Raw genomic sequence first — 138,564 nt, 5'->3', positions numbered from 1 at the left:
AGAGAGTGTGAGGATGTGCGAGAGAGTGTGAGGATGTGCAAGAGAGTGTGAGGATGTGCAAGAGAGTGTGAGGATGTGAGAGAAAGTGAGGGAGAGAGACACAGTGTGAGAGAGAGTGTGAGAGAGAATGTGTGAGAGTGTGAGGATGTGAGAGAGTGAGTGTGTGTGAGAGTCAGAGTGAGTGTGTGTGTGTGAGTGTGTGAGAGTGAGTGAGTGAGTGAGTGTGTGAGTGTGAGTGAGAGTGTGAGGCTGTGAGAGTGTGAGGCTGTGAGAGAGAGAGTGTGAGAGAGAGAGTGTGAGTGAGTGAGTGAGTGAGTGTGTGTGTGAGAGAGAGTGTGAGGATGTGAGAAAGTGTGAGGGAGTGAGAGTCAGTGTGAGTGTGTGAGAGAGTATGTAAGAGTGTGTGTGAGGGAGTGAGAGAGAGAGTGTGAGGGAGAGAGTCAGAGTGTGAGAGTGTGTGTGTGTGTGTGAGTGAGAGCGAGAATGTGAGAGAGGATGTGAGAGAGAGTGAAGGAGTGAGAGTCAGTGTGAGTGAGTGTGTGTGTGTGTGAGAGATTGAGTGAGTGAGAATGTGGGAGTGTGAGGGAGTGAGAGTTAGTGTGAGAGTGTGTGTAAGAGTGTGAGTGAGAATGTGAGAGAGTGTGAGGATGTGAGAGAGTGTGAGGATGTGAGAGAGTGAGGATGTGAGAGAGTGAGGATGTGAGAGTCAGTGTGAAAGTGAGTGTGTGAGAGTGAGTGAGAGTGAGAATGTGAGGATGTGAGAGTGTGAGTGTGTGAGAGTGAGTGAGAGCGAGAATGTGAGAGAGAGAGGATGTGAGAAAGAGTGAGGGAGTGAGAGTCAGTGTGAGTGAGTGTGTGTGTGAGTGAGAGAGAATGTGAGAGTGAGAGAGAATGTGAGGGAGTGAGAGTCAGTGTGAGTGAGTGTGTGTGTGAGAATGTGAGGATGTGAGAGAGAGAGAGAATGTGAGAGAGTGTGAGGATGTGAGGGAGTGAGAGTCAGTGTGTATGTGAGAGAGTGAGAGAGAATGTGAGGATGTGAGAGAGAGTGTGAGGGAGAGAGTGTGAGGGAGTGAGAGTCAGAGTGAGTGTGTGTGAGAGAGAATGTGAGAGTGTCAGAGAGAATGTGAGAGAGTGAGTGTGTGAGAGAGAATGTGAGAGTGTGAGGATGTGAGAGTGTGTGAGAGTGTGTGTGAAAGAGTGAGAGAGTGAGTGAGAGTGAATGTGTGAGAGAGTGTGAGGGTGTGAGAAAGTGAGAGAGAATGTGAGGATGTGAGAGAGAGTGTGGGGAGTGAGAGTCAGAGTGTGAAAGAGGCGTCCAAGGAATCCTCCCCCTCCAAGGCTCCACTTCTCCCGGGGGCTGCACAGGCTCCCATCCGGGCAGCAGTTATACAGACTCCTCTGCCTGCAGGCAGCAGGTACGTGTCCTGTCCTCTTCCTCCAGCAGCGATGGGGCTCCACTTCTCCCCTGGTGGCTGCACAGGCTCTGGGCAGCGGCGGCGATGTGGGCTCCGGGCAGTGGCAGGCTTTCTCCAGTGATGAAAGCTCCTCTTCCCATGGTGGCTATGACTGACACCTGTGGTGTCTAGTATAGACGTCACATGCGGTGACAGCCAACCGGGGAAGAGGAGATATGTGGGTGGGGAAGCAGCGGAGGGGTGGATGGGTTAGAAGCAGGGCTGTGGAGTCGGAGTTGGAGAGTCGGGGCAATTTTGGGCACCAGGAGTCGGAGTTGGAATCGGAGTCGTTGATTTCATAAACTGAGGAGTCGGGGTCAGGAGTCGGATGATTTTTGTACAAAATGCACAGCCCTGTTAAGTATTAGGCTAAGGAGTCGGAGCCGTGGTTTCATAAACTGAGGAGTCGGAAGATTTTTGTCCCGACTCCACAGCCCTGGTTAGAAGGAGGGGAAATGAGTGAATATATTATAGATAGGAGAGCCCCCGGCATGCACCACCTCGGCGCCGGCAAAATAAAGGTCCAGTGCAGCATTATGCTGCAATATCCCAAACCATAACTGCAGACATTTTTTAAAAATCTTGAATACAGGATAAGGATCTTTATTACACAAAAGACTCAGACCAGTTGCTGTTGAAATTTGATTTTTATGGTGACAATACCGCTTTAAGTCTGAGGGGAAATATAGAAGCAAAAAAGGATAACTCAGCATGCAACTTCCTTTTTGTGTACCAAATTTTGTGTGTACCAAAAAAAAAAAAAAGTCAGGTAAACTGGAGAATGATCATCTAACAAGAAAAGTAATAGAGATTTTAACTTTTGGATGGCCTAGTAAGCACCCTTACTAGTTTATCAGATAAAATAAAGAATTGATTTTTGATTTTATGGACGACAGTTACACTTTAAGCAGCTAAATGAAAATTTACATAATGCAGATCTCATTTATATGGGATACTTTTTCTATATTTAAATATAAAACATTTTGCAGCAACTCACACCTTATTATATGAGGTTGTTTCAGCAAGTTAATGAATCACAGGCATGTGCACAGGCTGCCCTGAAAGTTAGCCTGTGAAAAAGAACATGACACTCCGTATGTGGTGGAAGGGTCAGGGACATTTAGCAGGCCAATTGAATTGCTAACAGGCCACACTACATCAGTCCCTGATTGAAAAATAGTGGCAGTCAAATGAACAGTAAATCAGTCATCCAGCCTTTACTTCTACTAATTGCATCATGGAGTTACTGCTTAACTGGGACACAGGAGAACTCTGCAGGCCAGTGTGGCTGGAGCACCGCGGGGCCTCTCCTAATTGCACAATGTTCCATCACCAAAACTGCAATGGGTATGCAATAAAACCGATCTCAGAATGGATTTGTAAATCATTTATTATGCTAATGTGTGACATTAAAATATATTAGAGGAAAAAGAGGAAGCTGGAGATAGAGATCTGTGTCACATTAAACTTTATGAGCCAATGCACTGAAAATGCACCGTACAGTTCTGAAGGATTGCAGAAGATCGAAGTCCAGTGAAGATGGAAGGATTTGTGGCATGCCATTTAGTGATATTTTGTTCTGGCATTGTCAAATGCACAAAGCATGCAAGGTCTTGCATGTGGTGTCTCCCTGACCACTCCCCAAAATCCAGGACCCTGCTTGCGGAAAGCTTTTGAGGGCTGAAGTACAAACTCAATTCTTGATATTAGTAAAAAATAAATAAATAAAAATAAAAAATCATCCTTAGGCCCCACTAACAGGTCTACCCAAGTTACAGTTGGGAGTGTCTTTAACCATTTCAGCCCACAGGGATTTTTCACCTTATGCATCCGAGCAATTTTAACCTCCCATTCATTTGCCAATAACTTTATTACTAATTATCACAATGAATTGATCTATGTCTTGTTTTTTCCGCCACCAATTAGGCTTTCTTTGGGTGGTACATTTTTCTAAGAATAATTTTTTTTCTCCATTCTGCATAAAATCTGTGTGTAGTGGAAACAGGCCCTAACACATAATGAAACCTTTCCCTCCTTTGCAGGATGTGCAATGCAACACCCCAGAAAAGTTACAAATCTACATTCTTATGTTGGGCATACATGGGTCGACCCGGCGGATCGACTCCCGCCGCGTCCCCGCGGGCGGCCGGATCGATTCCCGCTCCTCATCTTCCGCTCGATTCTCCGCTTCTGTCCGCCAGCGGAGATAGAACGGGGAATCTATCCGGCGGGTCATTGGACCTGTCGGATATCAATCGAGCCATCAGCAGCTCGATTGATAAGGGAAAAATGACCTGTCTATGCCCAGCATTAGACTGAACTCATTGCCATCAGCTGCTGCTCTGGCTACTCCACTTCCGTACACATTAATGATGACCTATTAAAAACTTTTTCCCCTCTCTGAAATCAGTATTGGTGGTCTCAGCCATACACAAATTTTATGACCTCTAACTAGTTATTAAAAAAAAAAAAGTAAGCAGGTACATTGTTACAGTTCAAAAATGTATTCATCTCATGCTAGATTTCCCTTCAGGGACACTTTAAACATGCAAACAGCTGTGTCAAATGTAAAAATGACTGTATAAAATAACCTCTAACCTTTGCAAAGAACTAAGAGACTCCCCAAACCATGATATAGTACGGAAAGAAGAAAACCCACAGCGAATCTAAGCTTCTTGTTGGTCATGCATGCAATCTGCTTGTCAGGCCTCAACAAAGAAGGTTCTGTTCAGAAGTCACAAGACAGACCTCAGCAGTAATTACTCCAAACATATCTTCGCAACATGTAGGAAGTCCAAAGTATAACCTGCGCATGGACAGCACCTATGAAACAAGCCGCGCATTGTGCAGGTACTGAGAGCATATTTTGTGTTGCACAGCATTTCACAAGCTACATGCAGAGGGTGCCATTTATCACAAGCATCCTGGCATTACGGACACAAAGGAAGAGAGTTTTCCATGGGCGGATGCTAAAGGATACTATATGGTCTCTGGCAGCACCATCTCTATTTTCTACAGGAGTCAAAAGGCAATCACCAGTGACTTTCCCCCCACATACAATACAACATTCATCAGTGTGTACTGTTTGAAGTGACCACTGCAGGAACTCATTATGGTTCAGCTTTTTCCAAGGCGCCCATTACAAATGGTCAGTGACGTGTATTTTCAGGAAGTTTCAGTAAAATTTGGCTTTTTCTTCAGAATCTGGGAACTCCCCCAGCCACTGTTTCTCAAACGGAGCTAGAAAATAGTTTTGTTTGTTTTTTTAAAGACTATCGAGGAAAAGTAGTGATGCAAGTCAATCGAGATAAAATAGTGATCTAAAAGAGAAACATTGGCAGCTAGATTCGTGCTTGGTTCTCACATAAAAGGGTGTCCAGTCCTGTCAGTTTTTGACAGTTGGCAACAGTTTTTTATGTGTTTCTTTCTATGACTGTGTTCACACGTAAAAGGTGTACATTTCCAGTCCAGTTCTGTATGTTTCTATTGGTGTGTTCACACATAAAACGAGTACATTTCCAATCCAGTCAGGTAAAACTGATTAAAAAAAAAACTGATGCAAAACTGACAGGACTGGACTGGAAATGTACAGATTTATATGTGAGCCAGGCCTAATACACAGTTTCAATACACAACTCTATTGGACATTTCAAAACCTGAAAAAGAAAGAATTCCAGAAATATTGTAGTTACATAGTTGTATTAACAGCCCTCATATATTCCCTAGCTAATAGAATAAAAATAGAATGTCTGTAAACAGCTCAACTCCTCACTTTTCACTTGGTAGCCCTAACTCCTAGTCAGACACTTCCTTTTGTGTGTCCTCATACCTGGAGACTGAGCTCTGCACCCCACCAAAAATGACAGCACTTTGCTTAGGATTATGAAAGCAGCAATGGCCTCATCTGCCAATGCATAGAGCACTGTGGGAGAAAGCATGGCCTAAAAACTTTCCCCTAGAACTCAGATGGAGCTTGGTGGACTGCCTTGTAAAATACAGCAATCACATAACCACCAGTTGGAAAGAGAAATTTGTAAATTCTGGAAATAAGGAATTTGATAGGTGTTGTGAAGGAGGAGTGAATGGGTTACTTATAAATCCTAGATAGGAGAAATACGCTCCACTGGAAGACGATAAAATTCCAATATTTGAAAATAGTACTGGACAGATATCAGCTCACGTGTATCAGAGCTGCACACGCTCCTTAGTCATGGCTAAAGATGCTCTTGCAGGAGCCACAATTTATACATACATAGTAGCAAGGTGGATCAATAGATATACAGTTTCCTGATGTCTAGAGGCCCCCTCCCTCCCCTTTAGACCCAGTTTACACTTATTCAGTTGCTCTCAGTTATAACTGAAAGGACAACTGATTTTCAAAGTAATGCCCATGTTTTACTATGGCACCTTTCACACTTAACGTGTTTTAACTGAAATCTTTTTCACAATGCACTGATATGGATAAGAAAAAAACGCGTACCAACCGATTAAGTGTAAACGGGGCCTTACAGTTCCCTGTTGTCTAGTGCACAAAAAAAAAAAAAAAAAACACGCTCCATAATAGCTTCCCTGATGGTCTAAAGTGGGCCAAACAAAAGTCAAAGTGGAGAAACCAACTTGCAGGCCAAATTTGCTGGCTCTGTGGGCCAGAATTTGGCATGTATGGTCTAGAACATAAGGAGTGGCACTGCTGGCCAAAAGTGCACACACTGGGATAAAGACTGCTCCGGCAAAAAAAAAAAATAAAAAAAAAAAAAGTGTAAAAAAAATAAAAAATCTAGTGAGTATATGGAAGCAACACCACTAAGCACAATGCAATGAGAAGGGTCAGGTCACAGCTCCAAATCAGAAATCACAGCCTCAGTTTAGTTTGAGAAGATGATTTGCAAAGCTTCCTGGGCATTCAGAGACAAAATTGGAGCGTAACAGTTATTTTCAGACACTACTTTTGATCAAATTGCCTACAGAATTAAGTTTTGAAACACTTCCTCTTTCCATAGCTTACAATAGATACAGAGTAGGCAGGTCTTGCCCAGCAATTTCCAAACAATTAAAAAAAAAAAAAAAAAAAAAACTTTTTGTAGATTGTTGCAATTTGTATTTCATGCTTCTGTGTTTCGACTGACTACAAAGACTTTCATGTTTGCATTACAGAAGTGAAAGCTTTTTAAAATCCAAGCATGAAAGCAGGCCCTTAGAGAGACAGCTCAAATGGACGCATAAAGTACTCCATCAGCTCTCACAAGCGTGTCATTGGTTACCAGAAAGCCTATTAGCCAGGATGCTCAAAAAGCATAAAGGCAAGGAAGCACCTAATAGTACTTCAAAAATGCTGCCATGTGCACAGGAGTGGTTGTAAAGCATTCTTAGCCACAGCGAGGTCCAACTAAACCAAAATGGGTATCAGAATGCAGGGGAGACATTGGGGTGAGCAAGAGATTTCTCTAACCAAAGCAGTATGGGAAGATACCAACATACTCACTTGTACTTACCTCGCGCAATACCTCTCCAACATCCAGCATTGGAAGAAGTTTAACAGTAACTGGCCTGTTATCTTGAGGCAAATTTGTCAAAGTTTTAAGTATTAAAAGTGAAATCCCACTCTCCATAAATATACAGTAGAATCCCTTTATAGTAAACTCCAAGGGACCAGAAAAAGTAGTATACTATATCAGAATTGGTCATACATTGTATATACAGCCACATTGGCTGGGACCCGAGGACTAAGGTTACTTTATCCAGGTTTACTATATCAGAGTTTACTATAATGAGATTTTACTGTATATACAGTACATAACCATGCAACTGCTACACAAAGGTCTTTGCAATTATAAAGGACATCCGGGTCGCGGGGGTTGATTTACTTACCTAGGGCTTCTTCAAGCCCCTAGCAGTCTGTCTGGTCCATTGTATTTCTGCTGCCCTCTAGGGTGCCACTGTCCCCTCCAAAAGCAGGTGTGCGTCAGCGCACCTCCCTCGATCGCACTTCTGTGGACCAGAGTATTCTGCGCTTGTGTAGTTTAAGTCTTTGTGAACACTCTGGCCACAACAGGTGTGTGATTTAGAGATGAGTGCCGACACGTCCTTGCAGTGCGTTTTCTCAAAAAAATCATCCGACTCAAAATCCCCAGTTTATTAAACCACCGACTCCAGGTACCCAAAACTGCTCAGACTCCTCGACTCCAACTAGCCCTGGGTAAAAAGCATCCAAAAACCACACACTAGTATGGCAAACCGCTTGCGGGGAATAGTTTTGCAATACCGGCACAGGCAAGATTCATCCCTGCCTGACATTACAGGATAGCAAGCCCTTCCAATTGCTGGGGAAATTAATGCAATTAAAGTGTAAAACATGAAGAAATCAAGTAAAATGTTAAGATAGCTTCCTGTAAATACTACAGTATACTATCAGAAGTGACTGAAAGAGGGCTTTGTGCTCAGTGGCCTTGAAAAACAAGTACAAAATGAACAGTAACCACTTCCGATATATAGCAAAAGTTAAAATATCAACAGTAAATTTCTTACGGAAGTAATTGAATTGGGGGAGGGGAGAGATGATCCAATACATTTCAGTACCAGCTCAGATCAGTAAGCAGTGTTGCCAACTCATCCCTTTATTTACTGACACATGAATTATACAGGTTTCGTGGCTAGGTAGATGCAGGTAAGGCACTGATTATGTGTAAGTAGCCCCAGAACCTGTATAACTTAGATGTGTCAGTAATTAAAGGGATGAGTTGGCAACACTGTCAGTAAGTGATTTCATGATAGTATGTGGAACTGCTGAAACATCAGAACAGTGCTGAGCAGAAACCACAAGAGGAAGGCACCACTTCGCAGCAGCCAGATTAGTCACAATGAGAATGTGGCAGCTGCACTACCAGGGAAAGAAGACAATGTAACAGATACAACTATCAAAAACAGGGGTCACCGACAGAAGGCATACTGGCATTCAGATCTGTAATGCAATATAGATTTCAGGGAAGAAAAAAAAAATATCAACCAGGAACAAGTGGCCAGCTGCTCTCACTTCCAGTTGTCATTTTTCCAGGACAGGTTTGAGAAAAAAGAAAAAGATAGGTTTTGGAGAAACTGTAACACAGATCGCCATACTTACAAATCAATGCAGTATGTGCATACCGAGATGTATCAAAAAAAAAAAAAAAAGTTAAAACAAGATATCAAAAAGAGCACTTTTAAAATCTACAACCCTGGCATTTGGGCTCTTGGAAAGTGGCATGGTAGCCACCAGGGCTGTGGAGTCGGTACAAAAATCTTCCGACTCAGAGTTTACGAAACTGCCGACTCCCAACTCCAGGTACCCAAAATGCCTCAGACTCCTTAGTCTAATACTTACCAGGGCTGTGCATTTTGTCCAAAATCATCCGACTCCGAAGTTTATGAAATCACGACTCCGACTCCAGGTACCCAAAATTGCTCTGACTCCACAGCCCTGGTAGCCACCAGGGCTGTGGAGTCGGTCCAAAAATCCACCGACTCCGACTCCTCAGTTTAGGATTCCACCGACTCCGAATCCTCGACTCCGACTCCTCTAATTTGCATATTACAATTTTGTTGATTAAAAGTATGTAACATGAAATTCGTCTCTTAACTGCCAACCAGGGCTGTGGAGTCGGAGTCGTGGAGTCGGGCAATTTTGGGTGCCTGGAGTCGGAGTCGGAGTCGGGAAAAAATGCACCGACTCCGACTCCTAATGAATTTGTAACTGTAATTAAAATAGAAAATATGATAAAATGTTCTATTTCTCAGATAATAGTCATTAAAAATAATGTATATATACAGTATATATACAGTAATAGCTGTGCTTAGTCCACAAAAATGAAATAAACCAATCAAAATTAGTTACTTGTGCTGCTTCAATAAAGCAGTCCCCGTATTTTTAAAGTCAGATATACATATCTGATTGTGACTGTATATATGATGTGTACACAGGAATCTCTTATATATACTAAATAACCTCTATGCTGTAAGTATAAAGCCTGATGTGTAGCCATGTCACTAATAGAGATGGTCAACGAGATGGAAATAATTCTGCATTGATGCTGATTTATGCAAATGTATGCACTCCCTTTGCTGATGAAATCAAATAATTTGATATGTTATTAAAATTTGGTTTGGTGACTACAAATTAAAGGGTAACTGAGACGGATGAAAAGTAAAGTTTTATACATACCTGGGGCTTCCTCCAGCCCCCTTCAGGCTAATCAGTCCCTCACTGTCCTCCACCACCCGGATCTTCTGCTATGAGTCCTGGTAATTTAGCCAGTCAGCGATGTCCGGCCGCATGCCGCTCCCACAGCCAGGAACATTCTGCACCTGCGCAATAGTGCTGCACAGGTGTAGTATGCTCCTGGCGGCGGAGTGTGTGCATGCGCACTACACCTGAGTGGCTCAAGTACCTGGACTCATAGCAGAAGATCCAGGTGGTGGAGGAGGACAACGAGGGACTGATTATCCTGAAGGAGGCTGGAGGAAGCCCCAGGTATGTATAAAACTTTAATTTCATCTGTCTCAGGTTTACTTTGTTACACAGTAGTACTATACTCTACATATGCACTCCCCACAGAGCTGCAGGGAATCCACTGAGAATGCTGTGCACATTGAACACAGAGGTGTTGTCTGTTTACAATCTCCTCATTCCCCTGCAGAGTACCTGCACATCATTCTTACATGTACCCACACTTACAGTGCCTAGGGCCTGATAGATGTTCTTTGTTCCGGTTTGTACCTTTTACAAGTACTCTTACCAAGGACTAGTTTTAGTCTAAAGGGAATAAATATAGTAGTCTACATATCCTTCTCACTTCAGTTGTCTTGTAAAATTCCTAAGCGTTGGCAGTTAAGAGACAAATTTCATGTTACATACTTTTAATCAACAAAATTGTAATATGCAAATTAGAGGAGTCGGAGTCGTGGAGTCGGAGTCGGTGGAATCCTAAACTGAGGAGTCGGAGTCGGTGGATTTTTGGACCGACTCCACAGCCCTGCTGCCAACGCTTAGGAATTTTACAAGACAACTGAAGTGAGAAGGATATGTAGACTACTATATTTATTCCCTTTAGACTAAAACTAGTCCTTGGTAAGAGTACTTGTAAAAGGTACAGACCGGAACAAAGAACATCTATCAGGCCCTAGGCAATGTGACTGTGGGTACATGTAAGAGTGATGTGCAGGTACTCTGCAGGGGAATGAGGAGATTCTTCCTCTATTACACATTCTTCATGCACAATCTGAACAAGGTTTATGGGTGACAGACAACACCTCTGTGTTCAATGTGCACAGCATTCTCAGTGGATTCCCTGCAGCTCTGTGGGGAGTGCATATGTAGAGTATAGTACTACTGTGTAACAAAGTAAACCTGAGACAGATGAAATTAAAGTTTTATACATACCTGGGGCTTCCTCCAGCCGCCTTCAGGATAATCAGTCCCTCTTTGTCCTCCTCCACCACCTGGATCTTCTGCTATGAGTCCAGGTACTTGAGCCAGTCGGGCGTAGTGCGCATGCACACACTCCGCCGCCAGGAGCATACTACACCTGTGCAGTACTATTGCGCAGGTGCAGAATGTTCCTGGCTGTGGGAGCAGCATGCGGCTGGACAGCGCTGACTAGCTGAATTACCAGGACTCATAGCAGAAGATCCGGGTGGTGGAGGACAGCGAGGGACTGATTAGCCTGAAGGGGGCTGGAGGAAGCCCCAGGTATGTATAAAACTTTACTTTTCATCCGTCTCAGGTGCCCTTTAATTTGTAGTCCCCAAACCAAATTTTAACAACATATCAAATTATTTGATTTCATCAGCAAAGGGAGTGCATACATTTACATAAACCAGCATCAATGCAGAATTATTTCCATCTCGTTGACCATCTCTATTAGTGACACAGCTACACATCAGGCTTTATTCTTACAGCATAGATGTTATTTAGTATATATAAGAGATTCCTGTGTACACATCATATATACAGTCACAATCAGATATGTATGTCTGACCTTAAAAATACGGGGACTGCTTTATTGAAGCAGCACAAGTAACTAATTTTGATTGGTTTATTTCATTTTTGTGGACTAAGCACGGCTATTACTGTATATATAGTGTATATATACATTATTTGTAATGACTATTATCTGAGAAATAGAACATTTTATCATATTTTCTATTTTAATTACAGTTACAAATTCATTAGGAGTCGGAGTCGGTGCATTTTTTCCCGACTCCGACTCCAGGCACCCAAAATTGCCCGACTCCACGACTCCGACTCCACAGCCCTGGTAGCCACGACACATATTGGGCACTAGGTGGTCTTAAACTCCCTGTGCTCACAGCGATCCATATAGGATTTACCGGCAATAACTCATTCGTGATAAGTATACTGCAGTCTCCTATATACTATAGTCTCACCATCCACACAGTTTAGTTTGTAGTGATTTGAATAGTTTGGTTATTAGTTTTTTTATTTCATTTTTTGGCACATGTTTGGTCCAGCATCCAGTCAAACTCTGCACACTAATCTATGCACTTGCAGCACTTTTCTAACGGCATTATATGCACTTCCAATTATATAACATGCATAAGGAAGCACTTTAATATTTGAACCATGAACGGATGTTGATTGCAATAATAATTTATTGTGTACATTGAACCTGGGTTTCTTAGCTAGGCAGGCTCCCTTCTGGGAACTGTCTGAATATAATATTATATATATATATATATATATAACATTTTCTGTGGAGTCAGAGCAATTTTGGGTACCTGGAGTCAGAGGTTTCATAAACTGAGGAGCCTGAGTCGGGAGGCAGAGTCGGAGTTGGAGTCAAAAGATTTGTGTACAAAATCCACAGCCCTGATAAGAATTAGACTAAGGAGTCGGAGTCATTTTGGGTACCTGGAGTTGGTGGTTTCATAAACGGAGGAGTCTGAGCCGGATGATTTAAGTACTGACTCCACAGCCCTGGTAATATGTTAAAGCGGACCTGAACTCAGAATGTCCTCTCTGCTCTTAAAGATAAGCAACAGCATAACAACATTTTAACCAAAAACATTTCTTTGTTACAGCTGATACAAATCCTGCAATAAATCAGCAGCGTGTCTACTTCCTGATTCATGGAAGCAGAACTATTGTTAACATCCTGTGCTTTCAAATGAGCTTATCTGCTGAGGCAGTCATGTGACACAGGGGAGAGATCAGATTACAACTTGTGATTAGACCTAAATGAGGGGAAATTAGACAGGCTTGACTCTCTAAATACATACAGGGTGCATTTCTCTGTTTTCCTTCTGTCCTGTGCAAGAGTTCAGGTCCACTTTAATGATGGGCATTGTTTAGTCATTTTTAAGTGTTTTAATTGATTGTGGTTATTACATTATTGTGGCAGTAATAACACTGTCGAGATACACAGTAGTGCTGTCAACTGGATGACCGTTTTTTCCTTTTTGGGAGTTTTTCATTGCATATTGTCAGGGAAGGTCCTAGCGCACTAATTATGTTGTGGTTGGTGCAGATCAACCCCTCTACATTTACAAAACCATTTCTAGTGAAGAAGTGAAGACATTGCATGCATTTCCTGGCTTCAGTACTGATCATCTGCAGACAAAAGTTCCACTGACTTCACAATGAACCAATACAGCCAAGAAGCTGATTATCTTTAAACCAGCATCTATTTTAAAGTCAGTGGAGTTGTGCATGGAAAAAAATAAATAAATAAAGCTCATCTTAAATGCTCTAATTATATTTCCTCTAAAACCACAGCATCTATACATCACTTGGCCCTGAAGAACTAGTGATTCCAAAAACACAATAGGTTAATAAAAGTCAATGAAGTTGATCTCACAGTTGCAATCTCCCAAAATTGCAACTCCAGTGCCAGCAGCATTTTTGGAACATTTGCACTTTAAATCAAAATATAGGATTGCTGCTGTATTGCTTTTTAATTGTTGTACAAATCTATTTTGCAGTACTTTTACCACCAAATGCAAAGCGTCATGGACTGCTGCAATACATCTGCAGTATGTCTACTTCATGCTTTCATGGAAATAGACATAGTATGGGCTGGTGCACACCAGAGCGGTTCTGGAGCGTTTTTTAAAATGCTTGCTGGGGGAAAACCGCTTGGCTAATGAAAGTGAATGGGATGGTGCAAACCAGAGCGGCTCGATTTTTCCACAAACGCATTTTTTAGATTTCTGGGGAGTTTCTGCCTCAATGTTAACCACTTAACGACCAGCTAACGCCCATAGGCGTCAGCAGGTCTTAAGTGGGTTACCATGGAAACGGCCTTTCCATGTCAGTTCACGAAGGGTGTCTCCGTAAACAGCCGGAGTGCCGCCGATCGCGGCTCGCCGGCAAAATGTAAACACGCGGGGAAGAAATCCCCGCTGTTTACATCATACGATTGGCCGGGGATCGCCGTCATTTGATAGGCTGAAGCCTATCCTACAATGCGCAGGACGGATATCCGTCCTGCGCACATCAGAGCCATAGCGAGAGGCAGAAAGAGGTAGGGAGGACGGAAAAAGCTGCGGAGGGGGGCTTTGAGGAGCCCTCCCTGCTTGGCCACACAGAGCGGCGGCGATCAGACCCCCCCAGCAGGTCATCCCCCTAGTGGGGAAAAAAAAAGTGGGGGGGGGGGGGGTCTGATCGCCCTGCTGTATTCACGATCTGTGCTGCGGGCTGCAGAGCCCACGCAGCACAGATCTCTAAAACACAGCCCGGTCCTTAAGTGGTGTATAGGAAAGTGGAAAACCACTCTGAAAAACCCTAGATCAGAGCGGTTTTCCAGGCGTTTTTGTTACAGTAGCTGTTCAGTAACAGCTTTACTGTAACAATATCTTTAATCTGCTACACAAAAACTCTCCAAAAACGATAGGCATGTTGCCTAGAATCGCTCTGAAATCTGCTTCAAAAACCTCTAGCGTTTTGCGGATCTGCTAGAGGTTTTTGATGTGCACTGGGCCTTCGTGCAGAATTTCACTTTCTGAACAAATATAGGTTTCTGCCAATTCCACAACGTGACATTTCATATTAACTGGACTAAAGAATAAAAACATTAGGAGACAACAGATGCCAGTGAGGTTACTAGGCTAAGCAAATAATACAGCCTTTGAAATGAAATATGCTCAGACTGGGAATGAAAAAGACACAGCTGCAAAAAAAAAAAGCGAAGGCAGGTACATTAAAAGAAAAAGACGACAAAGGTCACTCCACATGTAAACGCCTTATCCTGCACTTTATATCGAACAGAGATTGGCAGAGAAGAGAACTGACAGGATCCAGTAGTGTGAGGGAAAAGGAGGGCGGAGAGAGGCAGCGATGCTGATCTTGATCCCAGGACACAGTACACAAGCCTGCAGGGCTGTTGAGTCGGAGCAATTTTTTGGTACCTGGAGTCGCAATTGGTGGTTTCATAAACTGAGTTGTATGATTTTTCAGATGATATTTGTACCGACTCCACAGCCCTGGTAATTATCAGACAGAGGAGTCGGAGTCAAGGAGCCAGAGTTATTTTGGTACCTGGAGGTGGTGTTTTCATAATCTGCAGTCAGATGATTTTTTTATGGACTCCAAAGCTCTGCAAACCAGAAAATGTTTACACAAACATACATTTTAGTAGGGAAAGGAAGGGGGGGGGGCAGCTTTTGCAAAAAAAAAAAAAAAAAAAAAGTATTGTATTAGTTCAGCTGAGTAAAAATACATTCCTGTGTATAAACGGTTAAACCCTTAAATTCCAGGCCTGAAGTTCCCAAGCAGTTACACACAGAGAATGTATATCACTTTCTAGGAATTAACAGCAAGGGCGGGATAAATATAACTTGTGAAAGGCTGGAAACAAGTGGATGGTAGTGGCCTGTGGAGCAAATCTCTGGTCTCAGCCAGTTTGAAACATTATCCAGATCATCTGAAGAGTCTCTATGGGACACATGATCTCACACTTTGAAAAAAAAAAAAAACCTCAAGGCACTCTGTGAAGACAAAAGAGCCATGAGCAGTATGGACAGTGGACATGTGGACAAGTATGACACATGGCTCTGCACAATCTCCACCCCCAAATGCTCCCCAGTTTGCAAAGAACTGACTAATCACTTTTTTATTGCGTGCACAAATCTTTAAAATAATCCATCAAATATGTGCACATTTCAGCTTTGCAATTTATATTCTTCTTATCAGTCATCATGGCTTGCGTCAAAACAATATTTATTTTACTGGTTATCTGATATAAAAACGTCTATGCATGCATCATTTCTATTAGTCATCTGATAAAATGAAAAAAGTCTTCCAACAGAAGAGCTAATCCACAGCTGCTTTTTTTAACCATACAGTTGGCAAATGTAGTAATGTGGAAACACAACATAAGCACAGAGTGAAAGAGCATGCAGGGCAGTCTAACATTACATCAGCAGAAAAGTCACATTTCTATGTAAGGGCAAAGTTTTATGCACATTAATGCATTGACAATTTTGCCAAGGGGACCAATATAACTAGAACCAACCCTAAGAATGAATAAATAAAATTAATATTTCCAATACACAAAACCGTGTATTGAAAATAATATATTCCACTCAATATACAAGCCAGAACTAGAGATGTAAAGAGTAACTGTCGGGCATCAAATCAATTCATTTTTATCTGGTAAACAAGTAATAAGGATGCCAACCACCCTTTAGATTGTAAGCCTTTGGCAGCCCCCCCCCCCCCCCCCCACCTTAGTGTGTCCTTAATTTTGCTACCCCAGCAATGACACCCTTCTCATGGACTTAAGCCGCATCTACACGCGTAGATGCGGCCGCGATGCTCCTTATCAATCGAGCCGCTGATGCGGCTCGATTGATAAGATCCGACAGGACGGATCTCCGCACCGCCGATTCCCTGCTCGATCCCCGCGAGGGGACAATGGCAGGGAATCGTGGGGGAGATAAGCGGCGCCGGCGGGGACGAGCGGGCACGAGCGGGGAATCGATTGCGGCGCACACGCGGCGAGCGGGGGCGCTGCGGGCACGTGCGTGGACGCGCAACAGGCCGCCGATCGCCACAACATCTCCCCAACATCTCCCCGTGTAGACGGGGCTTAACTCGGATTTGATTTGCTGGGTCCCTGTAAAACGCATTTTATACCCTGACTGCACGTATAACCTTGTGCTATGTTGTAAAACTGTTTGCTACTGCTCTGTCACCACTTGTTACAACGTATGCATCCCTATTTATTGTCCAGCACTGTTGGCGCTTTATAAATACAAATAATAATAATAATAACAACCAGGCAATCCAAAAGTTAAAATCTCTATTACTTTTCCTGTTGATAAATGATCATTCCCCAGTTTACCTGACTTATTTGGTACACAAAAAGTTGCAGGGCGTGCTGGGTTTTTCTTTTTTTCTTCTGTACTTCCCCTCAGACTCAACTAAAGCAGCCCGATTGGTTGAAGCCTCTTTTCCTCCTGTTTTCACCTCCCACACCGCTGTTCCTCTCTGATTGGCCAATATTTCTCAAGCTGAGACAATGCACTTTCTATAGTGAAGGGCAGGCAAATCAGGCAGAGGAGACTAAGGGAGGAAATGACATCAGAATTGGCTTCAAAATAGCCACACTTAAAATGGGAAATGCTAAGAAGGATTTTCTCTTTTTACCGTAGAAAAAAAAAAATCACTAAAATCAAAACGTGGACAGTGCAATACATATGTATGCAGTACATATGTTATGTAAGTAGAGCAAGTATTTATCTACTTATGTGTTTTTTTCTGAGAGATTGTATGGCTGACTGCTCCTCTTTAAAGAGAATCTGTACTCAAATTCTTACAATAAAAAGCATACCATTCTATTCGTTATGTTCTCCTGGGCCCCTCTGTGCTGTTTCTGCCTCTTCCTGCTGCAATCCTGGCTTGTAATTGCCATTTTTATGCAGTGTTTACAAACAAAAGACATAGCAAGTGATAGGCTGAGAGGAGCTCAGTGTGTGAGTCATACATGCAGGAGGCCTGGAGAGGGTGTGTATAGCTTCTATCCAATCACAAGCAGCACAGCACATTCCAGCTTGACTGCCTCAGCCCCACAGAGAGAAGATTATATCATGTAACAGAGATAATACAGCCACTGTGCTACTAGAAAAGGCTGCAGTAAGGGCTGGTTCAGACGGCCGCTTGTGCAGCGTTTACCGCCAGCGTTTGGGGCTTGGCGTTAAACGCTCCGATTCAAGTGAATGGGAGCGTTTGTACCAAGCTTTCACGCGCATTTACACAAACGCGGCGTTCGGGTCCCATTTTCCCTGGCGTTCAAGGAGACCCTGGAAGCTACATGTAGCTTCCAGGGGCTGTTAACCGCGACGGCTAATGTCCCCCTACGGTAAGAAAAAATGCGACCGCATCCGAACAACGCGAACGCTGCTGAAAGCCCGAACGCATCACCACCACGACGCCAACAAACGCAACGCCTCCGAACGTCCGTCTGAACCAGCCCTAAGACAGAACACATTAGAACAGGTATAGGAACTTATAGGATAGAAGAAATAAGGCTCAACTTTTTTTTACAGTCTTACAGAGCCTTAAAGTGAACCTGAGATGAAAGAAAGTGGATCTTCAGTCCAGCATAGGCAATGGGGGAGAGTTTTTTTTATAATAAAGATTTTAAGTTTTTAACTGTATTACGCTACAAGAGGTTTATTTTTTGAGGTGAATATTATGCAAAAGCGGAAAAGATTTTGTCTGAGGAGGAACACAAATAACACCAGGACCCTGAGGCTCCAAGGCTTATGCTTTCTCTGACCAGTCTAACAGTGGTCAGAGACGACTGATGAGTGTGTGTCTTAAAAGGGTGTTTCTGGTGGTGGACCTGCATTGACAAATGATGATAGCAAGATATAGAAGCTTGAACGTCTAATGGACTTGCATGTTAATGACTTTGAAAGATGTGCGCTGGACTCCTTTATTGATACAGGTTCTATACTTACCTGAGGCTTCCTTAAAGAGGAACTCTAGTGGAAATAATGTAATAAAGTGCTTCATTTTTACAATAATTATGTACACATGATTTAGTCAGTGTTTGCCCATTGTAAAATCTTTTAAATCCCTGATTTACATTCTGACATTACATGGTGGCATTTTTACTGTTGGCAGGTGATGTAGCTGCTGCATGCTTTTTTGGCAGTTGGAAACAGCTGTAAACAGTTATTTCCCACAATGCAACAAGGTTCACAGACAGGAAACTGCCAGGAGCACCACGGTGCTCAAGAGTTTCTTGTGGGAGGGGTTTCACCACAATATCAGTCATACAGCGCCCCCTGATGGTCTGTTTGTGAAAAGGAATAGATTTCTCATGTAAAGAGGGGGTACTGATTGGGATAAAGTTCAATTCTTGGTCGGAGTTTCTCTTTAAAGGGAACCAGAGAGGTTGGGGGGAAGCTTTAATACATACCTGGGGCTTCCTCCAGCCCCATAGGCACGGATCGCTCCCACGCCGCCGTCCTCTGCTGCCTGGATCCGCCGGTACCGGGTCCCGTCATTGCCGCTAGTCGGCCAGTCGGCCGGCGGACGCGGCCGATTCGCCGCATCACACGGAGCTCCTTCTATACAAGTACGCATGAGGCTGCCTGCTGTGCAGCCGCATGCGTACATGTATGGAGGGAGCCCCTGTGATGCGGACAATTGGCCGCGTCCGCCGGAAGTGACGGGCCCGGTAACGGCGGTTCCAGGAAGCGGAGGATGGCGGCGTGGGAGCGATCCAGGCTTATGGGGCTGGAAGAAGCCCCAGGTATGTATAAAGGCTTGTTCTTTTTTTTCAGCCCGTTCCTCTCTGGTTCCCTTTAAGCCACTTTGAGGCCGCTCAGTCCCTCGCTGTCTCCCGTCCCCCGCAATACAGACAAAAGCCTGGCCAAGTCACAATTCGTCACACATGCGCAGCTCGGACTGGTGTGTTCCCCCTGTTGCGCTCCTGTCCCTGGTACACTTGCGCAGTAGTAGTCCAGCTGCGCAAATGCGACTGGTCGGGCATGCATGAGAAAGCGCGATTAGGCCAGGCTTTCAGGCTGTACTGCAGGGGACAGAAGCCACCCAGGGAGACGGCGAGAGACTAAGCAGGCACAATGGAGCTTAAGGAAGCCTCAGGTAAGTATGGTACCCAAGAGGTCTTTCATCTCTGGGAACACTTCAAGAAATACGCCAGAGATAGTGGTCAGGCTTAAAGCAGTTACTTAGCATGTATGTGGTACTGCACATTTATGTTTAGTTCTTCCATTTAAATGTAGTGCGCTTGTGCTTTCTTTTAACCAATAACATAAGAACTTCTACCCAAGTATCGGCAACCAAAGAATGTCAGAAATGTAATTCAGCGAGCCTGTGGTATACAATGTTCATGTTTACCATGGAGGAATGCTATGAGATTGCACACAGTTCACTGCAAAAACTGAGTCACTCATCATAGACCACACAAAGCAGAGGCCTCTAATCAGTCAGGAATTCCAGAAAATGGCATTTGGGGCTAATCAATGAAGAAAGCAGATAGCTGGAATAAACACTCCCTAAAAGACTGACTCACTGACAAGCAGCGTGTTTAGCTTGTAGTGCAGACCAGTCCGTAAGGATACAGCACACCCATCCAATTGAGAAATCTGACGGAAATATTCTTAGTCACAACTGCTTGGGTTCTTCATTCATTGTTCTTGAGGATTGCTGATGCTTGTAGTAATGAGGAAACAAACATCCGTTCACCTCCTTTCAGCACTTCCACATCCTCCTATGGACTGACCACCTTCCTTTGTAGAGAAGCCACAGCTGACGAAGTTACAAACCTGTCCATCCACTGATAAACAGATGATGTAATGGTTTCACAGCTAACTGGTCTTGTTCTTATCATATTTGCTGAAGGGAAAATGGGGGGGGGGGGGGGGGGGTTATACTGAGGTCATTGTAGCATTTGCCAAGGACTAGTAATGCTGCCAGCTATGACATATTGCATGAGGCCATGAAAGGTCTAGATAGAGGGGTGATTATTCAAATTATAAAGTCCAGAATGTATAACCACTGAAAATATGAGGATTGCCACCATCAGGGCCACACTGCAGGCTAATTTAAAATTCAGTATGGAAATATAAAAAAAAAAAAAGGTCTATATTTTGCATTGCGGGGTAGACTCCTACCCCGACAATGGTTTTCACTGAATAGAAATGTTAACGTCAATATTGATCGCTTTGGACAAACTATTACAAGCAGCAGAGGATGAAAAAAAGCCGTCAAGGGATGCATATCCATGGAATGGGATACACACAATCTACTGTTTGAGCCAAACTTAGAAACTGAGCATGATCTAAGCCAGCATGTTGTGGAGAATCACACCCTACACAGAGCATAAGCGATGACTGTTAACACGCAAGCCAAACATCTAAACAATCAATATCACAGATCACAAGGTTAGAAATAGCAATGAATCAGTTTGAGTAACTTCCATCAACCAGTACCCAAAATAAAAGAACTCAATGATTCGGAATCAACAGTGATTTTATAGTCAGTGGTAGACGCATTTAATGTCCACTGGGGTTGACAACATACTCTGTAGCCACAGAATAAAAGAAACTAAAAAAACATAAAAAGCCACAGATAAATGATACCAGCTCTGCTACTAAAAATAAAATCTGAACAACATGAGTAAATCAGAAGTATTAAACATTAAAAAGGGGGAGAGGGGTCCCCCATAAAGCTATCTTTTAATGCCAAATTTCAAAGGTTATTGGGGGGGGGGGGGGGTTCTCAGAGTGAAAAGGGGTTAAAAACTACAAAAAATGAATTTCAAAGGATTTCTACTGAGTTGAGGTCAGAGATCTCTATAGGTCGGCAGGGCTGTGGAGTCGGTACAAAAATCCAACTCCTCAGTTTATGAAACCACCAACTCCAACTTCAGGTACCCAAAATTGCTCTGACTGTGACTCCTCGACTTCGACTCCTTAGTCTAATACTTACCAGGGCTATGAATTTGGTACAAAAATCATCCAACTCCGACTCCTCCGTTTATAAAACCTCCGACTCCAAAATTGCTCCAACTCCACAGCCCTGTAGGCCAGTCTAATCCCTCCACACAATACTCACTCATCCAGGTCTTTGTAGACCGTGCTTTAAAAGGGATACTAGGGGGATCAGGGGAAAATGAGTTGAACTTACCCGGGGCTTCTCACGGTCCCCCGCAGACATCCTGTGTTGGCGCAGCCACTCACCGATGCTCCGGCCCCGCCTCCGGTTCACTTCTGGAATTTCAGACTTTAAAGTCTGAAAACCACTGTGCCTGCGTTGCTGTGTCCTCGATCCCGCTGATGTCACCAAGAGCGCACAGCGCAGGCCCAGTATGGTCTGTGTCTGCGCAGTACACTCCTGGTGACATCAGCGGGAGTGAGGACATGGCAACGCAGGCGCAGTGGTTTTCTGACTTTAAAGTCAGAAATTCCAGAAGTGAACTGGAGGCGGGGCCGGAGCATCGGTGAGTGGCTGCGCCAACACAGGATGTCTGCGGGGGACCATTAGAAGCCCCGGGTAAGTTCAACTCATTTTCCCCCGACCCCCCTACAGTATCCCTTTAAACACTGGTGTGCAGCCATCTTGGAATAAACTGTTCTCACAAATTTGAGAGCATGAAATTGTACAAAATGTCTTGGTATCCCGAAGCTTTCAAAATTATTTTTAATGGAACTAATGCTACTGACAGACACCAAATTAAACTACCATGGCGGAAGATAAAGCCAGTCTCAGCCAAGAAACTTAAAAGAATTCAGCAGGTGTATAGAGTCCCACCCCCAGATCTGCTTAAGATCTCGCATGTCGCTTTTTATCCCTCCTCCTCCCACCCGCCACCACCTTATAGCAACAGACAAGTCGCTAGCTTGGAATTTAATGACATCTGTACAGCATCAGCACTGTACTGTATAGGAGCTGGGGAACATGGTGAAGTAATTGGTGAAATCTAATTAAAAAGAAAGATTCCTTGAGCTTGCACCAATTTGGAAGACTTCCCTGCCGAACGATGGATTTGAAGCCAGTCTGTGAAAGATAGTAAGCTTTGGCCAGATGCATAACACAGCAGCATTTACAGTTTTTTTAATCATACGAGCAATAATCGGTATCTGAAATGCAGCTCTCAAGACTGCTTCGTGCTTTATCAATGCACAATTTTAAAAAATGCAAGGCATGAGCATCAAGCATATTGTAAAATTAAACATGATTTTCAAATATAATAATTACTGTCAGCCATGTCTGTCAAAAAATGTCATCAACTCTGCAGCCAGTAACAAATCTAGATTCTTGTGGGCAGGCAAACGCCTGATTGAGGACTGTGAAGAAATTAGTCATCGGAAATGGTAAGGGCTCTAGTTTCAGTGCAATAAATGCTATGTGGAAACGCTCAGTGCTTCGCTTCTGTACTTCCCCAACCAGCTCTGAACTTAAAGAGACACTGAAGCGGGAAAAAAATGTGATATAATGATTTGTATGTGTAGTACAGCTAAGAAATAAAACATTAGGATAAGAGACATAAGTCTAATATGGTTTCCAGAACATGAAGAGTTGAGAAACTCCAGTTATCTCTATGCAAAAAAAGCCATTAAGCTCCATGACTTTGGAGAGGTCTGTCTTCTGAAGTTTATCTCAACTGTTAGTTAAAAATTTTCTTTTTCTCTGCCAGAGGACAGGTCAATAGTTCACAAGACTGCTCTGAAAAATCATTTAGAATTCCGAGTAGTGTGTAAACTGCAAATATTAAAGAATGATGCAATGTTATAAAACACTATATAACTGAGAATAAAAATATGAGAATATTTGCTTTGCTACTAATCTTCTGGATATTATCCGTACTACGCAACCAATTTATTATATCTTTTTTTTCGCTTCAGTGTCTCTCTAACCAGAAATTCACTGCTGTACACATAAACCTGTCTATCTTTGTTAGGGATGGTCAATGAGATGCAAATAATTAAAGGGATACTGTAGGGGGGTCAAGGGAAAATGAGTTGAACTTACCCACGGCTTCTAATGGTCCCCCGCAGACATCCTGTGCCCGCACAGCCGCTCACCAATGCTCCAGCCCCGCCTCCGGTTCACTTCTGGAATTTCAGACTTTAAAGTCTGAAAACCACTGCACCTGCTTTGCCGTGTCCTCGCTCCCGCTGATGTCACCAGGAGTGTACTGCGCAGGCACAGACCATACTGGGCCTGTGCAGTACGCTCCTGGTGACATCAGCAGGAGCGAGGACACGGCAATGCAGGCGCAGTGGTTTTCAGACTTTAAAGTCTGAAATTCCAGAAGTGAATCGGAGGCGGGGCTGGAGCATTGGTGAGCGGCTGTGCGGGCACAGGATGTCTGCGGGGGACCATTAGAAGCCGCGGGTAAGGTCAACTCATTTTCCCCCGACCCCCCTACAGCATCCCTTTAAGAATCAACTCAAAATTATTAGCATCTCATTGACCATCCCTAAACTTTGGTAACAGCAAAAAAAATTGTGTCACACATGTGAATCCCTATAGCCAAGCAAGGTAAGGCAAGAGGGATTCAGGGGTGTTCTCCCATCACAGCAAGGTGTCAGAATGCGGCTACAAGGGAAAACCGGCGCTAATGGATAAAGTAAAATAAATCTATTACATTACATTTTCTCTCTCTCAATTTTTACCATTTTACTTGACTGCATTGAATCAAATGGTTGTACAGCTACAAAAATGGGCAATAATACCATAACCTACCTGCAAAGCCTAGACAATCACAGAGACCTATGCTGATAGTTCTGATCATTTGTAAAGCTGTAGATTGGCACTATAAAGTTTCTTTTAACATACAACCATCAATTGAATATTCAGAAGCAAGGTGCTTCTTTCTGAAGCTAGTCTGAATGTACACTAAACATTCATGAAATATGCAGGCTTTATATAGTAGAGACTTAGAAACTGACCAATCACTAAGTTGCTAACCGTTGCACCAATGACTGAGGTCTGCGCTCTGATGGAAATCTCTGCTTAGTCTGTGATAGGCTAGATCAGGCTGGGCAAACTTTGCGCAGCCCGGGCTGCATGCTGCGGAGTACATTCCAGCAATTCTTCTCCTCCTCCCTCCATGCAGAGTCATGAGCAGGTGGTAGCAAGTGTTTCAAACTCACCAGCTCGCCATTTCCAGTGTCGCATCTCCATGCCAACAGGGTTCACATGACCTGATGTCAGGACGAGCCAGCATATTACAGGAAGGGAGTGGGGAAAGGAGAGGAATATGGCCGCCTGTCTGCGGGCTGGATGTACAGTATCCAGCCCACAGGACGTAGTTTGGCCAGCCCTGGGCTAGACTGACATGGCCCCAGCCCACTTGCGCAAGCATGATTGGGTGACATAGTCACAGCGCGTTGTTCAACCAGGCAGCATACCTGTCAGTACTGCACCGTGTATCGCACAAGGCAGACCTGATGGCGATGTCAGTCTAGCCTATCACAGACTTACCAGAGAAGCTTCCCTTCAGGTCCAGCTGGGGTGCAATGGTTAGCAACCTAGTAATTGGTCAGTTTTTAATAGTATGTACTATAAAAAGCCTGTGAATTTCATAGATGTTTAGTGTGCATTCAGCCTAGCTGGAGAACGAAGCCCTTTGCTTCGAAACGTCACATTGACGGCTGTATGTTATGATACATAGTATAGTATGATGATGATAAAAGAGCATTATTGAAAGAAACCTGATGGTGCCGGTCTTCATTCTTACATAGGATCCTTGTCTGTGCTGCGGACATGAGCTATCCTCACACCTCTACACTGATGGGAGCTAGAAAAGAGGGTGAAGATCGCATCGCTGAGTGACAGCGGGCCGGCTGCAACGCTCACAAAAATTAGCCAGGTGGAGCAGCTTAAAAACTCTGAGGAGAACACTGCCCAGAAAAAAAAAAAAAGGTTGAGAATATTTTTCTGGGGTTTAGGTGTACTGAATAATGAGGGCATAAAACACATAACACCTCAAGAGACTGAAATGCTCCAGGCTTGTTTTGATCTTTATAACTGTATGACAGCAAGTCACTCTCTAAAACCAGGTGTGACATCTCTTTCTAACAAAGCACTCTGCATTTCAGACACTAACGGAGAGCGCACAACACACTGGCTATAAAAAAAACGGACGTTCTACCCAACTTCCTATGCGTATTGTAGCGGCGATTTTGGATGGGGACACATGGGCAAGCATTTTGGAGTGGAGCAGCAGTGACTTTAAACGTGCTGGAGATGTTGGCAGTATGTCGGAGGTGGAGGTGAGTGCTAAACAGCGGAGGGCCTGATTCCACAGGTCCACCTTCTGCTGACCTCCCAGACACCAACATTTTTATTTTATTTCTACTATCTTTTGCCAAACGGATCCGGATCGCATCCTGATGAACACCTGATGCAACCTGACCGGATCCGGATCAGAACCGTACGGTTCCGATCCGGATCCGGTCAGGTCATCCGGTCCGTTTGGCAGAGAACCGCAAGTGTGAACGGTGCCTAAAGCTCACAGCCATAAAATTAGCCAGAACCAAAGCAGCCATAATTGAAGATTGCCATGTGACAATTACATATTCAGGCCAAAGCATGCATCATGAGAATGACTCAGGGCCCAATTTTCAGGTGAACCCACCACAGCTTCAATGCAGAAAGACCAGTAAAAGAGAAAAACTTAAATTCCTACGCTGGCTGCAGGACAAAAAAAAAAAAAAAAGGATTGAAAGTGCTGAGATAATAGATGCTCTATTTTTACAGTACTAGCCCTGATAAAAAGTACCCTTAATAAGAAGCACCCATTAAGCTCCACCCCTTCACCATCCTAGTTCCAATACAACCCAGAAGTGCAAGTTACAGATGGCTACCAGTCATTCACTGTGTTCCAATCAACCAGGGCCCATCCAGTGCGATAGGACTGCATACAAATCGAGTAACAGGCGACTCCCTTTTCTGCTCTCTTCCCAGGAAATCACAAAACATGCTGCATTTGTCAGTGCTACCTGTCCACCCCTTTCATTCATGCCTTGTTATCTTACCAGCAATTTTAGCACTGGTTGACTTCCAACATTGCCCAGCATCCCCCATGCCACACGTCCCATACCAGTGACTACCATCAAATGTTAAACTACACTTCTGCCTTTGCCCACACATGCTAAAGATGCGCAACAGAAATTGCTCTTGCCCAATACTTACCACACTCACTTCACCAAGAAGATTACTATTTTCTGTGCTGGTATGCCCGATGTTCCTCCATATCACAGCTGGATATACGAATTGCTGAAATCAGTTTAGCAACGCAACAGTGTGACAAGTCCGTTACTTGTCAAAGTAAGATAACTTTTTATGCTGCATATATACCACAGAACACCGACAGAGTACTTCTGTGACCTCAACGGTATTCAGAGGCGATCTTCTAGAGCAGGATTACCAGCCACATGGCCACAGACCACTGCCTGGCTGTGGACTGTGCCAAGCTGGGCTGCAACTGTCCATGCAGAGGATGGAGAACCAGACACTCTGCCAGAGGGAGGCTACATGTGTAGTAACAGGGCAGTTCTGCATTGTGTTCAGCAGCTGGGTCCTCTCCACTCCAGCCTCTAAGGGTGCATACACACCTAATTTTGATTGGCCAATTTTACCACTTCCATGTAGTATGAGAGCTTACCTACACTATCTGATCATAGTCTATTGGCTCTCATACAACATGGAGGTGGTAAAATTTGTCAACGATTTGCCAAAATTGGACGTGTGTATGCATCTGAAGTGGAGGGACGGTAAAGTGTAGGAAGTAATGAGAAACCAAGCTGTGCCACTGGGACAGACAGATGGAAGATCAGAATCCCCAGGGAGCAGATGCCAAGCGTGACCTTGAAAGAAGTGTGGTAGTGCCATCCAGGAGACCGCAGGGCAGAGAAGTCTCACGGGCTGGGATAGCGACTTTAAATTGCTACCTTGCAGCAGGGCAAGAAAGTAATTATTAGTTTTATCAAAATTATCCCAGTTCCCAATCAATGTCTTTATAAAGTGTGTTCACTGCAAATTTCCCTTCAATTAACTTTAGGGTTCTAGCAAAGGCAGATGCATTTTTTACAGTCATAGGTGGTGTGATTGGTACTGGTTCAGTAAACAGAAGTCCAGCTGTCGACTGAGCACTGTTCTCATTACCTGGGACACTTGTGGCACTGTGCATCATGCATTTCACTGCAACACACGTCTTGCATGAAAGTGATCTTTGGTCAGAAGAGAGATTGGGGCTGCTGCTCTAGACACTACTGAGCCAAATAATAGGACCTCACCATCTTCCAGACAGTCCTGTGGATACTACAAACCTGTACGCTGCCTTACAGTCTTTTAGTCACTACAATCCTGGATACTGTAACGTCACCACAGTCCCCTGGACACTACTACTGTCTCATAAAACAATTCTAAATGCTACAAAACACCTTTTGTCACACTGACATTCTACAAACAGAAAACCCTTTGCTATCACATGAAAATTCTGGGCACTACAGACCTTACTATAACCTGGCATCCCTTTAAACACTACACAGCTAAGTACTAACACCTCGCACACTAGATTCTACAAATCATACTACTGTCACCTCACAGTCCTAGAAACAGAATCCACTGCTGTCCCCCCAGGCCTCAACACACTAACAGGTACTATAGTCAGCTTGCCTTCGCTCTGTCATCTTGTTACTTTCCACACACTCTGGGTTGCCACACACGACATAACTATTTCCTCTGAACACTAGACCCTGCACTGTCAGACACACTACATCTTATCGCTATATGGATTGTGGACCCTGAGCCACATACTACATCTCAATCCTATATGGACACTAGACCACAGTGCCGTCACACTACATCTCACCTCTATTTACTCTATGGACACTGGACCATGTATGACACACACTTCATCTCACTTCTATTTCCTCTTTAGACACTGGACCCCAGTGCTGTCACACATTACATCTCATTTCTCTATGGACACTGGACCATGCACTGTCACACGCTACATCTCATTCCTCTATGGACACTGGACCCCAGTCTGTCACACACTACACTTCACCCCTATTTCCCTTATGGACATTGGACCATGTATGACACCAGAGCTGTGGAGTCTAAAGTGAAACTGAAGAGTCTGGTAATTTTTGTACTAACTCCACAGCCCTGCATGACACACACACTGCATCTCACTACTATTTATTTTGTAGACACTGGACCCTGATTTTCTGTATGGACACTGGACCACAGTGCTGTCACACATTACAACTCATTCCTCTGTGGACATTGGACCATGTACTGTCACACACTACATCTCACCTCTCTATGAATAATTGACCCTGGTGCTGTCACACACTGCATATCACTCCTATTTCCTATATAGACACTGAACCCCAGTTCGGCCAGACACTTCTTTTCATTCGAGGGGATAGTAATGAGCTGCCACACACTACATCTCACTCCTATTTCTTATGTGGACACTGGACCCTGTGCAATCACATTTCTCTCCTATTTCATAGATAGACACTGGACTCCTATATGGAGACTGGACCATGAGCTGTCAGAATGCTTCTTACTATTTCTTATATGGAGACTGGACCATGAGCTGGCAGATCATCTCACTTCTATTCCCTACATGAAGACTGGATTATGAGCCGTTAGACCATCTCTCGCCTATTTCCTATATGAAGACCGGACCATAAGTTAGCTGTCAGACCATCTCACTTCTAATCCCTACATGACCATGCGCTATCAGACCATCTCTCGCCTATTTCCTATATGAAGACTGGACAATGAGCTGTCGGACTGAATCTCATTCTTATTTCCAATATGAAGACTGGACCATTAGCTGTCAGACCATCTGACTTATTTTCTATATGAAGACTGGACCATGAGCTAGCTGTCAGACATCTCACTCCCATTTCCAATATGGACACTGGACCCTGAGCTGCCACACACTGCATCTCACTCCTATTTCCTATACAGAGACTGGACCACGAGCTGTCAGACCATCTCACTCCTATTTGCTCTGTGGACACTGGACCCTGCGCAGTCACACCGGAGACGTCACGTGTGATCCTCCATGCCTCACCTGCAGCTCGCACCAGGCTACCTCCACGGTGGTCTCAGTGTCCAGCCCCTTGTAGACGGTCTTGAAGGAGCCGCGGCCGATCTCGATATCGAACTTGAGGAAGCGGCCGTCGGGGGAGAACCCCACTGCCTTCGTCTCCAAATCCTCATTGTCGTCGGGCGGCCTCTCCTCGGCTAGGGCCGGCGGGCGGAGGATGAACAAGGCCGGGCCGGCTACGGGCACAGAGGCGACAGGCTCCGGGCTCTCCTCCTCAGGGGGCGCGCTGGGCGCGGAGCCGGCGGAAGGCAATTCCAGGGCCGTGGCATTGGAGTCGCAGATAACGCTCCGGCGGAAGAAGCGGTGCTCGGACTTGTCCTTGTCCATAGTGTGGCGCCGGCGGCGAAAGTCCTCGGGCAAGTCCTGGTCGTCCTCCCGGGGGGGCGCCAGCGAGCTGTCCGAGCTGGAGCCATTGGAAGGCCGCGGCGGGGGGGCGAGATACATGGTCTCCGGGATTGGGGGGGAGGGGACAATCCTCTCAGCGGGGATCAGGTGGCCGCAGCTCACAGGCCATGCCGTAACATGAGACGCGGCGGCAGCTCCTCCTGACAGAAATCCGCGCACACTACGCTCCTCACTCTCCGCTCCGGCCGAATGGCGCGCACGGCGCTTCGGTGGCCTCTGACACAGGCGGCGCGCAACGGGACCCGCCCACCTCCTTCGCCGATAGCCACACGAGCCCCAGCCGCGCCCACTAACAAACCAGACTCCGCCCCTGCACTAGCCTATGAAAGGAGACCTCCAAAGCCTATCTTCATCTTCTGTGCTGCGAAAGGCCGTCTTCTAAAATTAGCCACGCCTACTAATAACCTTATCCACGCCCCATTCACGTATCACGTATCAGCGCTGTAGCATCGTCCACTGCTAAAGCCCAGCTTCACTTGGTCCGCTGTGAATGGATGACTTCTCATATCTGCCACGCCCACCGAAACCGCAATCTCCATTATAAGCTTTTCTACAACTAGCAGCAGCGCTAGTAGCTACGTCTGTCTCCTCCTTCTTATGACAGAGGCAAATCACTTCTACACATAGCCACGCCCATTAACCGAGCCTCCTCTCACAGGAGAGCTTCTGAACCCAGCCACGCCTACTACCACATCTACCCTGCACTGAATCTACAGTTAACCCCCTCACAAGCAATCATTCACTCTCAGTCTGTTTCTCAACCGCGACAACTACAAGCCAATTCTCGCTTTTCGTTCTTCACCTCCCCGCCCCCTCACATAACCGTGCCCGGAAATCTCGGCCCACAGCTCTCACCAATGCGCGCCCCGCCCACTAAAACGAAATTCGCATCACTATATGATGCTGTATGCCTCTAGAAATGTTTGGCCACGCCCCGCTATCAAGAAGCATGTTAAAAAGCGCATTCCAGGGTAGCTTGTGCTTGTCCTATGCTCGCTCCCTGTGTGCATCACATCCCAGACCGTGTCCGATTACCACGCCCCTCTTTCTCCTCAGTATACACGCGAGGTAAGAGACGCCCACTAACAAACGAATCTCCACCCTCTTCTGTCACACATGTGACTAGAGGCTTGACATGCCCATTTATTTGAGCACGGCCGCGCCCGCAAGAGCATCCCATGGCTATCAACGGTGGGAAGAACCACGCCTCTGGGTGGCTGGGCAATGCGCATGCGCGGTTGCCGCTCCCTACCCTGAAGGGGGAGAAGGAGAAGCATGATGTCAGCGCGAGGCGTTATGGGAGGTTTAGTCATGGGAGGTGGAAGAAGGAACTTCGTTTTTTACAAATCCTTGGTTGTAATGGAGGCCGCTCTTTGTTTTTGAAGGGAGGCCCTGGTCTATATAGTTTTCTGGTCTATGGACTGTTTCCTAACAAAGGATGGTAGTACTGAGTATTGCTAGATGTAGAATCTTCACTTTCAAAGTGCATTTCTCATCACAGAAAATACAAGTTTTAGTATGGACTGATTGACGTCCTTTCATTGCTTTAATTAGATCCTAGTAGCAGTAGGGTATTGTACCGTGTTAGCAATAAGTAAAAGCAAGACGTTTTAAATCAGGATGATACCATTTATTGGCTAACTAAAAATGAATAAGAAAGTTTACGGCCTTAACGGGATGTAAGCCCGACGAAGGCTGCAAGGCCGAAAGCTTGCTTATTCTTATTCATTTTTTATGAAATGGTATCATCCTGATTTAAAACTTCTTGCTTAATTAGATCCTGGAACTGCTGCCTAAAAATGATGTAGACATCTTTGATACGCCTTCTGACACCAAACTGCAGCTTGCATAGCACCTAAAAATACCCATAAATAGGTATCTGAATCAGGACCCTGAGGTTACATTCACAGTGGGTCATTGCGTTGTAATGCGACGTTAAAGTCACAACACAGCATTGCAACCACATAAAAAGGTGATAATGCAGATTAACGCTGTATTACCGTTGCATACAGTAGGTACAGTAAAACATACAGGCAATGAAAAGTATGCTTTCCTGTACCTGGTAACATATGCGTTTACAGATAATGCACTGCAGCAGTGCGTTACCATAATGCTAGGCCTTACAATGCATCACTAAAGTCACACTGTGAATGTCCCATAGGCTTATCATTGCAGTGCGGCAAGCTGCCTTATAAGAGTTTATATCGCAGCTCCGCAACGTCCAACTGTGAATATGCCCTGAATCTAAAGAGTAAGTGCCTTTTCACACTAGCCAACATGTGCATGAACCTGATTTAATGCACGCGTTATGATGTCTGGAAGTTGCGGTTCGACGCATATCAGCAACGCTAGTTCGAATTCACCCGACTGGAAAACGCTTATGCCATACGATTATTAACTCCCGGATGCGTTACATCGTAACGCTCTGGAACGCTTTATCTAATGTGAACGGTAACATGAAAGTCAATAGACTTTCATGTTACCATTCCTACGGCATCCTAGATGCGTTCCGTCAAAACGGACAGAACAGCTCCTGGTGTGAAAGGACCCTAAGGGCACACTAAAGTGAAAAAGCTGCATTTACTAGAACCCAATTAAAGAGAAACCGTGACCAAGGATTAAACTTCATCCCAATCAGTAGCTGATGATACCCACTTTCTCATGATAAATCTTTTCCTTTTCTCAAACAGATCATCAGGGGGATTTGTATGGCTGATATTGTGTTGAAAACCCTCCCACAGGCAGGGCCGGTTCAAGTAACAATTGGGCCCTAGGGAAAAATTAGCCTGGGGCCCCCCAACAGATACCCCCACCCAAAAAGTGTCATTAGATGCCCTTTGTTGCAGCCAAATTTCCCTCCTGGGCCCCTGAGCTGGCTGCTGACCCTCCCCCAATCACCTCCCAACTTAACAGACTCTGCAGAGTCCCTGGGGAGCAACAGTTAAGATAGGGGAGGGACACCTTGGGGGCCCCTACAGGCTCTGGAGAAATTGCCCATTTTTTCCTATGGTAGCTCTGGCCCTGCCCACAGTGTGATGTCAGGACCATGGTTCTGACATCACATTGTGGGAGCCTTTTGCATTGTGGGGATAACAGCTGTTTCCAACTGCCAAAAAAGCAAGCAGCATCTCCTTCCACTGACATAGAGTGACCAGACGTCCCGGATTGCCCGGGACGCGTCCCGGATTCGGGGTCCGCTGCCCAGGCAGCATGAGGTCCCGGGAAACGTCCCGCTTCATGAACTGGCAGCGACATCTATAGACGCCGTGCCAGTTCATTGCCCGCTGTCAGGAACCGGCCCGCGGCACGCCTGTGTATACGGTTCCCGACTGCGGGTTTGACCAGATTACTTGGGGAACAGCCTTATTTAAGCTACAAACAAGGCTGGAACCCCTCAAACACTTCCCACTGCCACCACTAGCGTTGCTAGACACGTCCCCTCAGCTGTCGAGGGCTAAACACGCAATCTGCGTTTTCGTATTTGGGTCAGCTTTGCGCTTAGGCCGAATACGAGAACGCCACGCACCCACACACACAGTACAGTTGTACAGTAACACAGCACAATCAGACAATGATTTGTAATGCACGTTACACTGTCGTGCAGCAAAACCACTAACAGTCGTTCCGAACGATACTGTTAGACTTCCCACTCGGCTGTCGAGCGCAGAAGTGCCCCATACACACAATGCAATTACAATTTCATATGGTAGTGTTGCTCAAACATACAATTAGGCACGGACTTATACACAGCTACACTGCAGTCTCCTCTAGGCTATGAGTGTTAGTTTAGTACCGCAGAAGTCAAGCTTATTAAATAACGATTTAATATTCCATAAAAACATAGAACAATGCAGAAAATAATATATACAGAAGATGTACAAAAAACAAAGTAAAAAAGTTACAAGATAAAAGTTACAAAAATAAGAGGTTACAAAGATACACACAAAGCGATTTTGCTTACCAAAATAAACGGGGATCCAGATAGAAGAATCTTGGACTTTTGTGGACGGACACAGTTCTGGCTTTGACCAGAAGCCCCTTAGCTTGGGCCGGGAGTCCAGCTGCCGCTACCGTCAGAAGAGAACTGATTTGAGGTATCTGTCCCCTGGTTTTTATAATGAAATATTCGCCTCGAGGCTGTAAGCCTGTGTGGACGGGATGGGGGGAGGGACTAGATTTAATTACATCCTCAGTCATAATTGGATTTCCAGAGATCCAACATCCACTATAGTACACACACCCAACAAAAGACTTCCTTAGTCCAATTTCCCCAGGTTACAATGTCTATACATCTAAAGATTGCCTGTAAACAGACACAGACAATCACATCCGAGATGGTCTGCTATTGTTCTCCCTCAGGTGACTGCTAGTTTTCCTAATGAGCCCCTTCCTTGCCTATTGAAGGTGACTGGTCTATTCAATAAGACACTGGCAGTTCCTCTGATCTCTGCCCTGAATGACTGTTTTAATCTACATACAGACATATCCAGGTGACACCTTTCAAAAGCCAGACTGGCTGGCCTACCTACACCTCTGACAAAATATATACCTGAATGCGATAGAAAATGAAAGAAAAATGTTCCTGTTATCCTTACATCATCAGCACCCCAATATATCACCACACCCGCAGCCCTGCTCCAGCCTCCTCTTCCGGTGTCTGTTCCGACACCGGCAGGCGAGCAGGGCAACGGCAAGATGGCTGCCGAAGCCCTGTACTGGAGACTATTTGTGTCTCCAGTACAGGGCTTCGGGCACCATCTTGCTGTAGCCCTGCTATTCAACTCAGCGCGGGAGAGAAGATCAAGAGCAAGATGGTCCCGGGAGCAGCGCGCCAGAGGCCGGAGACTTCTGCCAGGTGAGTAAATGCTTTCTTTTCCAGGTGAAATGTTTGCCCGCATTGTGTTTCTTTTCCAGGTGAAATGTTTGCCCGCATTGCGTTTCTTTTCCAGGTGAAATGTTTGCCCGCATTGCGTTTCTTTTCCAGGTGAAATGTTTGCCCGCATTGCGTTTATTTTCTGGTGAAATGTTTGCCCGCATTGCGTTAATTTTCTGGTGAAATGTTTGCCCGCATTGCGTAAATTTTCTGGTGAAATGTTTGCCCACATTGCGTTTATTTTCTGGTGAAATGTTTGCCCGCATTGCGTTTATTTTCTGGTGAAATGTTTGCCCGCATTGCGTTTATTTTCTGGTGAAATGTTTGCCAGCATTGCGTTAATTTTGTACTGACATGTTGCCCGCATTGCGTTTCTTTTCTGGTGAAATGTTAGCCTGCATTGCGTTTTTCTGGTGAAATGTTTGCCCGCATTGCGTTTATTTTCTGGTGAAATGTTTGCCCGCATTGCGTTTATTTTGTACTGACATGTTTGCCCACATTGCGTTTATTTTCTGGTGAAATGTTTGCCCGCATTGCGTTTATTTTCTGGTGAAATGTTTGCCCGCATTGCGTTTATTTTCTGGTGAAATGTTTGCCCGCATTGCATTTATTTTCTGGTGAAATGTTTGCCCGCATTGCGTTTATTTTCTGGTGAAATGTTTGCCCGCATTGCGTTTATTTTCTGGTGAAATGTTTACCCGCATTGCGTTAATTTTGTACTGACATGTTGCCTGCATTGCGTTTATTTTGTACTGACATGTTCCCCGCATTGCGTTTATTTTGTACTGACATGTTTGCCCGCATTGCGTTTATTTTCTGGTGAAATGTTTGCCCGCATTGCGTGTATTTTCTGGTGAAATGTTTGCAAGCATTGCGTTAATTTTGTACTGACATGTTGCCCGCATTGCGTTTATTTTCTGGTGAAATGTTTGCCCACGTTGCGTGTATTTTCTGGTGAAATGTTTGCCCGCATTGCGTTAATTTTGTACTGACATGTTGCCTGCATTGCGTTTATTTTGTACTGACATGTTGCCTGCATTGCGTTTATTTTGTACTGACATGTTGCCCACATTGCGTTTATTTTATACTGACATGTTTGCCCGCATTGCATTTATTTTATACTGACATGTTGCCCATTGCGTTTATTTTCTGGTGTCCGGGGTAACTGTTACTGCATTTATTATTTAATGGTCATAGATGGCTATGTTTGCTGCTTTGTGCTTACGGTATACTATTAGCATCACACAGTTTCTGCACACCCATGATGCAAAGTCTCGTTTGACCACATTATGGCGTAAACACTGCTTTCTTATGCCTCGCTGTTACATCATTACGTTAGCTCCGCCCATACGATGTCATGGCCACGCCCATTTTTCGCCTCTTCGTCGCTGCGTGCTCCTTAGTCCTCCCCACTTTTCGCCTGGTCACTCTAACTGACATCGCCTGTAAAATGTCACCATATGATAAATGTCAGAATGTAAATCAGAGAGAGGAAAGATTTTACAATGGGGAAACACTGACTAAATCACTTATACATAATTTATGTTAGTAGAGGGAACACTGCTCTACCCCACCAGTGGATAGTTGTGCTGGACCAGGTTAGCAAGACCTCAGAGATACTCCAACAGAAGGAAGGTCCGCACCAATTCACCACGAATCCTCTTTATTGTTAGGACATATCCAGTATTAAAACATCAAATCTCAAGTTGATATCTTTCGGACCTACTGGTCCTTAATCATAGCTGAGTTCACATGGAAAACCTTTGACATATTAGTACACACCCGGCCTATAGCTCCACCTCCTGCCCACCTCCATGGGGGCGGTTTCACCCTGGAGGGCGGAGCCAAGGTACAGGTCAGTTCTAAAAGGTGCATGAAATTTAAAACCATACAACAAAATGTGTTATTGTACACAATAAAACATAGTAAAAAAATTGTTCTCATAAATGAGATCAATAAAAAGAGTAAAGCAGTAATACAAGCTGACAATGAAAAATGGAGAGAGATATAAAGGGGACACACACCATCATGAACCAATAGAGGCATAAAAGATGTCACTGTGTTGTGAGACTCACATCCCACCTAGCATTCAGGCCTCGAGGGGCTCTTGTGTCCAATTTGAATATCCACATAGCTTCTCTCCTAAGTAAACACCTGTAAAGATCCCGACCCCGTTTGGATGGGAACACTCTCTCTATGCCCTGGAATTGGAAACCAGTCATATTCCCACCATGTACCTCCCTGAAATGTTTGGCAACATTAGAGACATTGGTGGTAAGCCACCCTTGTCCCAGGTAGTGTTCCGCTACCCTTTGCCTTAGCGGCCTAGTAGTACATCCAACATACTGAATGGAACATACAGTACACGTGATTAAATAAATCACGTCCTTGGTTCCGCAATTAATAAACTGTTTTATTGGAAAACTACGGCCACTAACGGCGGAGACAATGGATCTTGTTTTTGTGTGCACATGGCAGTATCGACATGTGGGGACACTGCATCTAAACGAACCTGTCAGGGAAAGCCACGTGCTTTGGTGTTGCGTTGATTCAAACATGCTTGGGGACAAAAGTTTGGCAAGAGTGGGTGCCCGTCGGCTAGCCATTCTGACACCTTCATTGATGATCGGACGTAGGCCTGCATCTGCCTTAGATGCAGTGTCCCCACATGTCGATACTGCCATGTGCACACAAAAACAAGATCCATTGTCTCTGCCGTTAGCGGCCGTAGTTTTCCAATAAAACAGTTTATTAATTGCGGAACCAAGGACGTGATTTATTTAATCACGTGTACTGTATGTTCCATTCAGTATGTTGGATGTACTACTAGGCCGCTAAGGCAAAGGGTAGCGGAACACTACCTGGGACAAGGGTGGCTTACCACCAATGTCTCTAATGTTGCCAAACATTTCAGGGAGGTACATGGTGGGAATATGACTGGTTTCCAATTCCAGGGCATAGAGAGAGTGTTCCCATCCAAACGGGGTCGGGATCTTTACAGGTGTTTACTTAGGAGAGAAGCTATGTGGATATTCAAATTGGACACAAGAGCCCCTCGAGGCCTGAATGCTAGGTGGGATGTGAGTCTCACAACACAGTGACATCTTTTATGCCTCTATTGGCTCATGATGGTGTGTGTCCCCTTTATATCTCTCTCCATTTTTCATTGTTATTTTTTTAATTATTGTAAAAATTAAGCACTTTTTGTTCATTACGTTATTTTCACTGGAGTTCCTCTTTAAATGCCAGTAAATGTTTCCTATGTTACCAATATGATGCATTACACTGTGAACATTTGTCTGAAGCATGCCTGACTTCCTCTTCCCCAGAGGCATGTGTCGCCTCTCAGTTGCACCAGTTCCAAAAAACAGAACTCAGGCTTTGTTTGAAAACCACCCTTTTGTTATTTCTTTCTTCCAAATATAGTGCCAATTATACCACAAGGGTCATTATGCAGTCCCTAGTCTCTCCGTCATGTATCGGAATAGTGCGCTGATTGATCACTTTTTCCTCTCCCTCCAGTAATAATTCACGCAGTGGCGTATCAATGGGGATAGCAGCCATAGCGTTGCTATGGGGCCCCGTGGCAGCCCTACGTCACGGGGGCCCGCAGCTGCCTGAGAGGACTTTTTTTTTGTTAATTTTTTTTTGCTTTTTTTTTTTTTTCGCCGGCCGGGGCCCCCCTCCCTCATCTCGTCGCCCCCCCCCCCCCCCCCCCCCGCCTCACCTGGGGTCCCCCCTCCTCACCTGGCTGGGGGGTCCCCCCTCCTTTAATCAGCGGCGAGAGTGCGGCATATACAGAAAGCTCCGGTGGGGGTAATCAGCCACTAGAGGTTTAGCTGCCTCCGGGCTACGCTGTCTCCTCTGTATTGCTGCTCGCACCACTTCCTGGTTTATTGCGAGCAGCAATACAGAGAAGACACCATAGCCTGGGAGGCAGCTGAACCTCTAGCGGCTGATTACCCCGCCAGCGCCGGAGCTTCCTGTATATGCCGCCGCTCTCTCGCCGCTGATGGAAGGAGGGGGGACCCCAGGTGAGGCGGGGGGGGGATAAGAGTCAGGCCCCTACCCCACTAACTACTCAGCTACCTCCCCTCCCACCCCGGCTACCTAATTGCCCACCCGGCTACCTAACTGCCCACCCTCCTACCCGGCTACCTAACTGCCCACCCGGCTACCTAACTGCCCACTGCCTAACTGGCCACCGTCCCACCCGGCTACCTAACTGCTCACCCTCCCACGCGGCTACCACCCTCCCACCCGGCTACCTAACTGCTCACCCTCCCACCCGGCTACTTAACTGCCCACCCAGCTACCTAACTGCCTACCCTGCCACCCAGCTACCTGACTGCCTACCCTGCCACCCAGCTACCTAGCTGCCCACCTGGCTACCTATCTGCCTACCCTTCCACCCAGTTACCTAACTTCCCACCCGGCTACCTAACTGCCCACCTGGATACCTAACTGCCCACCCTCCCACCTGGATACCTAACTGCCCACCCTGCCACCCAGCTACCTAGCTGCCCACCTGGCTACCTATCTGCCTACCCTTCCACCCAGCTACCTAACTGCCCACCCAGCTACCTAACTGCCTACCCTGCCACCCAGCTACCTATCTGCCTACCCGGCTACCTATCTGCCTATCCTGCCACCCAGCTACCTAGCTGCCCACCTGGCTACCTATCTGCCTACCCTGCCACCCAGCTACCTAACTGCCCACCCAGCTACCTACCTGCCCACCCTGCCACCCAGCTACCTAACTGCCCATCCAGCTACCTAACTGCCCACCCTGCCACCCGGCTACCTAACTCCCCACCCGGCTACCTAACTGCCCACCCTTCTACTTAACTTCCCACCCGGCTACCTAACTGCCCACCCGTCTACCTATCTGCCTACCCTCCCACCCAGCTACCTAGCTGCCTACCCAGTGCAGTGCCTGCACCGCAAATAGTGTGTCACCCTGCCCAACCACCCTCCCTCCAGGTAATTAATGTTAGCCCACTATAGACCTAACTATACATACTGTATTTTGTGGGGAAATCTGTCGACAATCTGATTGCATTTTGTGGGGAAATCTGCCAACAATCTGGTTGCATTTTGTGGGGAAATCTGCCGCCAATCTGGTTGCATTTTGTTGGGAAATCTGCCGACAATCTGGTTGCATATTGTAGGGAAATCTGCCAAAAATCTGTTTGCATTTTGTGGGGAAATCTGCCGATAATCTGGTTGCATTTTGTTGGGAAATCTGCCGATAATCTGGTTGCATTTTGTTAGGAAATCTGCCGACAATCTGGTTGCATATTGTAGCGAAATCTGCCGACAATCTGGTTGCATTTTGTGGGGAAATCTGCCAAAGATCTGGTTGCATTTTGTGGGGAAATCTGCTGACAATCTGGTTGCATATTGTGTGGAAATCTGCAGCCAATCTGGTTGTATATTGTGTGGAAATCTGCCGCCAATCTGGTTGCATATTGTGTGGAAATCTGCCGACAATCTGGTTGTATATTGTGTGGAAATCTGCCGACAATCTGGTTGCATATTGTGTGGAAATCTGCCGACAATCTGGTTGCATTATGTAGGGAAATCTGCCGACGATCTGGTTGCATATTGTAGGGAAATCTGCCGACAATATGGTTGCATTTTGTGGGGAAATCAGATTTCCCCACAAAATGTTTGGGTGGGAGGTCCGAGGTCTGTGGGGTTGGAAGTTCGTGGGAGGGCCCATCATTTTTTTTTTTTTTTGCTATGGGGCCTAGTCATTTCTAGCTACGCCCCTGAATTCACGTGTGGCGTCTGATGCTGGGCACACGATCTGAATGCGCTCTGGCTTGTAGTAACTTTGGGGTTGCCAGTTCCAGCTATGTGTTTGTCACACCTGGTATTGTATTGTGCATGTCTTGTTGTTGTCATGATTTACTGGACAAGACATATTACTGTTTGAATAAATGCATTTTTCTAATAATGGCATCTGTCCATTTCCTGACCAATTGAAACGTTGTGCTTTTTTGTTTTTCCTTGTATCTTTGTAGAGAATGCCTTCATTCATATCCCTTGGACCTCCAGGTCCTGCAGGGAACCAGAGACGAGGGAAAGCTTAAAAATGGACAAAGATGTTATACATACCTGGGGCTTCCTCCAGCCCCATAAGCCTGGATTGCTCCCACGCCGCCGTCCTCCGCTGCCTCTATCGCCGGTACCGGGTCCTGTCACTTCCGCCGGATGCGACCAGTCTTTCGCATCCACGGGGGCTCCCTCCGGCTCTGTACGCATACGCCTGCGCAGAATGGAGGGAGCGCACTGCACTTGTGTCGACTGGCCGAAATTACGGGACCCGGTACCGGCGGACAGAAGCAGCGGAGAAAGGCGGCGTGGGAGCAATCCAGGCTTATGGAGCTGGAGGAAGCCCTAGGTATGTATAAAACTATTTCTTCTTCGTCTCTGGTTCTCACTGAAGAGAGAGGTATATGGAGGCTGCCATGTTTATTTCCTTTTAAGCAATACCAGTTGCCTGGCAGCCCTGCTGAAACTCTGCCTCTAATACTATTAGCCATAGCCCCTGAACAAGCATGCAGCAGATCAGGTGTTTCTGACTTTAAAGTCAGATCTGACAAGACTAGCTGCATGCTTGTTTCTGGTGTTATTCAGATACTACTGCAGAGAAATAGACCAGCAGGGCTGCCAGGCAACTGGTATTGATTGAAAGGAAATAAATATGGCAGCCTCCGTATACCTCTTACTTCAGTTCCCCTTTAATTTCAAAAGATAGGTTTATTTTTGTATTGACTGTAAAGTGTAACGATTGTGGAATTCTCTCCGTGATCAGCGCACAAGACGTGTGCGCTGACACTGCGGAAATCCTCCACAAACGTATAATTTGCGGAAACCCAGCAGAAGGTGCAATGCACCTGTAGAGGGAAATTCCTGTCGACAGGGGGAGCTGTGGAGTGCAGAGGAACAGCTCCTCTGCTCTACCACACACGCCAGACAGGAATTGCACGAAGGGACGGAACGCAATCGCAAGAGAGGCGATTGAGAATGAGCAAAGAGACAGATTGTATGTGTGTGCACCAAACTAGTCGCCAACCCGTGACGGTGCACACACCACAGCAGATATGAAGCAGGAACGCGATCGCGAGAGGTGCGATCACCAGACGTGACACAAGGTTATAGCAAGGCAGAGCACGAGAGTAGCAAAGGCACAGCAAATCATACAATGAGGAGATACGGAAAATAACAAACGCTAGCTAAACGCGAACACCGCACTCATTCGCAACAGTCCACGTGATAAGCACAATAGAGACAAGCATGCCTAACTAACCATCGACAGACAAACATGAAACAGAGAACGAGAGCGCTTGCTTAACGGTTACCTCACCGAGCCTCTAGCAAGCGTTCGTAGCTGACAAGACAGACACACGAAAACAGGGTCAAGCGAGAGATAGGATCCACAGCACTAGCGAAAGAGGCTAGTGCGATCCAGGGAGACAGAACAGAAGGATCCACAGCACTAGCGCAGGATGCTAGTGCGATCCAGGTACAGAGTAGCAGAACAGAAGGATCCACAGCACTGTCGCAGGATGCCAGTGCGATTCAGGTACAGAGTAGCAGAACAGAAGGATCCACAGCACTAGCGCAGGATGCTAGTGCGATCCAGGTACAGAGTAGCAGAACAGAAGCATCCACAGCACTAGCGCAGGATGCTAGTGCGATCCAGGTACAGAGTAGCAGAACAGAAGGATCCACAGCACTGGCGCAGGATGCCAGTGCGATCCAGGGAAACAGATCAGAAGGGGCTACCAGTAACAACCGCTGTTCCGGTTAGCACCCAGACATACAGAACGATTTCCTGTCGACCACCGCTGGGACAGGACAATCGCAACAGACAAACAAAACAGATAAGCAATCCTAACTGCACTAAGGAAACATGCCCAGTGCAGTTTCCAGGGATTACTCTAGGCTAATCCTCAACAAAGAGCAAGGCTGACACTCCCGGCGAGTGTCACACAGGATCTAACTCTTATGACCAGCAACTTACTGTGGAAAACATAGCTCTTTATAAAGCAAGCCCACAGGGGATGTGGCTAGGCAATCTGCATGACAAACATATGCAAATTCCTCAGCAGCAAGCTGCACAACTGACAAAAGGTCTCTCTTCCAGAGACCTGCAGAATGCAGACCTGAACAGTGGTCAAAAGGCTGCCTGCCTGCACAGGCAGCTGAGCAGATCATCACATAAAGTAAAGTCAGTCCATCTCTTGTAAATAGGAATAATGTTGCTGTATTGAAACTGATTTGTTTCTTATACCAATAAAAACAACCCCCCCCCCCCCCCAAAAAAAAAAATCACTAGAAGACTGTAGTTGTCTCGTTTCTTTGTTTATTATCTCTGTAATATTCACCTGTGGTACCATGCCATATACAAGGATTTTATCTGACTGCAATCCGGAGTCGGGAAGGATTTTTTTCCCTTTTAAAGTGAAACTTAAAGGGGTTCTCTTGGTGGTGTTTAAAAATAAAAACGGACACTTACCTGTGGCTTCTACCATCCCCCTGAAGCTGTAATGTCCCATGCCGAGCTCCTACGATCCTCGGTTCCCCGCCGAGGGTCCCGGTAATATATTAGTCTAACAAGATGAATAATGCTCGCTCCCGCACGCGTCATCGGGAGCCTACTACGCAGGCACAGTACTAAGTTTTCTTGTACTCCGCTTGCACAGTAAGCTCCCGACGACGCGCGCGGCCGCACAGCCGCAGTGGGTCTCAGACGCTGATCAGACTCGGACCGGCAGCTGAGAACGGCGGATCGTTGGAGGATGGTGCGGGACATGGCAGCTTCAGGGGGCCGGTAGATGCCCCAGGTAAGTGTCCGTTTTTATTTAAAACCCACCCCCAAAGAACTCCTTTAAGTGAAAATACACTGGTCTCGATTCATAAAATCATGCTAAATTAGTTAGCACGCCGACAGCTTTTACTCATCGTGCGCAAAGTTTAGCACCAAGCGGTGCTCGCGAAACGTTGCACCGGGTGCGCCTATAACGTCGCACTGGGTGCGCTTATAACGCCGCACCGGGTGCACCCAAATCATACGCACCCTGTGCGACATTATAGACGCACCCAGCGCGACGTTGTTCCAAATGCTCTGCGCGGTGTTACACTTGGCACGCAAAGCTTAGCGAGACCTAAAGCACTTTAGGCATGCTAAGGGCCTTTTGTGAATTGAGCCCATTGATGAGATAAATCATTGTATCTATCCTCCTACTTCCAAATATGACTTTTAGATTTCCCACAGTTTTATGTTATGTTTAAAAAGTAGATTTATTGTTGTGTCTCAGCTCAATGAAACAATATGTACCTTATCTCTGAGTGGTAAACTGTATGAACTATTGACCTTTTTATCTATCCCCTACTTTCAGAAGTTCAGTTCTTTGCCAGGAAAGCTGTAATTCCTTATCACTGACTGGAGAAAAACTGTCAGTTGCATAATTGAATATTAACTCTTTCAGGCAGAGAAGAAAAGGAACACAGCATATTTATTTGTGTGCTTTCACTGCATACACATGGTTATCTCATCATGTCACCTAAAGGGGTTCTCTGCGGGGCGGGGTTTGAAAATAAAAACGGACACTTGCATGGGGCTTCTACCGGCCCCCTGCAGCTGTAATGTCCCATGCCTTCCTCCAACCGTCCGCCGCCTGATGCAGTATCTGATTCAACTGCGGCTGCGCGCCCGTGGCCGCTTGCATGCTCGCTCCCGCGCGCGTCATCAGGAGCTTACTGCGCAGGTGCAGTACAAGAAAACTTCATTCTGCACCTGCGCAGTACGCTCCTAATGACGCGAGCGGGAGCGTGCACTATTCATCTTTTAATAACCGAGGATGGTAGGAGGCCGGCGTGGGACATCACAGCTGCAGGGGGCTGGTAAAAGCCCCAGGTAAGTATCCATATTTATTAAGTTAAAGGGAACCTAAACTGAGAAGGATATTAATTTTTCCTTTTAAAATAATACCAGTTGCCTGAATCTCCTGTTGATCCTGTGTCTCTAATACTTTTAACCACAGCCCCTCAACAAGCATGCAGATCAGGTGCTCTGACTAAAGTCAGACTGGATTAGTTGCATGCTTGTTTCAGGTGTGTGATTCAGCCACTAATACAGCCAAAGAGGTCAGCAGGACTGACAAGCAACTGGTATTGTTTAAAAGGAAACATCCCTATCCCTCTCAGTTAAGGTTCCCTTTAAATACCCATAACCATGCCCCATTTAGGTTGGGAGGCTGTCAGGTTTGTACCTGTGGAAAGAAGGATGTTGGACCTGATGGGGAACTATACATATGTGACGGTAATATAGCCATGCACATTGCAATTTTTACCAATGTGCATTGGTAAAAATTGCAATGTGCATGGCTATATTACCGTCACTAATGCCACCAGAGTACCGTGCATTGTGCAGTTAGCGTGACCTGCGGTTCATAGGTAATGTAAGCATTGCTGTGGTAATGCGCATTATGCTAAATGTATAGAAAAGTTTGTATTGCGCTAATTGTGCAACATTCGGTACTCTGCTGACGTCAGTACTGGTAATTTTGCCATGCACTACCTCCACACAGCAATTTTACTGGTGCTACATGAATCAGTCCCTAATATTATAGTACCATGGGTGTTGATAGCAGTATGTGTTAAACATTTAAAGAGGAACTCCAGTGAAAATAATGTAATAAAAAAGTTCTTCATGTTTACAATAATTATGTATACATGATTTAGTCAGTGTTTGCCCATTGTAAAATCTTTTAAATCCCTGATTTACATTCTGACATTTATTACATGGTGACATTTTTACTGTTGGCAGGTGATGTAAACAGCTATTTCCCACAATGCAACAAGGTTCACAGACAGGAAACTGCCAGGAGTACCACAGTCCTCAGGGTTTCTTGTGGGAGGGGTTTCATCACAATATCAGTCATACAGCGCACCCTGATGGTCTGTTTGTGAAAAGGAAAAGATTTCTCATGTAAAAGGGGGTATCAGCTACTGATTGGGATAAAGTTCAATTCTTGGTCGGAGTTTCTCTTTAAGGTTAACCGGTTTATACACAAAATTCAGTACAACATATTGTCATTGCTTCAATCCATTTTTTAACTGTATGCCATTAAATATCGTTTAGCTTCAGTCTACAGTTGCATGCTGCAGAGTTCTGGCAAGCTTGCAGGAAACCATGGTAACAGTTTACACCTTGGTGTTAAAAAAAAACAAAAACTGCAGTACTCTCATCTTTATCTGGTGTCCACAGAGGAAGAAGAAAGTGAAATATAACATGCCCCAGCAACTTCTGTACTTTTATTTTAATGATACATTTGTTATACAAGGGAGAACCATGTAGGTCCATGGGCATGCCTGAGATGTGTACACCTCATTTTGAGTAATCACTTCCTAGCAGTAGCCATAAGTAACTAGGGAGCTATTTCAGCAGAACTCATGCAGAGCAGTCAGAGGTATGCAGATCTGTAATATTGTATTTGAAATGCATAAAGATGGTGTAGGTAGGATTTTTAAGTACTGCACTATCTTTTAACTGTTTACGGTTTTACTGTTTTTTTTATTTTCTACTGCCTGTTATTTTCCATTATGGGAGCTTCCATCTTGTTGGTGATGTCACCTCTTCGCACAGAACAGCATTTTTTTGTTGCTTTCTCTCTTCCTCACACCAGTTATAGGGTGTCAATAATTAGGAGAGCACAAACAACTTTTATTTGCCAATCGGAAAATGTCAGCATGAATGCAAGACAATATGACAAACATCAGCAGTTATTTCAGCCCCCTCATTACTATTATTTTATTGGGAATTTTTTTTGTTCTTGACCAATGTTATGAACTGAAATTCCTCTTTTGATGAGAAAAAAACCCTTTTGTATATGATGACTTGTACACACTGGTGCGATGCGTTTTTAGAAAAACGCAATCGCAGTGCCTGCTGCGCTTTTTTAAGCGCAGCACATGAAAAACGCAACAAAAAACGAATGCGCTTGCGTTTTTGCCTGCGTTTTTTAGAAGTCAGTATCCCAGAAGACTCTGCAATCTCCTGATTCCTGTTGAAATGTAAACTAGAAAAAAAACAAAGGATTCTTTAGCCAATCAGCAATTACAAGAAAAACGCAAACGCACAAAAAACGCAGGCAAAAGCGCATGCGTTTTTAAAACTACATGCCAGTGTTCTCCCCAGAATTTTTTTCCAGCCGGGTGGCATGAAATAGTAGCCGGGTGGCATTAAAAAGTAGTCGGGTGGGTTGAGATGAAAATGCAGAGCAACTCTGCTTACAGCATAGGAGGTGAGCCGTTGACAGCCGGGTGGTCACCAAATCTAGCCGGGTGGAGCACCCGGCTAAAAGAGCCTGGGGAGAACACTGCATGCACTTTAAAAACGCATGCGCTTGCGATTTTGCTTGCGTTTTTCAGTGTGTACAGGCCCTTACAAGTAGCAATTGCAAACATGTTCACAGCTTACTTATCTTGTTTTTGTACATACAGAGCACAGCTGCTTCCTAGAGTTCTGGTGCATCAGATTCTAGAATGCCAAAATGACAGTTGTTGATCTTTTTGGCTTTCAGTTTTTACAGTTCTTAACCACAGGGTTTTTCACCTAAAAACCACAGCAATTTTCACATTTCAGGGAGGCAAGGGCTAATGGGGGGTATAATTTATTTAAAAAAAAAAAAAAACCTCACTGATGCTGATCACTCACTATTGTTGTTCTAGTTACCTGCGATCCTCTCACGAGTGATCTCAGTAACTGTAACAGCATAGTGACTGATACAATGTTTACAAACATTCTGAATGAATGAATGAGCAATGTCATTGGCTTTGGCAGTGCTCATTCAAACTTGCAAGCACTTTGATTCGTTTTGTGAACACATGTTCACATCAGCCAATAATGGATCAGCAGGTGCCCGACGTGTACGGGCATGCACACGATCGCGCGTAGCAGGGAAATAAACAGGAGTCGCTTATCTACGCCCCCGTGACTCAGGTGAATTTTAAAGGGGAGTAGATAAGCGTGGCAGAGTTTGCCAAGTGGTTAATATCTGTATATTTAGAGATCGTAGAGCTCCATACCCATGTACAAGGCTTATTGCACAGCCGGAATCATGACTCTATCCCTTGGGTGACATAACAGGGCTGAGGCTGTACAGACGCATCCCTAGCCTCTAGAATGGGACACCTCTGTTGCTTTGGAGGCATGGAATGGCGCAGAGCCAGATGGGTAAAGAAGAGTACAATGTCCTTAGTAGGCACTTAGACAAGATGATATGGCAATCTGGACTGCATTGTACAGTATTGGGGGCCGCCTTACTCACAATAGATTCTCGGAAAAGTTATTCCAGTGCGGTGTTTAGTGGTGCTCGGTTACTCCCAATCACGAATTCTACTCCGTCCACCTACGAATTGACTAATGATCACGAGTAGAAAGGGATATCCAACTCAAATGTGGTTTTGAGTCGAGTCGGTATTTGTGACTAAAAACCCGCCGACTTTAACAGTTAATAGCAAAACCACCAAATTTGCCAAAATTAAAAAAAAAAAAAAATAGAGATGGCTCGAACCTCAGATTTTGGGTCCACGCACCGCAGACTCGCACTTCTGAAAAAGACTGAGTTTGCGCGAATCGGGCTGACCGCCATAGACGGCAGGCGAAATTTAAGACCTACAAAGACCTGTTTCTGGCCACAAAAATGATGGAGTTGTTGTTTTAAGGGGTCTAACACCTGGAGGGGGTCATGCCAGAGGGGGGTCCATGCCAAAAGTCCCTGGGAAAATTATGTATTTGACGCAAAGTAGGGTTACAATCCGTAAAGGGTAGAAATCACAGTACATGCCTAAATTGGAGGCATAAAGTGCTTTAAACATCTTTCATGTGTACAGTATACATGGATCAGGTAGTGTAAGTAGTGTACTGCTTTACTGCTTCACACTGACAGACCAAACTCAATGTTTAACGCACTGGCGCAAACAGCCGGAAAGGATTGTCATTAGTTGACACTCTCAGGACATAAAATGTCAGTCCTCGGCGGAAATGTTTGTGTAGTGATGGCCATCTAGAAGTACTACAATCCACAAGTATTATCAGCACACCAGTTCTTTAAGCACACACTTAATTACTTACTTAATAGAGTGTGCTGTCACACAGATACAGCGGAAAGGTATGCACTGGTGTAATAGAGTGTGCTGTCACACAAATACAGTGGAAAGGTATGCACTGGTATAATACAGTTTGCTGTCACACAAATACAAGAAAGGTATGCACTGGTATAATAGAGTGTGCTGTCACACAAATACAGTGGAAAGGTAGGCAGTGGTATAATACAGTGTGCTGTCACACAGATACAGTGAAAAGGCATGCACTGGTATAATACAGTGTGCTGTCACACAAATACAGTGGAAAGGTATGCCCTGGTATAATAGAGTGTGCTGTCACACAGATACAGTGGAAAGGTATGCACTGGTATAATACAGTGTGCTGTCACACAGATACAGTGGAAAGGTATGCACTGGTATAATACAGAGTGCTGTCACACAGATACAGTGGAAAGGCATGCACTGGTAATACAGTGTGCTGGCACTGGCACAGTAGTATAGCAAGGGCCAGCTGCGACAGACAGGGCTGTATCAATGCAGTGTCAGTGTCACACACACAAAAAAACACATCAGAAGAATATTAGCTCTCAAATGAGCTTTTTTGAAAGATATGCACTGGTAATACTGTGTGCTGGGCCTGGCGCAGTACACAGCAAGGCTCATCTGCGACGGGGCTGTATCTATGCATCTGTGTCACACACAAAAAATAAAAACACATCAGAAGAATATTAGCTCTCAAAAGAGCTTTTTTGGGGTGCTTTCAGCAACAAATTTCAGCAAGGATAGAGCTAACAACAGCCTAACTAACGCTTTCCCTAGCTGCAGCAATGTCTGTCCCTTCCTCTCACTATAGCAGGATTAGCAGACTGAGAACATGGCCTATGCTGCTGTGTTTTTATAGGGGGCGGGGTGGGGGTCCATGGGTGAGTGCAGCCTTATTGGCTGCCATGTGTCTGCTGACTGATCGCCGCGATCGGCGGCTAGCAGGCTATTCACGGAACTCTGTTCACGGAAGCGGCAGGGAACGATCTCGCATGCGGGCGGCCGTTCCCTGGGAAACTGCAGTCCCAGGACTTGATGCCATTTGGCATTAGGCGGTCCTGGGGCTGCCGCCATAGTCACTCCCATTGGCGTGAGGCGGTCTTTAAGTAGTTAAAGAGGAACTGTTGTGAAAATATTAAAATTTAAAATACATACTTATTATTTAGTATTTATATAGCGTCGACATCTGCAGCGCTGTACAGAGTATATGTATTGTCGCGAATACATAGCAAGTTCGCTGCAGGCTGCTTGTAAATGTAAGGGGAAGAAAATCCCCTTTGTTTACATGCGTACAGCACTGCGGACATGCGTACAGCGCTGCCGGGGGCCGCAGTGCTGTACAGATCGGCGATCCCCGGCCTCTGATTGGCCGGGGAGCGCCCTCCTCTCTTAGGCTGATGCCAATGAGAGGCGGAACAGGACGGATCACCGTCCTGTTCCAAATCAGATGACGGAGGGAAGGGGAGGGAGGGAGAGAGAGCCTCGTAGAGGCTAAAGAAAACCTAAATACAAATTGCCACAGTGATCGGATGCCTCCGGCTGCATGTCAGGGACAAAAAAGGAGGCGAGTCCGATCGCTGGACTCCTAAGCTGGGCTGTGTTGGTGGCTGAAAAGCCTGCACAGCCCAGCACTGCAGAAAACACCCTGGTCTTAAGGGGGGGGGGGGGGGGGGGGTTAGCACTGTGGGCGTGAAGTGGTTAAGGGTTATAGACACCAAACTGCAGACAAAATATCTGAAATGAATATGAAGCTGTCTTCTCTCTTTCTTTACATTAAGTCCAGCCTGAGCTGAGTGATTGAGGTGTGAGTCATCATCCTTGTCCGTTGCAGTTGTCGGCGTGTGGGATCCCCTTGCTGCTCCATCCTTGATCTATGTTTCTTGGCAGATGTACAGACATATGAATGTGTAAGGGTGATCAGAGCAAGTGTTGTAAGCAGATACCTGCCAAATGGCAGACGCCATAACCCCTTAACCCCACTGTAATACTGGTATATAACCCTATAGCATTGTGTGCACTCAATCATTTTTGATTGCTTTCCACAACTGCTCTGTATGAAGCTGCTTCTGAAAATCCACTTTCATTCAGAATAAAGGTGTTCTGCATATTGCAAGGGATGATGGAATACCTTATCTCAGTATGTGTATAGAATTTCATTTTGTGCGATAAACAGCCATTCCACAGCTTTTAATGGAGACTGTGAGATGCAAGTGACAAAGCCCAAGGGCCGGTTCAAACAGATGACTGCAGGTGACAGTGCACAGCATTTACCACCAGGATCCACCGCATCTCACATTGAGATGAATGGCAGCATCCATCTCAATGCGTTTTCTGAGATGCTGTGTGCAGCATCGGTTGTGTTTGCGGTTCCATGTCCCCCTAGAGGCTCAATGAGCAACGCATTGAAACGCCGGTAACCTATGCCAACCGCTTTTCTGATAAAAGCTTTTCAGTAACAGAAAAACTAAGCGAGCCAGCTGTCTGAATTGGCCCTTAGGAAGCCATGCTATGACATGGCATCCCCCACACCAGAAGACTTGAGGAGGAAGCATTCGTTTTAAAGTAGGAGAAAGCACAGTGATGACTCATTAGTGTGCTGCTGCTCTGCACATTCCAGCAGAATGCCCTGACCTATCTGTATATGATTGACTACACAAAAGAATAATGAGATACAGAGAGATGGTTGTGTTGTCTACCACAGAACCACCAAATGAGAATTTCAAATGTTTGGAAAGGTCACACAAACACATCTACTATATTGCTGCTCTCTGTTTATCATTTGATAGTTTAATTAAAAGCACACCAAACACAAGTAAAATGTAAAATACATGTGTATTATGTGTACATTTATCACAGAGTAAACTCAATTATAAATTATGTATTTCCTATGTTCCTGTCACAACAGGCAGTAGAAAGCTTACAGATCTAACTGTTTTTGGACTAACCCATTTTGAGAAATTTATTTAATTTCATCGACCCTTTCTGGATGTCAGTGGCACAATCCAGCTGCCAGAATAGTGTGCACAGACTGGTGTTCGGGCACCATTGTAAAGGTACTTTACAGGGAGTGTTTTTGAAAACAATAAAGAAAATAATGCAAATACCCCTGAGAAGATGGATTAGTCCAAAAACAGTCAGATTTTTTACTAGCTACTTTAAGTGACAGCTGCACAGGGATAAAAAAAAAGGATAGTGCATTTTACTCTGGGACAAATTTACCACTAATACACCTGTATTTTGAACTTTACAAATTTTCATGATAATTGTCCTTTAAATTTTTTTAAAACTGTTGATGAGTATGAACCATATTCGGCAAGGCAGAATGTGCTCTTTCTCTGTAACAGGCTGTCTCTTGTCTTGACACAACAAGAATTCATCAAGTTCTATCAGTCAGGACCTCTGAGCAGGCCCAGCGATATCTCACTGTTTAGGAAGCAGAGGAGGTGTCAAAGAAACTTTCTGCTCATAATCTTACAGGCTCTCTTTTCTTCCCTGAGCAGCTGGTGGGCCGATGGACAGCTGCCCAACCCCAAGATGGTCATCATCCATCCCAGCAACCAAGCAGAGACTGGCAGAGCCAGACCCCGGCACCCAGATAGAGGCCTTTCTGTGTGTGTGATGATAGCTCAGCCTGTGTCTGTACATCACACGCGACATACAGGAGACCCACATGCAAAACAAATGTTTTCCTAGTCTTGTTAGGTATTGCATGCATGATAGCCCCAGGAGTGGGTGACTGGCCTTTGTGGTCGCATGGAGGGTACAGGCAGAGCAGTTTCGTGTGAGTAAGGGGGGGGGGGGGCCTTAAGCATACGACCATGGAACCAACACAGTAATAATACTATATATAACACAGAAATAGAAATATAAAAATAGGACAGAGAAGAGACAAACAAGTAAACAACACAGCAGCTCTTTCTACAATAATTATAAATATATACAGGAATTCCTTGTGTTATGTGGGTTTAAATAACAAGAATGTGAAATATTAGCCACTTTGAATTACAGGAGTTGTTTAATTTAAGGACCAGCTAACGCCCATAGGCGTCAGCAGGTCTTAAGTGGGTTACCATGGAAACGGCCGCTCGATCGAGTGGCCTTTCCATGTCAGTTCACGGAGGGTGTCTCCGTGAACAGCCGGAGAGCCGCCGATCACGGCTCGCCAGCAAAATGTAAACACGCTGTTTACATCATACGGCGCTGCTGCGCAGCAGCGCGTGACATAGATCGGCGATCCCCGGCCTCTGATTGGCCGGGGATCGCCGGCATATGATAGGCTGAAGCCTATCTATCAGGCGCAGGACGGATATCCGTCCTGCGCCGCTCAGATGCTAAAGGAGAGGTAGGGAAAGCCGGGGAGGGCGGAAATTGCTGCGGAGGTGGGCTTTGAAGAGCCCCCCCCCCGGATAGCGCGGGTAGCCGGCGGCGAGCAGGACATCCCCCTAGTGGGGAAAAAAGGGGGGAAGTCTGATCACCAAGGCTCACTGCAGATCGGTGCTGCGGGCTGGAGAGCCCATGCAGCACCGATCACTGAAAAAAGCCCTGGTCCTTAAGTGGTTAAAAAGTTCCTCCATTAAAACTGCCAGAGCCTGTCATGACGGACGATGATGGAGGATAGGGGGAGGTGTTAGGGTTAAATATTTACCTGTCCATGGCAGGTGATCACGTCACACAAACACAACCCCTTCCCGCTTGCTGAGGTTTGGGGGGGGGGGGGGTTTAGATATTGGAAGCTATGCTTCAAAGAGTTTATAGGAGTCACAGATGCTATCTTTGCACCTTCTCCTGGATAAATAATGGGCAGCTAGAAGGGGAGGGGGAACATGGCAGCTTTTATAGCTATTCGAAATTAGGACAAACTACAGAAAAAAGTAGGTCCTTGGTTCCCTTTTAAGGCAGCCATACACTGGTCAATGTGCCATCAGATCGACCAGCTGACAGATCCCTATCTGATCGAATCTGATCAGATAGGGATCGTATGGCTGCCTTTACTGCAAACAGATTGTGAATCGATTTCAGCCTGAAACCGATCACAATCTGTTCAGCTGCTCCTGCCGCCTGTCCTCCCCCCGCGCATACATTACCTGACGCTGGCTCCCGGGCATCTTCTCCACGCTGCACCGCTCTGTTCTTGCTCCATCTCGGCGCTTCCTGTGTCACTCCGTGACCAGGAAGTTCAAATAGAGCGCCCTCTATTTGAACTTCCTGGGTCACTGCAGTGACCCAGGAAGCGCCGGGATGGAGCGGGTGCAGCGCTGAGAAGATGCGGAGAAGACGCCCGGGAGCCCGCATCAGGTAATGTATTTTTCATCGGATCGGCCGCCGCTAGCGACGCGCACTTTACCCGCGGGCGATCGAGGGTAATTTCCCGCACGGCGCGATCGACGGACCGATCCGATTTCGGGAGGAAATCGGATCGTCGGCGGCGTTTACCGCGAACGATTGGCAGCAGATTCGATCCCAGGATCGAATCTGCTGTCGAAACGGCCGGGAATCAGGCCAGTGTATGGCCACCTTAAGACACAGTTTGTCATGACAGGCTCTGTCATTTTTTTATTTCTGTTTCGGGCGCCTGTTATATCATCTACTGTTCAAAGTGTATCTGGCAAAATTGTTATTAATCAGAGCTGTCTACTGCTATCCAGCTGACAGAGAGCTGTCTGCTGCTATCTAACTGACAGAGAGCTGCAGGGGAGGACTTACGGGAACTCGGGCAGGGGGGGGGGGCAGAGCACCCTGAGCAGGAGGGGAGGCAGCCAGTGAAAGGGAGCGATGGGCACAGTGGCGGAGAAGGGGGGACGTCTCCCCCCCCCCCCTTCCCTCACCTTGGGGCCCCCCTTCCTGGCTCTCCCCTCCAGATTAATGTTTAAGTCTAGGTGCCGAGGCTGACAGCGGGCGGGGACTTACCGCTGTTACACAGACGCCAGAGGGAGCTGTGATCTGTGTGACGCTAGTCTGGAGTACTCAAGACCAGACTAGCGGCACAGAGATCACAGCTCCGTCCGCCGGCTGGAAGAACAGCGGGAAGTCCCCGCCCACTGTCAGCCGCTGTACCGAGACTTAATAATGAATCCGGAGGGAAGAGTCAGGAAGGGAGCCCCAAGGTGAGGGAAGGGGGGGGGGAGACGTCCCCCCTTCTCCGCCACTTTGCCCATCGCTCCCTTTCACTGGCTGCCTCCCTTCCTGGGGACACCTATAGACCTAGCTACGTATACTGGGGGCACCTATAGACTTGGCTATACTGGGGACACCTATACACCTGGCTGCATATACTTGGGACACCTACAGACTTGGCTACAAATACTGGGAACACCTATACACCTGGCTACATATACTGGGGAGACCTATACACCTGGCTACATTTACTGGGGACAACTATAGACCTGGATATACTGGGAACACCTATACACCTGGCTACATATACTGGGGACACCAATAGACCTGGCTATCTATACTGGAGACACCTATAGACTTGGCTATCTGTACTGGGGACACCTATAGACCTGGGTACCTATTCTGGAGACACCTGTAGACCTGGCTATCTATACTGGGGACACCCATAGACCTGGCTACCTATTCTGCGGACACCCATAGACCTGGCTACCTATTCTGGGGACACCTATAGACCTGGCTTTCTAAACTGGGGACACCTATAGACCTGGATACCTGCACAGACAACACCTATAGACCTGGTTATTTCCACTGGGGATACCTTTTGACCTGGTTACCTATGCTGGGGGCACCTATTTTGGGGGAACTGCTGCCAGATTAACTATTTTTGGGGAACCGCAGCTGCCATATTAAGTGTATTTTGGGAAACAGGTGCCAGAGTAAGTGTATTTTTGGGGAACCGCTTCCAGATTGTGTATGTTGGGGGAACCACTGCTGCCATATTACATGGTATTTTGGGTGATCCGCTGCCAAATTACGCATATTTTGGGGAACCGCTGCCAAATTGTGTGTATTTGGGGGAACCGGCGCTGCTGCCAGATTACGTCTATTTTGGGGGAACGACTGCCATATTATCTGTATTTTGGAGGAATCTCTGCCATATTGTATGGATTTTTGGTGAAATGCTGTCAGATTACATGTATTTTGGGGGGAAACACTATGGCAGAGTTCAAACTTCCCCGGCAGACCTTTTAAACTACTGCTAAGGTCATGTATATTTTGCCCCACCCATGACCACGCCCACATTCTGTTGCATGACCACACCCATTTTTCAGCGCAGTAAGTGTATTTTTGGGGAACCGCTTCCACCAGATTGTGTATGTTGGGCTAACCGCTGCTTCCAGATTATGTGTATTTTGGGGTTGCCACTGCTGCCAGATTACATGTATTTTGAGTGATCCGCTGCCAGATTACGCATATTTTAGGGAACCGCTTCCAAATTATGTGTATTTGTGGAACCGCTGCTGCCAGATTACGTCTATTTTGGAGGAATGACTGCCATATTATCTGTATTTTGGAGGAATCTCTGCCATATTGCATGGATTTTTGGTGAAATGCTGTCAGATTACATGTATTTTGGGGGAAACACTATGGCAGAGTTCAAACTTCCCCGGCAGACCTTTTACACCACTGCTAAGGTCATGTATATTTTGCCCCACCCATGACCACGCCCACATTCGGTTGCATAACCACACCCATTTTTCGGCGGCACGGGGTTGTTTATCAGTGTAAAATATCTGTTGGCAGTAAATTATTATATCTTAGTCTGTAAAAAATAACGTGGAATGTGGGCCAACACTGGTATAGGGCCCCATAATCTCCTATTGCCCGGGGGCCCCATGAGTTGTCAGTCCGCCCCTGGATAACTGTCTACTACCATCCAACTGGCAGAGAGCTGTCTACTGCTATCCAACTGACAGAGAGCTGTTTACTATCCAACTTACATAGCTGTCTACCCTACAACTGACAGCTGTCTACTACTGTCCAACTGACACAGAGCTGTCTACTGCTATCCAACTGTCAGCTGTCTACTACTGTCCAACTGACACAGAGCTGTCTACTGCTATCCAACTGACAGCTGTCTACTACTGTCCAACTGACAGAGAACTGTCTGCTACTATTCAACTGACAAACTTGTCTACCATCCAACTGACAGAGAGTGGTCTGCTACTATCCAACTGACAGAACTGACAGAAAGCTGTCTATACTACCATCCATTTGACAGAGAGCGGTCTACTGCTATCCAACTGACAGAGAGCTGTCTAGATGCTATCCAAAAGACAGAGAGATGTCTACTTCTATCCAACTGACATAGCTGTCTACCATCCGAATGACAGAGATCCGTCTACATCTATCCAACCACTCTTTGTCAGTTGGATAGCAGTAGACAGAGAGCTGTCTACTGCTATCCAACTGGCAGAGAGCTGTCTACTGCTATCCAACTGTCAGATAGCTGCCTACTACCATCCAAGTGACAGAGAGCTTTCTACTACCTTCCAACTGACAGAGAGCTGTCTACTATCCAACTTACATAGCTGTCTACCATACAACTGACAGCTGGCTACTACTGCCCAACTGACCTAGCTATCTTCCATCCAACTGACAGAGAGCTGCCTACTACTATCTAAATGAGAGAGAGCAGTGTTCTCTTCAGAACTTTTTTCCAGCCGGGGCATGAACAAGTAGCCGGGTGAGGTACGTGGGGGTATGCAGGGTTGGTAAAACTCTGCTTACAGCATAGGAAGAGGATGAAGAGGCGAGCCGATGACAACCGGGTGCTTAACGAAATTAGCAGGATTGAGCACCCGGCTAAAAGAGCCTGAGGAGAACACTGGTACTACTCTACCCTGTATCCACAAAGATAAAACTTACTCCAAAAATAACCCCTAGCATGATTTTTCAGGATTTTCAAGGAAGTTCGAAATATAAGCCCTTTTCCAAAAATAAGCCCGAGTTATAGTTCATAAAAAAAGTAGCCAAAGGGTTGTTTTGGAGAGGATAAATGATTCTCCCAAACAAAAGTTTGATATGATCTATTTAACTTATGCAGATGGGGGGGGGGGGGGGGTAGAGATGGAAAAAGCTTGGCAATAACATAGAATGTTTGCACTAGTGAATTGGTAAAGTAAACTAATATGAGATTTTCTAATATAGTGATTCAAACCGGTGTGACAACTTTAATGTCAACATAGAACTTTGCCTTAGCAGAACTGCCTGCAGTGATCTCACTGTGACACTTATGGTGCTCGCTGACTTTCTAGGGCTGCTATGAGTCACTCATCATGCTCTGTGCAGGAATTTGGCCTGCAGAATGGCCGTTAGGTGCACCTAAGCATTCCGAGCAGATGAGTTTCTCATGTGTTGATTCGTGCAGTGTACAGAGTCAAGCAAGCAATACCTTGTTGATTTTTCAGTAGCATCAGCAGTGCAGGATGCAACCTGTAACCATCTCCGGGACAAGGACCTCCAGCGCCTGTGGCAGAGATGAGAAATTGTGTCCCTCAAAAAGACACGTTTATGTTTGTTGTTGTATTCCTCTTATAGGTTAGACAGTAGTTTTTCGTTTATTTCAAATAGTTTAGAGCAGAGGTGTCAAACTCTAATATAAAGTGGGCCGAAAATTGAACACTGGGACCAAGTCACGGGCCAACCTCATTGTCTAGTGACCACCTCCCTCGCTTAGGCCCGGTTCACATTAGCGGTCGCCGTCCAGGAATCGCCGTGCCGGAGCCGGACCGCATGCGGAACGGACGCACGGCATAGCAATGAAAGTCTATGCGTCCGTTCACATGCGTCCGTTTCGGCCGGACCGGAGCCGGACCGGATCCGCACTTCGGCATAAGATCCAACATGCACTATTTTTTGGTCCGGCTCCTCCGGCAGACGTATCCGGAGCGGAGCCAGACTGTTGCATCCGGCCAATACAAACCAATGAGAACCGGAGAGCGCACAACACACTGGCTATAAAAACCGGACGTTCTACCCCACTTCCTATGCTTTTTCTAGTGGCCATTTTGGATGGGGACCACATGGGCCCAGCGTTCACAGAGTGGAGCAGCAGGGATTTCATGCTGGAGCTCTTTGGCAGCAACATGTCTGATGATATGTCTGATAACGAGGAGGTGAGGCCTTCATAGTAGTAGGTGAACAACAAGAAGGAGAGAATTCCCAGGTACGAGTAAAAAATGACTGGATCCATGGTCCCAACTACAGTCTCTGTATCCACGGATGGTCTCCACACGTCCACCTGTCTCCAACAATGACCCCAGAGCTTCTGCTGACCTCCCAGACCCCAGGTATTTACAGGTTGTTATCTCTTTAAGAAACCGGATCCGGACCGCAACCGTGTTCATACCGCACGGAAAACGGATGCAAACGGACCGGATCCGGACCTGATCCAGATAGGAACCGTACGGATTAGGTCCGGTGCGGTCCGGACATCCGTTCCGGTTTTTACAAAACCGCAAGTGTGAACGGGGCCTTATAAAGCTCCTGGTGTCAATGGCCCTCCTCCCTCCCTATACAGTTCTCTGGTGTTTAGTAGTCCTCCCTCCCCTATACAGTTTCATGGTGTATAGTGGTTCTCTCTCCTCCTATACAGTTCCCTGGTGTCTTCTGCCCCCCTTCATCCCCTATATATTTCCTTGGTGTCTAGTGTCCCCCATCCCACCTCTAAACAGTTCCTTGGTGTCTGGTGCTTTACCCTCTCCCATATGGCTTTCCTGGTGATGTAGGGCTTTACCCCTAGTTTAGCTTGCCTGGTGGTCAATAGTGAGCCAAACATAATGCAAAGTGGGGAAACTACTTGAGGGCTGAGGGCCAGATTTGGCCCACGGGCCAAAGTTTGACATGTATGGTCTAGAGTTTGAGGGCATAACTCACTAAGCTTCATTTACTTCAAACACACTGGTGGAGGCGCCCTAGATGTATACTGTGCAATAATTATATCTTGTAATTTAAGAGGTAATGTGCCTTCTTACCCCTCCTGAAAAACAAACCAGATTTTAGGATAATTGTTTATTTGTTCAACCATACAACAGACAATACGTTTCACGGGTACTGGCCTACTTCTCAGGTAAATAAATGTGCCTTATGAGTAATGCACTAGAGGTGCTCACACTTGTTTTTGCATTACTCATAAGGCACTTTTATTGACCCGAGGAAGCAGGCCAGTAGCCCTAAAACAGTGTCTATTGTGTGCTTGAACAAATAAACAATTATCCTAAAATCTGGTTTGTTCTTCAGAAAAGGAAGGGCACATTACCTCTTAAATTACAAGATACAGTTCTTGCACAGTATACATCTAGGGCGCTTCAACCAGTGTTTTTGAGATAGCCGATACCCCTGTTAGGAGTTTACAGTTTTAAAGGTGACACGGGTGTGTGTCCATTAAAATTCCAAGTAGAGCGACCACCCAGTACCTACACAGCAGACTAGGAATACCGAGCCTAGACAGTCATATGCCGCAGGCTCTAATGGTGGTTGCAAATTGTTGCAACCTACCTTTGTGAGTATAATCATCATCATATCCCTGACAATACACCAATTCATACTGGCAATATCACACCATTGGGCTCGTGGTCTCTCTTATCTTTCATATTCTCAGAGGTTATGGGCTGATCACCAAGAGTCTTAATCACCTTCATTTACTTCAGGTAATTTTTCATTTGTTTTAACTACCTCAAGACCGCCCCACGCCGATGAGCATGGCCGCAGCAGCAGCCCCAGGACCGCCTAACGCTAATTGGCGTCAAGTCCTGGGGCCAGCTACTGCAGGAGATTGCGCGCAGGTTGCGCGCGCATCTCCTGCTTGAGAGATGGAGCTCCACCCTGCCTTCAGTCTTCAATCGACGATTGCTCATTACATTGTACAGCGCTGCAATCCGCAGCAGAGCTGTACTGGGGACAGCCGTGTGACACGGCTGTCCCCTCCAGGGGATCAGAGGTGATCAGCTGAAGCCTATGACAGCTGATCACAGTGATTGGTTGGCTAGGGGGAAGGGAGGGGATTGCAGAAATAAATAAATAGTAAAAAAATAATATCAAAATAAAAATGCAAATATTTATATAAAAAAAAAATAAACACTAGGGGGGGTGATCAGACCCCACCAACAAAGAGCTCTGTTGGTGGGGAGAAAAGGGGGGGGGGGTAAATCACTTGTGTGCCAAGTTGTGCAGCCCTGCAGCTTGGCCTTAAAGCTGCAGTGGCCAATTTACACAAAAATAGCCTGGTCTTTAGGGGGGTTTAGCACTGTGGTCCTGAAGTGGTTAAAGGACACCCGAGGAGAAAATAAACTAATTAAATAAAACAATTGTATCTATCCTCCTTCTCCAAAAAATGACTTTTTAAGATACTCCACAGTTTTTTATTTGATATTTTAATCTACTTTTTAAGTTTTTACTGTTTTATTGTTTTTGCTCAATGACACATTCATTGAAGTATGCCAGAGCTAAAATCTGTGAAATATTGACCCTTTTATCTCTTTCCTTCTCTCAGACGCCATTTTCTGCTAGGAAAGTGTTTTATAGTTGGAATTTCTCATCAGTGAGGGTCACACTGTAGTCTGACCCAGTCTTGACTCAGACAGGAACTGCCACTTACATACCTGATGTTTAACTCTTTCAGGCAGAGAAAGAAAGAAAAGGAACACAGCCTAGTTATTTGTGTGCTTGGCACTGTGCATACATGTCTATCTCATCATGTCACGTGCCACCTAGGGTATCCTTCAATCAAATAATTTTTTAAAGGGACTCCGAGCAGTGCAGAAACTATGGAAAGATGCGCATCATTTTAAAGCTCTCTTTCTCCTCTTTCCAATGATATATAAACCACCACCCTACGTCTTTTAGTTTTCGCTATTTTCGCGATTGAAATTGCCGCGGCCGCGATTTCGATGCGAAAATAGAGAAAACTAAAAGGCATAGGGCAATGATTTAGGTGTCGTCAGAAAGAGGAGAAAGAGAGCTTTAAAATGATATCCATCAAGCCATAGTTATATTGTATTACACAGGACGACACTTTCCCCAGTGTCAGCAGCTCCATTCTGCTGAATGCAGCTGATGACTTTGACAAAAAGTCGCCCTGTGTAATACAATATAACTATGGCTTGATGGATATCATTTTAAAGCTCTCTTTCTCCTCTTTCTGACGACACCTAAATCGTTGCCCTATGCCTTTTAGTTTTTAGATTTTCGCGATCGAAACCGCGGCCGCGGCAATTTCAATCGCGAAAATAGCGAAAACTAAAAGGCGTAGGGTGGCGGTTTATATATCATTGGAAAGAGGAAAAAGAGAGCTTTAAAATGATGTGCATCTTTCCATAGTTTCTGCACTGCTCGGAGTCCCTTTAAGTATTTGTCTTGTGATTCACAAAAAGGCCTTGTACCCAGTATACAACACAGGTGGCCGTGCGTTTGTATATAAACACACGGCGCTTGTGTTGCTTTCCTTTGTAGCGCCCATCTCATTCTCTGACAATGAATTTGGAAAGCACTGTACTGTGGACCAATATGCATGCAGCAGTGTGTTATTGCAACGCACTGCTGTGCATCCTATAAATGTGAACAACAAACAGTGCAACCCATGCACTGCTTATCTTCTTGTGCACCACACACTATACACACAGGAACACGTAACTAAAACGAGCCCTAACATAGCATTAGTTAGGGTTTAAGTTATCCCCAAAAACACTATAAACTCTTGTCCCTGTTTTGGCAGTATAAAAACATGCTGTAAAACTACACAATTAAAGAGTCTATTCAGCCTAAAATAAACATTGGACAGACCAAACTCTCATAAAAAGTTATAATCACTTGCCGGGTCTTTTTCCAACAACTCACCCCCCCAAGCCCGTGTCCGTCCTGTAGCCCTGCCCCCTTGCAGAGATATGCTGTGGGGCTTCCTTGGCACTCTCTGTCTCAGCACCCATCTGCAAGGGGGCGGGGCTAGGAGCCAGAAGTCAGCACATAAGGGTTTCTGGGGTGAGTTGTTGGAAAAAAACCCGGTCAGTAGATACCTTTTTATGAGGAACGGACCCTTAGAATGTTTATTTTAGGCTGAATATGCCCCTGTTCCAACATTTTAGCATACTCGACAAAATAGCATACAAATGCTACTGAGCATGTGCAAAGTCATGCAGGTCATACATTAACCCCATAATGCCCATCAGCAGCATTAACCTTTGCAACCCCAGTTAGCTGCCTGGGTGCTGATGTGCAATCTCCACTATCCAAGTGGACATAGAGCTAGAACAAAAAGTTGTCCGAGCGAAGTGAGGACCGAGCCCGCAGCCCAGCGAGCGAAGCGAGCGGGCAAGGGGACACTGATTCTACTAAAAAGGGGTATATCACTTTAAATGTATGCTGTTTTGTCAATGTATGCTAGTTAGTTGGAACACCCCCACCCAAATAGTAATCCCCAATGTGTTATGCATGTTTGTCTTAGTACGTAACACATAACTCACAACCGTCCCGAATTCTGACGGACTACCACGATTTGAGTTACTCTATCCCATGTCCCGCCCTCTCCCTGTGCAGTCCCGACTCCCGGCTGCCACAGCACCACTGTCTCACTTTCCTGCTGGTGCAAAGTTGTCATTGCACCGGCAGACATGTATTGTGCAAATGACCTAACAATCACAGTGCTGTATACTGCAGACCTGGTCCGGCTCCGTCCCGCCCCCTCAATGTTCTGACTGGCAGAGCTGAGCAGCGCAGGGAGTTTGAATGGGGCTGCGGCTGTGTGCAACACAGAGCATGCTGGAGCCCTGGACATCGAGGAGAAAGAAGGGCAATGCTGTGCTGACAAGTGTCTACAGGTCTAGAATAGCAGGTGTATTCTTATCAACACATGCTCCTATGCCCTAATATGTCTCTAATGTAATAAGATTTATATTTATTTTTTATTTAAAAAAAAGTCTTTGTAAGGCCCAAAAGGCCTGATTTGATTTGCTTAAAGGACACCCAAGGCAAAGTTTTCATCTAAAATGGTGGTTATATATATGTGTGTGGGGGGAGTGTTACCGGACCTCCCATTTGTCGCTGCCCCCCTCCATTACCCTGTAAAGGCCCCCTCTGCTTGGTGCAGTACTATGCATGCGCTAACCCTGTGGCATGCGTCAATCACACTCCTGTGGCCAGGGAGCGATCTGCTACATCAAGCTACATAGCAACACATGGGCAGAATGCTCCTGGTTATGGGAGCGTGAGCAAGGGCGTGCGCTGCAGGGCCGGCACATGTGCACTTCTGTGCAACTTGGCCGACTTGGAGAAGCAAACCAGCCAATTTAAAAGTGAAATGGAGAGGGACAACGGAAAAAGAGCAGTGCGTTAAGGATCACCTCACTTCCCCACACATACATATAGCCACCATTTTAGATAAAAACATTGCCTCAGGTATCCCTTAAAGCAAAGTGTGGGGAAAAAAGATATACTGTAGGTACCATTTATAGGTATTCAACTCAGCATGAGTCAAATAGGTTTCTTTCTGGGTGTGCTCCCAGCCATGGACAAGTCCATCCAGACTGGGCATGCACGAGTAAGGCCCGCACATGCCCAGTAGAGCAAAGGTGCTTCCTGCTATTGGGCAAGCTCAGCCCAGATCTTCATCCATGGCTGGAAAAATGGGCAGTAGATAAAGAGGGATCCTGCATTGGGGGGGCTCTACGTGGACAAGAAGCCTCTGAACCATTTGCGGGGGTTCTCACTACTGAGGTACTAGTTTGATTAGCATTATAAAACAAAGTATTTGTGGTATATGTGACTAGGAGCATGGCAGGGGCGGATTGTAAAGCGTCCCTCTTTCTTGTCTCAAAAAGTTGGGAGGTATGTATAACGTGTGTCCATATCATCATGTTCACTCGTTCTCACGATCTACATAGTTTGGTTGAAAAAAGACATCCTCCCATCAAGTCCAAGCAGAAATAAATAAATAAAATAATAATTTAATAAAACAAAACTCCAACCTGACCCTGCACAGTTGTTGTTCCAGGGGAAGGCGAAAAACCTTACAAGGCCTGGGCCAATTAGCCTTGAAAGGGAAAAATTCCTTCCCGACTCCACTCCACTGTGTTTATTTATGTTCACACTATATGTTCATCTCTGAGCTGTCTATGTCAGAAGCAATTCCTTGTATGATTCCTTGTACTTAGCAAATCAATCTAATTCTGATTCTGAAATATGTCAGAAACGGCCCTGGAGAGGGGTGGGGATCATTGTATTTCTATTTCTACATTTTTTCCTAAAATATCTAATGTGTGCAAAAAGTAGCATATTTGTGTTTTTATTGCAGTTCTTTACAAGAATTCCCTCTATTCCTTCTGGTAAGTTATGCAGTGGACATGCACTTAGTTTGAAATATCGGTCTATTAGTAGCAGGTCTGGATAGTTAAAGGGAGTGTGTTACACTCACATCAGGAGCATCAGTAAACATACCACCTATGTGTCAAATACCCCACCACGTGTCACATGACCTGCAAAAACCACACTTCTACTAGTGCAATGTCTCATATAACTGGACAAGGCCCGCTGTGCAAAGATGCTGGCTGATGGGATCTTATGGTGTGTGCCTTGTTTATGTATTAGAATGAGGAACACAAAGGATAAATGCTTGCAATCACAATTCAGTTATACCGGTAATGGTTAGAAGATAAAGACAAAGGAAGAAAACGACAAGGAATATAACAATGTCACAGGATTAACAGTCATAGATGTCTAGTATAAAGCAAAGCACCTCTGTGCAGCACAGAGGCGCTTTGCTTCATACTAGACCTGCATGAGCTATATGCTCCGCCTATATCCTGAAGAAGCGGGATATACCTGCGAAACGCGTTGCACTTTTCTGGCGTATGTAAAATAGATTTTTGTTAAACATTATCAACAGTTCATTGTGTCTACTTGGAGAAGGGTTATCCACCTGGGCCTTCTGTAATTTTTGACCACCTTAGAGACTTTCCTTTTAGCGCCTCTGTCTGCTTGTACACTTCCTGAGTCCACCCTTGGTGGAGGGGTGTTGCCCCTTTCTTCCGATCTACAGAGAGTGACTTCTTGGCCATACACTGGCCAGATTCGCGGCCGTTTCGACAGCAGATTCGATCCTGGGATCGAATCTGCTGCCAATTGTTCGCGCTAAACGCACCCGCCGATCCGATTTCCTCCCGAAATCGGATCGGTCCGTCGATCGCGCCGTGCGGGAAATTACCCTCGATCGCCCGCGGGTAGGGAGCGCGTCGCTAGCGGCGGCCGATCCGATCAGGTATACATTACCTGACGCTGGCTCCCGGGCGTCTTCTACGCATCTTCTCCGCGCTGCACCCGCTCCATCCCGGCGCTTCATGTCACTGCAGTGACCAGGAAGTTCAAATAGAGGGCGCTCTATTTGAACTTCCTGGTCACGGAGTGACACAGGAAGCGCCGGGATGGAGCGGGTGCAGCGTGGAGAAGATGCGGAGAAGATGCCCGGTAGCCAGCGTCAGGTAATGTATGCGCGGAGGGTGGGGGGGGGGGGACAGGCGGCAGCGGCGGCTCCACAGATTGTGATCGGTTTCAGGCTGAAATCGATTCACAATCTGTTTGCAGTAAAGGCAGCCATACGATCCCTCTCTGATCAGATTCGATCAGATAGGGATCTGTCAGCTGGTCGATCTAATGGCAAATCGACCAGTGTATGGCTACCTTATTAATCCTGAGTGGGGACAGGTCTAATCTCCCCACCTGCATTTACAGTGGTTGCCTGGATGATAACCCGTGTTTGTGAGTATAAAGACATACTTGCTACACCATATCCATACTACCACTACATACTACACTATATCGGGCTCTCAGTGTCTCTTTTTGTATTCTATTTTAAATTGAAGATACACAATTATCTCCTAGGAGAAAACTTATGAAAAAAGTTAATTGGATTGGACCCATTATTTTCTAAAAACATTTGGAGTTTAGCCAACAAAAAGTAGTGGACCTGTCTTTGGGAGGGGAAAATCACCCATAACTTTTGTTTGCAAAAGGTGTCACTTAAAGCCCTGTACACATGCTAGATGTAATCCAACAAAAAACAAAAGGTGTTTATCCAGAATAAAAATTATAACCTTATTGGCCTCTAAAAAGTTTTGCACTTGTGATTAATGTCTTGCAGGCTACATTGTTCTTATGGCCCAACAACAGTTACCGGTAATAAATATTTAATTTGGCATTAAACCCTTTTGGGAAAAAAAACCTTAAAGGAGAACTGAAGTGAGTGGTATATGGAGGCTGCCATATTTATTTCCATTTAAGCAATACCAATTACCTGGCTATCCTGCTGACCCTCTGCCTCTAATGCTTTCAGCCATAGGCCCTGAACAAGCATGCAGCAGATCAGGTGTTTCTGACAATTTTGACAGATATGATAAGATTAGCTGCATGCTTGTTTCTGGTGTGATTCAGACACTTCTTTAGCCAGATGGATCAGCAGGATGCCAGGCAACCGGTATTGCTTAAAAGGAAATAAATATGGCAGCCTCCATATACCTCTCACTACAGTTCTCCTTTAATCAAATGAACACTGCATTAGAGCAGCCTTGCTGAGGTGCCCCCAATACTGCATACATTGGGATTTTTCCCTTAGACCCCTCTCTGAGTCCCCTGGATAATGATATCATGATGCACAGCCCAGGACTCCAGGAGGTACAAGGCAGTGTAGGCACTTTTTTTTTTGAACAATTTATTGGCAAAAGGTATAAAGCATACAGTACAATGGCAAGTAAATAATACAATGTATCTATAGTTGAATGCAACAGGTGGGCACGCAGGACCACAATCTTATTAGGTACATTCAGAAAATAGAATCATGACATAATGATATTCTTGAGTGAGTAGAGACCATGCACAGTAATATAAATTAGCACCTGTACTCATAAAGATAAGGCATCCGGTATATACATAACTTGAATAACATCTGGAAGAAACAAAACAAAAACAGAAAAAAGGGAGAAAAACAGCACATCCAATGATCAATAATAGAAGAAGGAGGTGTTTCCGCCAACTATCGTAAAGAGAAACCGTAACCAAGAATTGAACTTCATCCCAATCAGTAGCTGGTACCCCCTTTTTCCGTGAGAAATATTTTCAAGGGGCTCTGTGTGGCTGATTTTGTGGTGGAACCCCTTCCACAGTGTGATGTCAGCGACCTCACAGCTCTGAGGTCCTGACATCACACTGTGGGGGCGTCGTTTCATTGTGGGAAATAACAGCTGATTCCAACTGCCAGAAAAGCAAGCAGCATCTCCTTCCAGTGATATCACCTTCCAGCAGTAAAAATGTCACCATGTGATTAATGTCAGAATGTAAATCAGGGAGAGGAAAGATTTTACAATGGGCAAGCACTGACTAAATCATTTATACAAAATTATTGTAAACATTAAGCACTTTTTTATTACATTACTAGCTAACCTAAGCCCGTTTAAAAACGGGCTCTAGGTCTGTCACCGCATGTCACTGCATGTTCACCCGCCACGTGCGCACCCGCCGCGCGCACACCCACGCACCCTCCACGCACACACCCGCGGCGCACACGCCCACCCGTTGGCCCCGTCCGCCCCTTGAAGCCGCACGTCACTCCCCCTCAGTGTCTCTGCGGGCATGCGCAGTTTGTTATGAGCAGAGACACACACGGATGCAGAGACACTTGGATTTTATTATATAGGATTTTCACTGGAGTTCCTCTATAAGTATAGACTCAATAAGCATTACATAAGTGTATAGTAGCAGGTTACTCGGTGGTGATGTCTTCTACCATAGAGGTGATTCCTGCCAATAAAGCAACACTTTGGAGAACTTTTGCGAACAGCCCCTATGTGTATAACCCAACTTGATAAGTGGAAGATTATTAAGAATTAGTAAACTGGGAGCTGATTCATGAAGCTACACTGCTATAGCAGTACGAGCTACATGACAGCATCGCAATCTAAATTCAAGGCTGCACGCTACGCTCGGTCTTGCAACGTAGCGTGCAGGGCCGGTTCTAGCTACAATGGGGCCCCAGGGCAAAAGTATTCCGGGCCCGACCACCCACCCCTTGCCACATCCCAAGTGATTGTCAGATCTGCTCCCTCCAAATTCATCCCCCATTCCACTAAATTACTGCAGCTGCTGGTGCTCTACATAGACCTGGCCTGATGCTTCCGCACGCTCCTCCCTCCGCTGTGGCTGCCGACCTGAGAGGCCCTCTGCTCGCTACTCCCTCCCCGCTCGCTCTTCTTCCTAAACCCCCCCACCCCCGCAGTGTAATGGAGGCAATAGGAGAGACACACACTCACCTCATCCAAGTTCTAAGCGATGCAGCTGAAGCAGCTCATGTCAGAATTGTTTATTTCGCCAAGCATAACAGGGTTATGCCCGGAATTGGATTTGGCACAATACATAGCTCAAAAGGAAGACATATATAATAGGTTCACATGCATGCAAAAGACATCAAGCAGAGGGACAACAATAACCGTTTACATAGATCGAACATGACGTGAAATAACAGATCATCTTGTGGTTCCTGTCCGCACACAAGATAACTAAAGGACCAGTCTTACATCGAGTTAGTCAGTCCTGTGTCGTGGACAAAGTGATTGGCAGAGTCACAGCTCAGACCGTGGCTCGCTGAGGGAGGTGGGAGTGCAGATGGGAGTATTTGGAGGGAGTTTAGGAGCCTGACAGCCGAGGGGAAAAATTAGTTCTTGTGTCTAGTCAGTGGTCTTTGTTGAGATGACCCGATTGAGGTATCTGTTGCCTGGGTGGGAGAGGTCGTTTGCAATCCTCAGTGCCCTAGATCACAGCCTTGTGTTGTGTAGGTGGGCAAGTGAGGGGAGGGTTCTCCCAATGATCCTCTCCACCGACTTGATGACCCTTAGTAGTTTGTACTTGTCGCTGTCTGTGGCGCCAGCATGCCAGACCAAGATTGAAGAGAAGAGAATCGATTCAATGGTGGCTGAGTAGAAGTTTGTAGTTACTCTGCCCTTCACTCCTGCTTCTCCACTCAAAGCAGGAAGTGAAGGGCAGAGTGACTACTGGGGAGATAGACGGGAGCTGCTGTAGCTGCATCGCTTGGAACTTGTATGAGGTGAGTGTGTGTCTCTCCTATTGCCTCCATTACACTGCGGAAGGGGGGGGGGGGGAGAGCAAGCAGGGAGGGAGTAGCGAGCAGGGGGCCTCTCTGGCCGGCAGCCACAGCGGAGGGAGGAGCGTGCGGGAGCATCTGTGCTGCAGCCATATGAGGTAAAGGGGGTGAATTACTATGTAACTATGTCAATTAACATAGTAGCGGCCGCTCTAGTGAAGTATCGCGGTTGCGATACTTCACAGCAGCGGCCGGCATTTAAAGGAACGCACGTTGCTATGTAAGCAGTGTGCATATCTAAGGAAGGCACGCTACGTTGCAAGACTGAGCGTAGCATGCAGCCTTGAATTTAGCTGTCATGGAGCTCATGAATCAGCCCCTTGGATCTCTCCAAAAAATCCCAAGAGGCAAGCTTTGGGGTGACATGTGCTAGGCACTTTATAACCTCCCCAGGAGCCTGGGGTCTAGTGGGTGACAAGGGGCCAACCAGCCACCTTCTCTGTCCTCTCTCCACTCCAGCTTACCAAAAGAGCCAAGAGGGGGCACTAAATCTTCTGCCTTGCCTAGAGCCCCATCACATCTTAATCCATCTGTGATCAGGTGGACAGCCAGGCAACTGGTATTGTGTGAAAGGAAATAAATATGGCAGCCTACATAACCCTCTCAGTTCAGGTGTCCTTCAAGTTTGTAGACATGTCCAGTGAAAGTGGAGTTTCGCTTTAATGCTTGTGAAGATGATAACTTTTGAAGGCTGAACATTTCTTGAAAGTGTAAATTACAAAGGTTAATCTTACTCAATGTTTAGTGCAATGGAACTTCATGGTATGTCCCTTTAAATCTTAAAGTGTTATAGTATTTTTTTTCCAGTTTGTTAAGTGAGGGCCTCAGCAGAAGAAGTGCGGCCTTTGGATGGATGGCATTGTGCGTGGCATACAGCAGAACAGCATGTACCCTGCATCCGCCATGTTACATCGGCCCTCCGTCTTGCACCATTCTCCGGCCCATCGCACACAGGCACCACATTCTTACAGAGAGTCGCCGTTCTATACTTAGTCTTTGCAGAGCTCGTCTTGTATTTAACACCATCCAGCAACAGGGGCATCGCAGTGTTATAAAAACTGTTACCCGAATTCTCACATAGTCTCCATGTTTTCTGCAACTCTGACAGAAACAACTGACAGGGTCATTAGTGGAGTTCACAGCACGTTCAGGTACAATCACCTCCCTGGATTCACCTGGATTTCCCTGGCAGCTATTAGCTGGGTAAATAGACACCTGGCAAATGGGGCACAGGCTGAACGCCAGCTGGTGCCACTGAAGTATAACTGGCATTGTCTGCAGCGCAGGGGTGTTTCTATTATTATTATTATATCCGCAGCGCTGTACATAGTATATACTCTAGTCACTAACTGTCCCTCAAAGGAGCTCACAAACTAATCCCTACCAGAGTCCTATGTCTATGCATGTATCGTGTAGTGTATGTATTGTAGTCTAGGCCAATTTCCAGGGGGAAGCCAATTAACTTATCTGTATGTTTTTGGGATTTGGGAGGAAACTATAGTGCCTGGAGGAAACCCACACAGACACGAGGAGAACATACAAACTCCTTGCAGATGTTCACCTGGCTGGGATTCGAATCGGGGACCCAACGGTGCAAGGCGAGAACGCTAACCACTACGCCACCGTGCAGCCTTTTTGTCACTCTAGGCAAGAAGTTATGTGTCACCCTCCCCCCTTAAAAAAAAAACTGGAGTCCAGTGCTGTGGTTCCACCTGTCCGCTCACCACTCGCTCTAGTGCCCAGCATCTCTTACCACATGTAGTGTGATTGCACGCTACATGAGGAGAGCCAGCACTAGAGGGAGCCAAAAACAGACAGGATGTTTGCATAGGCACAGCACTGGACTCCAGAGGGTAGGTCAGAGCACAGCTTCTGCTGCACTATACTCTGCCTTTACACACTGGACTGGGGGACGGGAACAGATGGTGGGACAAGGGGACAGAGGGAGGCACAAAGGGGGACAGAAGGAGGCACAGTGGGACAGAGGGACTCACACAGAGCCGGATGATTGACAAGTCAACTTAGGCAGGTGCCTAGGGCCTGGAGAGAGTCTAGTCTATGCTAACCCCTACAAAATCTTGCCAAAATAGCGAGGTGGCCATCAATTGCGGGCCCAAAGTCGTTGCTTGCCTAGAGCACCATTTCACTTTAATCCATCTCTGGATGCACGGGGGTGGGGAGAGGGGTTGGACTGGCAGAGGTAACACAGGGGGACTGAAGGTGGCACAAGGAGACAGAAGAATACATAAAGGGAGACAGAAGGAGGCACAGGGAGACAGAAGGAGGCACAAAGGGAGACAGAAGGAGGCACAAGGGGACAGAAGGAGGTACAAACACCCATGGGAGTGTGGCTTCATCCAGGAGGCAGGGCTTGGCTGGGGGGGACTTAATCAGGGGTATGGCGCCACCCAGTACCAATGGCACTCCAGGCAGGAAACATAAATAAATGTAATTAGATGCCTTAACTGTTACTTCAGGAGGCTTTAAGGCATCTAATTACATTTATTTATGTTTGCTAAAGAATGTTTCTCCTCTGTATGTCAGTATATATAAGCTGTGTTTTTCACATTCGGTCAGGAACCAAGTCCGACAAAGGCTTTTAGTAAGCCAAAGGCTCACTGTTTATTCATCTCTAAGTTAGCCAATAAATAGTATCATCCTGATTCAAAACTCCTTGCTTTTACTGATGGCTAAGCAAAGTATAAATCTCAGGTATTGTACGGTACCTACTCAGTACCCCAGCTAATCACACATCAAGAAATTTTAAGGGGGAAAAGGGAGAATCTGATGCATAAATAGACACTCCCCATAGTGTTTCTGGTAGTTAAAGTACAACTCTTGCAACAGCATTTTATTTTTTTAACTTTGGAATTTAGAACTTCTGGGGTCTTTTTTCTGATGTTACTGGGGGCAACTTTCCCAGATTTCCTGTCCCCAGTGACACCCAGAGATCTGTTAACTTCCTGTTCCACTTCTGCATAAGTATTCTGTTCTTTTTAAAATGATACATATACTGTATAGAGTTGCTGGTGACAGCCACTGCCACCTAGTGAATTCTGTGAAGCAGTACAGCAGTAATGCACTTGACGCCAATCATTTGGCCAAAGTTACACGTCAGATTTAATGACTACACAGGATAATGTGCAGAAAAATGAACAGCAGTCATTCCTGTGATCTTGGTCTCACATCTGCTGAGCCTAATGCAGGGTAGTATAATGTATGTCCCGACTATCAAACTTTTGGAGAGCCCTATATTTGACCTAAATGACTCTGTCCTTTTTTGGTCCTCATTTGTTATTTTTGTCAGATGTGTCGGTCTGCATAAATAATTGTGTTATGTAGCCTACTCTGCCTGGCCTACACTGGAGGTGATATGTTTGTTTTTGCAGCTAGAATATATATCAGTATAAACGTGGAAAGACAACCTATCCGGTACATATTTGGGGATAATATTTGTATATAAGGCCCCATTTATCAGTTGCTCTCAGTTATAACTGAAAGGACAACTGATTTTCAAAGTAATGCCCATTTTTCCCAATGGCTCAGTTCACACAATACACATTTTAACTGGAAGATTTTTCATAATGCACTGCTATGAAGAAGAAAAAAAAAACCGTGTACCAACTAATTAAGTGTAAATGGGGCCTAAGGGGGGTAAAATTAGTAGCAAGAGTTCATGACATTATGTTTGATTACTAACATCAATTCAAATTTTCTGATCATTGATCTTCAATGATATTTTAATCGACCATTTCTCTTCACAGAACTGATTGTAACAAGTGGTCATTTAAAGGACTACTATTGCAAAAAAAGTAGGCAGTTAAAATCAGAACCGAAAGAACCGACAGGTCTTAGGCCAGTCCATCTCTTCATGGGGGATTCTCAGAGTTTTCTTTGTTTTCAACAACATTTCCTGAACAGCAGTTGCACAGTCTAACAGACAAAATAGTGTGTTAGAGAGTAGGGAGGCTGGCTGGTATCTTACTATTTAGTCAGTTAAACTGCTGTTCAGGAAATGCTGTTGAAAAGAAAGAAAACCATGAGAATCCTCCATGAGGAGATGGACTGGCCCAAAACCTGTCAGTTCTGTCAGATTTTAACTGCCTACTTTTTTCGCAATAGTAGTCCTTTAAATTGTTCTGTTAAAAAATGGTCATTTGTTTTTTTGTGATTCCCATAGATATTGCATCACATATGACCACATTAGCTGCTTCAAGACTGTCTATAGTTAAAACTACTCCGCACTTGTGGCTGCTTAAGCCTGATGCAGCATAGTTTTAACGCCGCCTGATCCCGGTCAGGAGACTCAATAGCACGTCCCTGCCGGCATGGATCAATGCTGTCTAAAGACAGCAGAGCTCCGTAACTTGGTCCGACGGGCGGGGTTGACAGCAGGAGCGGGCGGTAGCAGCCTCCATACCGGACGGGAGCTCTAGCTATACTGAGTATAGCAAGAGCAAAGCATCTTAAAATTCCCTCCAGGGCTCCCCATTGGTCCATTAACAGACGTCCACCCGAGATGGGTGCGGTAGGTATGGGGGCGGGGATGACAGCGGGAGCTGGCTGCGGCAGTGTCAACGACGGGGACTCTAGCTATACTAAGTATAGCTAGATTGCAGTTATCAAGAGGAAAATGGACTTGTGCGGCCCCATCTATAGTTGTAGCAGAGAATGTATATAAGTATAAAATTCTCACCACGTCCAGTAGCTGAAGGCCTGCCACATCGTCTCTAATGTGCTGTGTTGGTAAATGGAAGGAAGGCGTATAGCAACGGAAAGTCCAAAGAAACAGAGTCCAAAGTCCAAAGAGTCAGGCACTAACAGTTACTTTCTGTAGCTTTAATTGAAGCGGATGCAGCCTGCATAGTGATCACAGCATGAGTGTATACAACAAATACAGTGTCTCCATTCAAAATTGCATATAGTGCATATTACTCACTGCTATGGGAGTGGAGGTAAGTGCTAGGGCAAAATCCGGGACTCAACGACGGCCGTTTCGCATCTCCTCGGGACAATACACATACGTGACCAAGCATCCCGAGAGGACACGAAACAGCCATCGTTGAGTCCCCGATTGTGCCCTAGTTAGTACCCACCTCCACTCCCATGCCTGTGAGTGATATGCACTATGGCGTGGTGCACAACAAAAAACGCTAGCAGATCCGCAAAATGCTAGCAGATTTTGAAACGCTTTTTCTTATTTTTCTGTAGCGTTTCAGCTAGCATTTTGCGGTTTTGTGAAGCGTTTTTGGTGTAGTAGATTTCATGTATTGTTACAGTAAAGCTGTTACTGAACAGCTACTGTAACAAAAAACGCCGGCAAAACCGCTCTGAAGTGCCGTTTTTCAGAGCGGTTTGCGGTTTTCCTATACTTAACATTGAGGCAGAAACGCATCCGCAATCCAAAATCTGCAGCAGCCTGGGAGTATGCGTTTCTGCAAAACGCCTCCCGCTCTGGTGTGCACCAGCTCATTGAAATACATTACCCTAGCGGATCCGCACCCGCAAGCGGATCGCAAACCGCAGCCGAACCGCTCTGGTGTGCACTAGGCCTACATGCATATATGCATTTTCTTTTTAAAAAGTTTCCCCCCTCCCCCCCCCCCCCTTGTACTCACTCTCCTCCTTTACATACCCTGTAAATTTGGTGAGTCTAGCTTGTATGGGGGCTTTGCTATTAACCGCTACAGTTGGCGGCCATTTAAATTTCTAAAAAAATAACCATTAAAATAGCGTTTGCGCAAAATACGTTTTTTTGGGCAACTATTTTGCACTTGATCCTCCTCTGCCATACCACCGTCCGGGTTTTGGTACAATTTTTACACAAATTGTGGCTGCAGAAATACCCTGGAAGTTTTAGATGTTCGCCTGTCCATTAAAGGGCTTCTGTGGAATGATAAAAAATAAAACGAACTGACACTTACCTGGGGCTTCTATCGGCCCCATGTAACTGTCATGTCCCGCACTGTTCCTCCTACGATCCTCCATTCCCTGCCACTGGTCCCGGTGTAATTACTTGTCCAGCGCGACTGCGCGGCTGGCAGCTTACTGCACAGACGCAGTATGACAAAATCTTGTACTGTGCCTGCGCAGTAAGCCTCTGGAGACACGAGCAGGAGTGCACATTATTGCTCGACGAATAATAGACCGGTATTGGCGGCGGGGAACTGAGGATTGTAGGAGGATGGCACGGGGACATGACAGCTACAGGGGGCCGATATAAGACCCAGGTAAGTGTCAGTTTGTTTGTTTTTTTACTATCCACAGAACCCCTTTAATGTCTATGGAGGTCGCCTCAAACAGTAAGTTTGCGGTAAAATTCACGAACGCATTCCCAAATGCAAAATTTAGATTTTTGCCCATCCCTAATTATGTTATTTTCACTACTGTTCCTCTTTAAAATAAGTTTGGGAAATTAATATCTGACTGGGAATAATGGTAGAAATATGATTATTAATGTACAAATAGATTTTTGGAGCGCTGATCTGTGTTTACAGAAAATATTTTAATGCAAGTGAGATATGGCTTTAATGTAAACAGAGTGCGCACAATGGACAATCTGTGCTGCAGTGGCGCTCCCCTCCGATCCATGGACCGAGGCCCACTCCATCTGGATGAATGGAACATGTGTGCCCAGCTGTGACCTCCCTCGCCCTCCCCCCCCCTCCCCTCCACTCAACTCCCAGCTGCAGCAGCTTCAGCCTCACCATCAGCGCAGAAACATGGGCACCCCGAGAGAGAGGATGGATGTGGAGGTCAGTATACCTGAGGGGCAGCAGCATGGGGTGGGGGGAATTTTTCTCTTTATCGCCCTTCCTGGGGTATTTACTAACTCGGCGTAGAATGTTTTATTTCACTTCCTTTCCAGATTCCACATCAGCTTGTGTTATTATTAACTGCTGCGTGGGGAACAGGCAGAAGAGATTTTCTCTCATTTATCTCGCTCTGCAGCTTCAGTCTCCTCATAGCTAAGGCAGAACTCAAGCCAAAACGTAGTTTCTTCATCATAGAGACTATGCAAAGCCCACCCCAAGCACAGATGTTTCCCTAGTCTTGTGTTAGGGAGAAATTGTTTCTGTTTGTGAAGAAGGTATTTAATCTGCTGGCATCATGTAGATCTTTATTACATGCCTGATCAGGGGACATTTCAGCAGCCACTTCCTGAAGCACAAACCTCCAGAACTGCAGGCTGTGATCTTCCCTGACAGTCCAGTGGCGTAGCTTTGGAGCTGTGGGCCCCGAAGCAAGTTTTACAATGGGGCCCCCCAAGCACTCTATACATAACAATTGATACGGCGCACCAAAACCTGCCAAGGACAATTACAGTGTCAGAGGTGCAAGAAGGGGATGGGGAACAGTTTGTTAATGATCATCACTATTCAAAGTATCTATAGAAGTGATTATTACCAGCACAGGACCAATAGAAAGCTAATACTGCAGTTGAGGGAGGGCCCTTCGGGGCCCCTTTGGCCCAAGGGCCCCGATGCGGTCGCTACCGCTGCAACCCCTATTGCTACGCCCCTGCCTGACACATCTGTTTGTGCCCTTCCCTCTGGACTCTGCGTCTCTCTGGGTGAAATCCAGTAACCTGGTATTATTAGAAACAGTTTTAACTTCTTCCTAAAATTTAAATTCTTAAATTGGACCTGAACTCTTGCACAGGACCAGGGCCGGATTTACTGTAAGGCACTGTAGGCACTTGCCTACAGGTGCCTGATGATGGAAAGGAGGCTCAATCCCTTCTCCTAGTACTTCCTCCTTCACTCAGGGGCACCACTAGCTAGCATTAAAGAGACACTGAAGCAAGAAAAAAAATGAGATAATGGATTGGTTGTGTACTATGAATAATTACTAGAAGATTAGCAGCAAAGAAAATATTCTCATATTTTTATTTTCAGGTATATAGTGTGTTTTCTAACATTGCATCATTCTCTAATATGTGCAGATTACACAACACTCTGCATTCAAAATGATTCTTTCAGAGCAGTCTGTGAACTAATGACCTCTCCTCTGGCAGATAAAAAGAAAACTGTTCACTTACAGTTGAGATAATAAAAGTCAGAAGAGAGCCCTCTCCAGGACTTTGAAAGTCGTAGAGATTAATGTTTTTTTTTGCATAGAGATAACAACTGGAGTTTCTTAACTCTTCCTGTACTGGAAACCATTACACTGATGTATCTGATCTTAATGTTTTATTTCTTAGCTGTGCTACACATACAAATCATAATATCATAATTTTTTTTCCGCTTCAGTGTCTCTTTAAGGGACACCTGTAGCTACCTATGATGGGTAAGAGACAATTGACATCTGGGCCAGCCAGCATACTTGCAGTGCGGTTCGGCGGGTGTTTGTGGGTCCATGGAAGGCGAAGTCTAGGGTGCCAGGACATCTCTGCCTATATGCTCCTGTCAGGTAAATCCCAGCCTGCACAGGACACAAGTTAAACAGAGAGAAATGCATCCTGTGTGTTTTTAGAGAGAAGAGCCTGTCTAATTCCCCCTCATCTGTAAATAATCACAAGTGTTCTTTGCTCTCTCAACTGTGTCAGCACAGAAATTCGACAGTCCTCCGCAGACGTAAATGTAAACACAGGATGTTAATCCTTTGTCTGCTTCCATGAAAGCAAGAAATAGACAAGCTGCAGATTTATTGCAGGATCTGTATCATCTGTAACAAAGACAAGTTTGTATTATGCTGTTGCTTATCTTTTTAGAGCAGAGAGGAAGTTCTAAGTTCAGATCCCCTTTTAAGTGGTGTTATACTTAAATTTCATCTATGGTCTAACACATATTAGACTATTTTTCAAGGTACTGGAAGGGTTAAAACTCTAAATTTTTACCTCATTTAGCTGCTAATTGATAAGCTTGCCTTTGCCACAGGCATTATCAGAGTGTTTCAGAAATGTATTAACCTGTGTAAACAAGGTAGAACAGTCCCTGCCTAATTACTTAATTTGGAGTCAGTCTGATAATTTGTCCTGCAGCCTTGGGACTCCGAGCACCTCTCATGGGCCTGCCTTTAAAGCCTCATCTACACGGGTAGATGAGGCTCCGATCCGGCGGCTCGATTAGCCGCCGGATCGCCTCTTCCGCGTCCCCGGGCGTGCCCGCCGCGTTCCTGCTTGCCACCCGTGCGCCGGATTTCGATTCCCCGCTCGTCCCCGCCGGCGCCGCTTATCTTTCGCTCGATTCCCTGTCATTGTCCCCTCGCGGGGAGCAAGCAGGGAATCAGCGGTGGGGAGATCCGTCCTGTCGGATCTTATCAATCGAGCCGCATCAGCGGCTCGATTGATAAGCCACATCGCCGCCTCATCTACGCATGTAGATGAGGCTTTAGACTCTTACCAGTACTGCAAAGTACTGCATGCTTCTGTGTCCTTCTATTGCCGCCGCCAGTCCTCCCTGGGCTGTGCTGTCGCCCCTGCAAAATAGCGCCCAGGTAGTGACAATCTGATTGTCGCTAGCCTTCTGTTTACCTGGCAGCCTGTCAATCAGTGTCCTCCTCAGCCTCCTGCATTGAATGGCTCCCCGTCTCTGTCAGCTTCCTTCAACAATTAGAAGCTAAGCCGCGACCCGGAAGTACATTGACAATTATTACTGAAATGGATGGAAACCCCTGGCCACTGTCCCCCCTAATGTAAATGTATCACCTGTACCTTTCCACTGACTGCAGGACTCCTCTTCCGGTCCTCGCCCCACATGGTTGGCAACCACGTGGGCCAGTGAGCGGCAGAGAGGTAATATATGAATGCAGGGCCACGGAGGGGTATGTTTACTCTAGGGGTGACAGCGGCAGGGGGCAGCAAGGTGATGAGGCAGCGTCATGAGGCCAATTTCCTAAAGATTTCATGCTGAATCAGACTGCGGTTTATGGCAACCAACAGATCTCTCTCCGACCAAATTCGATCAGAGAGAGATTTGTCTATTGGTCGATTGGCCTCCAAAATCGCTAGATGTGTGGCTTCAGTGAGGTATAAATATTCATGGAAATGACACAAGAGCAGTCTCATAGTGTTTACTATTATTTTTTGTTTACTGTGTTTAATGCATTAGTGCAAAAGTTTTCATTCTGAGTGTAATCGAACTTCACATTATTATATGAGTATCCTCTCTTCTCCTGAGTCCCGACTGACGCTAGTTTCAGCCTTTGATACTTTTGAAAAGACCAGGGCCATGACTCAGTTAAAGGGACACTCTGCACCTTTTAAAAACACAATTTGCACTTACCTGAGGCTTCCTCCAGCCCACCGTAGGCCGCGAGGTCCCCTGGCGTCCTCCTGGGTCCTCTTCCGCTCCCGCTGGTGACTCCTTTAATCGGCCTGAAGTCGCCAGTACGCATCCCTGTCGCGCACGCTACGAGTCATCACGCTGGCCACTACGCGTCATCACGCCGACAGGCATGAGAGGCCTGCGCATGCACGGTTCAGAGAACTGCACATGCACAGGTTTCTCACGCCCGCCAACGTGATGACGAGTAGCCGCCAGCGGGACCAGAGCGGCAACGGGACCGGTAGAGGTGCCAGGAGGACCCGGGGGACCTTACTGGCTACGGAGGGCTGGAGGAAGCCCCAGGTAAGTGAAAATTGTGTTTTTAAAAGGTGCTCAGTATCTATTTAACTGTTCTGTTGTCGTTTCTCACAGAAGATATTTTTGCACTTTTTGCAATTAATAAAACACTTTTTTGGCCCGTGGGGCGCGTAAAGAAATTAAAAAAACTAAACTTTAGTTAAGTTTCTGCAAATTACCTCCAAATTAACTTACCGTAAGTTTGATACTACTTTTCATACCTACCTTTTTACTACTTGTCACTTGTTGGGTACTTAAAATGTGTTTTGTAGATTAGCTGGAAAAAAAATCTTGTGGAAGAAATCTCAGGAAACAGGTATTTATTTTTTTCGTAAACCAAACCTATACTATTTCCCCCTACCCCTAAAAAGTTAGATACTCACCTAAGTAGAGGAATACCTCTGGATAGTCCAATAGCTTCTCATCTCCTCCTCGACCCTACCGATCCAGTGCTGGGACCCTCTGAACATATCCGACAAGAGCTTATCAGATATGTTCTCGTGCCTGCACTTGCCCACCTTTGCGTATGGCCGTGGTCATTCTAAGCATGTGCAAGTGTAGCTACGCCTGCACAGTAAGCCGGAGCTGCTCCTGATGCTATTGCAGAGGCGCAGGCAAACTCCTACATGCACATTCCAGCCAGGGGGATGCATTCTGTCAGTTTTGCCTCCACATGCAACAATTTACCCATCTGTTCCATTTCCGCTCCTGCGTCGGTCATGTCCGCCCATATACATCACTGCTCACCTGTATAGCAGTCGCCATTCAGCCTGGAGGCCAGCAGAAGCATGGGACTGTCCATAGGCTGCAGCAGGCCAATTCTTCCTAGCGACAGGGAGAACTTACATTGGTCCAACATGAACCAATGAGAATTATCTCTGTTGCTGAGAATTCCCATTGGTCTTTTTCAGCCAAATGGAGATCCCCATGATAATGTAGGACTGGGCTGTGTAGGAGGGATCGAGCGGTGGTGACGGGCAGTGGGACACGTGAGTATTAATGTCACGGCGGTGATTGAAATGGGCAAAGCAGATGCGGCTACTAGCCTAGTGAGAACAGACAGTGTCCGTTCTCATAGGCTTTCATTGGCCTCATTTTCCTGTGCCAAGTTGGGACTCTGCGTTCCGTCTCGCGTTTTGCAGCAAGCGGATCCGTGTTTTTTAACAAGTGGAAACAGATCCTATTTTAACATAGGATCTACTTCCTGTGTTTAAGCGGAGCTTAAAAAATGTACTCGTTCAGGACAAGTGTGAACCGGCCCTTATTTATAACATTTCTTTGCAATATCCATCTGTGGGCTTGATGCACTAACTGGTGGTAATAAAATCTATCTGCATACATCTGCGCTTCGTTATAATACTAACACATATTGGTCACGGCTGAAAGTTAAGTGTTTCAGTACACTTCCTTCATAGATAATCAATATAACTTCAGCGCTGACCTTATAATTCTACCACCACACCAAAGGGTTAATAGATACGCTTACCAGACAATATGGACCTGAATTACAGGGTCCCAACAGGCACAATCGGATCAGCAGCTGGCTCCTCTCCTGCTTGATCCCTACTCTGGCTACTCTGCATATGAATCCAGGCTCAATGTATGGCAACAGCAAATAGAACTAAAAGCCACCTAAGTGTAGCAGTATAATTCACATATATTAAAATCTTAAAAAGTCAAAAAAACATAAAAGAACAACTCACATCCAGGCCCTTGTGACAGAGACCCAAGTGATGCTTAGTGACCAAAGTGATCAAACCAACAGTCTGCCAGGCCCCTGAGGAAGCTTTGACAGTGAAACCGGTCAGGCCTGGCAGACTTTAATTCAGGTCCATACTGTCTGGTAAGTGTTCTCAATTAACCCTTTGGTGTGGTGATGGAATTATAAGGTCAGCGCTGAAGTTATATCGATTATCTAACTGGTGGTAATATTGCTGTGCTCAGACAGTGCATGACAATATTACCCTTACTTACTGCGTGTACCACAAGTTAAATTATTAGTTTGACCCACGGTACTCGAGTGCTGCGACCGTTGTTATGGTAACGCTCATTAGTAGCGTAGCATTACGTTAACGTAATGTGACATTAACGTAACAATAGTAGCGTCTGTGCACGGCAATATTACCACATCAGGCCTATTCTATCTATGGCTTGCAGTGAAATTATATTTATTATATAACCTAGTTATTTAAGACGAAAGCACTGCTATATACAGTTCTCCAGACATCTGTACATGTATAAATATGTTCATTCTTTCTAACACAGCCATGCAGATATTTGTTATGGTGATCACTGTTCCCCCCTCCCCTCCTCATCGGAATGTATTTCTTCCATGTGAGACCGCCGAACATTCCTAATGTGGCCCAGATGTTTGTGGGTAGAGATCATCCATATTCACGCTTATAGGATTATTATGCTTCCATAGGATGCAGCCTCAGCTGACCTTTCCCAACAGAGAGGCTGGAATCCAGGATCATGTGACCCGTCTCTCTGGATCTCCCCCCCATCTTTCTACCCCCCCCCCCCTTCCCATCTTTCATTACCTCTATTTTTCTCACTCCCTCTCATCGCTCTCTTTCCCTCTAAATCTCTCTCTCCTCCCTCAGGATTGTTGAGTAAACATATTTCTAGCGGTATATAATCACATCACTTTACTACTGAGGGACTAGGCAGGGGCGTAACAATAACTCTGTGACCCCTGCCATCACAAGGGGGCCCGGGGGCTTAGGGGGCCAGCTCTTGTCAGCAAATGCGGAGTTAAAGGCAGAACAGCTGAGCATTATACACCACCTGCTTTTGGTCCTCCTCACGAATCAGTTCATTTCGGAGCCCTGCGCTCAGCACCGAAGCTGGGCGTAGCCATAGCACTAGGGCTATACTGCGCGGGCGCTTAATAGTAATTCAGGGATCCAGCGATCGCCAGACCACAAAAAACATCTCCCTCTGAGTTGCAACAACTGGGAGGTGGAATAGTATTTAACGCCGCAGAGAAGTTTAGAGGCAGCAGGGAGAGCCGTCGTTCGGCTTGCCCTGTGCCCCACTGCCCAGCGCCGGGATAATATGTACTCCCTCCCTCACTCCTTTTCTGTGTAGCCGAGCACCTGGCAGCCATTCACCATGCTGCTCACAATGCCTGTCACATGACAGGAGTTGCATGGTGATTGGCTGCAGAGTGCAGAGCTACGCAGAAGAGGAGAGTGAAAAAGACCTGTCCTGTCACAGGAAGCAGGTACTGTATAATGCTCCGCTGCCACTGCTCTGCATTTAACTCTGCATGTGCTGACAGGAGTGCGCCTCCTTAGCCAGAGGAAGGGGAGGGGCTGTAAGATGAGGGCTGAGTCCCTGGCCAGCAGATCTTTGTTGTGTGGCCCGGTGCTGTGTCTGACTGTGCTGCCCGGAAGCTGCTTCTGCACTGAGTTATGTGCATGCTCAGTGACAAATTTAAACAAATTATATCAAATATCTCCACAGCCACACCTCCTAGACTCCCCAAATTTTGAGGGATTCCGAGAGAGGTTTTTTTGATGTATGTCAGTAACTGGTAGATTTTGGGGGCTGAAATTTGGCACAAAGGTAGTTCGGTAGCGGTCCCTCCATACCCTCAATATTTGGGGAGAGTAGGAGGCGTGGCTGCGGAGATATTGCCTGCAACATAAAATAAAGGAAATCTTGCAGTACAGCATCATACTGCGCATGCGGGTTAAAGTTCCAGGCAGCACAATCTGTCAGGAACCGGCCCGCGGCACGCCTGCGTATACGGTTCCCGACTGCGGGTTTGACCAGACTGAGAGGGGAAGCAGCCTTAGTCAAGCTAAAACAAGGCTGGGACCCCTCAGAACACCTCTCACTGCCACCACTAGCGGTTCGCTAGACACTTCCACTCTGCTGTCGAGTCCTCAGCGCGCACTCCGCGTTTTCGTATTTGGGTCAGCTTTGCGCTTAGGCCAAATACGGGAACGCCACGCACCCACACACACACACAGTTGCAATCTTACACTGTCGTGAAGCAAAGACCCACTAACAGTCGTTCCGAACGATACTGTTAGCCACTCTGCTGTCGCTACTCGCACTGGCGTTGTTCGTACGTTGGGTCAGCTGCGCGCTTAGGCCAACGTATGACAAACGCCCCCCACACACAATGCAATTACAATTTCATACGGTAGTGTTGCTCAAGCGTACAATTAGGCATGAACTTATACACGGTTACACTTCAGTCTCTTCTAGGCTATGAGTGTTAGTTTAGTACAGCAGAAGTCAAGCTTATTAAATAATAATTTAATATTCCAGAAAAACATAGAACAGTGCAGAACTTAATATATACAAAAAGATTACAAAAAACAAAGTAAAAATAGTTACAAGATAAAAGTTACAAAGATAACACACCAAGCAATTTGCTTACCAAAAATACAGGAATCCAGATAGAAGAACCTTGGACTTTGGTGGACGGACACAATTCTGGTTAGACCAGGAGTTCACTAGCTTGGGCCAGGAGACCGGTTGCCACTACCGTCAGAAGAGAACTGATTTGAGGTAGATGTCCCCTGGTTTTTATAATGAAATATTCGCCTCGAGGCTGTAAGCCTGTGTGGACGGGGGGAAGCTAGATTTAATTACATCCTCAGTCATAATTGGATCTCCAGAGATCTAACATCCACCTGCGAAAAATGTACAATAGCCCACATACATGAAAAGATTTCCCTAGTCCAAGTTACAGGTGACAACCCCATTGTTGACAGTACTTCCTAGCTGATCAAAGATAAGGAGGTTGCACCTCCACCAATAATTCAATTTCCACAGGTAGCAAATGGTATCAAAAGGACTTCACCCCTTCTATAATTTCCCGTAGGCTGTCAAATACATTTCAAACATTCAGGTATCAGCTTCCCCCTTTCCTCAAGACTCTTAGCAGGCTTTCCTTGTATAATGGGACAATAGCTGACACCAGACTCAAAAGCCATGCCGACCAGCCTATTCTTCCTCAATTGGCCGCTAATTAGCAGTACACACAGTTTCCCCGGCTGGACAATGAGGGCAGAGGTAATGTACATTTACATGCAGACTTACATTATCCTTCAGATTACTCTGGCCAGGTGGCCAATTACTACCAAGCACAATACACATCTGAGGTTTTACCCAGTAGACAGAAAAAAGACAGAAATATGTTCTGTTATTATCCTTAACATTATCAGCACCCCAATATATTCCTGACACGCCCCCTCTTCCAAATGGCGCCGGCAGATGATTCTAACGAATCGTCCTGCCAAAGCCGACACTGACGGCCGGGCCTGGGGGGGTAATTCCTTAGCTCCCAGCTACAGGACTGGAAAGCTAGGTCAGGTTGCTGCAATGTGTCGTTGCCCTTGGCAACCTGACGTAACCAACCAGGGGAATGTGAGTCAGTGACAATCGTGAACTGGCGACCATAGAGACAGTGCTGCAGCTGGGGAAGGGTTCCAACCGTCGCTACACGCACTTCCTCTATAATGGCAGGAGCTATCTCTCGGTCCCTTTGGGGAATGATTCTCTGCCGGGCTGCCTCCTCCACTTCGGACAGCTCCGAGGAAATAACTTCCCAGAACCCTCTCAGCCCGCCCCTCCCAGCTGGTGACCTGCTGGCTAGCCCCCTGAGCTCTTCCAGGCTGCTGTCAAATCGAACAGCCCCAGAGAGCTCAGTGCTGCCTGTCACACATTCTAGGAAGGCTGCAGACGGAGAGGCTCCTGGGCCCTCAGGGCCAGGTTCCGAATTAGATGTGGCTGACCCAGCAGCATTTGCCACTTCGGTGGACAGTCCCTGTGCTGTAAACTCGCTAGCGCTGCGGGTTACCACGGCAGCTGAGGGAGCGCCCACATTACACACATCGTAAATCACATCGCCTTTGGTCTTGAAACCATCTGAAGGGGGAGGATCTGGCCTGGTGCCATCTGCCCCTTCAGTGGACAGTCCACCTGCTGCACCCCAGCGAGCGCCGCTGGTTACTCCTGCAGCTGACGGAGTGTCCACATGACACACAGCATTATGTAGTACAACACATATGACATCAGCATTATCAGCCCTACATATATTGTCATTTGGGACATCACATAAAACATCCACATTATCGGTATCATTACACACATTGCTACTCAGCACTTCACAAGTAGCATCAACAGTTCTTGCCTCGATCGCCTCGATAGTCCGTGCGTCATAAATGACCTCATCAGTTTCTGCATTCTTGGTATCAACAGGTTCCATTCCAGGCCTAGGCACTGGAGACTCACTAGGGCTGGCTCCTAGCACACAGTCCATAGCCCCTGGGGCCTCGCCAGCATTTCCCACTTGCACAGCATTATCCAACAGTGCCTTGCAAGAGTCCTGAACTTCTGCTGGGGATGCAGGCCCCACAGGGTTTGGGGTAGGCTCATACCGGGCCACTAACCGTCCCAGGTCAGTACCCAGCAAAACGTTGGTGGGGATTTTGTCAGTTACCCCAACTTCTTTCAGTCCGCTGCCGGCCCCCCAATCCAGGTGGACCAAGGCGGTGGGTATTGCTGGGGTGACACCCCCAATTCCTCTGACAGCAATCATTTTCCCAGGTATGTACTGCTCCGGGTTCACAAACTGGGGATGTATGAGAGTCACTTCTGCTCCAGTGTCTCTCAGCCCAGTGGCAACTGTACCCCCAACCGTGACAAGCTGCAGATTCTCTGCATAGCCAGTGGCATTCCTGGTAGCACACAGAGCAGTTGGGACTTCACGGGGGTTTGAGGCCTCACTGGATTTTGGGGCCTCCCTCTTCCTCTCTGGGCAAGTCGTGCTGATATGACCCACCCTGTCACATACAAAGCATTTCCGAGTGTCAGGTTGCTTGAATCCAGGAGACAGCGGTGCTTGCCTCCTCTGGGTGCTGGGTGACACAGGTTTAGCACTCTGTTCTCCCCTCCAGCTGGGCGTAGTAGTCCTCCGGGACTCAGGTGCTCTATGGGCGGTGTAGGCATCGGCCATTTCCGCAGCCTCATCCACTGTCTTTGGTTCTCGATCTAGCACAAACAGCCGGACCTCAACAGGACAAGTGTGGAGGAACTGGTCTTTTATCATCAGCTCCTGCAGGGCATCCAAGGTTTCAACCGACAGTCCTTTTAACCACTGCTGGAAGGCAGTGCGCAGGTTGCAAGCATGATCCAGGTAGCTGTCATTAGGACCTCGCTGCACTGTCCTGAAACGTTTGCGATACACCTCTGGCGTGAGGTGGTATCGCGCAATAATGGCTTTCTTAATCGCCTCAAAGTCTGTTTCTTCCTCCTGGGGGAGACTCACAAACGCCTCCAGGGCCTTGCCTCTCAGCCCTGGTGTGAGGTATCTTGCCCACTGCTCACGGGGCACCCCATACTGCCGACAAGTCCTTTCAAACCCCTGTAGGAAAGTGTCTATGTCAGAGTCCTTGTCCATAGCGGGGAACTTATCCAGGGGGATTCTGTGGACTCGCTCACCTTCGCGTTCTGCGGGTCCAGCAGACCGGTTTTGCTGCTGAAGTTTAGCCAGCTCCAGCTGGTGTCTCCGTTCAGCACTTTCCCTCTCGGCCTGGTGTCGCCGTTCAGCTCTTCCCTCCTCTGCCTGTCGGTGCAGTAGGATCAGCTTTAGGTGCAGTTCAGGATCAGCCGAGTTCAGTAGCTGTAGATCAGCTTCCAGAGATGGCATCTCCCTGCTTGGTGGATCGTCCAGGACATCGTCTCCACTTGCATTCTGTGGCGTGAGCGATTCCTCCTCTGGCGTGTCGTGAGCTGCATCCGCTGACGTTGAAGCACGGGCTTGCTCTGCCTCATCATGCTCCTCGAGGGCACTAACCAACTGCTCCTTAGTCTGGCCGCTCACCGTCTCGATGCCTTTGTGCTCACACAGGTGGAGTAGCATCTCTTTATTTTGCCTTGCATAGCTGGATGCTTTCTGAGCCATCGTGTTGCAAAAAAGAAAAAGAAAAAAGGGGGGAAGGGAAAGCAAATACCCAGTGTGTATCTTTGAACAAAAAAAAACGTATATAGATTCTGCACTGAGTAGACTTCTGTGGGCTAGTTGCTTCTAGCAAACTTCCAACCTTTAGTACTCAGAATAGCGAGCTAAACTGCGTACTAATGTACCAAACGATGCCACCACTGCCAGCCAATTATGTCAGGAACCGGCCCGCGGCACGCCTGCGTATACGGTTCCCGACTTCGGGTTTGACCAGACTGAGAGGGGAAGCAGCCTTAGTCAAGCTAAAACAAGGCTGGGACCCCTCAGAACACCTCTCACTGCCACCACTAGCGGTTCGCTAGACACTTCCACTCTGCTGTCGAGTCCTCAGCGCGCACTCCGCGTTTTCGTATTTGGGTCAGCTTTGCGCTTAGGCCAAATACGGGAACGCCACGCACCCACACACACACACAGTTGCAATCTTACACTGTTGTGAAGCAAAGACCCACTAACAGTCGTTCCGAACGATACTGTTAGCCACTCTGCTGTCGCTACTCGCACTGGCGTTGTTCGTACGTTGGGTCAGCTGCGCGCTTAGGCCAACGTATGACAAACGCCCCCCACACACAATGCAATTACAATTTCATACGGTAGTGTTGCTCAAGCGTACAATTAGGCATGAACTTATACACGGTTACACTTCAGTCTCTTCTAGGCTATGAGTGTTAGTTTAGTACAGCAGAAGTCAAGCTTATTAAATAATAATTTAATATTCCAGAAAAACATAGAACAGTGCAGAACTTAATATATACAAAAAGATTACAAAAAACAAAGTAAAAATAGTTACAAGATAAAAGTTACAAAGATAACACACCAAGCAATTTGCTTACCAAAAATACAGGAATCCAGATAGAAGAACCTTGGACTTTGGTGGACGGACACAATTCTGGTTAGACCAGGAGTTCACTAGCTTGGGCCAGGAGACCGGCTGCCACTACCGTCAGAAGAGAACTGATTTGAGGTAGATGTCCCCTGGTTTTTATAATGAAATATTCGCCTCGAGGCTGTAAGCCTGTGTGGACGGGGGGGAAGCTAGATTTAATTACATCCTCAGTCATAATTGGATCTCCAGAGATCTAACATCCACCTGCGAAAAATGTACAATAGCCCACATACATGAAAAGATTTCCCTAGTCCAAGTTACAGGTGACAACCCCATTGTTGACAGTACTTCCTAGCTGATCAAAGATAAGGAGGTTGCACCTCCACCAATAATTCAATTTCCACAGGTAGCAAATGGTATCAAAAGGACTTCACCCCTTCTATAATTTCCCGTAGGCTGTCAAATACATTTCAAACATTCAGGTGTCAGCTTCCCCCTTTCCTCAAGACTCTTAGCAGGCTTTCCTTGTATAATGGGACAATAGCTGACACCAGACTCAAAAGCCATGCCGACCAGCCTATTCTTCCTCAATTGGCCGCTAATTAGCAGTACACACAGTTTCCCCGGCTGGACAATGAGGGCAGAGGTAATGTACATTTACATGCAGACTTACATTATCCTTCAGATTACTCTGGCCAGGTGGCCAATTACTACCAAGCACAATACACATCTGAGGTTTTACCCAGTAGACAGAAAAAAGACAGAAATATGTTCTGTTATTATCCTTAACATTATCAGCACCCCAATATATTCCTGACACAATCAAACACAGCATCCGGTAGAACACTGTTGCCTTGGTCTGCGTATTACAAAACACAACACCTGCGTTGCTCTCCTGACCTCATTTGATGAAAAGGAATAGGACAGCACTGTGTTACACACAGAAATACATGCAGCATTGTGCTGTGAGAATGCAAATATATACAAATAAGAAGTACGTTTTTTCCAGAGTAAATTGAGCCATAAATTACTTTTCTCCTATGTTGCTGTCACTTACAGTAGGTAGTAGAAATCTGACAGAAGCAAAAGGTTTTGGACTAGTCCATCTCTTCATATGGGATTCTCAGGGATTTATTTGTTTTCAAAAGCAGTGAACGGCAGTTGCTCGATCCAACTGCCAAAAAACTGTGAAGCAAGCAGGGAAGCAGGCCAGCATCATTGTTTAAATCCTTTTTAGGGAATATCTTTATAAAGAATAACAGCCTTGCTGAGAATCCCCTATGAAGAGATGGACTAGTCCAAAACCTGTCGCTTCTGTCAGATTTCTACTGCCTACTGTAGGTGACAGCAACTTAGGAAAAAAGTAATTTATGGCTGATTTTACTCTGGAAAAAACGTACTTCTTATTTGTATATATTTGCATGTATTTAAAATTTTACAATCTTTCGCCATAGTGCCCCTTTAAGTGTTTCCATTCGGCAATGCTGTCTTTGTATTGTCTTGTGTACCTGCACATCACATAGAGATGCATGTTGCTGGTGTCCACTTGGCAGTGTGCGCTGACCTTAGAGTTGCTGTACCGCCATGGCGATTTGATTTACCGTATATACTCGCATAGAAGCCGAATTTTTGAGTACAAAAAATGTGCACAAAATTATCCCCCTCGGCTTCTATGCAAGTCACCAATCTGAGTCCAGGCTACCCTGTTTTTATCCCTCCCTCCGAGCGGCCGTATATGTCCAGGCTCACCTGTTTTATGGCCCCGAGCGACCAGCCTGCGTTCCGTGCCTGCAGAATCAGATTTGGCACTCTTCTGAAGATGAGCAGTCTTGCGGGTCCCTCTTTCCCTGCATGTGGGTGGCCGGGGCATCGGATCAGAGGAGCGTAGAGGAGAGGGCTCCCCCATTGAAATCAGCACATGCTCCTTCGCATCGCTCCACCGTGCCTTCAGGAATGCCCCCGGCCACTTGTTCAGGATCGCAGCAGTGACGTCAGCGCCGGCGTTTCCTATTCAGCTTGTGTGACGCTCATGCTGTCTCATTTTTATGAAGCCCTTAAGTGGCGTCTTGGGACACAGCGTGAGTGTCACACAGGCTGAATAGGAAACCTCAGCGCTGATGTCACTTCTGCGATCCTAAACAAGTGGCAGGGGGCATTCCTGCGGGCACAGACCCATTGGCTGGGACACAGGTAGCATACTTTATGCAGACAGCAATAGTCCCCGTCGCTGATAAGTAAGCCACACCTGACTGCTCCACTTCAATCTGCAATTATGGGGGGTGGGGTGGAGAGCATCTACTGTAGCTGGCTGCCTAATACAGGGGATGCAGAGGGCACATCTGACTATGGGGGGGAGGGATGCCAAATATTGTGGGCACATATGACTGTGGTGGAGGGGCACATCTGGCTATGGTGGGGATTTCTAATATAGGGGTCACATCTGGCTATGGGAGGGTTTTTTAGTATGGGTGGTACATCAGGCGATGGGGGGGCTGTCTAATACAGAGGACACATCAGGCTATGGGGGGATGCCTAATACAGGAGTACATCTGGCTATGGGGGGGATACTTAATACAGGGAGCACATCTGGCTGTTTATAACTGAGTGTGTGTGTGTGTGTGGGGGGGGGTGCTTCATACTAAAGACACCTGTCTATTTAACCTGTGGAGGGGTCTACAGTGGGGAGGGGGCTTATGTGCGAGTCAATTACTTTTTCCTGTTTTCTGAGGTAAAAGTTGGGGGGTAAGCTTATATGCAAGTATATACGGTAGTCCATTTTCCTCAATCCTTTATTATAAATAAGAATCCTGTGTTATGTTGCCTCCTCAATTCCATATAGTAGGCTAAAGCTGCTGAAGCATAATGGCTGCCACCTCTGTATGCTCTCCCATAATGCTCTGCTTTGTGTAGTTTCTGAGAAAAGGGTGGTGTTCATCCATGTATGTGGTGGCCTATCCCTGTATTGATATTAGCATAATTAGTAATTAGCGTGTGAATAACAGCTTCTGGTCTGCAGCACACATCATTCCGCCTTCTTGGCATGTATCCAGCTGGCGAGGACTGAAGTAACTCGTATTTCTCCTCAGGGAGGGTCATTACCTCTGAGTTTACTAGGACAAAGGCCGGTTACTTACCTGTCTGCTTTGTCACACATCCCAGGAGTAATCAGCACAGGCTTTGTGAATGTCTCAGCCTTGTGAAAAAGAACAAAGGACTTGGATGTGAAATGTTCTCCTGCCCTGGTGGCTGTGTACATAGAGACTTGGCAGCAGGATAACATAGGGTGCCACACTGACCTCATCTGGTGATGATCTGATTGTGCTGAGATCTCTGTCTGCTCTTTCTGATGATTCTTAAAATGACCCTGAAGTAAACTTGGGAAGTGCAAATAGAACATTTGATTTCAGTAAGGGCCTATTTCCACCGGAGCCGGATTCAGCACATACCTGCAGCCGCCTATCTGTACAATGGTTTTGCCGTCTGTTGTGTGAATCTGGGCAGCACGCTGCAGATTTCTGCATCACGCAGCCGATTCACTATGGCACGGCTTAGAGATTTGGGCAGCGTCTTCCCTGCACAACGGGCGCTGCAGCCAAATTAGAAGCGGCCGTGGCTCCTAGTGGAAACTGGCCCTAAAAACTGCATGACAAAATTAGTTTTGGTTCCATAGCCCTACTCAGGAAAAGAACAGGTGTTAGTAAGAGCCAGTGTCAGGAGAACGTTCCTCTTACTTCACTTTTCAAGCCTCTCTATTGATCCCTCATGATTAAATTACTGTATATACCAGTGGTGAGAGGCGTATCTAGAAGGGTGCAGGCTTGGCTTGTGCCATGGGCGCCATGCTTGCCCCTGTGCTGTGCCACCATGTCTGTCTATGTGCTTCACCCCCATTCCTGCCCTGTGCTGCGCCGCCATGCCTGCCCCTGTGACTCCTTGTCACTGAGACTTCAGATAAGATTACTTCTTTTAATGGGGACATGGCTACTTGACTTATTTATGTAGGGTGCACTTGGCTTAGAGTTAGAAAAGAGAACAGAGAGAGAATAAGAGCTATTTCCATGAAAGTAACTTCGGCACAGTGGCGGACACAGCCAGCAGTGGGCCCCTGTGCAAAATTGTAATTGTGGGACCCCTATGTGGCTACAACCTGCGATAGAACCTGCGGCGCGTAGCGCCGCGGCAAAAAATGGGCGTGGCAATGACCGGATGAGGGCGGAGCTAACTGTAACTTAAAGCGAACCCGGGGTGAGGGTTTATTTCCTTTTAAACAATACTAGTTGCCTGGCGGCCCTGCTGATCTATTTGGCTGCAGTAATAAACTGAATTACACCAGCAACAAGCATGCAGCTAATCTTCTCAGTTCTGACAATATTGTCAGAAACCCCTGACCTGCTGCATGCTTGTTCAGGGTCTATGGTTGAAAGAATAAGAGGCAGAGGACCAGCACGGCAGCCAGGCAACTGGTATTGCTTAAAAGGAGAGAAATATGTCAGCCTCAATATTATTCTCACCTCAGGTTCCCTTGAAAAGTGCAACGCAAAGACAGTGGGCCCAAGTTTTGGTGACCCTTTCCCCAGAAAATTCACATAATTGTGCAGGTTTTCTCAAGAAAATACACATATATGCCCAGAAAATACGTGCAATCATGTCGGCAGATATGCCCAGAAAATACGTGCAATCATGTCGGCAGATATGCCCAGAAAATACGTGCAATCAAGTCGGCAGATATGCCCAGAAAATACATGCAATCAAGTCGGCAGATATGCCCAGAAAATACGTGCAAACAAGTCGGCAGATATGCCCAGAAAATACATGCAATCAAGTCGGCAGATATGCCCAGAAAATACGTGCAAACAAGTCGGCAGATATGCCCAGAAAATACGTGCAATCATGTCGGCAGATATGCCCAGAAAATACATGCAATCGTGTGGCAGACCTGCCCAGAACATACACCTGCTAATATAAATAAAACAAAAACATTTACTCACCTGCAGCAGCAGACCTCCTGTCCCAGCCTCCATCCGGCGCGCAGCTCCCATGGGTGGTTGGGTGGATAGGTAGCCTAGTGGGTGGGTGAGTGGGTGGGTGGGTAGGTAGCCTGGTGGGTGGGTGGGTAACTAGGTAGGTAGGTAGGTAGCCCGGTGGGTGGGTAGGTAGGTAGCCTGGTGGGTGGGTTGGTAACTAGCCCGGTAGGTAGCTGGGTGGGTGGTTAGGTAGGTAGCCTGGTGGGTGGGTAGGTAGATAGCCTGGTGGGTGGGTTGGTAACTAGCCCGGTAGGTAGCCGGGTGGGTGGTTAGGTAGGTAGCCGGGTGGGTGGTTAGGTAGGTAGCCGGGTGGGTAGGTAGGTAGGAAGCCTGGTGGGTGGGTAGCCGGGTGGGTGGGTAGGTAGGTAGCCGGGTGGGTGGTTAGGTAGGTAGCCGGGTGGGTAGGTAGGAAGCCTGGTGGGTGGGTAGGTAGCCGGGTGGGTAGGTAGGTAGCCGGGTGGGTAGGTAGGAAGCCTGGTGGGTAGGTAGGAAGCCTGGTGGGTGGGTGGGTAGGTAGGTAGCCTGGTGGGTGGGTAGGTAGCCTGGTGGGTGGGTTGGTAACTAGCCCGGTAGGTAGCTGGGTGGGTGGTTAGGTAGGTAGCCTGGTGGGTGGGTGGGTAGGTAGGTAGCCTGGTGGGTAGGTAGGTAGGTAGCCTGGTGGGTGGGTGGGTAGCCGGGTGGGTGGGTAGGTAGCCTGGTGGGTGGGTTGGTAACTAGCCCGGTAGGTAGCCGGGTGGGTGGTTAGGTAGGTAGCCGGGTGGGTGGTTAGGTAGGTAGCCGGGTGGGTGGTTAGGTAGGTAGGTAGCCGGGTGGGTAGGTAGGTAGGTAGCCGGGTGGGTAGGTAGCCGGGTGGGTAGGTAGCCGGGTGGGTGGGTGGGTAGGTAGCCGGGTGGGTGGTTAGGTAGTTGGGTGGGTGGTTAGGTAGGAAGCCTGGTGGGTGGGTAGGTAGCCGGGTGGGTAGGTAGGTAGGAAGCCTGGTGGGTGGTTAGGTAGTCGGGTGGGTAGGTAGGAAGCCTGGTGGGTGGGTAGGTAGGTAGCCGGGTGGGTAGGTGGTTAGGTAGCCGGGTGGGTAGCTATCCGGGTGGGGGGCCCGACTCCTATCCTCCCTCCCTCCCTTCCTTCCTCACCTCGGGGGGCCCCCTCCCAATATGCGCGGCGGGAGAGCGAGCGGCAAATGCAGGAAGTCTTCAGGGCTCTCCAGGCATCCGCTAGAGGCCCAGCCGCTGAGTCTCCAATATGTCTCCAACTGGAGACATATTGGAGACTAAGCGGCTGGGCCTCTAGCGGATGCCTGGAGAGCCCTGAAGACTTCCTGCATTTGCCGCTCGCTCGCTCTCCCGCCGCGCATATCGGGAGGGGGGCCCCCCGAGGTGAGGGAGGGAGGGAGGATAGGAATCGGGGGGCCCCCCGGGGAATAAAATAATTTAAAAAAAAAAAAAAAAAATACTTAATGGGCCCCTGAAGAAAACGGAACTTCAGGGGCCCTCGTGCGGCGGCACGGCCTGCACGGCCGTATGTCCGCCACTGCTTCGGCAATATCCCGAGCCAAAAAACACAGGCAAGCATAAAACATGCAGGCAAAAAAGGATGCTGTTTTTAGAGGGAGAGGGGACTCTAACGGGCGGGTGGTGATGGGGCAGGGGTTAGAGTTTGCCATAGGCTCTTTATTACCTTGATACACGCCTGCCAGTGGTTCTCAAACTTTTCCGGGTCAAGGCGCCCTTGATGACTCTGAAATGTTTTTAAAGGAACCCCGTGCAGATTTAAAAGCAGCGGAAGCTGATCACATGTTTCACCTGATCCTGGGAGCCTGCGGCAATCAGCGACCTCTTCTTTCCCTCACTTTTCCCTCTAGTGGCGGTAAAGCCGGCACTAGGGGAACACTAAGGGAGAAGCTGCTGATGTCGCAGGTGCCCTCAGATGAAATGAGACACGCGATCTGCAGAAGAAATAGAATAGGGACACTTGACTCAAAGGGAACCCATGAAAAGTGCTTGCGGCGCACCAGGGTGCCACCACCCAGTTTGAAAACCTCTGGTATATACTGTAGTTACCTCAGTCAGTAGAGGGAAGTCTCTGGATAATTTAGGGGCTTCTCTGATCCACCTGCAGCCCTTCTCCCCAGGACCCTTCTTTATGGCAGCGCTACCAACTATGTACGAGTGTGGCCGCACTGTGCAGTGCAATGACACAATACTGGCCCGTGCCTGCTCAGAAGCATGGAGCTGCTTGTGCATGGAGAAAAAAGCTGTGCACGAGCGGCTCTGTGCTAATGTGTAAGAACGGAACATGTGCTTATTAATTGTGGTTGATAAGGAAATATAAACAAAAGACCATGTACTCTACATAGGAAATAAGCTTTCCACTGAAGAAGAAAGTGCTGTATTTTAAGGTCCCCATACACCACTTAATATTGCGGCCAGATCGACCTTCCGATTCAATAGTTTTATGACTGCCCAGTCAATTTTTAGACCGATTTCTGGACGAAATGATAGATTGGACACACTGGTAAATTTTGGTCGCAAATGCTTGATTGGGTGTACAGTGGTAACGGTGTTTGACATGGCAACAACCGACGGACCCACAGCCGGTGCCCCCCAAGTGTTAAAGTGCCCCCCCTCGTGTCTGACGAGCTCCTGTACCACATGGCACCAGGTGCATGTGTGGCATCACTACACGCGCCTGATGCCACGTGGTACAGATGCTCGTGTTGACAGCGGACACCAGAGGAGGCCAGGAGTCATGGTGGCAAACAGGTAAGACTTACCTGAGCAGAGGTGTGGCAGATGACACTTTGACAGTTGGGGGGCATCCAGGCAGGCAGCTGAGGTGGCAGTTCTAGGCCGATTTCTTATCACAAATCAGTCTGCAGTATATGGGCAGGCAACAGACCTCTCTCTGATCAGATTTGGTTCTGTCTCATGTTCAATCTGAGAATAAATCGAGTGATGTATGTGTTTGAATACTGTTCTGCTACCATTTTTTATGGTAGTAGGTTTTATGCTGTAAACAATATTTTAGAGCAAAGAAGAAATGCTGAGTTTCATACCACATTAAAGTGTTAGAGGCAGATCATCAGCATTGACTTCCCCTGACTTTTTTCTCCCTTGCTGCCACTGTTCTATTACACATACCTATGAAATTGTGTGGATGTAACATGTATAGGTATTAACATGTATATTGCTATTAACCTTTAAAACTGGCCGATCGACTTTAATGGAATTTGCGAATTAGCTTAGGCGAAAATTTGTGGGACCCCCCCCCCAAGTTTAAGGAGTGTTTTGTAAGATTGGCAGAGGTGTTCTCGCTCATACCTAGTGCATAGACCCTTAAGGTGGCCATACATGATACAATTTTTCAATTAGATAATTTAGTTCGATTATTCCGTTAGATCGAATATAAAGATTTTTCCAGCATGTCCGATCATTTTTCCCGAAAAAACGGGATATTCGTTCAAATTTCTTGATCGAAAAAAAAAAACATTTTCAACTTTCATTCAATTCGATCATTTAGATCGAATAAACGGGAAAATCGAACGTTTTTATTGTACCGTGTATGGCCACCATAAGTCATGGGACCCCGCACACAACACCTGTTTGCGCTACAGAATTGGCATTCATTTATAAGTTATACTTTTGGTACCACCTGCTCCACGGAACACAATGAACGATGTCCTGTCTACCAGGCGTCGGTTTGCACGCTCGCAGTAGGGGAAGATTCCAGAGGCTTGCTCTGTACATGGGAGTATTGAATCAATGTGTTCTGCATGTGTTCATCATAAAATACAGCCTTTATATAAATCACTGCATGCATAGTTCACATACAGCGAGGAGAAGAGGAAGTGATACAGACATCAGGAACGGCAAATACATTTATTGCCTTATTGCCGAAACTGTGTCGATTACCATTAATAAGCTGTGACTCTTGGGGAGTGGAACTACAATTACAAGCATGAGCCTGTTCTGGGAAAAGTGATGTAGTTGATGCATAAAGACAGGTGAGCCGAATACTGGAACAACTGCACTGAGCAACCAGCTGAGACACTGGCACTTACTCACTTTTTCCCATAAGTTTTCTCTTAAGAGATAAGTTTTCATCTTCTGTTTAAAATAACTTTTCAGCACTCTACAATTGAAAAGTATCAAAAGGTATGTTAAAGCAAACCAGAGCTGAGTACTAATAATAGTTTTATGCATAGCTGTGGCTTCCTCCAGCCCCATCTGCACGGATCGCTCCCACACCGCAGTCCTTAGCCTTCTCCTGCGCCGGTACCGGGTCCCGTGACTTCCTCCAGTCGTGTTCAGTCTGTGCAAGAGAAGTGCTCCCTCTACGTATCCCTCCGGCGGCTGCTGGAGAGATACGTAAAACGCACTTCTCTTGCGTCAGACTGGCCGTGAGTGACTGAAGTTACGGGACCCAGAGCAGGAGAAGGCTAAGGACGGCGGCGTGGGAGCGATCCGTGCGCATGGGGCTGGAGGAAGCCCCCGGTATGTACTGTATGTCTTCTTGCTTGCTAATGGCTGAAAAGGTATTTTATTGATAAGGTGTGAAAATATCACCTGGGAGAACAGAAAAAAGGGCTTAGGCGGCCTATTTTTACATAAACAACTTTTGTTCTTCGCTTTTAAGTCCTGTTTGCCATTTTCACCATGCTGTAGTAGCACCCAAGCAGTGCAGGTGTTGCTTGGAGATTGGGGGTTGCTGTACACAGCAAGGGGTGCTCAGTGGAGAGTGATTATCAGCCAATGACGTGGGCCCCATACGGAACACCTGTACTCCCACACAATGGTCGTGACCTGGCCCATTTTATGCCAGAGCCCCAGTGCAGCTGCATGGAATGGTCCTCCAGTAGTTACACCATTGATTCTGTTATGGTTCATTTTGGTGGGTTGCCCAGTTGCTTCTTGTTCACCCTGGGTGTTTTAGCTTTTGCGAAACTACAAGTCTCAGCATGTCCTTAGTTATCTTGAGGTCAGTTTTACACTTGATTTTTGTGTTGTGGTTCGATGCTCCTTCCACATCCTACTGCAATGTAAAAAACGACAATCACATGACCTCATGGCAGAGTGCACACACAGGGTCATATGTATAGCACCGTCCCCATTCAGTGACGGGCAGGAAGTGACGGGCCAACTATAGCTATACCCCTCAATGTAGGTATGGCCAATGAGATGCAAATAATTCTGTGTTGATGTAGGATTTTATAACTTTGTTTATGCAAATGCATGAAGCTTGAAAATGTACCCGAATCGAATCCCACCTTGGCTTAAAGGATCACTGTTGCGAAAATCTTAAAATGTAAAATATATATAAATATATACAGATAAGAAGTGCGTTTCTCCCAGAGTAAAATGAACCATACATTACTTTTCTCCTATGTTGCTGTCACTTGTAGTAGTTAGTAGAAATCTGACAGAACCGACAGGTTTGGGTGGGACTAGCCTATCTCCTCATGGGGGATTCTCAGGGATTTCTTTATTTTCAAAAGCACTTAGTAATAGTGAATGGCAGTTGCTCTGTCCAACTGGCAAATAAGTGTACGGTGAGCTGGGAGGCTGGCCAGCATAATTGTATAAATCCTTTTCAGGGAATATCTTTAGAAAGAATAAAGGCCATGCTGAGAATCCCCTATGAAGAGATGGACCAGCCCAAAACCTGTCAGATCTGTCAGATATCTACTACTTACTGTAAGTGACAACAACATATGAGAAAAGTAATCTATGGCTCATTTTACTCTGGAAAAAACGTACTTCTTATTTGTATGTGTTTCGATATATTTTACACTTTAAGATTTTTGGAACAGTGTTCCTTTAATTTGACTGGTTCATTTTTAAGTTGCATATATTTGCATAAAAATTGGCATACTCCACTTGGAAATGTTTGTCCATCCCTAGTCTTACACAGCAGTGTCCTTAGATATATTCACAGTGCTGACCAGAATATAATAATGCGCTTTGAGTCCTATGGGAGAAAAGCGCTTTAGAAATGGTTCGTTGTTGTTGTTGTGTAATAATGCCAGGTCAATGTCTCGACAAAGATGGGGATTTTGCAGCGCAGGGTTCAGTGTGATTTATACTGCACAATGTGGCGGTTGGAAACCTTCTCACGTGTGAAGGTGTGGCAGCCAGCGTTGCCCACACACACTGTACACACACAGATATACTGTATACACTCACACACACTTACACAATCGCCCACTAGGCTGGGCTGGCTGGCACTGTGCCTGTGTTGCTGGATGGCTGACAATATGAGTCACGAGTATGAATGATTATTATTCTCTGGCAGGGATGAGGTGCCAGCGCTGGCATGCTGGGTAATGCCTTTTACACAAATTTAACCCCAAGTCAGTTGCAGAAAGCAGTACGCTCCATTGTTCCCATTTTACCTTAAAGGGTAACGTCACTTTCATTAATAAAAAAATACATCAGAGCTATGCAAAGTATTTTGTAATTTAATGTTATTAAAAAATACCTTTCATTCTTCGCTGTCAGCTGTTCTAACATTGTAATACGATTTTTAAAAAAATTGAAACCAAGCCTGCTTGAAACCATGGCAACAGTATAGTTTGGCCTATAGAACATCTCAGAATTTTTTCTCTCCATTTTGGTTATTGGTTCACTGTATAAAGGGGAACTCTAACAACACATAGTAGAATGCAGTAAATTATTCAGGATGCCCAGTTTTAGGTTAAATATCCTACTTTCAGCATCAGAAAAACTATTTATTGCTCTATATTGGTATGCAGCTCTGCCCGACCACTGAGGCTTAGCCTAGTCTGTTTATTATGCAAAACCCTCAACCCGAGCATTATGGGACACCAGAGATCTTTTTAGATCTCTCCAGGGCCGGTTCTAGACTCCCCCCCCCCCCCCCCCCCCCACGATTTGGAATGATTGCACAGCACCTGACAATTTACTCTGCTTCATTTAATGTTCTCACATGACATGCTGCAGTTCAACACAATAGCACACTGGCTGGCTGTGAGTCTGTGAGAAACAAACTGCTCACCCTCAGCCACTCCATTCCTCCTCAGTCAGGACAGTAGTGCCACCTCCTCCCTTCTGCTGTGCAAGTCAAATGAAACACTGCTGCTCTCCTGCCTCCCCCTCCTCACTCACTGTCAGACTCCTCACACAGCACAACAAGCTGATTTTCCCCAATGATGACTTCTTCACCCTGCTCTCCTCTCACATCTCCTCCTACTCTGACTGCATGCGGTTAGTGTAAAAACAGTACAAAGATGCCGCCCCTGTAATATCTGCACCTGATGCAAGTGTTTCACTGGCTCCATGAGAGAACTGGCCCTGTATCTCTCAGTAAATGCTCATTTGGCAGAAATCACTGACCTGCCAGTACTAAAGATCTTGCCACCAGTGACTTCTGAAAGTAAATCATGGAGAGGACAGATTTCGCTATGGGCAAACACTGACTAAATAACTTAAATTATTATTTTAATATTGTAAAAACAAATAAGCAATTTCATTCATCATGTGACTTTGACTACCATTCCTCTTGAGGCTGGGATCACACATAGCAGAAGCGCTAGTGTAGCGGGAAGCGCAGCGTTTTATGCAGCAATGTTAGTCTATGGGACGCAGAAGAAGCTGCATTTGTACAGTAACTGTTCTGCAGACACTGGTAGTGTTGCATAATATGCAGGCTGGCTGCCAAAACGCACATAATGAAAGTCTATGGTAACGCATATGCATTGCATGCGTTTTTAATGCGTTTTAAATTAAAAAGTAAAGATCTCTGCTGTGTTGCTGCTTCCTGATGTTTTCCTAGTGATTTGCTTACAGATAAAAAGAAAACACATACACAATGCATACGCGTTTTCCATTAGCTAACCGCACATGCATTAAAACGCATGCAAAACGCACCAAAAACATGGTAAAATCGCAATAGCAAATCGCAAACCCTTCTAAAACACTACTTTTTCACGCTATATCATATGTGAACCCAGCTTTAACCAACTGTTCGCACAAAGCCAAGTATAAAATTCCAAGTATTCCTTTATACTATCTCTGCTTCCTGCAATGACCCATTCACAGTAGAGTGCAAACGTGTGTGGTTGCAATGTGTTATTTTTCTGAACTCCTCTGACTGATCACTACCCTTATAACTTAGGGCTCATTTGTCATTTCCATATAGCGAGCTTTCAGGCGATCGCAGGGACAGCAGACAGTGCATAGACTGCAGTCTGCTGTTTCCATACATGCGTTGCGATTCACCACTGAATCGCAGCGCATGGTTGTCTGCATTTTGGGGCAATTGCGCCCGCGATTTCATTGAGTATAATGAATGGGATCACAAGAGCCGCCCCCTGGGGAGTCACATGCTATGCAGAGTTGCGCGGCTCTGCATTGAAAATGGAAACAAGCTCTTAGGCTCTGTTCCCACTAGAGGGGAGAACAGACATTTTTTGTCCGTTTTCCGCTCAAGTGAATGGCTTCTCTTTTATAAATAGGAGACATTCACACTAGTCAGGCTGCAAGGGATACACAGGGCCCGTGGCAATAAGCAGACCACACTTCTGTGCGGTCCGTGATAATCCTGGTCAGGCGGATGCATTCCACTATTTAGCCTATGGGATTGTCCCATCTTCCCCGGCTACATCCGGACCATCGGAGTGGACATTACAGTGTCCATGAGGTCCAGCACAAGTGGGAACCTAGTCTAACTGTCTAAAATGTACAACAGTGGGTTCAGTTCTACTTTAAGGCTGACAGGCATGAGGCATCCCTCCATACAGTCACATCTGAGCATGGCAGCGGCCTTGCTCAGATGCGACGTCACGGTTTTCTGCAAAAAAACATAGTGTGTACACCGCTGCAACCCACCAGTCACCTCCGACAGTGCACGACCAGGTCAGCAAGGCCCACACAAAGTATAGAAGCAAAGGTCCGCACTTGTCCAAGGTTCCAATTCTTTATTTAGGACATATCCAATAATTACACGTGCATCAAGAAGCTGACATGTTTCGAGCTATGCTAGCTCTTAATCATAGCTTTTTCTGTCGTGGAGTAACACCAACAACAATACACACAAAAGCTGCCATTCAGCTGCATTTAGATTGCATTGGCGCTCATGGCTAGCAGATGGGACACTGACCTGCCCCACAAGCCTGCAGTTCAGCCATTTGTCTGAAATAGGCCTAAGTGTTCTTAAAACGGAGCCTTTGTTAATACTGCAGCATTCAATCCAATACAGATTTTAGCTCTATTTTATAATACTGACATGTCTCCCCCAGTATGTACTGTATGTCATTATTATGTACCTTTATCGATAGTAAACCTGCTGCAGTGTGTGCTTATCTGTACTTGAATAGCAGTTGGTCCATGTACATCAATGTGAGCGAGCATAACGCTGAGGAAGAACCAGTCTGTCATCGTGTCCCTGTGACTCATCTGTGACACAGCGTCTGGGTAGCAGGGCGTGGGTGGGAGGCTGCCTGTGGCACTCAGTCAATGCCGGATTTATTGCCTATATCCCAGGCACAGAAGTGACCGGTCTGGTCTGCGGCAACCTTCTGTCCCTGAAACTCACATGTACGGAGCCAGCATGACAACCTGCCTCTTTTTCTACATAAATGACATACTGGTTCTGGTAATAATGAGAACCACTCTTTAAAGGAAACCAGAGACGAACATAGATACAAGATTTATACATACCTGAGGCTTCCTCCAGCATCATCTGCACAGATCGCTCCCACGCCACAGTCCTCAGTCTTCTCTATCGCCGGTACCGGGTCCAATAACTCCGGCCAGTCACGGCCAGTTTTACGCATGCGCAGTGCGCTCCCTCTGACTCTTTGGCGAAGAATAGTACTGTGCCTGTGCAGTACTATTCTCCGCCGGAGGGAGACAGAGGGAGCACACTGCGCTTGGCCAGACTGGCCGCAACTGGCCGGAGTTATGGGACCCGGTACCGACGATAGAGAAGGCAGAGGACGGCGGCGTGGGAGCGATCTGTGCAGATGGGGCTGGAGGAAGCCCCAGGTATGTGTAAATCTTGTATCTTTTTTCTTCTCTGGTACACTTTAACAAAGCAAAGGCACATTGACTGCTGGGAAAGGCAGCTCTCAAATCTTTCAAATCCATTTGTACCTGCTTTGTGAGGAGTCAGTAGGGTATTTTCTTTTTTGCACTAGTGCAAGGTGGCAAACCGTTAATAAGTGGGGGGTGGAGCCAGCACCAGCTCACACCCTGTAGCTCCACCCAGCATTACAAGTGCGCCAGCATAATTGAACAGCTAGAGGGTAGAAGTACTAAATAGGGACTTCGTCTCACACTTTGATCTAAATAGCCTGATGCTGCGCCAGACTAGATCTTTCAGAGGCGGAGGCAGCAGAGAGCCCAAATGTGGCCAAGTAACACTTATATTACATGGCGCAGTGGTGGAGCATTGGGCTGGTGGTGATTGACATTTCAGACTTAGTCCGACTATTTGAGTGACTATTTGAGTTCCGGAGTAGATCCAGCGTGGGTGCTTCTAGTGGGAGCTCTATTTGTTAGTCACAGGTGAAGGGGAATAAGCCAGGCTACACTCTCTAAATACATACAGGGTGCATTTCTCTAGGTTTTCCTTCTGCCCTGTGCAAGAATTCAGGTCCACTTTAAAAGACTGTGCTTACAAAATATTATTTCATAAACCACAACAACTTGTGGAAAAAACCTACATGTTTGTGGTGATGATATTGCAAGGCTCAGCATATGTGTGTAGACACTGTACAGAAACGTTGTGGATATCTGCCAACTGAAACGATCTTTGATGATCATTTAAAGATTACAGTTTAGCCACACAGTCGCTGTTCAAACACTTCTGCTGGGCTCCCTGCCAAGCAGCCTGTCATGTCCTATGGAGAGGGGGAGGGCAAGCAGTAACCGGGGAAACACAAAGGTGGTTTGTTAGTTGTCCTAAATTGCTTCATTACTTCCATCCAGTTTCACGTAAACACGTGTCTGTGATCACCTTAAAGGAATACCGAGGCGACATGTGTGACATGATGAGATAGACGTGTCTATGTACAATGTACAGTAGCAAGCATAAAAACTAGACTGTGTTACTTTTTATTCTTTTCCTGCCTGAAAGAGTTAACATTAAGGTATGCAAGTGACAGTTTCTCTCCAATTGTAACTAAAGCTGGCCATACATCTAGCAATATTGCAACCCTATCAACCATCCATTTTGATAATTTTATCGATCTGCATGAAAATCAGTGCCGCAACTAGTGCGCCCGACAATTCAACCGTTTTGGGGCTAAAATCAATCGACTACACCAATTGAGAATGCTGTAAAGGCCTAGTCATATGTGGTTGATCAGGTGCATATTAGTAATGGCGTGCGATATCGCTATAACCAACGAAAGTGACAGACCCTGGCTGGTATCCATATATTAACAACCCCTCCAGTGCCTGCGGGGACTCTTGGTCTCATCCACTGCTTCTCCCAAGTGCTGCCAGAGGCGCGTGCAAGGCGACGCACATCATGGGCTATACGCGCCACCACGTGGGTGTTCGATCTGCCCATACAGGATAACGCTAGAGGTATGGGCACCTTAAAGTGTACCTGAGAGAAAAAAATAAAAGTATAGGTACCTGGGGCTTCCTCCAGCCCCATTTAGGCCGCAAGGTCCCTCGCTATCCTCAGGGTGCAGGGCGGGGCTGCACATGTGCAGTAGATTGCGACTGGAAGATTTACCGTACCGCCCAGTGTAGGATTTAAGTGGCCTTAAATCGAGAAGACGTCAAGGGAGCCCATGGCCTAAAGCAGGCTGGAGGAAGCCCCAGGTACGTATAAACACTTTTATTTTATTCTCAGTTTTCCTTTAAGTTGGATTATAGTGTAACCCTCACTGATAAGAAATTTCAGTCATATTACAGGAAAGAGATCATAGTTTTTTTTTAGCTCTGGCATACTTTAAAGACTGTTATTGAGCAAAGACCACTGGCGTAACAATAGGGGATGCGACCCCTGCCATTGCGGGGGGGGGGGGGGCCGGGGCCCCCCTAGGGCCCGCTCAGGAACTTTTGGGGGCAGGAGGGGTCGCAGTATAAGAGGAGAGTGTGGCAGATCGGTGGGGAAATTCCCCCCCCCTCACCTCGGGCTCTCCTCTCAGCGCTCCCCCTCCTGCAATCATTGGTGGCAGCGGGCAGGCAGCAGCGGTGGCAGCAGGATGAATACATTACCTCCTTCTCGCTGGAGGTTTTCCGTTCTCTAAGAGCTTCTTTCAACTTCCTGTGGGGGGCCCGGATTTTTTTTTTGCAGTGGGGCACAGGGATTTCTAAGTACACCCCTGGCAAAGACAATGAAACATTAAAAAATTAAACAGTATATTTAAAAATAAAATAAAACCATGAAATATCTAAAAAAGCCATTTTTAGGAGTAGAAGGATAAATATAATAGTTTATCTCTTCAGTTTATTTCCACTTGGGTATTCCTTTCAAGGGCAACTCCATAAAGCGTTATTGGATTGAGCATGCAGTTTGAATAACATTGGTTATTTGTACATCACAATTTATCAGCAGAATAATGTTTAACCACTTGAGGACCCACCCTTTACCCCCCCTTAAGGACCAGCGCTGGTTTAGGTGATCTGTGCTGGGTGGGCTGTGCAGCCCCCAGCACAGATCAAAGGGCACTCAGAGCGATCAGATCGCCCCCCTTTTTTCCCCACTAGGGGGATGATGTGCAGGGGGGGTCTGATCGCTCCTCCTGGCTGGCATTTTGCGGGGGGGGCACCTCAAAGCCCCCCTCCGCGGCGAAATCCTCCCCCTCCCTCTCCTACCTGCTCCCCCGGGAGATCTGGGCTGCACAGGACGCTATCCGTCCTGTGCAGCCAGTGACAGGACGTCCCCTGTCACATGGAGGCGATCCCCGGCCGGTGATTGGCCGGGGATCGCCGATCTGCCTTACGGCGCTGCTGCGCAGCAGCGCCGTACAAATGTAAACAAAGCGGATTATTTCCGCTTGTGTTTACATCTAGCCTGCGAGCCGCCATCGGCGGCCCGCAGGCTATTCACGGAGCCCCCCGCCGTGAATTGACAGGAAGCAGCCGCTCGTACGAGCGGCTGCTTCCTGATTAATTAGGCTGCAGCTGGCGACGCAGTACTGCGTCGCTGGTCCTGCAGCTGCCACTTTGCCGACGCACGTTATGAGTGTGCGGTCGGCAAGTGGTTAAACTCTCTCTTTCTCTCAGGGCAGTTGGCCAGCTCACCTATTTGAGTCAATACATAAGCAGAGAGACGGATTTTCATTACAGCTGTTAGGACAATTGTGTTAGATTTAAAACAACAGTAGCTTCCCTCTGCCTTGTCCTTATTAGTGTAACAGGAAGAGTAAAAAGTCATACTCTGGAAGTTCACTTAAAGGGTAACTGAAGTGACATGTGACATGATGAGGTAAACATGTAAACATATGGTACCAATCCTAATTAGAATTTGCCTGTGTTATTTTTATTGAAAGGGGTAATAAACCACTTCTTTAGCTCAGCTTCCTTGAAAACTAATTAGAGGCTGTAAAATGTTTGTGTGGTTATGAAAACATTCCTGGTGGCAGGATAGAGTTTAAAAGTTCAGTAGGTCACTGTTTCTCTGTGTGGGAGCTAAATGAACACCAGAAATGTCCATGAGATTTCCAACCCTTTAACCCACAATAAGATCATGAGACTTCAGGAAGGTTCTAGTTAGGATTAGCACTACAGATAAAATTACTTATACATTTTTTTTCATTCAGGTTTGCTTTAACCACTTGAGGACCACAGTCTTTTCGCCCCTTAAGGACCAGAGCCTTTTTCTCCATTCAGACCACTGCAGCTTTCACGGTTTATTGCTCGGTCATACAACCTACCACCTAAAGGAATTTTACCTCCTTTTCTTGTCACTAATACAGCTTTCTTTTGGTGCTATTTGATTGCTGCTGCGAGTTTTACTTTTTATTATATTCATCAAAAAAGACATGAATTTTGTCAAAAAAATGACTTTTTTAACTTGCTGTGCTGACATTTTTCAAATAAAGTAAAATTTCCTATACGTTTGAGCGCGAAAGTTATTCTGCTACATGTCTTTGATTAAAAAAAAAACATTCAGTGTATATTTATTGGATTGGGTAAAAGTTATAGCGTTTACAAACTATGGTGCCAAAAGTGAATTTTCCCATTTTCAAGCATCTCTGACTTTTCTGCGCACCTGTCAGGTTTCTTGAGGGGCTAAAATTCCAGGATAGTACAAATACCCCCCAAATGACCCCATTTTGGAAAGAAGACATCCCAAAGTATTCAGTGAGAGGCATGGTGAGTTCATAGAAGATTTTATTTTTTGTCACAAGTTAGCGGAAAATGACACCCCATGGGGGTGAGCGGAGGAGGCACGGGGGGGGGGGGGGGGGGGGGGGAGCGACACCTACCTACCCACCACTTTACCTACCTACCTGCCACTATACCTACCTAAAGGCCCCCTATACGTACCTACCTACCTACCTACCGGGCACTATACCTACCTACCTACAGGCCCCTATACCTACCTAAAGGCCCCCTATACTACCTACCTACCACTATACCTACCTACTTACAGGCCCCTATACCTACCTAAAGGCCCCCTATATGTACCTACCTACCTAAAGGCCCCTATACCTACCTAAAGGCCTCTATACCTACCTACCTAAAGGCCCCCTATACGTGCCTATCTACCTAAAGGCCCCTATACCTACCTACCTAAAGGCCCCTATACCTACCTACCTACATACCTACCTATACTTAAGGCCTTATACCCTGCTACCTATACTGAAGGTCCCTTTAACTACCTACCTACCTACAGGGCACTATACCTACCTACCGGCCACTATATCTACCTACCTACCTACAGGCCACTATACCTACCTAAAGGCCCCCTATACGTACCTACCTACCTACCTACCTAAAGGCCCCTATACCTACCTACCTACCTAAAGGCCCCTATACTTACCTACCTACCTACCTAAAGGCCCCTATACCTACCTACAGGCCTCTATACCTACCTACCTACTTAAAGGCCCCCTATACGTGCCTACCTACCTAAAGGCCCCTATACCTACCTACCTAAAGGCCCCTATACCTACCTACCTACATACCTACCTATACTTAAGGCCCTATACCCTGCTACATATACTGAAGGTCCCTTTAACTACCTACCTACCTACAGGACACTATACCTACCTACCTACCGGCCACTATACTTACCTACCTACCTACAGGCCACTATACCTACCTACCAAAAGGCCCCTATACCTACCTACCTACATACCTACCTATACTTAAGGCCCTATACCCTGCTACCTATACTGAAGGCACATATACCTTGCTACCTATACTGAAGGCCTATATACCCTGCTACCTATACTGAAGGCACATATACCCTGCTATCTATACTGAAGGCCCCTATACCCTGCTACCTATACTGAAGGCCCATATACCCTGCTACCTATACTGAAGGCCCATATACCCTGCTACCTATACTGAAGGCCCATATACCCTGCTACCTATACTGAAGGCCCATATACCCTGCTACCTATACTGAAGGCACATATACCCTGCTACCTATACTGAAGGCACATATACCCTGCTACCTATACTGAAGGCCCATATACCCTGCTACCTATACTGAAGGCACATATACTCTGCTACCTATACTGAAGGCACATATACCCTGCTACCTATCCTGAAGGCACATATACCCTGCTATCTATACTGAAGGCTCATATACCCTGCTACCTATACTGAAGGCCCATATACCCTGCTACCTATACGGAAGGCCCATATACCCTGCTACCTATACTGAAGGCCCATATACCCTGCTACCTATACTGAAGGCCCATATACCCTGCTACCTATACTGAAGGCCCATATACCCTGCTACCTATACTGAAGGCACATATACCTTGCTACCTATACTGAAGGCCTATATACCCTGCTACCTATACTGAAGGCACATATACCCTGCTATCTATACTGAAGGCCCCTATACCCTGCTACCTATACTGAAGGCCCATATACCCTGCTACCTATACTGAAGGCCCATATACCCTGCTACCTATACTGAAGGCACATATACCCTGCTACCTATACTGAAGGCACATATACCCTGCTACCTATACTGAAGGCCTATATACCCTGCTACCTATACTGAAGGCCCATATACCTTTCTACCTATACTGAAGGCCCATATACCTTGCTACCTATACTGAAAGCTACCAATATTGAAGGCACCCATACCTAGCTAGCTATACTGAAGGCACCTTTACCTCGCTACCTATACTGCGGGCAACTATACCACGGATCGCACAATTCGTATGTGCAGGATTCGTTAGATTCGGGATTCGAAAGGTTCGAGATATTCGAGAACCTTTTTAGATTCGGATCCGGATTCGGATTCGAAGAAATTGTGGATTCGTCCCATCCCTAAAAGAAATGAACAGCGCTACTTAAAAACAGATGAATGCTTACCTGCAAAAAAATGCAGACCCCACTCATGGGATACAAATACACAATGAGCACACATACAACCTGTCTACCACTTGGAGGATGTTAGTTTCCACTAACAGCTTGCAATGCAATTTGTTAGGTACTCGTCCCTCCCACTGTCGAAGAAGTCTTTCCTCCATGGGAGGGGACCTAACACTAACTAAAACCTACCTATGCATATGCATAGCCTGGGCGCGCTACCAGTAAAATTAAGAATTGCGCAGAAAAAGTGGGATCAGCGCATCACCAGGCCGCCTCTGAATGGCCTCAGCTCAGAGATGCGCTGAGCCCCCCCCAGGAACTACAAACGCACCTTGAACCAAACAGAGGCTCTGCATATACACCAAAGAAAAAACTAACAAGTGGGAGCAGCTGACCAGAATTAAATTAAACATAGCAAAGAAATGAACAGCACTACTTAAAAACAGATGAATGCTTACCTGCAAAAAAATGCAGACCCCACTCATGGGATACAAATACACAATGAGCACACATACAACCTGTCTACCACTTGGAGGATGTTAGTTTCCACTAACAGCTTGCAATGCAATTTGTTAGGTACTCGTCCCTCCCACTGTCGAAGAAGTCTTTCCTCCATGGGAGGGGACCTAACACTAACTAAAACCTTCCTATGCATATGCATAGCCTGGGCGCGCTACCAGTAAAATTAAGAATTGCGCAGAAAAAGTGGGATCAGCGCATCACCAGGCCGCCTCTGAATGGCCTCAGCTCAGAGATGCGCTGAGCCCCCCCCAGGAACTACAAACGCACCTTGAACCAAACAGAGGCTCTGCATATACACCAAAGAAAAACTAACAAGTGGGAGCAGCTGACCAGAATTAAATCAAACATAGCAAAGAAATGAACAGCGCTACTTAAAAACAGATGAATGCTTACCTGCAAAAAAGTGCAGACCCCACTCATGGGATACAAATACACAATGAGCACACATACAACCTGTCTACCACTTGGAGGATGTTAGTTTCCACTAACAGCTTGCAATGCAATTTGTTAGGTACTCGTCCCTCCCACTGTCGAAGAAGTCTTTCCTCCATGGGAGGGGACCTAACACTAACTAAAACCTTCCTATGCATATGCATAGCCTGGGCGCGCTACCAGTAAAATTAAGAATTGCGCAGAAAAAGTGGGATCAGCGCATCACCAGGCCGCCTCTGAATGGCCTCAGCTCAGAGATGCGCTGAGCCCCCCCCAGGAACTACAAACGCACCTTGAACCAAACAGAGGCTCTGCATATACACCAAAGAAAAACTAACAAGTGGGAGCAGCTGACCAGAATTAAATCAAACATAGCAAAGAAATGAACAGCGCTACTTAAAAACAGATGAATGCTTACCTGCAAAAAAGTGCAGACCCCACTCATGGGATACAAATACACAATGAGCACACATACAACCTGTCTACCACTTGGAGGATGTTAGTTTCCACTAACAGCTTGCAATGCAATTTGTTAGGTACTCGTCCCTCCCACTGTCGAAGAAGTCTTTCCTCCATGGGAGGGGACCTAACACTAACTAAAACCTACCTATGCATATGCATAGCCTGGGCGCGCTACCAGTAAAATTAAGAATTGCGCAGAAAAAGTGGGATCAGCGCATCACCAGGCCGCCTCTGAATGGCCTCAGCTCAGAGATGCGCTGAGCCCCCCCAGGAACTACAAACGCACCTTGAACCAAACAGAGGCTGAATTTTGTCAAAAAAATGACTTTTTTAACTTGCTGTGCTGACATTTTTCAAATAAAGTAAAATTTCCTATACGTTTGAGCGCGAAAGTTATTCTGCTACATGTCTTTGATTAAAAAAAAAACATTCAGTGTATATGTATTGGATTGGGTAAAAGTTATAGCGTTTACAAACTATGGTGCCAAAAGTGAATTTTCCCATTTTCAAGCATCTCTGACTTTTCTGCGCACCTGTCAGGTTTCATGAGGGGCTAAAATTCCAGGATAGTACAAATACCCCCCAAATGACCCCATTTTGGATAGAAGACATCCCAAAGTATTCAGTGAGAGGCATGGTGAGTTCATAGAAGATTTTATTTTTTGTCACAAGTTAGTGGAAAATGACACTTTCTGACAAAAAAAAAGTTTCCATTTCTTCTAACTTGCGACAAAAAAAAATGAAATCTGCCACGGACTCACTATGCTCCTCTCTGAATACCTTGAAGTGTCTACTTTCCAAAATGGGGTCATTTGTGGGGTGTGTTCACTGTCCTGGTATTTTGGGGGGTGCCTAATTGTAAGCACCCCTGTAAAGCCTAAAGATGCTCATTGGACTTTGGGCCCCTTAGCGCAGTTAGTGCAGTTAGGAGTTCATCTTCTATGAACTCACCATACTCCTAACGGAATACCTTGGGGTGTCTTCTTTCTAAAATGAGGTCATTTGTGGGGTTCCTATACTGCCCTGGCATTTTAGGGGCCCTAAACCGTGAGGAGTAGTCTTGAAACCAAATGTCGCAAAATGACCTGTGAAATCCTAAAGGTACTCATTGGACTTTGGGCCCCTTAGCGCACCTAGGTTGCAAAAAAGTGTCACACATGTGGTATCGCCGTACTCAGAAGAAGTAGTATATTGTGTTTTGGGTGTATTTTTACACATACCCATGCTGGGTGGGAGAAATATCTCTGTAAATGACACATTTTTGAATTTTTTTACACACAATTGTCCATTTACAGAGAGATTTCTCCCACCCAGCATGGGTATGTGTAAAAATACACCACAAAATACATTATACTACTTCTCCTGAGTATGGCGATACCACATGTGTGACACTTTTTTGCAGCCTAGGTGCGCTAAGGGGCCCAACGTCCTATTCACAGGTCATTTTGAGGCATTTGTTTTCTAGACTACTCCTCACGGTTTAGGGCCCCTAAAATGCCAGGGCAGTATAGGAACCCCACAAGTGACCCCATTTTAGAAAGAAGACACCCCAAGGTATTCCGTTAGGGGTATGGTGAGTTCATAGAAGATTTTATTTTTTGTCACAAGTTAGTGAAAAATGACACTTTGTGAAAAAAACAATAAAAATCCAATTTCCGCTAACTTTTGACAAAAAATAAAATCTTCTATGAACTCATCATACACCTAACAGAATACCTTGGGGTGTCTTCTTTCTAAAATGGGGTCACTTGTGGGGTTCCTATACTGCCCTGGCATTTTACGGGCCCAAAACTGTGAGTAGTCTGGAAACCAAATTTCTCAAAATGACTGTTCAGGGGTAAAAGCATCTGCAAATTTTGATGACAGGTGGTCTATGAGGGGGCAAATTTTGTGGAACCGGTCATAAGCAGGGTAGCCTCTTAGATGACAGGATGTATTGGGCCTGATCTGATGGATAGGAGTGCTAGGGGGGTGACAGGAGGTGATTGATGGGTGTCTCAGGGGGCGGTTAGAGGGGAAAATAGATGCAATCAATGCACTGGGGAGGTGATCGGAAGGGGGTCTGAGGGGGATCTGAGGGTTTGGCCGAGTGATCAGGAGCCCACACGGGGCAAATTAGGGCCTGATCTGATGGGTAGGTGTGCTAGGGGGTGACAGGAGGTGATTGATGGGTGTCTCAAGGTGTGATTAGAGGGGGGAAATAGATGCAAGCAATGCACTAGCGAGGTGATCAGGGCTGGGGTCTGAGGGCGTTCTGAGGTGTGGGCGGGTGATTGGGTGCCCGCAAGGGGCAGATTAGGGTCTAATCTGATGGGTAACAGTGACAGGTGGTGATAGGGGGTGATTGATGGGTAATTAGTGGGTGTTTAGAGGAGAGAAGAGATGTAAACACTGCACTTGGGAGGTGATCTGATGTCGGATCTGCGGGCGATCTATTGGTGTGGGTGGGTGATCAGATTGCCCGCAAGGGGCAGGTTAGGGGCTGATTGATGGGTGGCAGTGACAGGGGGTGATTGATGGGTGGCAGTGACAGGGGGTGATTGATGGGTGATTGATAGGTGATTGACAGGTGATCAGTGGGTTATTACAGGGAATAACAGATGTAAATATTGCACTGGCGAATTGATAAGGGGAGGTCTGAGGGCAATCTGAGCGTGTGGGCGGGTGATTGGGTGCCCGCAAGGGGCAGATTAGGGTCTAATCTGATAGGTAACAGTGACAGGTGGTGATAGGGGGTGATTGATGGGTGATTGATGGGTAATTAGTGGGTGTTTAGAGGAGAGAAGAGATGTAAACACTGCACTTGGGAGGTGATCTGATGTCGGATCTGCGGGCAATCTATTGGTGTGGGTGGGTGATCAGATTGCCCGCAAGGGGCAGGTTAGGGGCTGATTGATGGGTGGCAGTGACAGGGGGTGATTGACGGGTGATTGACAGGTGATTGACAGGTGATCAGGGGGGATAGATGCATACAGTACACGGGGGGGAGGGGGGGGGGGGTCGGGGGGGGGGTCTGGGGAGAATCTGAGGGGTGGGGGGGTGATCAGGAGGGAGTAGGGGGCAGATTAGGGACTAAAAAAAAAATAGCGTTGACAGATAGTGACAGGGAGTGATTGATGGGTGATTAGGGGGGTGACTGGGTGCAAACAGTGGTCTGAGGGGTGGGCAGGGGGGGTCTTAGGGGTGCTGTGGGCGATCAGGGGGCAGGGGGGGGGGGAAATCAGTGTGCTTGGGTGCAGACTAGGGTGGCTGCAGCCTGCCCTGGTGGTTCCTCGGACACTGGGACCACCAGGGCAGGAGGCAGCCAGTATAATAGGCTTTGTATACATTACAAAGCCTATTATACCAAGTTCATGCGGCGATCCGGGTGCTAGTAACCCGCCGGCGGGTTACAGCGAACGGGGGGCGGAGCCAGTCCCCGGCGGCTAATCGCGTCACGAATGACGCGATCACCGCATAGCAACACCTGCAGCCGCCCCCCGCCGATGGGCGTATTGCGGTCGTTTGGGCCCGGACTTTGCCGCCGCCCATCGGCTGGGGGCGGTCGGGAAGTGGTTAAATTCACTTCATGATATTCATTGTTTTCAGCGATAGAAATTATATTTTCAGCTTCTTATAAGCCAGGGGAAAATGTATTCAAAGATGAATTGCAAGAACTGATAGAACGATTAGGATTTTTTAAAACCATCTCAAAGTTCCCCTTTAACGTACTGCGGGGGGTATAGCGGCGAGCAGGGGGGTCTTTGAGGCACACCATGGGGCAACAGAGGCTGGTGTTACTGTGCACAACCAGCCTCTGTGCCCCACTAGCATAATAAAATCCTACCTCGGGTTCTCTTTAATCTTTTTTCATTATGTGGGGAGTCTACAATTAATTCACATTTGAATAGTGTTTACCTTTTCTTACAGTAATAACATGCTTTGTGAGATTGCTGAAAATCCTATTTCTGTTGTTGAAAAATACTGTGTGTCATGGAGATCAAGTGACTTTTTCCCACCTCCTGTTGTTTAAACTCTGATTAACTGATTTGTCCAGGCATCTATTTGTGTTTAACCAATTAGCAGCTTCAGTAGAGTCATCTGGTTTGACATAAGTGCTCTGCTTTTGACCTCAGTTGGAAAAACTTGTTGTGCTGTAAATTCTTGGAATGCTTTGATCTCTCTCTCTAGTACAAAATATAGAAACCAAACGCTAAAGTCCCCTGTTATTGTCTCACACTGCCGCCTAGTCACAAGTGGCTATAAATACACATTACAGCAGTACTAATTAGAAGCAAGAATATGTAACAAATAAAGAAATAAGAAAAAAAAATTGACCTGAAGCACTTGAAAGCCTCTAAATAAATTGGCTGCTAAAGGGCCTTTTGTTCTTGAAGCTTAAAGTAAATAATCTGCTTCTGCTAGTTTAATTAGTGTGGCTTAGTAACATTAATAGGCAGTAGACATGCTACATACCGGTACCTGTCACTCTGAATGTGTTACTGCCTTTACAGAAAAGTACAATAATTATTTTCATTTTCACCTACTGAGCCATGCTGCATCATGATCTGAATATATCTGAATAATTGCACATACCTTTTGTTCTCATAAGGCAAACAATACACAGTATGTAGCATAATATAGGTTAGGACAGAAAAGGTCATTTCTGCAGGTTGCTTGAAGGCTTGACAATACTGACCTCACATGGTAGCATGTGGAACTGCCACTGTCAGTGACTCCGCTTTCCCTCACAGAGAAAAAACGGTGTGCAGGAATACACACAAATACATTTTAGCTCTGGTATATTTCAAAGACTGTGTCATCAAGTAGAGACAATGAAACTGTCTCTGCTGATCAAATTGATGGTGAGTTTTCCTAGGCAGGGCCATCCCTGAGTATACAGTACATTAATCTTTTAACAGCCCCATTTGAGTTATCTCATGTCAGGTAACTTTGGGCAGGGCTGTCTCAGCAGACTAAACCTAGGCTACCTAATGCAGCCTATGCAGAGTTCGAGAGTGCTTTCATATTCACTTGTTCCAGACCCTGCATAGGCTGTCCTTTTCCCCCACCAAGTGGTCCTGCAGTAATCCTCTGGGTCTCAATCACATGTCATATTATGTGATCGGGACCCAGAAGACGATGTCGGCAATGCCAATTCAGGGGAGGAAGAGGAGAGCCGAACCAGCATCTGGAATAGGTAAATCAAGCACCTCTTACACCCGCTTTGCATTTTAGGCTGCCTTACCACAGGCGGACTCCAATTAAGCTGCAGAAACATCTCAAGGATGAACAGGGTAAACAGAGAGGCTCCCTATGCTAAACCTTTTGCTTAGTTTGGCACTGATATTGGCCTGAGGAAGCGGGCTTAGACCCGTGAAATGCGATTCCTGTACTACCACTAATAAAATATTTTGTTTATACAAAGATTTTTCGTCTCTGAGGTAAGCTACCTCAATCTTTTGTCGATTTTAAACTGTTATTAAATGCTTTTATTATACACTAGGGAGCCTCTTTTACCTAATAAGTGCATTCCATACCCCCATATGCCACCTATTTGAGGGGTGGAAACAGAGTACTTGTGGTCTCACCACAGTGGAGATCTGTTTCCTTTCTTTTCCCAAAGAGAGCGACCGCATCTAGTTCCCCGGCAACCTCCCAGAGTGGAGTCGGGTTCATTGTCTCCACCTGCTTCCTGTGGTCGGTTGCCCCTCTGCAACCAGGGCCGGGCCGAGGCATAGGCTGGAGAGGCTCCAGCCTCAGGGCGCAGTGTAGGAGGGGGCGCACAATTCATTCAGCTGTCATTCCTAATTGCGTTTAAAGCAGAAAGAAATAAGAAAAGGAGATACATGGAAGTGACTACAAGGCAGATAACTAGAGATTAAGGTATTGGGGGCCGTGGGGTGCCTCTTAGTCTAATAGCAATCAGTGTGTGATGGCTGGGGTGGAGGGATGGAGGGGCGCACATTGATGTCTCAGCCTTGGGTGCTGGAGGACCTTGTCCTGGCTCTGTCTGCAACCCACCTTTGTGAGTAGTTTTTTTACTTTTACACTTACCATTTTACCTTGATGTACTGCACCATTGGGCTCCCATTTTGTCTCCTGTGCCTTTTTCTAGAGGGTGCCCCGACACCCACACCCCACCACAGGGTAAACAGGATGCACCTGAGCTCTATTTTGAGCATCAAGGCAAAGGCTATGAGTAGTATACTTTTTAATGTTGTCACTATAGGATTTTGTGTGTAGAATTCTGAGAAAAAAATGGGTTTAACCACCTTGGTGGTACGCAGTTTTTCAGGCTGCGTCCACCGGGAGGTTTTTTGTCAAAAAATGTTTTCAAATGCTTTAGCTAGCATTTCGCTAGCTAAGCGTATGTACAAAGTTGCTCCGGTCCCCCCCATGCCCGCCGATCGCCGCCGGCTATACGTACCTCGCCACGATCCCATGAAAAGCACAGTTTCCCGATCGCCTTCCAGCGTTGCTATGGCGACGATCGGATATGACGTAATCGACGTCATGACGTCATCCGCAATCCCGATCACCGTCATCGCAAACCCTGGAGCCGACTGGGCAGCTGCGCCGGCGTAGGAACACTGGGGGGTACGTATAACGGGAGCTATTCCGGGCGATCGCGGGGGACCGAAGCAACTTTGTACATACGCTTAGCTAGCGAACCACTAGCTAAAACGTATTGCACCATTAAAAAAAAAAAGTCCTGGGGCCATGTGATCCTCCGGGGCGGCTACCCCGTGTGTAGTACGGGGTTACCGCCAAGGAGGTTAATGCATTTTGGAATAAGGCTGTAACATAACAAAACGTGGAGAAAGTGATGCACTGTGAATACTTTCCGAATGCACTGTACGTGTCATAAGACTGGTAATACACAGGTGTAGAAAAGTTTAGAATCAGTTTAGAATCACATTTCTGACATTCCTGAACACAATTTTTATTTATTAAATATTGCCCTAAAACTATATCTAAAACAATTTATGAGCTTAATTAGCACATTAACTACATCTCCTGCATTTAAGTATCATCAAACGACTGGGTGAACTGGTTGGCAGTTTTTAGCACACCCAGCGCACCTTTTGTCCAATACTTACCAACATGTTTTTAGCTCATCCCTTCCATCATTCATCCACAAGTTGAGTATAATAATTCCATAGTGAAAGTGCTTGGCGTGGTTTATCAGTGCTCCTTGCACCAAGTGGTTTCCTAAACAACTGCCTGGGTTGCTTATGCTAATAAACAGCTTTGCAGAGTTCTAACCTTTTCCCCTTTTTACTCTAAACTGAAATAAAGCATTTTGCCTGGACTTCCACTTTAATGACACAGCCGCATGTCTTGTAGGTCGATGGTAGTCCTGGAGGGCGGCCAAGAAGATCAGCTATCAATATTAATCATTATGCCACCAAGAAGAGCCTGGCAGAGAGCATGCTGGACGTGGCATTGTTTATGGCGAATGCAACCCAGCTGAAGGCAGTTCTGGAGCAGGGACCCAGCTTTACGTATTATGTTACCCTCATCACGCTCATCAGCCTATCTCTGGCGCTGCAGCTCATCATCGGGGTTCTGCTGATTATCATTGGTAAGAAGCATTGCAGGAAGACCATCCTAACCACAGAAATAGAAATGTCTACCGGTATGTCTAGAAAAGCAAGCATCAAGAAAGTGCACATACGTGTATTGGTAGGTTTTCTTTAAAAAAACAAAACAGCAGGCTTTGCTGACCACATACACGATTTTATATTAATCTAGTTTTAAACCAATAATTTAAAGTAAACCTGAACTGGGAAAAAATAGCTAGATACTTACCTATGGAGAGGGAAGGCTCTAGATCCCATAGAGCCTTCCTAGTCCTCACTTTGTCCCGTTGTTCCAGTGCCGGGCCCTGGTGAAGTTATTTGACCAGCTTGGTCAAATACGTCATCGGCCCTCCTCGGGCAATCTTAGGAAGTACTCACATCTCCAAGTACTTTTGAAGACTAGCGCAGGGGAGGACTGGGACCTTTTGGCCTGGGGGGACAACACAAACTAGAGGCCCGTTTTACGTCATCCCCAGCCCAAAGCCATATCTTTCTTGTGTGCAAATCTTCAAATTGTGATGACTAACAGCCCCAGCCACAGACACACACACACACACACACACACACTATACACACACACACACACACACACACACACACACACACACACACACACACACACACACACACACACACACACACACACACACACACACACACACACACACACACACACACACACACACACACACACACACACTATACACACACACACACACACACACAGACACACACACACACACACACACACACACACTATGTACCTGATGCCTAACCCCATTTTTCCGCACAATCTACCTGTCTGTGTCTGATGCCTAACCTTAAAGGAGTTATCAGGCTTTTTTTCTTTTATGAAAATAAGTGCTACTTACCCCGGGCTCGTCCAGCCCCAAGCTCCCAGCATGTCCCTTGCCGCAGCTCTGCAGTCAGCTATTCGCTGCCTCCCAGCCCCCGGCGATGACGTCAGGCCGACTGCGCCTGTGCGAGCGGCGCTGTCAATCACTGCCACATGGACCAGAGCGTACTGTGTAGACGCCACGTGGCGGTGATTGATAGTGCTGCTCGCACAGGCGCAATACAGGTCGACATCCAGGTCGGACTGGTGCCATCGCCGGGGACTGGGAGGCAACGGCAGCGAATGGCTGACTGCAGAGCTGCGGCGAGGGACATGCTGGGAGCGTGAGGCTGGAGGAAGCCCCGGGTACGTAGCACTTATTTCATTAAAAATGCCTGATAACTCCTTTAAAGCGGTATCGTCACTATAAAAATCAAATTTCAACAGCAACTGGTCTGAGTGTATTAAGTGATAAAGATGCTAATCCTGCATTCAAAACTTTCAAAACTTTTTCTGCTGTTATGATTTGGAGTTATCACATACTTAAGGAGCACTGGCCCTTTAGTAGTCGGTGCCAAAGAATTGCATGCTGGGGGTTCTTTTTATCTAGCATGTATTCCTCCTCTTTCCTTTGTTTCCCTGCCAGCTGCTTATCTGAAACCTAATCCCTACTCAATTGTGTTTACAAGCAAGGCTGAGGCGACTCAGCGATTGGAGGAGACAAGAAAAAAAGTAAAGGGCAGAAATGACATCACGAGTTAACCTTAACTGTGGGCAAAAGACATGGCCCCCACCAGGAACAGAATTCTCGTAATTTACTATATAACATTCACTGAAATCAAAACGTGGGCAGTATAATACATGTGTTATGTAAGTAGATCAAGTATTTAACTACTTATATATGTGGTTTTTTTTCCCTGGCATAGTGTGGCTGATCCTACTGCTTTAAACAACCCCCCCCCCCCCACACACACACACACACACACAAACCTACCTACCTGGTGATGCCTAACCCCACTCCTGCCCACCCACCATACAAACTACTTGTCTGACACCTACCCCCCCCCCCTCCAACTACTTGTTTGACAGTGCCTAACTGCCTGCCTCCCCCCTCCCCTGCCGCCAATCACACCACAAGAAGAAAAAACGTTCCCCCTCAGGCCAGGGTCAGAATGGGGATGATTATCACACACAAAAAAACTCAGAGGGCACTGGCCTGGGCAGCGAATTGAATTTGACAGCAGTAGCAGGCAGGCAGCAAAGTGTGAGTAACTCAGTGACAAGAAGGGAGAAGTACAGAAACAAAATGTATAAAAACCACCTTCTCCTCTAGCGACCTGGACCCGACCTCCTCTATCCTCCTGTCTCCTCAGTCCTACACCTCCTCCTCCTCCACAGCAGCAAGCAGCTATAGGTGGCATCTCCGACTCCCAGCCCCCCCGAGTGTCCGACTCCTCCAGCCAGGACAGCCAGCCACTCGTAGCCGCAGCTCCAGGCCCCCAGCCCCCCCAGCACAGAAAGCTGAAGAGTGATACAGCTCACTCCGACGACACCTCAGGCACAGCAGCACAGGGGAGGACTGTGTCCGACTCCTCCAGCCAGGCCAGAAACACGTAGCTGCAGCTCCAGGCCCCCAGCCCCCCCAGCACAGAAAGCTGAAGAGTGAGACAGCTCACTCCGATGACATCGCAGGCACAGCAGCACGTTGCGGGCGGCAATGGCTCCAGGCGGGGGGCGGAGTCAAGCAGGGTCAACCCACCGGGCCAGAGAGGACCTAAGCTATTTGTGTCCTTGTGCCGCTCACATACACCACAGGCGCAGCCACGCACAAGGGCACACCACGGCCGGCCGCCTCAGCCCCTTCTCTGATTGGATACTTCAACTTGCCGGGAAATATCGTGCGAGGTTGCGATCCCCACTGCGAACCTGTCACCTGTGGTGTGTCTGCGGCTGGCCCTAATTACTTAAGATTTGGGCGGCCCGGGGGACAATTGCCCCCCGTCCCCCTGGGCCAGTCCTCCCCTGAGCGCATTTGTATTTGCAGAGCCTGCCCACTGGACTTACCAGACTGCGTGCGCTGGTTCCTAGACGTCTGCAGGAGTGCCGGGGATGCCATCTGAATCCTTACAGGAAATCATTCTTTCACACTGACTTTCTGGACTGCTAGATCCCTCGCAGGCTTGCAGAGCAGGTGACTTCATCACATTATGTACCTTCTTGGTTCTGATGCACAAGTGTTCTCTAGTCAAATCAGTGTCCTCTGTTTGTGAGTTGCACACTTCATGGGTTATAGATAAGAATATTGTACAGCACAGAATCAGGTGACCAGATGCTGCAGACCCTGCTCCCAACTAAAGCCTGGTACATACATCCAATTTTGATTGGCTAATGATTGGCCAAGTTTGCCTCTTCCATGGAGTATGAGAGCTTTCCTACACAATCTGCCCAGAACATTCAAAATCTGTTGGCTCTCATACTACATAGAGGTGGTAAAATTGACCAGTGATTGGTCAATCAAAATTGGTTGCGTGTATGTGTCCTAAGTCTATTATTTATTCATAGATCCACAAATCGTCTGGTGGATTCAAAACGCCAACTCTGCATGCAACATCTCATCTTATTTCTTTCAGCTCGGAAGAACCTGAATGACGTATCCAAGCAGCCCAGTTTGGATATCATGAATAACACGGCCACTGCCCTTGTATTTGTCACCGTTCTCATCAACATCTTTATCACTGCATTTGGTGTGCAGAAAACTGGCCTATCCCCCTACCGGGGACCGCGTGAAGTGCAGTGACGCTGCTGATGTAACAGGTAAGTGTTGCAAAGCGGTGGAATCCAGTGCAGAGATGTTCCCAGGTAGTTTCCTCTCTGGGCACTGACACGTTATTCATCTGAATGGTACGGCCAACTTAGCCTTGTTGAAATGACTTCAGTGCTGGAAAAGCAAGCACCAAATTACAAACCATTTGTGTAATCCGGGCTCTTTTTGTTTCAGTAGTGGGTGGTTTCTGTGCAGGTTTCAGATGATCTCGATGCCAGGAATTTCAGCACTAGACTCCTTTACTGAGTATTTTGGAGTTAGATGGGGGATCCTTATACATTTTGGGGCTGTAGTGGGGTAGGTTTCATTAGAGAGGAGGTTCCTAGGACATGAAGGGAGAATAGTTTTGCTCAGGAGATGTGTGAAATGCGCTGATAGTTCCAGTGTCCAGAGATGTCAGAAGATGCAACTTAAGAGCACAGGACTTCTCAATTATGCCCAAAAAGTGTAGTGAAAACCCGTTAATGAGGACAGACGAGACAGGAAGGGGAATTGATGTAGTACAACAGGGGCGTAACTACAAATATGGGGCGCCCAGAAAAATTTAGATGGGGCCCCCTTAATGTTCGCAATCCTTCCCTAGCGATCTGGAATATAAGAGAAAGGAAATATTAGTGGTTGGAGCGCCCATGCACCTCTGGGCCCCGTGCAGTTGCAGAGACTGCTCTGCCCTAGTTACGCCCCTGTGGTGCCATGTTGTTACATATAACTGAGTTGAGAGATCTATAGATGTTCACAAAGTGGCTTGCTGGGAATATTATGCCCAGTACCTGTTTTGGGCGGATCAGAAGTTACTTGCTTGTGGTTAAGCTCTCCTCACCCCCACCCCCCTCAAATAATCACTAAAAATGTGGCCAGACTTGCAGAAATGAAGGGAGTAGTTAATAGAAAGTGCCCAAACAGTATAACATAAGTTAAAGGATCACTACAGGGGAAAAAGAAAACAGGGTCTTGTTAATTAATACTCGTTGCTTGATCCCTAAATATACTCTTTAAAACTAATTTTATAGATGCAAAATTAGTGTGTGTGTTAAATTGCATGCAATGCAATGCAATGGATTCCATTGTTACCGCACAGAACATGCAGTGCCTCGCTAGAAGTACTTAGTGGAAATGGGAAGGGGGATATAAAAAATGAGTCCCCTTCAGGCTGATCGGTCCCATCCTCCTGACCTGTCTGAATACTTTGTCCCTCAGTCAGAGCCAGTTGGAGCATGAGCAGACCGGAGCGCGATGGGGGTGCATGCACGGCTGAGTATGCACAGTAAGCCCCAGACCGATGGACTCTACGTGATGGATAGTCGAGGATACAGTCAGGGTAGGGGGTCGAGGAGGGACCGATCAGCATATCATTTTTTAAAATCCCCCTTTCTCAGGTTCTTTTTAAGGTCTGTACACACATCCAATTTTTATCTGCAGATGACTGGCCAATTTTACTACTTCCATGTAGTATGAGACTATACCTATACAGTCTGTTCATAGTATTCAAAATCTGTTGGCCCTCATACTACATGGCAGTAGTAAAATTGATCAGTTATCTGCAGATTAAAATTGGATGTGTGTACGGAGCTTTAGAGTCTAGGTAGAAGCTGGCTGACAATCCCTGGTTCTAATCTGTCAGTCCCTCAGCTGGAACAAGTATGCTGGCGACAAGAGGCACTACACGTGGTCTGCATACTTGTTCTTGGTGAATAATTAACAAATATTGTAGGACCATTTGCTAGAGTTTCAGATCGAGCAGCCTCTAAGTTTCTACGGTGCCTTTTGAATTGGCCTCACACACGTACCCAGAACAATGTGACTGTGTTTCTTTCACTCTCTTTTTTTCAGGTTTACGACTCAATTTTTTCGGCTCTGATCTTCCTACTGTCCAACTACGGTACAACATGTTTCTTATTCCTATTATTTTTATTATTAATAATAAAGAGATTTAACAGACATAGTCATCTCCTTTTTCCTCTGTAAACTGTGAAAAGTATTATTCAGCTCTGTATGGAGTGGAGAAGAGTTGGAACCTCCCTCAGATTTTTATTGCTGTCTGTTGACCTGTTGGGGGAAGTCACTGAAACTGAGAACTGTTTATGTAGTGGAATTGCGGTGGATGAAACCTGTCAACAGGAAACATGGGGGATCTTTTTGGCAAGAACACAGACAGCTATAACTACTCAAAGAAGGTTGTAACAAAATCCTGCTCTATCCAAACGTAAGAAAAAAGGTTTGGTTTAAATTGGGCATTAAAAGAGCCGCTATACAAGAGAAGAAGGTATTTCAGTGTGATCACTAGAGATGCCGCGAGCATCAAATTTTGGCCATAGACTTCAATGGGCAGGCAAATTTTGAATACTACAAAGACTGTTTCTAGCCACAAAAGTGATGGTAAACTTGTTTCAAAGGGTCTAACAAACGTCCCACCAAAACCTACGGAGTTAAAGCAGAGTCGGGTTTTAATCCCTAAAGATCAGAAATCACGGTACATTCCTACATTGGTGGAATAAAGAGATTCTTTTAAAGTGTCTAATGTGACACACAATTAGAGTGGACACAGCTCTGGGTGTCAGTGAGTTGTGTAGAATGAGACACAGATATATGCAATATTTCAAACACAATACAGTGATAACAGAGGTACTAGAGTAGCACTCCATTAGTGTCTACTGTGACACAAAATTATAGTGGACACTGGGCAGCACAGCTCTGGGTGGGGCGTACGTTAAAAAAGGGCGCCGGGAAAAAAGGGCGCACGGTTTTAAACGATAAGCATGAATAACGTTTAAAAAAAAATTGTGCTATATTTCGTTTAAAAATAATGTTTTATAAAGTTATAAATCATTAAATAATGTGTATGAAATCGGCAATTGTAAAAACGTTAATCTTCCCTGTTTGAAAAGTGAAATTTATAATAACGTTTTATAAAACATTAATAAGAATGTTACTAAAGCTATACCTAACCCTACTCTCACACAGAACCCTCCCTGTACCTATCCCTAACCCCTAGACCCCCCTGGTGGTGCCTAAACCTAAGACCCCCTGGTGGTGCCTAAACCTAAGACCCCCCCTGGTGGTGCCTAAACCTAAGACCCCCCTGGTGATGCCTAAACCTAAGACCCCCCTGGTGGTGCCTAAACCTAAGACCCTCCTGGTGGTGCCTAAACCTAAGACCCCCTGTGATAAGCATTAATAACGTTTTAAAAAATATTGTGCGGTTTTTCGTTTAAAAATAATGTTTCAAAAAAGAAAAAATTTACAATTTTTCGTTTAAAAATAATGTTTTAAAAAATATTGTACTGCTTTTCGTTTAAAAATAATGTGTAAAAAATTATAAATCCTTAAATAATGTGTAATCATGAGAAGCAGTTATATAACATTAAAAGTCTGAGGGGCGCCGCTTTTAAAACGTTATTTTTCTCCGGCGCCCTTTTTTCCTGTTGGGCGCCGATTAAACGATATTTATTATGGGAGTGAATGGCGGCGCCCTTTTTGTCCTCCTGCCTCATGCGCCCAAATTTCCTGCTTCCCTGGGTGGGTGCCAGTGGGCTGTGGAGTGTCGCACACAAAACAAAACAAAACAAAAAAAAAACAGCAGAAGGATAAAGTAGACCTCACAAGGGCTATTTGGGGTGCTTTAACAGTAAGTCAGTGCGCGAGGAACAAAATAAACAGGCCTAGCTAACGCTTTTCATATCTCCAGCAATGCCTCTCCCTTCCTCTCACTATCCCATTTGAAGACAGATTAGAACATGGCCGGCGCAACTGCGTTTTTATAGGCGGTGGGGCCTGAGGAAGTGCAGGCTGATTGGCCGCCATGTGCCTGCTGACTGTAATGTATGGGGTCAAAATTTAGCCCAATGATGGTGTATGGGGGCGGGTCGAATATCGCCCTGTGCTCGCAACAAGCACAAATACCTGATGTTCGCCTAAAAAAGCTTGCAGGCGAACTGTTCAGACTATCTCTAGTGATCACCACTACACACGCCCCTTTCACGCCTCTGACCACGCCCCTACCACACCCCTCGTCATCACGCATACCACAAACAATTTGGAAGCCAAAGATGTAATTGTATTATTCAAACCACACTGGTCCCTTCTGTCATCATTAGTTTTCCTCCATGTTAACATTAGAAAATAAGAACTATACAGTATCAATTTAAACAATAGGAAATAAGATAATAGTCGATTAAACACAGTTTTCAGTAGAAAAATACATACAGTATATTTACACAGATCTGTACATCAGTGCTGAAAGAGGGACAAATGTAAGACTATTATTTGCCATTTATATCTACACTTGCCTCATGTATGCCTGAGCTGGAACTCCTTCCAAGCTGAGCTGACCTCTTTCCGAGGTCAATAATCTCTTGTAGACCTAACTGGTCTTTCCTTTGTAGCCCCCAATTCCTAGCAGTCTTCTTAGTCTGACCCGTTGCAATCTCATATGTAAAGTTTAAATGTATAATTTTTGTTATTTCTGACATATTTGGACTCACTGGCTCTTTCCAATGCCTAGCAATTGCAGACGTAGTACCTAGTAAAATGTTTGCCACTCATACCCTGTATATGTTAATGTTTTCTTAAATTGTAAAATGTTGGCCAGATGTCTATTTTACTGATTGTAAACGACTGATATGTTTTATATGTGCCACAATAAAAAAGAGGGGCAAATGAAGAAGAAAGAGTGATACAGGGATTTGGTTCTCAAAGAGGGACTGTCTTAGACTAGGTTCACAGTAGAATGTTGGGTTGTGATGCGATGTTAAAGTCGCAACGCAGCATTACAACGCAACAAAAAAGGTGGTAATGCACATAAATGCTACATTACTGTTGCATACAGTAGGTACAGTAAAGCATACAGGCAATGAAAAGTATGCTTTCCTGTACCGGGTAACGTGTGCGTTTAGAGGTAACGCACTGCAGCAGTGTATTATCATAATGCTACACGTTACAATGCATTTCTAGAGTCGCACTGTGAACGCCCCATAGGCTGATCATTGCAGTGCAGTAAGCTGCATTATAAGACTTTATAACGCAGCTCCGCAACGATGCACTGTGAACCTAGCCTCAGTGAAAAAAGGACTGTTGGAAACCATGATTACCAATACTGTTGGTAGTAATTACCAGCCATGAGTGTTGATCACCATGATCTTCTGTTGTCCTCCTCTAGAATTACCTCCTCACATTCACGTTTACAAGACTTCGCACGCGCTTCACCCCTCCTCTGGAATGCCCTCCCACAACACATCCGTCACTCGCCAACCTTTGTTACCTTTAAACGCTCTCTAAAAACATATTTGTTCCGACAAGCATATGCTCTACCTTAGGCCACTTCCCTTTGTACTAAGACCAAATTGCACTCCTACTAGGAATCCTAAAACACACTGCCTCTATATATTTGTTGCATACTACCCCTCCTCCTGTCCCCCCCCCCCCCTATTCTCTTTAGAGTGTAAGCTCACAAGGGCAGGGCTCTCTCACCTTTTTGTGTCTTGGAAATCATTATACATTTTATTCATCATGTTACTTTTAACACTGTCATTACCAATTCTCTATTTTGTATTTTGTATTATTCTTTGTATTTTGTCACTAATTATGTATCTTGTATATTGGTGTACACCATTGTCTGTATTATTATGTACCCCATGTTTGTTTCTTACTTTGTACAGCGCCACGGAATATGTTGGCGCTCTATAAATTATTATTAATAATAATAATAATAATAATGTCTATAAATCTCAGCATCATCACCTTAAAGGTGGCCACATACAATACAATAAAATGATCCAATTTTACGGCAATTCTATAAATATGATCGTATCTCCCGAAAAGAATCAAAAGCTTTTTTTTTATTTGACTGAAAAAAATCCGATCGGATTTCCTGTTTTTTTGGATTTTTATCGATCTGGAATGCTGGAAATTTTTTTCACATTTTCTTAAGATTGTATGGTGTGTGTTAGATTGTCAATTAATTAATATACACACTCTAGCAATTTTTTCAGAGTTTCCAATCATTTTTATGATAATTGGGGAAAAACTGAACATAGGTGTGTGGTACACTGGTCATATTTTTGAAATGTTACAATCAGAAAAATTGATTTCAATTCTTAAATTGAACAGATATTTAAAACATTGTATAGTTTGTGGCCACCTTTAACCTCTTGAGGACCGCAGTGTTAAACCGCCCTAAAGACCAGGCAATTTTTCATTAAATTGGCCACTGCAGCTTTAAGGCCAAGCTGCAGGGCCACACAACACAGCACACAAGTGATCTCCCCCCCCCCCTTTTCTCTCCACCAACAGAGCTATCTGTTGTTGGGGTTTGATCGCCCCCCCCCCCCAATGTTTGTTTGTTTGTCTGTGTTTGTTTATTTATGTTTTTTTATATAAAAAGTTTTTTTTTTTTATTTCATTGTAAACGCCCGCCCTCCCCCCGCCAGCCAATCCCTGTGATCAGCTGTCAGCCTATGACAGCCGATCACCTCTGTGTCTCAGGAGGGGACAGCCGTGTCACACGGCTGTCCCCAGTACAGCGCTGCTGCTGATCGCAGCGCTGTACATGTAATTAGACAGTGATTACGCCATCTAACAGTCTCCCGAGCGGCAACCGCCACTCGGAGACTGAAGGCGGAGTTCCACTCCGCCCACCAAGCAGGAGATGCACGCGCACCCTGCGCGCGATCTCCTGCAAAACAGAGCCCCAGGACTTTACGCCGATCAGCGATAGGCGGTCCTGGGGCTGCTGCCGCGGCCACGCCCGTCGGCGTGACGCGGTCGGCTAGAGGTTATAGAGACCGCCAGAGTTCACAACTTGGAAAGTGGAAATTGCTGATGAATTCAATGGAGCACTATGGAAAATGCAGAACTGGAGAAACACCAGCTCAACTCCTTTGGGGCAGATCTCCACTTTAACCAGTTCGCATTCAGTCGTTTTTCACTTTATGCATCCGAGCAATGTTCACCTCCCATTCATTAGCCTATAACTTTATTACTACTTATCACAATGAACTGATCTATATCTTGTTTTTTCCGCCACCAATTAGGTTTCCTTTGGGGGGTACATTTAACTAAGAGCCACTTTACTGTAAATGCATTTTAACAGGAAGAATAAGAAAAAAACGGCAAAAAAATCATTATTTCTCACTTTTCGGCAATTATAGTTTTAAAATAAAACATGCCTCCATAATTAAAACTCACGTATTGTATATGCCCATTTGTCCCGGTTATTACACCGTTTAAATTATGTCCCTACCACAATGTATGGCGACAATATTTTATTTGGAAATAAACGTGCATTTTTTCCGTTTTGCATTCATCACTATTTACAAGCTCATAATAAAAAAAATGAAATGTTTCATCTTTACATAGATATTTAAAAAGTTTAGACCCTTAGGTAAATATTTGTGGTTTTTTTTTAATTGTAATTTTTTTTGTTTTTTTTTTCAATTAAACATTTTATGTGGGTATTTTTGGGAGGGTGGGATTTAAATTGTATTTTTTTTAGTAAATATGTGTATTTTTATTTAACATTTAGCTGTAGTTTACTTTTTGGCCACAAGATGGCAGCCATGAGTTTGTTTACAGTGACGTCACTCTAAGCGTAACACGTACGCTTAGAGCGACGTAGGGGAAATAGGAAGCAGAAAAAGCTAGGCTTCCGAGAGAAGCTGTCGCTTTTCCTGCGGGGGAGAGGAATCAGTGATCGGGCACCGTTGCCTGATTCACTGATTTGCTGGCTAACAAACCACGGGCCGGGAGCGCGCGTGCACGCGCGCGATCGGCCGTGGGAACGCGCAGGAGCGCACATGGCTTCCTGGACGTGAGTTTCAGGAATGTCAAATAGTTAAAAATCTGATCTGCTTTAGCAGCTGAATGAAGCAGAGGCCTTTTTTTTATTGCTGTAGGGTCTATTTGCCACCCTTTATGCATAATGGAATATGTAGGGTAGAATTGTTAAATGTACAGCGCCATGGAATATGTTGGCACTTTATACATCAATAATAATAATAATAATAATAATATGGTGCCATTGAAATGCACTTGATGCGCTGACATTGGAGAACACATCCTGACATCTGAAAATATCCATCAAAAAACATTGTACATTTGTGAAAACAGTGTGCACAAATCCATCCAGTGCTCCTCAGCCTTCCTTGGTTCCTCTTGACATGAGAGCTCACTGGACTATTTGAAAACCATGGCAAGATATTGGGACATTTACTGCATACATTGAGATACCAATTTTCTTCTTGCTCCCTCTTCCATGTGCAGCCTCCTCTTTCCATGTTGAATATCCATTACAGCAGCTCCTCTGTATCATGTACATCCCCATCGTACAACAGCTCTCTTCTAAGTGTTTGTCACAAGAGGTCAGCGCTCACAGCAAATTGTAGATTAGTAAACCAGTTCGCCTCCTCTTACAATTTAAACACATATAAAACAAGAGGTAGCGCTCTGGCGTTTAAAGGGATACTGTAGGGGGGGTCGGGGGAAAATGAGCTGAACTTACCCGGTGCTTCTAATGGTCCCCCGCAGACATCCAGTGCCCGCGCAGCCGCTCACCGATGCTCCGGCCCCGCCTTCGGTTCACTTCTGGAATTTCAAGTCAGAAAACCACTGCGCCTGCGTTGCCGTGTCCTCAATCCCGCTGATGTCATCAAGAGCGCACAGTGCAGGCCCAGTATGGTCTGTGTCTGCGCAGTACACTCCTGGTGACATCAGCGGGAGCGAGGACACGGCAACGCAGGCGCAGTGGTTTTCTGACTTTAAAGTCAGAAATTCCAGAAGTGAACCGGAGGCGGGGCCGGAGCATTGGGAAATGGCTGCGCCAACACAGGATGTCTGCGGGGGACCATTAGAAGCCACGGGTAAGTTCAGCTCATTTTCCCCCGACCCCCCTACAGTATCCCTTTAAGAAACACATCCACATAAAACAACAGTAGGTCAAAGGTCCATGTACAATGCACCTAAAAATCTAAAATGTAAAACATTTAAAACTTTGGAGTTATCTTCATCTAATATGAGGTCATATTCTGCTGCATATCCTGGCAAGATTAAATGTGAGTGGGCCTCCACCAACACCCTTTGTGAGCCACTCACCGCTGTATTAGACCAACCAATGGTCTATATGCACATTGCTTGGGACCATTCCCGGGTCGTCCCTCACCTCTCGATCACAATGCTTTCCTTAGTCCAGATATATCTTCTTAAGCAACAGTATTACCTCAATAAAAAATACTCCACATAGTGTAATACTGCTAAAAACGATTTAATTATAAAAAGCAATTGCACTTACATATTCCGAAAGGTTATATCAGAGTCTGAAGCGGATCTGGTACGGAGTGGCTTGTAGTGGCGAGGACGGGCGAGAAGGTGTCCCAGCGTCCACCGTGTGCGCAGTGGAGGAGCGATAGGGTCTAACACTGAAGCCTGCCAGCCTGGCCATCAATGCGGGGGAGAGCCCGTGCCAAAATTACTCTATGTTTTTATAACCTTTCGGAATATGTAAGTGCAATTGCTTTTTATAATTAAATCGTTTTTAGCAGTATTACGCTATGTGGAGTATTTTTTATTGAGGTTATACTGTTGCTTAAGAAGATATATCTGGAGTAAGCAAAGCATTAGGGTCGAGAGGTGGGGGACGACCCGGGAATGGTCCCAATGTGCACATAGACCATTGGTTGGTCTAATACAGCGGTGAGTGGCTCACAAAGGGTGTTGGTGGAGGCCCACTCACATTTAATCTTGCCAGGATATGCAGCAGAATATGACCTCATATTACATGATGATAACTCCAAAGTTTTAAATGTTTTCGGACATTTTAGATTTTTAGGTGCATTGTACATGGACCTTTGACCTACTGTTGTTTTATGTGGATGTGTTTCTTAAATGCCAGAGACTTGTTTTATATATCTCTTCTAAGTGTGTCGGATTGCCAGAAAAGTGGATGCTAATGGAATCAATGGAATTCTCACTAGGCTGGTCACAATAAACGTTTCCTCAATAACTCACTTGTCCTCTGTGGATCTGATTCCACCGCCCCTACTAGCACCAGCACTTGGATCCACTGCAGTGGAAAAGCACCAGTAAATAGACTGGAATCCTGGCAGAAGCAAATGGGAGTTCCCATTGGATTGCAACAGACCAATGTGAATTCTCCCTTCAAACTTGAAAAAGCTTCAGACCTTAGGTAAATAACCAGTGAATATCCAGCCAGCCGGTGACCAGCATGCTAGCTGGGCCGGTGGGCTGCACATACACGTGTCAGCTCTGGATCTGATTAAGCGGTGTGTTGCTATGCGGGGTCGATGGAAGGACGACGAACTGTCCATGGGTGCCCAGCTAGCATCCAGCTGGTACACCGCCCCTGTAGATCCAAAATGCAGTAACAAAAAAGAGGACATGCAACTCAGAAGGCTGTATGCAGCAGCAGGCTGTTTTGGAGCTTAGTGGACATACACTACATGTTTCGAGCGGAGCCCTTAATCAGGTGTACCACCCACAGTCCAAACATGTACAGTATAATCTCGTTATAGTAAACTCCAAGGCATGGCCGGGACGATACATAGGCAGAATAGGCCCCCCGGCCCCTGAGCGGCTGGTCATCAGGTCAGGATGGGGCGCTTTCAAAGGCATTTCAATCCACAGGCAGTCCAGAAAAAAAAGTGTTTTTTTCCCACTGTCTTGAGAGACACAGCTAAGGGAGCGAAGATAAAAAGCTCTTTGCACAGTTGTTCTAAAGACTGCACCTGATAAGGAGTCATACATAGTTTAGATTAGTAAGATTGGTAGACAGTTCCTAGCACACCAGTAAGGGCACTCAGCTGGTCTGCAAGTTTGTTTGTTTTTTTAACTCTTCTTCACTGACTTCTGTCAGTGATGTCATCCAGCTGCTCCCCCAGGAAGCCGTCCAGTCATGCATGGCTGGCTGATGGAGAATGGAATTCTAAAGGGGAAGGTGAAAGGTATGTGTGGTGTGTGTGTATGTGAGAGAGAGAGCAGCCCTGCGCCCCTTCCTCCATCCTGAACCCTCTGCTGTGGAAGTCAGGGAGACAGGCTGTAAAGGCTTCTGTACTCCCCCCTCCACTCCTAGTACTGATAAGGACCTGGACTTACAGAAATGACACTGCAGTGTCCTAATGCTGCCATGCTAGAGTAATGGCAGCGCCAGCCATACATCTAGCGATGATGTGCAGATTTCACCAAGAGACAAATCTCTCTGTAATCCAATCTGATTAGAGAGAGCTTTGTCAGGTGCCCATACACCTCAGACCGATTCCCCATCGACTTTAGCATGACATCTCTTGGGAATCAGACGAATCCCCAGCTTCTGCTGCATCCGCCGCAACCCCCTAGTGTATAAATGTGCCCCCTAGTGTGTATTTATTTATACATAACCTGTCCTGTGTTGCCCACCGTGCGGTGCCCATCCGTCATCCGCTCCTCCATTTGCGCTTCACAAGCCGCTGGCATTTAGCACGCGTGACATCACACATGCGTCACACATTATATGCTGGTGGCATGTGAGCCACAAATGGAATAGGAAGAAGTTGAAGGTGGATGGGCAAAGTCACAGGACAGGTAATGTATAAATGCACACATGGGGGCCCATTTACAGTATACACTTGGGGGAAGAGCACCAGGGGTTTTGTTGCATCCATCACTCGCACCACTTTACAAAGTACGTAGTCATGTCACTGACTGCCCTCTGATGAGCTCACTTTCTAATCTCTGCCACAGTCATAATCTAATCTCCTACCATATTATTATTGAGTATTTATATAGTACTGATATCTTCTGCAGCACTTTACAGAGTACATAGTCATGTCACTGACTGTCCCCAGAGGGGCTCACAATCTAATCCTACCATAGTCATAGATAAATATTTTCACTATAGAATTGTTTGGGGGGAAACCAGTTGACTTATTAGTATGTTTTGAAGATGTAAGAGAATATGAAGTATATGAATGAAATCTGGGGGCACTTATATCTGGCTTCCTATATTGGGGGAACCTATACCTGGAGTGATACTGGGGGCCCCTATACCTGTACCTGGCTACCTATACAGGGGGCACCTATAACTGTCTACCTATAATGGGGACACCTATACCTGGCTACCTAAAACTCATAGCAACAAAAAGACTTCAAATGATCTCCACTACCACCATCCTGTAAAGAGGAACAATAACGGAGATGTGGGCGATGGGGGGCGCACTTGGGCAGCTCAACCTCTATTGGTGGTAGACCTTGTTCTGGCCCTGCCCCAAGTGACCAAGAGAAGTGGTTTAATAAAACTTCTATATCAGAAGTTTACTATATCAGAAATTGACCTAGAAATGACCCAGCATGCCCTGGTACATTCTCTGCTGCAAAGGACCAACTCTGCCCTCCCAGTGGATTTGGTGGACTGCAAGGTTAAGTATACCTTAAGGCTGCATGGCCAGGCTGGACAAATCACTAGTACAGTATCCAGGGCTCCTTAAAAATTCCAGCTGTCACTGAATAGAGGCAGCCACTCGCTTCCTGAGAGTGGGTCCAATACCTCAGTGGGGGGACCTGCAGCATGTGTCCTGCAAAACTTTCTGCTCACACTTGAGCCAATCATGAAGGCTCTCTTCAAAATGCAGCAAATCATAATGAGCCACTTTGTAATGCAAGTGGCTCTGATACCTCTGCGGGGTGGGACTTATCACTCTACTCTCCACTCTTTCGCAACGAGTAGGCCTGCTCTGATCTGCACTGCAAGTGAAAGTAGCCTGCACTGTGCTCCACACGCTGCCAGGAGTGCCTTCGCTAAGGGCTCTTTCACACTAGAGGCTGCGGTAGAAAAGGCTGAAAGTCAGCCTTTTGCTTAACGCCAATACATAGCGTTTTCAAAGCGTTTTCAAAGCGTTTTACAGCTCATATGAAAACGTCCTTTTTTTTTTTCCTATAAAAATAAGTGAACAAGTCAGCTGTAAAACGCTTTGAAAACGCTTTGAAAACGCTGAAGTTGGCGTTTTCCAATGACTATCATTGAAACGCCAACAGCCAACTTCGGGCTCTTTCACACTAGAGGCTGCGGTAGAAAAGGCTGAAAGTCAGCCTTTTGCTTAACGCCAATACATAGCGTTTTCAAAGCGTTTTCAAAGCCTTTTGAAAGAGTTTTACAGCCCATATGAAAACGTCCTTTTTTTTTTCTTCTATAAAAATAAGTGAACAAGATAGCTGTAAAACGCTTTGAAAACGCTTTGAAAACGCTGAAGTTGGCGTTTTCCATTGACTATCATTGAAACGCCAACAGCCAACTTCGGCTGTTAACAGCCCTGAAAAAGCTCCTGGGAGCGTTGAAACGCAACGCTCCAAAACGCCGAGTTAGATGTGAAAGGTAAAATGAAAGTCTATGGACTTTCTTTTACCTAGCAAAACGCCAACTTCGGCAGTGGCGTTAAAACGCCGAAAAAGTCCTCTGGTGTGAAAGGGCCCTTTTCGGCTGTAAACAGCCCTGAAAAAGCTCCTGGGAGCGTTGAAACGCAACGCTCCAAAACGCCGAGTTAGATGTGAAAGGTAAAATGAAAGTCTATGGACTTTCATTTTACCTTAGAAAACGCCAACTTCGGCTGTGGCGTTAAAACGCCGAAAAAGTCCTCTGGTGTGAAAGGGCCCTAATAAGCAAAGAGATACCCGGGAGTGCGTACAATCTCGAGGGAGGACTGTGACAATACTTTTATCGGTGATTGCAAAGTGAAAGTAGTTATGCTGCATCCTCTTTTGTTTATGTTCACATTATTCCTCATTTTCCCCAGGCTGCTTATTTGTACAGTACTGTATATCCAGCGCCAGTGCCATTCTTCTTGTCTTACAAATGTTATCAGGCATCAACTGAATCGCAACCAGCCTGAAGAGAGCAGCAGACCATGGGTTTCACACTGACATATGACACATGCACCACCCACTGTTTACTATATCCAGAGTCAGTATCACGTAGGGGCCAAAAACATGTTTACTATGACAGAAGTTTTATTATATCTGGGTTTACTATACAAGGTGCTGCTCCCATATATTTATAATGGAAATTGGTCGGGACCTGGAGAGGTAGATTACTATACCTGAATGTTTACTATATCTCAGTTTATTATAATGAGATTATACTGTATTATATACCCATTCCCAGGAAGTGACATAATATGTACAAGAACCAATCAGGGAATTACACTCCACTGTCTACCCTGAAAAAAGCAGAGGAACACACATGTGCGTAGTCAATCAACAATCTTAAACAATCAACAATTATTTATCTGAGACTTATGAGCATACCTGAATCAAAGCACTTATCAGTTTGGAGTGTCAATGTTCAATATTCATCAGTAGAGTCCCTCCTAAAAAAGAAAAGTTAGAGGAATCAAGCAAAAATATTATTCTCATTAAGACCTTTGGGCGCAATACAGGTAGTCCCCGACTTACGAACGACCTATAAACGGCATGGATTCTCTGTTTCCACGGGAACAAGTAAAAAAAATTCAAATTGGTCTTGTAGTTTTTGAGAAAATTGATTTAAAAAAAAAATCAAGGAAAAAGTGGCTTTTAAACTTGAATAAACAGGTACAAAGGGGGCAGAGGTGACAGAGAGGGGGGCACTGGAGGCACAGGAGGGCACAGAGGAGGTACAGGGGACAGAGATGGCACAATGTTCCGACAGATTCAGGTTAAGAACGAACCTACAGTCCCTATCTCGTTCGTTAACCAGGGACAACCTGTACAATCAAATTTCTAAATCCATTTGGCTTTCCTCTGGAGGAGCAATTTATCTCTGTCACCACCTCTTTTTAAAGTGACACTTTTTAAGTAAAAAAAAAAAAAAAAGAGAGAGTTTTACTCACCTGGGGTGGCTTTCCTCAGCCCCCTGCAGCTGATCGGTGCCCTCTCCGTGTCCCTCCAATCCTCCTGTCCCCGCCGGCGGCCACTCCCAGTTTCGCCGTCACC

At 46.0% G+C, this 138,564-nt stretch overlaps 2 protein-coding genes across 12 annotated transcripts in view; one reads left to right on the top strand and one right to left on the bottom strand.

Annotated features, from left to right (window-relative positions):
* Positions 1 to 30,966, bottom strand: part of WNK1 (WNK lysine deficient protein kinase 1) — a 262,349-nt gene extending 231,383 nt beyond the window's left edge. For 6 of the 11 annotated variants that reach the window (XM_068277690.1, XM_068277692.1, XM_068277694.1 and 3 more), the window contains exon 1: positions 29,531 to 30,966. In XM_068277690.1, coding sequence (XP_068133791.1) covers positions 29,531 to 30,010 — 480 coding nt within the window. In that variant the 5' untranslated portion in view covers positions 30,011 to 30,966. The remainder of the gene's footprint in view (positions 1 to 29,530) is intronic. The other 5 variants (XM_068277695.1, XM_068277697.1, XM_068277698.1 and 2 more) reach the window with 2 other exon arrangements.
* Positions 30,967 to 76,775: 45,809 nt separating this feature from the next.
* On the top strand, positions 76,776 to 125,556 carry NINJ2 (ninjurin 2). The gene is made up of 4 exons (XM_068272960.1): positions 76,776 to 76,856; positions 119,724 to 119,961; positions 123,425 to 123,608; positions 125,449 to 125,556. Exons 1-3 carry the CDS (start codon positions 76,824 to 76,826, stop codon positions 123,589 to 123,591), a joined length of 438 nt encoding a protein of 145 aa, XP_068129061.1. The 5' UTR covers positions 76,776 to 76,823; the 3' UTR covers positions 123,592 to 123,608; positions 125,449 to 125,556.
* The last annotated feature ends 13,008 nt before the right edge of the window (positions 125,557 to 138,564 follow it).

The sequence above is a fragment of the Hyperolius riggenbachi genome, chromosome 3, assembly GCF_040937935.1.
Source record: "Hyperolius riggenbachi isolate aHypRig1 chromosome 3, aHypRig1.pri, whole genome shotgun sequence".
NCBI lineage: Eukaryota > Metazoa > Chordata > Amphibia > Anura > Hyperoliidae > Hyperolius > Hyperolius riggenbachi.
This window is presented reverse-complemented; position numbering and strand designations above follow the sequence as displayed.

Excerpts from the sequence above, each read along its gene's own strand:
- NINJ2 (XM_068272960.1), top strand. The coding sequence starts at position 76,824 with ATGGGCACCCCGAGAGAGAGGATGGATGTGGAG. Across the intron at positions 76,857-119,723 it reads GAGAGAGGATGGATGTGGAG|GTCGATGGTAGTCCTGGAGG; the intron begins GTCAGTATACCT and ends CATGTCTTGTAG. Across the intron at positions 119,962-123,424 it reads GGTTCTGCTGATTATCATTG|CTCGGAAGAACCTGAATGAC; the intron begins GTAAGAAGCATT and ends TATTTCTTTCAG.